The sequence below is a fragment of the Apteryx mantelli genome, chromosome 14 (assembly GCF_036417845.1).
Source record: "Apteryx mantelli isolate bAptMan1 chromosome 14, bAptMan1.hap1, whole genome shotgun sequence".
NCBI classification, from domain to species: Eukaryota; Metazoa; Chordata; class Aves; order Apterygiformes; family Apterygidae; genus Apteryx; species Apteryx mantelli.
This window is the reverse complement of record NC_089991.1, coordinates 22,440,394-22,566,051: the sequence shown is the minus strand read 5'-3', so window position 1 is coordinate 22,566,051 and position 125,658 is coordinate 22,440,394. Positions and strand designations below refer to the sequence as shown.

The following is a 125,658-nucleotide window of genomic DNA, read 5'->3' as shown; positions in this document are numbered from 1 at the left end:
GGTGGGCGTTGGGGGAAAGCCCCTGTTCTGTCTGCGGAAGGAGCAACCGCGTGAATTTCGTCTTCGGAAGTGAAGCTTGTCATCGAAAAAGCCTCGATTCGAGGATGTTGTTAACACACCTAGTACCTTAAAGGGTACAGGCAGAAGAGCAAATCTCAAGGTAGGTGTAAGACACGGGAAAGTATGCTGGTCATTCTCCAGGGTGTATTTGTCGAGCACCCGCATTCAGTGACCAGGAACGCTGGTGGAAGCTCGTCACTCGCGGTTCCTGACTGTGCCCCTTCCAAGTTTCCCGTGGTGGTAGGCCTTGCTTGTTTTCTGAGAGTAGAGATAAATATGCTGTGATAATGTCTTGGTGCCTGATGGTGAGCATGTGGGTACCAGCTGGGATACCATTTCCGCCACCAGAACCAGCCCCTTTGCCTGTCGCCAGCCTGACTTAGGAGCTATCTCAGCAATTGTGTGCAAGATGCAGACTGCTTCATTTTGATGTCTGTGAGATTTCCGAACTGGGGCCGCTTGCCGTCAGTGTGGGCAATTCTTTCCTCCAATATTGAGCTGCATTGGACCTCGAGCGAATGTCATCAGTTTTCAGCTTTCCCTCTGCATCGTTTTTCACAGAAGTGGCTACAGGAACATTGTGAGTAATGCAATGATTTCAGAGCTTTGGCAAGACGTGCGTAGTTTTTGCAAACCCCACTTGCAGGGAAGTTGTCCTTGTTATCGATCACTGGAGATTTGCCTTAGAACGCCTTCTGAAGGAAGGATCTAATTTATTTTTCTGAAGAAGCAGCCACTGCCAGAACTTCCAGGTGCCTCAAACGACAACAGAGGATGATGTGCCTGACAGGCAGATGTCTCTGTGTTCCCGTTCAGTCGTGACACATTTATTTGGATGGATGTGATGTTGCCTGGGTCATGCCTGCAGGCTTGGCACAGCCGGCAGCACTTCTGAGTCATCTCGTGCCTTCCACGTTGCTTCCTGGGACAGTGTGAGGGGCTGAGAGCAAGGACGTGTGATTGAATGTGGAAGATCCCTCGTGTGTTTATCTCAGTGGGTGTGGTGGGAGCGTGTGGGGATGTTCTCAGTGAAAATGCAGTGGGGTAACCTTCACGGCTTCTGCTTGGTTATGTGACAGGTGGGTGTGAGGCAATGTGTGGGGACTGACTCCCGTGGGTACTGAAGTCCTGGCTCTGTTGTTCTGTGAGTGCTTGCCTGCCTGGAAAGACGAGCAGGAGCTGGACATTCGTTGTGGAGCTGCAAGTGGAAAACGAGGCACAGAAACACGTCTTCCCTGGGGGAGAGGAAGACCACCAAAGAGCTGTGATTATCTTATATTTTTTTACTCTTCTCTGAGCTTTTCCTTGTCGATGTACGTCCAGGTTGTCTTCCTGAAGTGAGGAGTCCCTGGCATTGTTAGGACTCTTTGGAGTACGTCCACACTCACCATGCGTCACGCTGATCATGTATTTCAAAGGGTGGACCATTCTGTTACGGCCTAGTGGAGATGGTCCTTGCAATATGATTTCCTTGCTCTGTGCTGTGCTTTCTGACGACGAAGGGCAGTGCATGAAACCTCTGAGCCACATCTGTGTCTCAAACCCAGGCTTGCAAGAGGGAAGAATCTGTGCCTGCTGTTAACAGTGATCATTCAGAAATCATTGCTATGGGACTATAGCTGTTGTGCAAGGCTCGGTGTTTGCCATGGACGGAGGATGAAGAGAGCACTCGTCTTCCAGAAAGTGAGCTGAAGTGTAGGGGAAGAGTGCATGCTTTGCCCAGCCTGCAAGTAGCCAGGAGAGCTGTTAGGCCTGCTGAGCAAAGAGAAGTGAGGAGAAGTCAAGGAGGATAGAAGCGGGGGTAGGGTCCTGTTGCTGAAGGCCTTCCCAGGTGTGCTCTGTGCCGCAGTGGCTCTGAGTCCACTGACACATGGAGAGAGAGAGAGCAACAGAGCGAGAGAGACTTGTCTGGAAAAGCAGTTCCCAAAAGTCCTTCGGCATCCTCAGTACTCAGGGAGCTCGTGCAAGACATGATGGGAAAGAGGCAGGAAGAGGCAGGGGAGGTTTTGCCTGAAGTGGTGCCCGTGCTTCATGTCAAGAGTGGCGTAGACATTTAGAAAACGCTTTGGAAAAGGGAAGGAAGAAAGGAGAAGAGAAGCGGAGGGAAGAAGAGAACGCGAAGGGGTGATAAGGGAATGGAAGAGGATAGAAGGGAAGGAGTAGTAAGGGGAGGGAAAGGCAGGAGAGGGAAGGGCGAAAAAAACAATTCACCAAAATGAAGGAACATGATGTCTCGCTGCTGAATACCGTTAGTCCCTAACGAGCTTACCCTTGATGCGGTGTGAATGTGGCAAGCCAGGGAGATGATGCCCCATAGTTAGCGGTGATGGCTCCGTCTCTGATGGTGTCAGACGCCGGGGTGGAGGCAATCCGAGAGCTCCCCGCGGAAGGAAAGCGAGTCCGAAGGGGGCGATTTTTCCCGTGCTCCGTTTTCCTCCTGCATCCCTGCTGCTTTTCGGCTCATGGCCCCGTCGTCGCCAAAGGAAGCGGGGGGAGCTCACCCGTTCCCTGCAGAGTCTATCGCATCGTTTAGGAGCAGGACGTTGTTCCGGTTGCAGGGGGCCTCGTTCCGCTTCCCTCTGCCTCCTTTGTTGTTCCGTTGCAGATTCTGCCCCTTGCCGATGTTTTGCTGCACCCCGTCTGTGCAGCTACCGCAGGACTCCGTTTGCTGCTTTGGGGCTGCGTTTTGAACCTCCACAAATCCTTAGGTGTGGTCCAAATTGTAGATAGATTGTCGCTGCCTATGACATGAGCGGTTTTACCGGGCTACAGAGTGCTCATGCACTGACGTCGCTTACTCCACTTTCGAGGGTTTCTCGCTGGGCTCCAGGCAAACAACCTTACCAATATGCTGCTCGCTCTGCTTCGACTGTATGGGTGCAGCGAGCCACTGCTCTGCCTACGGAAGGAGCAAGAGCATGAACTGCGCCACGGGAGGCGAAGCTTGCGGTGAGAAAAGCCTTGCTCCGCGGGAGGGTGGCTCAGCCCGGGCAGAGGTCGCCGAGGGGTGGTGGCGTTTGAGTGCCTGGGAAGGCGTGTGAAGCGCGGAGCAGAGGAAGCCGCCGCGTCTGAGCTGAGAGGGAGCCGGAGCTGCGGGGCGCGGCCGTGGCCGGGCAGCTGCGGGGCGGCGGCGGCAGAGGCCGCGGGTGTCGCGGCCTGGCGCGGCGGCCCGGGCCTGACGGCCGCAGGAAGGCGGCTTTGCCGGCGCGGCGCCGCAGCGGGGCACACGGTGTCGCTGCAGGCTCAGAAACGGCGGCGGCGCGGCACGGCGCGGCGGCTCCGCCCCGGTGCGGCGGAAAGCCCGGCTGTGAGCGCGGGGGGAGCGGCAGGGCGCGGGCGGCGGCGCCGGGGAGCGGCGGCGAGCGGCGGCGGTGCCGGGAGCCGGGAGCCGGGAGCCGTGAGGCGTGCGGGCCCGTGCGGGTGCCGGCGCTGGCCATGGGCGTGTGCGCGCGGGCGCTGCTGCGGGTGCTGGTGCTGCAGGCGGCGTGGGCGCTGGGCGGCGGTCAGGTGCGCTACTCGGTGCCGGAGGAGGCCAAGGCCGGCACGGTGGTGGGTCGCCTGGCGCAGGACCTGGGTCTGGAGGCGGGCGAGCTGGAGGCGCGTCGGCTGCGGCTGGTGGCGAAGGGGCGGCGGGCGAGCGTGGAGGTGAGCGGGGCGAGCGGGGCGCTGGTGGTGAGCTCGCGGCTGGACCGGGAGGAGCTGTGCGGGAAGAGCGCGCCGTGCGCCCTGCGCCTGGAGGTGCTGGTGGAGCGGCCGCTGCGCGTCTTCCACGTGGAGCTGGAGGTCACCGACATCAACGACAATGCCCCGCTCTTCCCCGCCGCCCGCAAAAACCTTAGTGTCGCGGAGTCCTTAACGCTGCCGGGCTCCCGCTTCCCGCTGGAGGGCGCGTCGGACGCCGACATCGGAGCCAACGCGCAGCTCTCCTACAAACTCAGCCCGAGCGAGCATTTCGCTTTAGAAGTGAAATCCGCGGATGAAAACAGGAAATCGTTATTTCTGGTGCTGTCGAAGGCACTGGACCGGGAGGCGATGCCTGTGCACCGGTTGCTGCTGACGGCGAGTGACGGGGGCAGACCGTCGCTGTCGGGCACGATGGAGCTGGTGATCTCGGTGCTGGATGTGAACGACAACGCTCCCGAGTTCAACCAGTCGATCTATAAAGTGCAGCTGGCGGAGAGCGCTGCAGAGGGGACGCTGGTGGTGCGTGTGAGAGCCACGGATCCGGACGAGGGAATGAACAGCCAAGTGGCGTACACAGTGAACAACGTAATCCCTGCCAGTGGAAAGGACCTGTTCGTGCTGGACTCGAGCACAGGGGAGATGAAGCTGGCGGGTCCCCTGGATTTTGAGGACGTTTGTCTATACGAGATACAAGTGGAAGCGAAAGACAGGGGGGCGCCTCCGTTATCGGGGCACTGCAGCGTGGAGCTGGAGGTGGTGGACGTGAACGACAACGCGCCGGAGGTGTGGGTGACGTCGCTGTCGGTGCCGGTGCCCGAGGACGCGGCGGTGGGGACGGTGGTGGCGCTGCTGAGCGTGTCGGACCGGGACTCGGGGGCGAACGGGCGGGTGCGGTGCGCGGTGTGGCCGCCGGCGCCGTTCGGGCTGGTGGCGACGTTCGAGGGCTCGTACTCGCTGGTGCTGCGGGAGGCGCTGGACCGGGAGCGGGTGGCGGAGTACGAGGTGGAGGTGCGGGCGGAGGACGGCGGGGCGCCGCCGCTGCGCGCGAGCCGCGGGCTGCGGGTGCCGGTGTCGGACGTGAACGACAACGCGCCGGCGTTCGCGCAGGCCGTGTACACGGTGCTGGCGCGGGAGAACAACGCGGCGGGCGCGGAGCTGGCGCGGCTGTGGGCGCGGGACCCGGACGAGGCGGGCAACGGGCGCGTGAGCTACTCGGTGGCGGAGGGCGGCGCGGGCGCGGGCGCGGGGTCGCGGTCGGTGTCGAGCTACGTGTCGGTGGACGCGGAGAGCGGGCGGCTGTGGGCGCTGCAGCCCTTCGACTACGAGGAGCTGCAGGTGCTGCAGTTCGAGGTGCGCGCGGTGGACGCGGGGGAGCCGGCGCTGTGCGGCAACGCCACGGTGCAGCTCTTCGTCGTGGACGAGAACGACAACGCGCCGGCGCTGCTGCCGCCTGCGGGCGGCGGCGCGGGGCCCTGGGCTGGCGGCGCGGCGGGGTCGTCGTCGTCGTCGTCGTCGTCGTCGTCGGCGTGGTCGCTGTGGGCGTGGGCGGCGTGGGGGTCGCCGGCGGGGCAGGTGGTGGCGAAGATCCGTGCGGTGGACGCGGACTCGGGCTACAACGCGTGGCTGCGCTACGAGCTGCGGGAGCCGCGGGGGAAGGGCGCGTTCCGCGTGGGGCTGTACAGCGGCGAGGTGAGCACGGCGCGGGCGCTGGAGGAGGCGGACGGCCCGCGGCAGACCCTGCTCATCGTGGTGCGCGACCACGGCGAGCCGGCGCGCTCGGCCACGGCCACGCTGAGCGTGTCGCTGGGCGAGGGCGCCGAGGCGGCGCTGGCGGCGGCGGGCGCGGGCGCGGGCTCGGGCTCGTCGGTGTCGGGGCTGCGGCCGGCGGCGGGCGCCGAGGGCGGCGCGGCGGCGGCGGCGGCGACGAACGTGTGGCTGGTGGTGGCCATCTGCGCGGTGTCGAGCGTGTTCCTGCTGGCGGTGGTGCTGTACGGGGCGTCGCGGTGGGCGCCGCGGGCGGCCGTGCTGTCGGGGCCCGGGCCGGCGACGCTGGTGTGCGCCAGCGAAGTGGGGAGCTGGTCGTACTCGCAGCGCCAGAGCCGGAGCCTGTGCGTGGCGGACGGCGCGGGCAAGAGCGACCTCATGGTTTTCAGCCCCAACTTCCCGCCGCCCGCCGCCGGCCCCGCGGCGAAGGAGACGCCGCAGGATCCGCCCGCTCTCCTGGACACGGTCAGTGGCACTTTCTTTTCTACCCCTTCTCACCTGCGGGGTCTCCCGGAAACTCTTTCACAGTTCTTCCCCGTGCCTCTGGAGCCTCCTCTCGGAGGCGGGCTCGGCCCTGGGCGCCTGCGGGGGGCCGGTGCTTGTCAGGCCTTTGATCTCCGACTCTTGGCAGCGATGTCCGTTGTGTCTGCCTTCGCTTGCAAATGCGCTCAGCTTTCGGAGCTGATGTGTGCTTTGAGAAGGAGTCTAACTTCTGGAGCCTGGGGTTTGGTAGGCTGAGTGGAGTCGACATGTAGAAAGCACTTTGGAAAAGGAAGAACCGCAGAAGAGGAGACGGGAAGGGAGTGTTGGGGAAGGGAAGGGAATGGTGTGGAACGGGACGTTTTGAACAAAGAGAGGAAAGGAAGGAAAGGGAAGGGTGTAAAAGAAAAGAAGGAAATTGCCATCATTGACAGACATTACCTTCATGTACTGAATGCGCTTAGTCCCTAACGAGCTTAGCCTTCCTTAAGTGTGAATGGGCAATGGCAGGGAGCTGATGCCCCGTAATTAGCGCTGATGGCTCCGTCTTTGAAGGTCTCAGGTGCCGTGGTGGAGGCGATCCGAGAGCTCCCCGCGGAGGGAAGGCGAGAAGGAGGCGGGCGACTTGTCTCTCCCTCATTTTCTTTCTTCTTGGCCTTTGCTCGCTCTTCCTTCTGGGTTCACGTTCCCCACTTCTTAGTCCCCACCCTCGAGAAGCGGGAGAGAACCTCAGTTGTTCCCTACAGAGTCTACTGTTCCAGCAGACATTGTTCACGTTCTGTCTGCATCCTTGGTTGTTATCTTGAAGATTTCATTCCTTGTGTGTGTTTTCCAGTGTGCCGTTTGTGCGACTGTACGACAAGTTTCCCCCGCTGGGGTTCCATATTGTTATCTACTCATGCTTGGCTATGTTACAAAATGTAGATATATAGGAGCTGGCAGTCGTATCCAACTATGTTTCAGTGTTACACAGTGCTTACCCAGTGTCTCGGGATGTAGTGTTTTCAGCCGCCTCTGTCTGTTTTCAAGGCAAAGCAGAAGTAATTATGCGCTGCTACATGCTGCATTGCTTCGCTCTGTGGGGCGTTGGGGGGAAAGCCCCTGTTCTGTCTGCGGAAGGAGCAACCGCGTGAATTTTATCTTCGGAAGTGAAGCTTGTCATCGAAAAAGCCTCGATTCGAGGATGTTGTTAACACACCTAGTACCTTAAAGGGTACAGGCAGAAGAGCAAATCTCAAGTTAGGTGTAAGACATGGGAAAGTATGCTGCTCTATTAGCTGGGGTGTACTGATCGAGGACCTGCATTCAGTGACCAGGAATGCTGTTGGAATCTCGTCACTTGCAGTCCCTGACTGTGCCCCTTCCATGTCCACGGGTGGTGGTTGGCGTTGCTTGTTTTCTGAGAGTAGAGATAAATATGCTGTGATAATGTCTTGGTGCCTGATGGTGAGCATGTGGGTACCAGCTGGGACACCATTTCCGCCACCAGAACCAGCCCCTTTGCCTGTCGCCAGCCTGACCTAGGAGCTATCTCAGCAATTGTGTGCAAGATGCAGACTGCTTCATTTTGATGTCTTTGAGATTTCCCGAACTGGGGCCGCTTGCCGTCAGTGTGGGCACTTCTTTTCTCCATTATTGAGGTGCGTTTGACCTCGAGAGAATGTCATCAGTTTTCAGCTTTCCCTCTGCATCGTTTTTCACAGAAGTGGCTGCAGGAACATTGTGAGTAATGCAATGATTTCAGAGCTGTGGCAAGACGTGCGTAGTTTTTGCAAACCCCACTTGCAGGGAAGTTGTCCTTGTCATCGATCACTGGAGATTTGCCTTAGAACGCCTTCTGAAGGAAGGATCTAATTTATTTTTCTGAAGAAGCAGCCACTGCCAGAACTTCCAGGTGCCTCAAACGACAACAGAGGATGATGTGCCTGACAGGCAGATGTCTCTGTGTTCCCGTTCAGTCGTGACACATTTATTTGGATGGATGTGATGTTGCCTGGGTCATGCCTGCAGGCTTGGCACAGCCGGCAGCACTTCTGAGTCATCTCGTGCCTTCCACGTTGCTTCCTGGGACAGTGTGAGGGGCTGAGAGCAAGGACGTGTGATTGAGTGTGGAAGGTCCCTCGTGTGTTTATCTCAGTGGGTGTGGTGGGAGCATGTGGGGATGTTCTCAGTGAAAATGCAGTGGGGCAACCTTCACGGCTTCTGCTCGGTTATGTGACAGGTGGGTGATGTTAATGAGTGTGAGGCAATGTGTGGGGACTGACTCCCGTGGGTACTGAAGTCCTGGCTCTGTTGTTCTGTGAGTGCTTGCCTGCCTGGAAAGATGAGCAGGAGCTGGACATTCGTTGTGGAGCTGCAAGTGGAAAACGAGGCACAGAAACACGTCTTCCCTGGGGGAGAGGAAGACCACCAAAGAGCTGTGCTTCCCCAATTTCTTTCACCCTTGTGTGAGCATTTGCATGTTGACATACATCCAGGTTGTCTTCCTGAAGTCAGGAGTCCCTGGCTTAGGCTGGTCTTGTATTTCAAAGGGTGGACCATTCTGTTTCAGCCTAGTAGAGATGGTCCTTGCAATATGATTTCCTTGCTCTGTGCTATGCTTTCTGATGATGAAGGGGAGTGCATGAAACCGCTGAGCCACATCTGTGTCCCAAAGCCAGGCTTGCAAGAGGGAAGAATCTGTGCCTGCTGTTAGCAGTGATCATTCCGCAATCATTGTCACGGGACTACAGCTGTTGTGCAAGGCTCGGTGTTTGCCATGGATGGAAGTGTTCTTCCAAAAAGTGAGCAGAGGTGCATGGGGAGAGTGCATGCTTTGCCCAGCCTGCAAGTAGCCAGGAGAGAGCTGTTAGGCCTGCTGAGCAAAGAGAAGTGAGGAGAAGTCAAGAAGTCAAGGAGGACAGAGGCGGGGGCAGGGTCCTGTTGCTGAAGGCCTTCCCAGGTGTGCTGCGTGCCACAGATTTCAGATTTCAGAGCTGATGTCTGCTTTGGGAAGGAGTCTAATCCTCTGGAGCCTGGCGTTTGGTAGGCTCCCTTCTGTAAAGGCTTTCCCTGGTGTTATCCCCGGAACACTTTCTCACGTGCGTTTCCCCTTCTCTTTCTGGGACCAGTGCTGCGGGAGGCTGTTCTCATCATGTGCGGTGCTGGGAGCTTGCATCAGCTTCTGCAGCTTTTGGGGTTGTGATTGTGGGGCCTTCTCCTTCTCAGACATGATTTGTGGTGAGGCCTGAGGAGAAGGGTGCCCTTCCGCTGTTGCTTTGCAAACCAGCAGAGCAAATCTCCTCTCCTGCCTAGGAGGTGTCGATCACTCTTCCAGAGTTGGGTTGGCATCTCATAGAATGAAATCAGTGCCGCTTGTCACAGAATCACAGAATGGTTGAGGTTGGAAGGGACCTCTGCAGATCGTCTAGTCCAATGCCCCCTGCTCAAGCGGGGTCACCTAGAGCCCGTTGCAAAGGACTGTGTGCGGACGGCTTTTGAATATCCCAAAGAACAGAGACTCCACAACCTCTCTGGGCAACCTGTTCCAGTGCTCACAGGTACTTATACACATTGATATAATCCCCCCTCAGTCTTCTCTTCTCCAGACTGAACAGGCCCAGCTCTCTCAGCCTCTCCTCATAGGAGAGATGCTCCAGTCCCTTAATCATCTTAGCAGCCCTTCACGGGACTCGCTGCAGTAGCTCCATGTCTCTCTTGCGCTGGGGAGCCCAGAACGGGACCCAGGACTCCAGACGGGGCCTCACGAGGGCTGACTAGAGGGGAAGCATCACCTCCCTCGACCTGCTGGCAGTGCTCTTCCTGATGCAGCCCAGGATACCATTGGCCTTCTTGGCCACAAGGGCACATTGCTGGCTCACGGTCATCTTGTGGTCCACCAGCACTCCCAGGTCCTTCTCTGCAGAGCTGCTTTCCAGCAGGTCAGACCCCAGCCTGTACGCTGGTGCATGGGGTCACTTCTCCCTAGGTGCAGGACTTTGCACTTCCCTTTATTGAACTTCATGAGGTTCCCCGCTGCCCACCTCTCCAGCCTGTTGAGGTCCCTCTGAATGGCAGCACAGCCCTCTGGTGTATCAGCCACTCCTCCCAGTTCTGTGTCATCAGCAAACTTGCAGAGGGGGCATTGTGTCCCTTCATCTAAGTCATAGATGAATAAGTTGAACAAGATTGGACCTGGTGTTGATCCCTGGGGGACCCTGCTAGCTACAGGCCTCCAAGTAGACTTTGCGCCACTGATCACTGTGGTCAGAGCTAACGGGGCATCTCCTTTAGCCATATTGTTGGACTGTAGCAATTCCAGCTGCGTTTGCCAGTTCGTTGCAAATTGTGACGGGTCTGGCTGAGAGAATCTGACAGACACTGTGCCTTCGATACAATCCATATGGTTTTCTTATGATATTGTCACTGTCAGGGTAAGGATCTGTGGAAGGCCAAGTCAGCGTGAGAGTGGGAAGCAAAACTGCAGGTTTGGTGTGCAGCAGTTTCCTGGCACTGTGGCAGTGGTGCTGAGTGAGGCCTGGCCATGTCCTGATTGGAAGGGTGACCCTGAGCAGTGCAGAGCCTTGCCTGAGGGCCGTGGAGATGCAGGGGAGGACGTGGAATGTGTCATAACTGAAGAAGGGGAGAATGCCTGCTTGTTGTGAGAACCCATTTCTTGGGGTGGGGTGTTGAGGATGCCTAGAGAAGAGCCTAAGTCAGCAGAGTTGCTTAGTGATGCTTTCTCAGGATCGTTTTGCAGGCTGTAAGGGCCTGGAGTTGGAGGCCTTTCTGATCTTGAGAGGGTGCTTGGTATTGAAATGCCTCAGTGTCCTTTTCTCGTATGAATATGCCCACCGAGGTGGTCCTGGAGTGCCCCTTCCCCTCCTGCGTGTATTTGATGCCCTGTAAGGATGTCTGGAATCCACAGCGTGTAGAGCAGGGAGACCAAAGGTGAGTTGCACTTTGCATGAATGTTAGGCCCTTGTGTTTGTGTGGAGCTCACGCCTGCAGCTTTCTGTGGGATCACTTTCCTTCTTGTAGGGGAAGTCCTGGTGGACTCAGAGGTGCTCACACTAAGTGAGGTTGGAAGGGGCGTGTGGAGGTCCCTAGTGCAACCCTGTGCTGAGAGCAGGGTCTGCTTTGAAGTCAGGTGGGGCTGAACTCAGGGCCTTGTGCAGTCCATTCCAAATATCTCCACGGATGGCAATTCGACATCCTCTCTGGGCCCCTGTTCAGGTGCCTAAGCACTCTGACCTCAGAGTTTTCTTTCTGTTTATCCTCCGTCCCTTATCCTTGGTCTCAGTGTTGCACACTGTAGGCCAGGTTTTGTAGAGATCTGCCATACAGCCCTGCAGTCCTCTCTTGTTGAGCATGAAGAGCTGCTGCTCTAACAGAAGCTGGCCCAGACTCTGATCATGCTGCCAGCCTTAAATGAACCTCTCTCAATTCTTCTCCCTGCAATTTTTTACCTAGGGAAGAGAAGTGTCCTCCGCATTCAGGCTGTTGGTGAATCTTGCAGTCAAATAACTGGGAATACGTGGAATCAAGTCTTTTTTTTTTTTCTTCATTATTCTTAGAATTTGCAGTGTTTTGGTGGCCTCTGAGCCCTGAGGTGATGGATGCATGGAGCTGTCTGACACAGCCGAGATCTCATTTCAGAATGAAAACTGTGTCACTGAGAGCCCATAGTTTCCTATGTAAACTTCATGCTGCTTTTCCTCATGGGCTTCTCTTCACATTTTCCTGCACTGAATGTTGTCTGCCCTTTTTCCACCCTGTCCGTTGCTAGTATGTTAAAGTGCTTGTGCAGCTCTTCGCAGCAGGCCTGTGTCTTGACTGCCTTCAGTGGGAGGATAGCCTCCTGTGTAGACTTTGTCACACCACTTGCGACCCCTTTTTCAGATCCTCTGTCCTCTGTGGGGATGTTACATGGCACGGGCCCTGGCAAAAATTCTCTGCCAGGCTCCTGTGAGGACCTTGCTGTCTTGCTGAGGTGGACAGCGTTTGTCTTCCTGCCACCTGTGTAGCTCAGATAAGGCCTCCGAGTGCCCCTTTTAGCTTCCTTGCGTTTTGTGTGTAGTGTACACATTTTGCGGTGTTACAGTTAGGCCAACAGGAATGGATGGACTGCTGCTGCTGCCCCCAGGCCATGCTGGTGTGAAACTTTATTTCTTGTTGAAAGAGCTTTCCGCCTCCTCTTTGATTCTTCTCTGAAAGAGATGTGATGCAAGGTGACTACTGGCACTTGCCTGTTTTCTCTCCTCCTCTCAGAGACATCACACATGGCTCCTGACTGTGCCGGTTCCCTGAATTCCATCGTGGCAGACCTTGCTTGTTTTCTGAGAGTCCAGAAAAATATGCTGTGATAATTTACTGGTGCCTGATGGTGAGCATGTGGGTACCAGGTGGGACACCACTTTCCCTCACCAGAACCAGCCCTTCCCCTGACAGCAGCTGGACTTAGGAGATGTGTCAGTAATTGTGCTCAAGATGCAAACTGCTTCATTTTGATGTCTGTGGGATTTCTGTAGCGGGGCCATTCTGAAACGGGGTTGCAAAAGAGCCCGGAGCTGGAGGCGTTGCTGACCTTGAGAGTTGTTGACAGGTGTTGAAATGCTACCATGTCCTTTCATCGTACGAGTATGCCCTTGTCCTCCTGCGTGTGTTTGATGCCCTGTAAGGAGAGCATATAGAGCAGGGAGACTAAAGGCAAGTTCCACTTTGCGTGAATGTTAGGCCTTCGTGTTTGTGTGGAGCTCATGCCTGCAGCTTTTTCTGGGATCCCCTTCCTTCTTGCAGGGGAAGTCCTAGTGGACTCAAAGGTCCTCACACTTACTGAGGCTGGAAGGGGCGTGTGGAGGTCCATAGTGGAGCCTGGAGACAGCCCTTTCTCAGGCACGAGCCTGCCTGAGAAGCATGTTTGCCCTTCCTGCTGCAGATGCAAGTGAAAAAGGAGGTAGAAAAAAAAGTGTTCATTGGGGGAGAGGAAGAGCACTGGAGACCTCTGCCTGCCCTATTTCATTTTGTCCTTCTCTGAGCATTCGCTTGCTGGGCTATGTTCAGTGGCACTTGCAAATTCAAGAGCCCCTGGAGTAGTCCGGTCTCTTTGGAGCCTCTCCACACTGACCGTATCTTAGGCTGCTCTTGTATCTCGGCAGGTGGACCACTGTGTCACGGTGTTAGCGAGGTGTTGTTTGTAACATGATTTCCTTGCTCTATTGCATGCTCTTTGATAACCAAGGAGAGTGCCTGAAGCCACTGAGCGAAAGGGCAGTGTCTGTGCCTGTTGTTTGCGGTGAAGCATGAGCCATGAATCCTTCTCATGCAAACATCCTCATTGTGGAAGCCTCAGCCTTTGCCAAGGCTCGATGGAAATCAAGACGGAACAGGTCTGATAGCTGTTGCCTAAAGTTTTACTCCTACTTTTTGGTTCCCACCCGTGAGAAGTGGGAGAGAACCTCAGTTGTTCCCTACAGAGTCTATTTTTCCAGCAGCCAACTTTGCGGTGGCTCTGCATCTTTGGTTGTTATCTTCAAGATGTAATTCCTTGCGTGTGTTTTCCTGTGCGCCGTTTGTGTGACTGTACTACAAGTTTCCCCCGCTGGGGTTCCACATTGTTATATACTCATGCTTAGCTGTGTTACAACATGGAGTCACACTGGAGCTGGCGTCCTATTCAGCTGTGTTTCAGTGTTACAGAATGCTTACACAGTGTCTCGGGATGTAGTGTTTTCAGTCGCCGCTATCCGGGTTCAAGGCAAAGTAGAAGTAATTATACGCTGCTACATGCTGCATTACTTTGACTCTGCGGGGTGTGTGTATAAGCCCCTGTTCTGTCTGCGGAAGGAGCAACAGCTTGACGTATGTGTCGGGAGGTGAAACTTGTCGTTGAAAAAGCCTCGATTCAAGGACGTTGTTAACACACCTAGTACTTTAAAGGGTGCAGGCAGAAGAGCAAATCTCAAGGTAGGTGTAAGACACGGGAAAGTATGCTGGTCATTCTCCAGGGTGTATTTGTCGAGCACCCGCATTCAGTGACCAGGAACGCTGGTGGAAGCTCGTCACTCGCGGTTCCTGACTGTGCCCCTTCCATGTCCACGGGTGGTGGTAGGCCTTGCTTGTTTTCTGAGAGAAGAGAGAAATATGCTGTGATAATGTCTTGGTGCCTGATGGTGAGCATGTGGGTACCAGCTGGGACACCATTTCCGCCACCAGAACCAGCCCCTTTGCCTGTCGCCAGCCTGACTTAGGAGACATCTCAGTAATAGTGCACAAGATGCAGACTGCTTCATTTTGATGTCTGTGAGATTTCCGAACTGGGGCCACTTGCCGTCAGTGTGGGCACTTCTTTTCTCCATTATTGAGGTGCGTTTGACCTCGAGAGAATGTCATCAGTTTTCAGCTTTCCCTCTGCATCGTTTTTCACAGAAGTGGCTACAGGAACATTGTGAGTAATGCAATGATTTCAGAGCTTTGGCAAGACGTGCGTAGTTTTTGCAAACCCCACTTGCAGGGAAGTTGTCCTTGTTATCGATCACTGGAGATTTGCCTTAGAACGCCTTCTGAAGGAAGGATCTAATTTATTTTTCTGAAGAAGCAGCCACTGCCAGAACTTCCAGGTGCCTCAAACGACAACAGAGGATGATGTGCCTGACAGGCAGATGTCTCTGTGTTCCCGTTCAGTCGTGACACATTTATTTGGATGGATGTGATGTTGCCTGGGTCATGCCTGCAGGCTTGGCACAGCCGGCAGCACTTCTGAGTCATCTCGTGCCTTCCACGTTGCTTCCTGGGACAGTGTGAGGGGCTGAGAGCAAGGACGTGTGATTGAATGTGGAAGATCCCTCGTGTGTTTATCTCAGTGGGTGTGGTGGGAGCCTGTGGGGATGTTCTCAGTGAAAATGCAGTGGGGTAACCTTCACGGCTTCTGCTCGGTTATGTGACAGGTGGGTGATGTTAATGGGTGTGAGGCAACGTGTGGGGACTAACTCCCGTGGGTACTGAAGTCCTGGCTCTGTTGTTCTGTGAGTGGACGCCTGCCTGGAAAGATGAGCAGGAGCTGGACATTCGTTGTGGAGCTGCAAGTGGAAAACGAGGCACAGAAACACGTCTTCCCTGGGGGAGAGGAAGACCACCAAAGAGCTGTGATTATCTTATATTTTTTTACTCTTCTCTGAGCTTTTCCTTGTCGATGTACGTCCAGGTTGTCTTCCTGAAGTGAGGAGTCCCTGGCATTGTTAGGACTCTTTGGAGTACGTCCACACTCACCATGCGTCACGCTGATCATGTATTTCAAAGGGTGGACCATTCTCTTTCAGCCTAGTAGAGATGTTCTTTGCAATGTGATTTCCTTGTTCTTTGCTATGCTTTCTGATGACGAAGGGCAGTGCATGAAACCGCTGAGCCACATCTGTGTCTCAAACCCAGGCTTGCAAGAGGGAAGAATCTGTGCCTGCTGTTAACAGTGATCATTCCGCAATCATTGCTATGGGACTATAGCTGTTGTGCAAAGCTCGGTGTTTGCCATGGACGGAGGATGAAGAGAGCACTCGTCTTCCAGAAAGTGAGCTGAAGTGTAGGGGAAGAGTGCATGCTTTGCACAGTCTGCAAGTAGCCAGGAGAGCAGTTAGGCCTGCTGAGCAAAGAGAATTGAGAAGTCAAGGAAGATAGAAGCGGGGGTAGGGTCCTGTCCCTGAAGGCCTTCCCAGGTGTGCTCTGTGCTGCAGTGGCTCTGAGTCCACTGACACATGGAGGAAGAGAGAGCGAGCGAGAAAGAGAGACTTGCCCGGAGAAGCAGTTCCTGAAAGTCCTTCAGCATCCTCAGTACTCGGGGACCTCGTGCAAGGCATGATGGGAAAGAGGCAGGAAGAGGCAGGGGATGCTTTGCCTGAAGTGGTGCCCGTGCTTCATGTCAAGAGTGGCATAGACATTTAGAAAAGGCTTTGGAAAAGGGAAGGAAGAAAGGAGAAGAGAAGCGGAGGGAAGAAGAGAACGCGAAGGGGTGATAAGGGAATGGAAGAGGATAGGAGGGAAGGAGTAGTAAGGGGAGGGAAAGGCAGGGGAGGGAAGGGCGAAAAAAAGAATTCACCAACATGAAGGAACATGATGTCTCGCTCCTGAATACCGTTAGTCCCTAACTGATGCCCCATAGTTAGCGGTGATGGCTCCGTCTCTGATGGTGTCGGCCGCCGAGGTGGAGGCAATCCGAGAGCTCCCCGCGGAGGGAAAGCGAGTCCGAAGGGGGCGATATTTCCCGTGCTCCGTTTTCCTCCTGCATCCCTGCTGCTTTTCGGCTCATGGCCCCCTCGTCGCCAAAGGAAGCGGGGGGAGCTCACCCGTTCCCTGCAGAGTCTATCGCATCGTTTAGGAGCAGGACGTTGTTCCGGTTGCAGGGGGCCTCGTTCCGCTTCCCTCTGCCTCCTTTGTTGTTCCGTTGCAGATTCTGCCCCTTGCCGATGTTTTGCTGCACCCCGTCTGTGCAGCTACCGCAGGACTCCGTTTGCTGCTTTGGGGCTGCGTTTTGAACCTCCACAAATCCTTAGGTGTGGTCCAAATTGTAGATAGATTGTCGCTGCCCATGACATGAGCGGTTTTACCGGGCTACAGAGTGCTCATGCACTGACGTCGCTTACTCCACTTTCGAGTGCTTCTCGCTGGGCTCCAGGCAAACAAACTTACCAATATGCTGCTCGCTCTGCTTCGACTGTATGGGTGCAGCGAGCCACTGCTCTGCCTACGGAAGGAGCAAGAGCATGAACTGCGCCACCGGAGGCGAAGCTTGCGGTTAGAAAAGCCACGTCCAAGCTGAGGATGTGCGGGCGGCATTCCGTCTAGGAGCGGGAGGCTGGTGTCCAAAAGCGGCAGGGATTGCATCCCACCCGCGCCGGCGGGTTCCTCGGAGAAGGCCGTTCTGGGAGAAGGAGGAGTGTACGCCCGTGACCGCGGTGTTGCTGTCGGCCCAGGGAAGCTGAGTCGCCCAACAGGCTTGTGCGTTTGTCAGAGGAAGACTGGCTGTGCGGCGAGGTGTCGGGCGGTCTGGGAAGGGGAGGTGCGGTGCGGCGCGGCGGAAGGAGTGTGGAGGCGAGAGAGAATAGCCGCGTGGAGCGAGGGGACGATGCGACGAGGTGCTGAGGAGATGAAGCGACGATGCGTGCTGCGCCCTGGCTGCGGCGGAAGGCTGCGAGTCGGGGGGCCCCGCGCCGCGTGCGGCGAGCAGGGGCGGGAGGCTGCCGTGCGCCGCGGGCGCGGGCGGGCGCGGAGTCTGCGCGCCGCCTCGGCCGGAGCGCAGGGTGCTGCTGCGGCTGGCGGAAAGGCGGCGGGCGCAGGGCACGGCTGCGAGGAGGCGGCGAGAGGGGCGCGGAGCGGGCGTGCGGTGCCCGGAGGAGGCGGCCGGCAGCCCGGGGGGCGCGGCGCCAGGGAGGCGGCGGGGCCGCGCCGGAGCCCGCGGGCATCGTGGCGGCGGGGCCGGAGAGCGGGTCGAAGCCGTGGCCGGGCAGCTGCAGGGCGGCGGCGGCAGAGGCCGCGGGTGTCGCGGCCTGGCGCGGCGGCCCGGGCCTGACGGCCGCAGGAAGGCGGCTTTGCCGGCGCGGCGCCGCAGCGGGGCACACGGTGTCGCTGCAGGCTCAGAAACGGCGGCGTCGCGTCGCGGCGGCTCCGCCCCGGTGCGGCGGAAAGCCCGGCTGTGAGCGCGGGGGGAGCGGCAGGGCGCGGGCGGCGGCGCCGGGGAGCGGCGGCGAGCGGCGGCGGTGCCGGGAGCCGTGAGCCGTGAGGCGTGCGGGCCCGTGCGGGTGCCGGCGCTGGCCATGGGCGTGTGCGCGCGGGCGCTGCTGCGGGTGCTGGTGCTGCAGGCGGCGTGGGCGCTGGGCGGTGGTCAGGTGCGCTACTCGGTGCCGGAGGAGGCCAAGGCCGGCACGGTGGTGGGTCGCCTGGCGCAGGACCTGGGTCTGGAGGCGGGCGAGCTGGAGGCGCGTCGGCTGCGGCTGGTGGCGAAGGGGCGGCGGGCGAGCGTGGAGGTGAGCGGGGCGAGCGGGGCGCTGGTGGTGAGCTCGCGGCTGGACCGGGAGGAGCTGTGCGGGAAGAGCGCGCCGTGCGCCGTGCGCCTGGAGGTGCTGGTGGAGCGGCCGCTGCGCGTCTTCCACGTGGAGCTGGAGGTCACCGACATCAACGACAATGCCCCGCTCTTCCCCGCCGCCCGCAAAAACCTCAGCATATCGGAGAGTTCCCCTCCCGGCTCCCGCTTCCCGCTGGAGGGCGCGTCGGACGCCGACATCGGAGCCAACGCGCAGCTCTCCTACAAACTCAGCCCGAGCGAGCATTTCACTCTAGAAGTGAAATCCAAAGACGAAAAGAAAACATCCGTAGTGCTCGTTCTAATGAAGGCGCTGGACCGGGAGGCGATGCCTGTGCACCGGTTGCTGCTGACGGCAAGTGACGGGGGCAGACCGTCGCTGTCGGGCACGATGGAGCTGGTGATCTCGGTGCTGGATGTGAACGACAACGCTCCCGAGTTCAACCAGTCGGTCTATAAAGTGCAGTTACCCGAAAATTCGCCCCCGGCAACGGTGATTCTCCAGCTAACAGCGACAGACAAAGACGAGGGAACTAATCAGGAAATATCTTACGCCTTCAGTGACACCACAGCTTCCAAAGTGAAGGATTTGTTCAGGATTGACCCCAACTCAGGGGAACTAAGTACTGTAGGGAAACTGGACTTTGAGGATGTAGAGTCGTATGACCTGGAGATCGAAGCGAAAGACAGGGGTACACCTCCGTTATCGGGGCACTGCAGCGTGGAGCTGGAGGTGGTGGACGTGAACGACAACGCGCCGGAGGTGTGGGTGACGTCGCTGTCGGTGCCGGTGCCCGAGGACGCGGCGGTGGGGACGGTGGTGGCGCTGCTGAGCGTGTCGGACCGGGACTCGGGGGCGAACGGGCGGGTGCGGTGCGCGGTGTGGCCGCCGGCGCCGTTCGGGCTGGTGGCGACGTTCGAGGGCTCGTACTCGCTGGTGCTGCGGGAGGCGCTGGACCGGGAGCGGGTGGCGGAGTACGAGGTGGAGGTGCGGGCGGAGGACGGCGGGGCGCCGCCGCTGCGCGCGAGCCGCGGGCTGCGGGTGCCGGTGTCGGACGTGAACGACAACGCGCCGGCGTTCGCGCAGGCCGTGTACACGGTGCTGGCGCGGGAGAACAACGCGGCGGGCGCGGAGCTGGCGCGGCTGTGGGCGCGGGACCCGGACGAGGCGGGCAACGGGCGCGTGAGCTACTCGGTGGCGGAGGGCGGCGCGGGCGCGGGCGCGGGGTCGCGGTCGGTGTCGAGCTACGTGTCGGTGGACGCGGAGAGCGGGCGGCTGTGGGCGCTGCAGCCCTTCGACTACGAGGAGCTGCAGGTGCTGCAGTTCGAGGTGCGCGCGGTGGACGCGGGGGAGCCGGCGCTGTGCGGCAACGCCACGGTGCAGCTCTTCGTCGTGGACGAGAACGACAACGCGCCGGCGCTGCTGCCGCCTGCGGGCGGCGGCGCGGGGCCCTGGGCTGGCGGCGCGGCGGGGTCGTCGTCGTCGTCGTCGTCGTCGGGGTGGTCGCTGTGGGCGTGGGCGGCGTGGGGGTCGCCGGCGGGGCAGGTGGTGGCGAAGATCCGTGCGGTGGACGCGGACTCGGGCTACAACGCGTGGCTGCGCTACGAGCTGCGGGAGCCGCGGGGGAAGGGCGCGTTCCGCGTGGGGCTGTACAGCGGCGAGGTGAGCACGGCGCGGGCGCTGGAGGAGGCGGACGGCCCGCGGCAGACCCTGCTCATCGTGGTGCGCGACCACGGCGAGCCGGCGCGCTCGGCCACGGCCACGCTGAGCGTGTCGCTGGGCGAGGGCGCCGAGGCGGCGCTGGCGGCGGCGGGCGCGGGCGCGGGCGCGGGCTCGGGCTCGTCGGTGTCGGGGCTGCGGCCGGCGGCGGGCGCCGAGGGCGGCGCGGCGGCGGCGGCGGCGACGAACGTGTGGCTGGTGGTGGCCATCTGCGCGGTGTCGAGCGTGTTCCTGCTGGCGGTGGTGCTGTACGGGGCGTCGCGGTGGGCGCCGCGGGCGGCCGTGCTGTCGGGGCCCGGGCCGGCGACGCTGGTGTGCGCCAGCGAAGTGGGGAGCTGGTCGTACTCGCAGCGCCAGAGCCGGAGCCTGTGCGTGGCGGACGGCGCGGGCAAGAGCGACCTCATGGTTTTCAGCCCCAACTTCCCGCCGCCCGCCGCCGGCCCCGCGGCGAAGGAGACGCCGCAGGATCCGCCCGCTCTCCTGGACACGGTCAGTGGCACTTTCTTTTCTACCCCTTCTCACCTGCGGGGTCTCCCGGAAACTCTTTCACAGTTCTTCCCCGTGCCTCTGGAGCCTCCTCTCGGAGGCGGGCTCGGCCCTGGGCGCCTGCGGGGGGCCGGTGCTTGTCAGGCCTTGATCTCCGACTCTTGGCAGCGATGTCCGTTGTGTCTGCCTTCGCTTGCAAATGCGCTCAGCTTTCGGAGCTGATGTGTGCTTTGAGAAGGAGTCTAACTTCTGGAGCCTGGGGTTTGGCAGGATCTCTTCTGTAAAAAAAATTCCATCGTGTTTCCCTGTGATGTAGTTCGCATGGACGGTTCCCTATCTATTTCTGTCTAAGGTGTTATTGGAGAGTAGGCTCCTACTTTCTGTCGGATCAGCTACTTTTTTTTTTTTTATGGAGGACCTAGAAATGAACAGAGAGATCCAGAGCATGATTTGGGATGGAAAGGACGTGTGGATGTCTCCAATGCTGTTCCCGTGCTTAAAGCAGGTCTGACTTAGAAGTTGGAAGAGGTTGCTGAGGGTGTTGTCCATTCCAGATCTGCATGTCATTTCTCACTGTCATTCTCCATCTGCCGTGTGCCCCTTTCAGTCATTTCTTTTTGAACATGAGGAATTGTTCCTCAAAGAGAAGTTCCTCCAAAGTTTTGATCAGCTTGATGGCCGTATCTGCAACTCTCACTGTTCTTCTCTCTTCCCTTTATTGTATTCGGGAGGTGATGAACTGTACGCAGAATTCAAACTCTCGTTGAACCTTGAATTTATAAACTGTGTAATGAAATCTGTTGTTTTCTTCTCTGTTCTTGGAAGTCTTAACCTTTTGATGGTCACTGAGGACTGAGGTGACATACCCATGTTGCTGTTTTTGCTATCCAAAAGATGTAATTTCAGAATGTTAAGTGCTTAGCTCAGTGGTCATGATAAATTCTGTAGACGCCATATTCTTTTCCTCATTTGCTCCATTTTACAGTGTCTTTCATTGAAAATCTTCTGCCATTTTCCCACACAGTCCTTCAGTGTTGTAAATCTTTTCTGCAGTTTTTTGCAGAAGGCCTCCTTTTAACTCTGCTCAGTGGGGTAACATCTACTGAAATCTTTCTCACATCACTCTCCATGCCTTTTCCAGATCCTTTCTGGAGACGTTTTATGGCACAGGCCCAAGAAAAAAAATCTCAGCCAAACTCCAGTGATGACCTTCTGATTTTGCTCAAGTGACCAGCTTTGGTCTTCCTGCCATCTGTGTAGTTAAATTGTACTTCTTATTGCCTCTTTTAGCCTCCCTTCATTTTGTATGGAGTGCCCTCATTTGTATACATTTTCCTGTCTTGCGTGTAGGCCAATTCTAATGAATATTTTATTTTTTGGCTACTGATGCTCCCACAGAATGCTGCTTTCCAATCTTCTTTCTTACTGAGAATGCTGTCCTCCTCCTCCTCCTCCTCCTCCACTTTGATTCTCTCTTTCATTCACGCAAGGCGAACTCTATTGGTACTTCATGGTTTCTCCCTCCCTTTGCATGGCATATATTTGTTCTTGAAGTACTACACAGTTCGTTTGTGGGTGGAACAGATAATGGGACTATTTCCTATTTCCAAGTATGAAGTTCATGTACTTTGTTATACAAAGTGGTTCTAGCAGAAGAGAGCAAACCAAGAGAGGTGTAAGAGACATGTAGCTATATTGCCACATTAAGCAAGATGTATTGCTAGAGGACTGGTTCTTGGTGAAGGAATGCCTTTAGGGAGGCACCTCACTCATGTTTCCTGACTGTACCCTTTCCATGTAATCTGCTATTGGTAGGCATTGTATTTTCTTTTTCTGAGAGTTATTTTTAAAACTAAACCTGCATTTTCTTTTTCATCTGTGCTTTATGTTGATCATGTGAACACCAACTTGGACAACACTTGAAACTCCCCATTCTCCTGCAAAGAGCACATCTTAGCTTTCCTTTCCCGGGAGATATGTCAGTAATTGTGAGGTGAGAGCCATGTTTCCAAACATTGTTGACTGTCTGATTTCAGAATTTGTGCCTCCTGCCATCCTCGTGGGTAACTGTCTTCTAGGCTCTTGAGCTGAGGTTTGCCTGGTGAGAATGTCTTGAGTTTTCAGGTTTCATTTTGATTCCTGTTGTTATCATGGAAGTGGATATAGGAACACTGTCAATAAAGCAAAGAACAGAGACTGTTGACAAAGCCTGCTTTTTTCCAGCCACACTTCCTTGAAAATCATTGACAGCTATCACTGAAAATTGCCCTTAGAACTTCTTATATGGTGGAGACCTGGCAATAAACCAAGACCACTGTTAGAACAGCTGTATGGATAAAGATGTAATTAGAGATGATCTGTTTGACAGACAGACATATTTGTGTTAGCATTTGGTATCTTTGTTTTGGTTCAACCTCATGTTGCATGGCTAATGTTTCTTTGCTAGAACGAGCAAATCATTTCTGTATGAAATCATCCCGCTCTTGTTTCTGCCTGGCATATGTGGCAGGGTGGCAGCAAGCTTGCATGGTTTTGTGGAGAAGGGGCTGTGATAACTTTATCTCAGTGGATGTGTTGGGCGTCTGGGGAGATGTTTTCAGAGAAGCAGTACCTTGCCAGAGCAGTAGTGTAACCTTTGGGGGGTTTTGTTTGGTTATGTGGTGTGTGGATCACTTTAATGAATGAGAGGCATTCTACGAGGGCTGATTTCCACTGGTAATAGAAATAATCTTGCTTTGTTGTACTATGCATGCATGCTTACCTAAAAAGGTAAGTAAGAACTTGACTTTCATTGTGCAGCTACAAGTGGGAAACAAAACTCGTAGGAAGTACTTCACTGAGGCACATAAAGATTACTAGAGAGCTGTGATTCCGCTGTGTTATTTCACCCTTCGAGGATTTGTGCAATTTGGGCTATGTTCAGATTAACTTACAAAGTTAGGGAGTCACTGCCGGAGCTGAGACTCTGAAACATTGTATGCACGGATGGTGTTTTAGCATCCTAAATCGCCCATCCGTGCATACAATATTTCAAAGGTTGAAACTACTGTTATAGTCTGACAGAGATATCCTTCATAATAAGATGTGTCGCTCTATTATTTGCTGTTTGAAAACCAGGGAGAGTGCATGCAATCGCTCAACGTCATCACTGTCACAAAGTAATGCAAAAGGAAGCAATTTATTCCTGATTTAGCGACGACCCACTAGGTACAAATCATCTTCTGCAGACCTCGTTTCTTTCCATGGATGGAGACCCCAAAGTGTGGTCTTGTACAGTACAGGAAGCAGAGGTGCAGGGGGAACCTGTGTGCTTTGCAAAGAATGAAAGAAACCAGGAGGCTTTGTTACGCCGCCTGAGGAATCTGTAGCGAAGACAAAGTCAAAGGGAGCAGAAGTGGTGGAGACTGTTTTCAGTGAAGGCCGTCTCAGGTGTAATCCCTGGCACAACATCTCTGAGTGCACAGGCATCTGGACGGAGAGAATTTGCGGGAAAAGGAGTTCCTAAGAGTGCATCAGACTTCAACAATGGCTTTATGCAAGGCTTAGTGGAAAACAGGAACCAACGGGCACGAGGACTCCTGTCTAAAACCGCGGACCTGCTTCATGTCAAGAGAGGTGTAGGCAGTTGGTAAGACGTTTGGTAAGTACTGGTCAATGATAGATCTTTTAAGAAAAGAAAAAGAAAGAAGAGGGGGAAAAAAAGACATGAGGTCTGCAGACTCGTGTTCGGCAGAGAAATGTTCTGAGGGGAACTGGGGGAGCTCCCTCGCCCGAGCGGGCACGGCCACGTCCCATCCTTCCCCTGCCTGGGCTCCGCTTCGGAGGTGCGGGAGGCCGGCGGGAGGAGTCCGCTTGCAGGAGCCGGAGCAGCTGTCAGACACACGGTGCCGCTGTCGGCCGCGAAGGCGCCGTGAGCCGGGAGGAAGGAGGCAGCTCCTCCCCGGGCAGCAGACACCGCTGCCCGTCAGCGGCAGAAGGCGGTGGACACCGGATGCGGCGGGCAGGGCTGGCCTAGGCGGCTGCGCGGGGAGCCGCCCTGCGGCGGGGGGGCCGCGGCGAGCGGCGGCGGTGCCGTGAGCCGGGAGCCGTGAGGCGTGCGGGCCCGTGCGGGTGCCGGCGCTGGCCATGGGCGTGTGCACGCGGGCGCTGCTGCGGGTGCTGGTGCTGCAGGCGGCGTGGGCGCTGGGCGGCGGTCAGGTGCGCTACTCGGTGCCGGAGGAGGCCAAGGCCGGCACGGTGGTGGGTCGCCTGGCGCAGGACCTGGGTCTGGAGGCGGGCGAGCTGGAGGCGCGTCGGCTGCGGCTGGTGGCGAAGGGGCGGCGGGCGAGCGTGGAGGTGAGCGGGGCGAGCGGGGCGCTGGTGGTGAGCTCGCGGCTGGACCGGGAGGAGCTGTGCGGGAAGAGCGCGCCGTGCGCCGTGCGCCTGGAGGTGCTGGTGGAGCGGCCGCTGCGCGTCTTCCACGTGGAGCTGGAGGTCACCGACATCAACGACAATGCCCCGCTCTTCCCCGCCGCCCGCAAAAACCTTAGTGTCGCGGAGTCCTTAACGCTGCCGGGCTCCCGCTTCCCGCTGGAGGGCGCGTCGGACGCCGACATCGGAGCCAACGCGCAGCTCTCCTACAAACTCAGCCCGAGCGAGCATTTCGCTCTGGAGTTGCAAAAGAACGAGAAATACAGTGAGTCGTTATTTCTGGTGCTGTCGAAGGCTCTGGACCGGGAGGCGATGCCTGTGCACCGGTTGCTGCTGACGGCGAGTGACGGGGGCAGACCGTCGCTGTCGGGCACGATGGAGCTGGTGATCTCGGTGCTGGATGTGAACGACAACGCTCCCGAGTTCAACCAGTCGGTCTATAAAGTGCAGCTGGCAGAGAGCGCTGCAGAGGGGACACTGGTGGTGCGTGTGAGAGCCACGGATTCAGACGAGGGAATGAACAGCCAAGTGGCGTACACAGTGAACAACGTAATCCCTGCCAGTGGAAAGGACCTGTTCGTGCTGGACTCGAGCACAGGGGAGATGAAGCTGGCGGGTCCCCTGGATTTTGAGGACGTTTGTCTATACGAGATACAAGTGGAAGCAAAAGATAAGGGACACGCCCCGCTGATCGGGCACTGCAAAGTGGTGGTGGAGGTGGTGGACGTGAACGACAACGCGCCGGAGGTGTGGGTGACGTCGCTGTCGGTGCCGGTGCCCGAGGACGCGGCGGTGGGGACGGTGGTGGCGCTGCTGAGCGTGTCGGACCGGGACTCGGGGGCGAACGGGCGGGTGCGGTGCGCGGTGTGGCCGCCGGCGCCGTTCGGGCTGGTGGCGACGTTCGAGGGCTCGTACTCGCTGGTGCTGCGGGAGGCGCTGGACCGGGAGCGGGTGGCGGAGTACGAGGTGGAGGTGCGGGCGGAGGACGGCGGGGCGCCGCCGCTGCGCGCGAGCCGCGGGCTGCGGGTGCCGGTGTCGGACGTGAACGACAACGCGCCGGCGTTCGCGCAGGCCGTGTACACGGTGCTGGCGCGGGAGAACAACGCGGCGGGCGCGGAGCTGGCGCGGCTGTGGGCGCGGGACCCGGACGAGGCGGGCAACGGGCGCGTGAGCTACTCGGTGGCGGAGGGCGGCGCGGGCGCGGGCGCGGGGTCGCGGTCGGTGTCGAGCTACGTGTCGGTGGACGCGGAGAGCGGGCGGCTGTGGGCGCTGCAGCCCTTCGACTACGAGGAGCTGCAGGTGCTGCAGTTCGAGGTGCGCGCGGTGGACGCGGGGGAGCCGGCGCTGTGCGGCAACGCCACGGTGCAGCTCTTCGTCGTGGACGAGAACGACAACGCGCCGGCGCTGCTGCCGCCTGCGGGCGGCGGCGCGGGGCCCTGGGCTGGCGGCGCGGCGGGGTCGTCGTCGTCGTCGTCGTCGTCGGGGTGGTCGCTGTGGGCGTGGGCGGCGTGGGGGTCGCCGGCGGGGCAGGTGGTGGCGAAGATCCGTGCGGTGGACGCGGACTCGGGCTACAACGCGTGGCTGCGCTACGAGCTGCGGGAGCCGCGGGGGAAGGGCGCGTTCCGCGTGGGGCTGTACAGCGGCGAGGTGAGCACGGCGCGGGCGCTGGAGGAGGCGGACGGCCCGCGGCAGACCCTGCTCATCGTGGTGCGCGACCACGGCGAGCCGGCGCGCTCGGCCACGGCCACGCTGAGCGTGTCGCTGGGCGAGGGCGCCGAGGCGGCGCTGGCGGCGGCGGGCGCGGGCGCGGGCTCGGGCTCGTCGGTGTCGGGGCTGCGGCCGGCGGCGGGCGCCGAGGGCGGCGCGGCGGCGGCGGCGGCGACGAACGTGTGGCTGGTGGTGGCCATCTGCGCGGTGTCGAGCGTGTTCCTGCTGGCGGTGGTGCTGTACGGGGCGTCGCGGTGGGCGCCGCGGGCGGCCGTGCTGTCGGGGCCCGGGCCGGCGACGCTGGTGTGCGCCAGCGAAGTGGGGAGCTGGTCGTACTCGCAGCGCCAGAGCCGGAGCCTGTGCGTGGCGGACGGCGCGGGCAAGAGCGACCTCATGGTTTTCAGCCCCAACTTCCCGCCTCCGGCAGAGAATGATTTTGCTGGGAAGGAGCAGTCACTAGTCCCACGTTCTTCAGACGTGGTAAGTGGGTTCGTATCTTTTTCTGGTCTGGGGCGTTTTCTGTCCCACCATCTTTCAGTTTTTCTTTATGAGTCATTTCCGGATAGAAACATCTCAGATGTTTTAATTTTTGTACGAAGGTTGTCTGACTCTGATTTTGCTGTTGCATGTAGCCAGATTGGTCCAAATTTAGACGGCTGTGTGTGGTCTTAGACTTGTGCATGTTTCCCGGTTTCTCGTGTTATAAAACATGTTTGCCTTGACATTGAATGATTCACAAAATGGTATTGTCTCTTCTTTTTTTTTTGTGCAGTACGTTTCGGGAATCATCACTGTTTCTAGGTCTTTTTTGCGATGGTATATTTGGTGAAATGTTTGCTTAGCATTTTAAGGTTTTTATCTTGTACACGGTATTGAGTGCCGATAGCGTGAGGTTAGTCAATCTTTTATTTTGCCTTATTAGTGTCTTTTCTTGTCTAACCTGTTGGACGGTGTTCGCAAGCTGGTGACCTCCTCAGGCTGATTGCAGATAGGGTATTAATTATCTTCGAATCCAGCTTTGAATGCGATAGGTTTTAATGAGGAATGTGTCAATATGCGTCGTTGTTTATTCTTATCTTACTGGTTGAGGAACTCGCTGAGTGGTTTGCCTCGCTAATCCCATGAAGCTGGAACACATTAAAAGACTATTACGGTTTGGAATGAGGGGAAGTGTTGGTGGAGGTCCTTAATGGTGTGTTGCTACTGGAAAGATCTCATATAGCTGATGTAATTCTCGTTGCAACGTTAAAAACGGAGATCGTATGACTTCCGGGGAAGTTAGAACAGTCAGTAATTTTATACGACCATTTTTCGTGTCACGCTTTCAAGTCGCAAAAGACATGCGTTTAGATAACTACCATAGTTTTAGGGAAACACGATCCTGTCAACACATTATATTTCTCTTGAGAACATTTATTTTTTTCGTTCTTTTAGCAGTAAACCTGATTTAGGCAAAGAACATAGCTTAAAAATCGAAGTCACATATCGATACTTCCAAATTGACAGGAATGTTCCTTTTAGGTAAACCAAAATACGGGTAAAGAAGGTGGATATATTCACGTCAGTTTTGTATAAATTCTTAGGGGCTTGACGTCTCCCGCGGATTCATAGAAAATGTGAGCTTGTCCCATTAATTTATTTTTCCTTTTTGCATTTATTTTACATCATTTAGAAAAGACTTGAAGTTCGAGTTCTTTGTATATTTGTTGGGGATTTTATTTGAAGACTCCTCTGACCACATCAGGTAGCTATTGTGCATACGGGAAGAAAGGCCGATCACCTCTCGAGCAGGTGTGAATTGCCTTCACTTGTCTGTGTGCAGCAAGGGTTATCACAGTGCTGTAGAAGTGTTACGGTGGTTTTCCTTAATTTCCAAGGATCTGACAGAGGACAGGAAAAACAAACTGAGATTTCCTAAAGGAAAACTTGGTAGAGAAATTTTTTTTTCTGGTTTAGAAGGTTTTAGTAACTCTAGAAAAGGATGCAAAAACAATTCCCGTCCGAGAGAGCCTCGCAGCGAGTGCGGACATGAAGATAACGCGATCCGCCACCGCGGAGGTGGTGGGGAGTCAGCTTGTTTCCGTGGGCTAAGATTAAAAGCGATGATACGGAGTCTCTTAATGACGATCATTTGGGGGTAAGAAAATATTTGTGTCGTCTGAAGAGATTTGCGTAATTCCAGATATTTCCTTGGTTTCACTATGACCGCTATAATAAATTGAGGATCTGAAGGGACCCTACGCTGGTAAGAAACATTGCTGCACGTTTCTAAAAGAAATACCGAAGCATTAACTTCAGAAATAAACCTCGAGAATGCTTTTACTTCGTAGCATATTCTGGGAAGAAGTAGTTAACAGAAGATACTGGAATATACAGTCAGTGTCTTGGATAAAAGATAGAGATTGGCGCAAGGTTGTCAGTCTCTGCCAGACCAGGCTCTCTTCATCCCAAAGGCTACCACCGTTGCCGCATATGGCTTTGGAAGACGATTCTCATTAACGACGGTGTTACGAGGCACGGTGCAGTCGTGGTGGTTGGGAGCCGTGGGTGTATGGGAGGGGTAGCTGATGCTGGGGCTTAGAGCTCGAGCTGCGGGTGGAGCTGTGCGCGCTGTAGCCGTTCGTCAGTAGGCGGCTCCGGGAGCCGGAAGGTGGGAGCGGAAGGGGCGGCAGCGAGCGGCGGAGCGGCCGCTGCAGCGCTCCGCACTGACTTGCCGGCGGGAGGCTGTTTCACAGCCGCAGAACAGGGAATTTTGCAGGGAAATGCCGAGTGCCGCTGCGGGAAGACACCGCCACAAGGTGCTCGGCTTGGAGCCGCGCTTTTGCACACGCAGTACCTGTCATTCGTACCCGCCGTCGTCGGTGTCCCCCGGCATCTTCCGCAAAGCTCGGTGGTCTCTGACGGGAGTAAATAGAGCAGTCTCGGACCTCGGGTGGAATAGACGCGTGTTCTTGCCTGCGATATAGCGGATGGCACGGTGCGAGTGTTTCCATTGCTTGATGTAGGTCATGAGGATTTTCGGGGGGATCACTGAAATCTAGAAATCCCCTGCGTACGAGATTTATTCTCCCGGGCTCCTTTTAGTAATCTCAGTTCCCACCGTCCCCACGTCGCAACTGCGAGCTCCCATGATTTGCTGAAGGGCATCCTGACATCGGTACCCGCTCCGCCAGCAGTCACAGCCTGCCTGCGCGGAAGGGGGAGGCGGGCTCGGAGCTGCGGTGACAGCAGCGGATCAGCCCCGGCCCTGCAGCCAACACCGAGGGAAGCGCGGGGCGGCGGGGCTGAGCGTTGCACGGGGGCGGAGACGCAGCCGGGCGTGGGAGATGGCTCGGTCCCACCGGACACAGCCCGGGGACAGCGGCGGGTGCTATGGCCGCGCCGAGTCCCGAGCGAAGGAGCCCGGTGTTCCGGGGCGCTCGGGCTGTCACCATCTTTGCGTTCATCTCTGCCCGGGGGAGCCCACATGGGAAAGGCGATAGCGGAGTCCCTGTACCTCCGCTGGCAGCTATTATAACCCTGTTCCGCGCCGGCGTTTAGGGCTCGGTCCTAGGAGGAGCCCCCGCACTGGCTCCGGTCTTCCTCAGACCGCAGGCAGATCCAGTTTACTGACGGACCCCCGTGACACCGTCAGTGTCCGAACTTTTCTCATGCACCTTTCCGGGTCGAGATCAAAGCTGCGGCTGCCTGCCTGTCCGGGGACAGCTGCCCGTGCCGCCACGGAGTGCTCATCCATTCACTTCAGCGGAGAAACTGCAGGGTTGTCGCTCCATTTGCTTTCCCGGACGGATCCAACCCTTTCTGATGTCTCGCCTCTCCCGGCAGACGCTCCGCTGCCGCGGAAGCGCCCTCTTTCTGGTCTAGCATCAGCGGGGGCCTCGGTTGCGTTGGGGACCCCTCGGAGAAACGGGGCGAGTTCTGCTGCTCGCATTTTCCCTAACCCCAGTACCGATCTAGAGGTGTCTGTGATCTGCAAACCTCCTCCAGAGACGCCGATCCGCGTCTGCACGGCCTTTGATGCATTGCCTGAGGATAACGGGGCGTTAAAATTATCATCAACGTAAAGGATGGTGTTCAAACACGCGTGGTCCTTCGTGTGGTGCAGCCATGTCCTCCAGAACCCCGAGATAATCCGGTTTGACTGTTCCTCTTTGTTTTTTTGCCTCTGATCGCTTACCAGCTTCCTCTGGCCGCTGCCGTTGTTTCGAGCACAGTATGCACGGCTGGAGAGATGACGTCTTACTGCTGAAAACAGGGATGATTGGCTGAGAATATAAGACGGGGCGGGAGAAAGAGAACGTAAGGGATGCTCAGGGCTCTGAGGCACTGTAAATGCAACGATGCAACAGCTTATTGGGTGGGAGGACACGGAAGAAGCGCTCTGTGAGCACGTCGGGGAGCAGAAGATTATAGAGGGATTGCGTAGCGGTGGTTGAGACCGCGGAGGTCCCGGGACGTGCCCTCAGGGTCGCAAAAAGTTTGATTCCTCGGCGATTCGGACCAAAATAGCTTGCTGGGTGGGTAAACTGGAGGGAAGGGAGTAGGAAACGGTTCAGAGAGGGCAAATTGAAGGCAAAGCCGACATCAAAGGTGAGAGGTTTTAAAAAGTGCTTACATTATCCTCCGTGATGAGTTACCAAGGGAGGCGTCTATTTTTAAAGGTATTTAATATGGCTCGTGCAACTAACGTAATTAGGGAAAGAGACTAGGCGTGGCGAGGAGACCTGTAAGGTTACAGACCCTGAAATGCCGGGACCTGTAAGTGGTGACACGGAAGAGTGGCCGAACAAGAGTGAGAGCGAAGAGACTGAATGCTACGACATCCTTGAGACACTGGGCATCTGGGTGTGAGAGGCGAGACACCAGACAGCTGGATGTGGGAGGCTGAGTGCAAACGGTGTGTGTATCTGTGTGTGTGTGTGTGTGTGTTTGTGCACAGGGGGGATTGCTCCGTGGTGCACGAAATGGCTTGGGAGTCTCCCGGACAGAGCGGTCACTTCACGCACGGAGCAAGACTGGGGTCTCCACTCGTCTGCCTCCATGGCACAGCAGTGTTACTCTCTTCAGAGCAGGAGCGGCTGCGTTGTAATTGGCCAGAGATGTTAATATTACTAAGCGTTTTATTTTTGGCTATGGCCCAGAGCTCGTCTGGTCTGGTCCGGAAAGGAAGTGTGGCAGGAATGGGAGGAGTGGTTGTGTATTAATACATTGCCGGCAATACTTATGTTCCAGTGATCAATACTGTGTGACTTCCGGGGACATCACCCTCTTTCCACAGTAGAGAGTGGAAGGAGACAACAGGACAAAAGACGCCAAAATATTAAAGCAGGACTGTAACGTTATGTAAAAGAGAATTGTAGGCAGGACCCCTTACAGCTTTATAGACAAGCATTAGGCAACACTGCAGAAGAAAAGGAAGAGATGTAGCAGAAAGCTGAAGAAATTATCTCAGATGGCAAAAGAGTAGTAAATGAGTGAATTAACAAAGAAAAAATCGGTGAAGGTTGCCAAATACTTCTAAAAGATTAGTAAATTTTGGAAAGAGGCAAATGTACAATCACTTTAACTATTTGTGGCCATTGTTCACGTATCAGTTTCTTCCAGCCAATGTTTCAGACACCAGTGTGCATAATCACAGCTTTTGAATTCAAATATTAGGATTAAAAAAAACCCAAACAACTACCTTTGGAATGGGTCTGTCCGTTCAACAAGAGGAACTTGGGTCCAAGATTCCTGGGTGAGTAGAGCGTGTGTGTTGTAGCTGTATACGCATCTGGGTGTAACAACACTGCTCCAACTTTCCCAGAAGGATGTATTTATCTTTGCCATTGGCCAAGGCCAAGGAAAAACCTTTGCTGTCTTCCCTTTGACTTCAGTAGGTGGTATTACTTTGATCCAGCATGTTTATAGTAGCTGCACATTATTACAGAGGAGTAAGAACAGTGTCTTTTTCCGTATTATAGAGGACATCATATCCTGGTAGATGGGAAGTCTGGGGGAATTTGGGGCAGGGGGTCTAGATGGTAATTTTACGGTGACTAAGTGGGAACTAGGGATTTCCACAGTTTAGGGGGGGGGGGGAGAAGCCCAGGTAAATAGCATGCTGTAAATATTATATTTATGTTATATACTGCATACAATGGCCCACTGGCCAAATTTACAAGGTTTGTGAGTTAAGACAGATACAAACCACCCCCGCAGCTCTTACAGGTGCTGTAGCATCAATGCAATAAATGGAAAATGCAACATTCAAACATTGCCAGGAGAGCTGAGAATCTTAATAATCGCAAACACTTGTGCTGTGGTGGACCGAGGCTTGCTTTAGTGTCGGTAGGATAGGAACCTCTCTTGGAGGTTTTGCTGAGTTAAGGATACAGACAGATGTATCGAATTTTTATTTAGTGAAACATTTCTGGCCGTGCTCCCAGTTTTCTCCTATTTTTAGAGGCACTGATAGTTTGTGTAATTGAAATGCTCTTTTTCACTGGCCTGGAAATTTTCAGCTGCATGAAATAAATAGAAGCAGAGCTGGTGCAAGAATGGTTAAAGTCTGCCTTTGCAGCGTATTCATAGCCTCTTCCTTTTGATTGATCAGGATCTCATGATAATAAGCTCTCATACAAGAGAGCTGGAAACGAAGGGGATCGGGGAGTTTTCATGGGCTGAAAGCAAACTGTAAAAATTGCTGCGGAAAGGGAGTGACCCGGACTTTTAGGGAAGGTATACTGAAATGCATTTCGCCTTCTCCCACACCCTTAGCGAGCAGTAGCTATCTATACCCTCGGTGCAGGAAGTCGGGGGAGCGGAGAGCTTTGATCTCCACGCGTGGTCTGTTATTTCTCTGTGGTATCAGCTTGTCTCTCGCCAGTATTCCTCAGCATGCCCTAAATACCACACCTCCCTGGCATCGGTACCTACTTCTGTGCAAGTAACTCGACTGCTGCAGCTTCCCAGTTTCCCTCTGCTCACCCCAGCTGTCCCGATCCTGCTCTGGCGGGTTGGATGGGAGCTCTTCTGTGGTTGCAGGTGATCACACTGGGGCAGTCAGACGAGAGACTCTTTTCTCCAGTAATCGGAGTTATTTTATCTTGTCCAGAAAGAGAGTCAGGCAAGAGTTGTATTATATCTTTATTTTTATTATTTTTACATTTTTTATTATTTTTGCTTAAAAGGGCAGAGACGGCTGCCTGCTTTAATCACGCTCTTAAACCCCCTCTGGGAGATGTGCTCAGCCGGAGTGTGCCGGGACTGTGCTGACCCGTGTTTAGCCGATGGCTGTCACTTATACGCGTTTCCCTTCCTCCCCGGTGCTCTGACAGCGTGAGACGGGCGCATCCTCTCGCTGGCTCTTCTGCGAATACGCGAGGACCAGCGAGGGGGAGGGAGCAGGTCTTCTCTGCATCTCTCGCTCACGGAAACACGATCATGCTGCAGACTTGGGGGCCCGGAGGCCCCTCGCAACTCCTTAGGGGCGTTAAAGAGAAAGGAGGAGAGGGGGAAAAAAAAAAAAAAGGAAGGAAAAGGAGAAGCAGCCGGCCGGCGGTTTTTTCGGGCGCCGGGGGTCCGCAGCCCCTTCCCCGCGGCGGCGGTGCAGCTCGCAGCGCGGCCCCTGGGTGGCGCCGCCGCCGCCGGCCGCCGCGGCGTGTAGCCGGCGCGCTCGGCCGCCGGGCCGGCACAGCGAGCGGCGGCGGCGGGCGCAGCGGAGCTGCCGGCTCTCCGCGCTCGGCTGCCGGCGGCGGGGGGGAGCCGCAGCGGGGCAGGGGCGCTCCCTTCGCCTGCAGCAAACTTTTCGCCTTTCCGTCGGTGCGCCCTCGCGCCGGTTCCTTTTGCACTGGGAACTTCAGGTCTTTGCTGAAATACTGGATTATGTCACTGCTGAGACGGTCTGCAGGGAGCTGAGCCAGGGGAGGAAGAATGCGGGTCTATTTAATAGTCTTCTGCCTTATTTCCTGCACCGTGAACGGGCAAATAGTGTATTCCATCACCGAGGAAACGGAGCGTGGAGTGTCTGTTGGAAACATAGCAAAAGACTTAGGAATAAATGCGGCTACACTTTCATCCCGGAAATTTCGCGTGATCACCGGTTCAAGTAAGCAATATTTTAATATAGATGTAAGCACGGGGGCTTTATCTATTAAGGAGCCCATAGACAGAGAGCAGGTTTGCGAATTAAAATCTACCTGTTTTCTGAATTATGAACTTGTGCTAGAAAACCCTCTAGAGCTTTATAGGATGGAATTTAAAGTCCTGGACATAAATGACAACTCTCCTAGCTTTGCTTTAAGTGAATATCGCATAAATGTGGCTGAGTTCCTGTCACCTGGGGCACGGTTTGCACTCCCCACTGCCCGAGATTCTGATGAAGGTTCCAACAGTGTCCAGAATTATACTCTGAGCCCTGATGACCATTTCTGTTTGGAAATGCAGACACACGGGGATGGGAGTAAGTATCCTGAATTGGTGCTGGAAAAAGCCTTAGACAGGGAGCAGCAAGCCACCCACAGACTTATCCTTACAGCCAAAGATGGTGGGAATCCCCCAAAGTCTGGTGACATCCAGGTCATTGTGACTGTGCTGGATACCAATGACAATGCACCGGAATTTGAGCACTCAGTCTACAGGGCGAGTATCTTGGAAAACTCCCCCAATGGCACTTTGGTAGTTCAAGTGCATGCCACAGACTTGGACGAAGGTCCAAATGGAGAAGTCAGGTATTCATTTAGCAATAGCACTGCTGCTGATATACAGCAAATGTTCTTAATTAACCCTCACACTGGGGAGGTGGCAGTCAATGGCGTTTTAGCTGTTCAGAGACCTCTTCTTGAGATGCTTATTGAGGCAAGGGATAAAGGGGCATTTGGCATGTCCAGCACAGCTAAGCTGCTGGTGGAAATCACTGATGTGAACAATCATGCCCCAGAGATAACAATTGCATCCCTTTCTAGTCCCATCCCCGAAGATGCTGTGCCTGGCACTGTGATAGCTCTTCTCAGTATTATGGATAAAGACCCTGGGGAGAATGGGAAGATAACCTGCCAGATCCCTGATAACCTTCCCTTCCAGCTAAAACCTTCCCTTGAAAACTACTACAGCCTGGTCACTAGTGGACTTCTGGACCGAGAGCTGATTAGTGAGTACAACATCACCATTACTGCCACAGACCTGGGCTCCCCTCCCACTACCACTCAGAAGACCCTTTGGGTGCAGATTTCTGACGTGAACGACAACCCCCCTGTCTTCATTGCTGACGCATGTGATGTTTCTGTGGAGGAGAATAATCCACTTGGTGCTTTTCTCTACCAAGTTTCAGCATCTGACCCTGATGTGGGGGAAAATGGACGGGTCTCTTATGCACTCAGGAACTCCACGGTTGCAGGCAGTGCCCTGGCCAGTATTTTATCTGTGAGCTTGGCCAATGGGAGCATCTACGCAAAACGTGCCTTTGACTTTGAGCAGCTTAGGAGCTTCCATTTCCAAGTGGAAGCCAAGGACAATGGGTCACCAGCCTTGAGTACTGCCATAACTGTGAATGTTTACATCTCAGACCAGAATGACAATGCCCCAGCCATCCTGTATCCCACCAGCCAGAATGGTTCGGTGGCTGTGGAAATTGTGCCCCGCCTGGCCGATGAGGGTTACCTGGTGACCAAAGTGGTGGCAGATGATGATGACAATGCACAGAATGCCTGGCTCTCCTATCATCTTGCCCACTCCTCTGATTCCACACTGTTCCACTTGGTACCACACTCTGGCGAGCTGCGCACCACACGCTCCATGCGCTCCACTGACTTTCTCAAGCACAAGGTGGTCGTGGTGGTACGGGACCATGGGGACCCACCACTCTCTTCTACCGTGACTGTGGGCATCCTGCTGGCTGACTCCCTGCCCCAGGCACTGCCCGACTTTGATGACAGTGGGGATCCACCACCACTGCTCAACACCACGAATCTCTACCTGATTGTTTCCCTTGCCTGTGTCTCCTGTGTCTTTGCAGCATTTCTCCTCTTCCTCACCCTTGCGCGGCTGTGCCGCTGCCAGACTTCCCACCACCATGGATGCTGCACCTGCTGCCACTGCTGCCCAGTGGATGAGTATGAGAAGTATTGCTACAATGTGCGCATGCTTCCCAGCTCCCACCTCACACCAGATATGCTGGAAGTTGCTGGTGTGGGCAAACTGACTCATACCTACTTGTACAGGGCGTCCATAGGCCTTGGGCCTGGTAATCGCAGCATCCGAAATGGTGATGCTGGGAACCTTCCCAGTGGCTCAGGGTTACAAATGCCAAGACCTTTCATCCAAGTGCAGCGGGTCCAAAGTGATCGCTTGAATGCTGTTCTTGTGGTAAGTACTTATTGCCTTTTTGCTCCCTGGCACATGACCCCATGTCTACACTGGGCTGATGTCAGCGTGGAAGAAGATGCTGACACTATTTGTCTGCAGGAGAGCAGGAGTCATTTCATGGCACCTGAAGGAAACTTCAGGACCCTTTAATATATTTTCAAAAGCCAAAAAATGACTCAGAAACTCTGGGCGGAGTGTGATCATGGGTTGGCAAAAGAAGATTTCTCTCATCAGCATTTAGGATATGCAGGCAGCTGGAGGTAAAGAAGGTATAAGTGAAAGTTAAAGACCTTGTAAGTTCATCCATCCTATTCAGAGAGCTAAGAAGGGGTGGCATAAGAGTCGCTTCCAGTTTCTGATCCATGGGAAGCTTATACACTGTAGAGAGACCATGATTTTCTACTTCCTGAGATTTTTCCAATGAGGGGTGAGTAGTTTGCTAAGCTAGGTCTTATGGTGGAATAGCAGGAATTCAATATCCAGCACCATTTTGGAAAATGTATCAGGCTTTATGAAACTAAAAGAAAAGTCTATTCTGCTCCTCTGACCAAGCTGGTTTATTCCCAATAGCGTGATGGATGACTTTGCAGGAAGAAATGTCTCATTGTGATCATAGTGTAGGGCTACAAGATAGGATATGTGGGTAGCTCTGATCTGCTGGGTATCACTGGGCCATTTGTCCGAAATTTGGTTTTCCTATATGCTAAATAACATTGGTGATACTTATTAAAAAGTGCTGTGAGTCCTGTTTATATTTTTGTGAAGTTTTTAGATGCTTTGCCTGCGGACTATCCAAGTTCCCAAGTATGCATAAAGGTAATTGTTTTGTCAGCAGTTACACGCCCGAAAAACATCATTGTGAATGTGAGCCAGATATATTGCTCAGGTAGTGCCATTCCTTTGATTTGGCTTATATTGTAAGTTTTTGTGCCATTTCTAAAGAGCATGATTTTCTCAGTTACGTCAGCTTTGGATGACACAGTTCAAGCCATTTTGAAGGATCCTGATCATCAGGGAACAACCTCTGCAACCAGATGTTTCAGCGTGTATTGAGTTCCAACTCCCCAGGTTAGGGATAATCGGATGCTGATACTTTTGGGACTACAGAATTGTGACCAACGCAGGCTTTGTCAAGGCCGGTACTCTGTAGTTATAGCTAAACCAGATGCTTTCAAGGCAAATGTAAGAACTCATAGTAGACAGAAGTAGTATAATCTGTTCCCCATTGTTGTCCTTATCCTGATTTATAAGCATTAAAGGTTGTTCTAAGCCTGTAATCCTGAGGTTTATTTTTATTTTTGAGATCATTATCATTAATTTTTATAGATGAGGGCTCTTCATACATGGAAATGCCCAGTTCCTTTTTGAACTTTGATGTATGGGTAGCTTCAGTGACTTCTTTCGATAATCAAATACATATTCAACTATACAGTATCTGAAAAAGCATTTCCTTTTAACTTATGAATTTCCAGGTAGTAATTTCACTATTTTTTGCCCTTCTTATTGAAAAGATTCTTGATTCAATCTCAACTATACAATTATTTTATCATGATTTCTCTTATTTATCTGATGGCCAGGCAAAATTGGCTTTTTGATCTCTCTTTTTACTCTTTTCTGCACCCCTTCCAATTCTGCAGATAAATTGTAGTGACAGGGAATGATCCTCTCTCAAATATTTGCAATTTGATTTACTTGTGGTCTATCTAGTATTTAATCAAAATCATAGTCAGTCTTAAGTTCTGTAGTGGCAAAGGGTTGCACACGTCACGGTGTCTCACTATGCAAAGGGGGTATGCAATAAATCAGTCTCGAAAAAGCAGAATCTTCAATGCCTCTTGGTCAGAAATTGTAGACTCCAAGAAAATAGCATTTGGCAGTATCAGAAGAAGAATTTGGATCTAATGCGTTGGTGCACTTTGGCAATATCATTGTTTATTTTGAGGACCTGAAAAAATGTCCAACTATGAACATTCATAATGGGGTGTTAAAAGCCTTTTTAGCCCTCTTAACTTGGAGGGTGTCTGCGAGAACAACATTGGTAATGTCTTAGAGCTGTTTCCTTGGCTGGAGAACAGTAAGTAGCTGGAAAACTTGTATGATAACAGAGGTGATATAAAAAACTGGCATAACTAATTTTTACATTCCTATGATCAAGATCTTGAAACTCAGGTTGTTAGGACATTATCGGATTAAACAATAACAAAAATGGAAGTGTATCCCTGATCTCTATAACTGGAACAACCAAAATGTGTCCCATTGAATCTCGTTGTGTTTCAGTCATTCAGATATATTTTTTTAAACTGCAAACGTGAAATGTGGTACACATTTTCAGGAGCTTTTGATAGTGGGGAAAACAAATCCCAGATATCACCTTTGGCAATTCTTTCTGCTCAAACCCTATAAACAGAGGTGGATAAGCATAGGTGCCATCCTGGTAGAAAGTCCAAAGGCCATGTATTAGCTAAGCAGAAGAGTGCAAGGGAACATAGGCAGAGACTGTGAAGCTGTATCTACCCTTAGAAACAAAGTGATGTCAGTTATCAGTAGTTTGGTGCTGATGATCACAAGAGTTAGTTTACTGAAAAATCAACTATATATGTGTTAGGACTTACATATTTCTAAAATTTGCAAGTCATTAAAAAGGTGCTTATATTAAAATAATCAGAAGAGGACAGAAGCAGTAGTTTGTGTGCTTTCATTTCTATACGTGCTTTAGATTTGCTAATATTTAAAATAAAGTAAGGTAGAATCATGTTAAAGATGTACTGGGGAATTGTTTGCTGTGATCTGAGGTTGGAAAGAAAGCTATCACTCATTCTTGAAAAATATTCCTTAGTCCAAATTCCTGTGGACTCAAATGTGATTTCTATGCAGAAAGATCAATAATTTCATTAATGAGGAGATTTTTACTCATTTTATATTAAAATGGGAGGATTATCATTTTCCAGTATTTACCAATATACATTTCAGTAAAAAAAAAATACGTAAGTTTGGTTATAAACTAAATTTAGACTTTAAGTGCTTTCACACTGACTCATTTGGTGTTACAAATATAAACATATATCACCCTCTGTATTGCTCCCTAAAAATATATGTGTAACAAAAATAAAGCATCAAATATTTAAAAGACACTGGGAGCAACTCCATAATTACAATTTGAGCAGAACTTCAGTATATTTAGGATTACAGTTGTCAGTACCCAGAAAATATAAAAAATATTTACATATAATAGGAGTTAATTGAAGTTCCAGAAATGAAAATTAAATGTATTTTTAAGATTCAGGTTGATTTCTTTATTGCTGGTTCTCTTTTGCTACTGAATTAAATGATAGGCTTGAATGGTTTTTACTCATACAAAAGTGAGACCCTTCTGTGCTTTTGCATTTTCTATTTAGGTTAGAGCTAAAAATAGAACTATGTATGGCTGTATTAGCAGTATAGTAAACTGTAACTGTGTATCTTTCAGTGTCTTGCTGCATTTTTGTATGATGTAGCATATGTGACAGCTAAGTGAAAAGCATATTACATTGCTATGCTTCTAGGCTGTGTTACAGACAAAGGCATTAGTGAGATTGCACACTAAAGTATGGATAAGGTCACTGAGTAAATGTTTCCAGGATCATGGGGTGACCATGGCTTTTTACAGCCTTTTTTTATTTGCTTTTTTTTGTCCATTGTGCTACACAAAAGACTTTTAAGACATTTGAACATTCAATGTGTAGTGACCTCTCTGTGCTTTTACATACAATATTTAGGTTACGTCCAAAAATAGACACATATCTAGCAACAGAGAATATTTCTTGCTAAACTGAAATAGGAGTGGAATAATTTTATTCAATGTGGCATGCATGTCAAGACAAAAATGGATGCACTTTCATTTTGACAGTGGCATGCAATCTAGGCTGAACTGCTGTAGGTTTAGCATCAATGGCTTACTCACACAAGTAAAGACCAGGCATGCGAGTACAGTCTCCCTGTATCTGGTTCTGATGAGAATGTGCTTCATAACATAGCCAAATGTAATGGTAAAGCACCTTCCCACCTTTTTCTGTCTGCACTGATAAGAACCTTTCCCAAGACTGTGGTCTCATGCCCACATTGTAAGAATTCAGTTGGGTAAGCAGATTTCCTGGCTACTAAAGTTACTCTCGGACTCCTGCCAAGAAAATCCTAGAAAGAGCAATGGTCAAAAAAAATTCAACAAGGAAAGATGCTGTAGATTTTCTTCTTTTTGACCACTCCAATTACCTTTTGCAAAGAAGGATCCTGCTTCAGTGTTCATTGAGCAAACAGTGTGTCCAGGAGGCTTCAAATGCCTAGACTGAAACCTTGAATGTCTGATGTCTGCCTCAGAGTACTATTTTTAGAGGTAGTGAAAGGGAAAGTGACAGAAGGAATAGCTTGAGACAAAAGGCTTGAGAGAATGTGGAGAGTAACGTGACTGTATTTGGAGATGCATAAGGGCAAAGGGAAATCATGGGCAGGAAAGGCTAAAGTTTAGATGAAGAGCTGGGATGAGGGGAGGGAAGAGAGGGACTGACTGGGCAATCAGACTGGGGTTTTGTTAAAAGCTGTGTAGGAGAAGCCCACAATAACTGGATGTGCGAGTAGTAATTCTTTTTACAATAGACCACAGGACAAGAAAATGCTATTTGGATCATCAAGTCCAGGCTTTTCCTTTATCAGACACCATTTGATCTTAAATCTTTAAATGTAAATCCTTAAATTTTTAATCTTAAACTCCTTTTAACTGTAAAATTCGCTAAGTTTTGTGCCCACTGTTCCTTTTGGAAAGTTGTTCCTCTAAGGCTTTGAAGAGTTCTTCTAATATCCTTTCCTCTTCTAGCATCCTTATTTGCTGTTTGTATTTGTATTTTATGACCCTCTTTAGTGCTTGCCTTCTTCATATAGTTTAGAAAGCAACCACATCCTTTTTTCAGGCTTTGTTTGACTAAGCTAAACAAATCAATTTCTTTTAGTCTTTTTCCTAAGGTCATCTCTGCACTTGTCTAATCATGCTAATATCCCTTTTCTGCATCTGTTCTTCCTTTGCAAATATGTATTTCTTGCAAATATGTGACTAGAATTATGCATAAAATTTTAGACAAAGTGTTTTGTACAAAGTGATAGGAGTGCTTCCCTATCTCTGCTAGAAATACGTCACCTGATACTTCCTGGGATGGCAGTTACCTTCTCCATAGCTGTAATGCATTGACTGATTGCATGCAAAGAGTATTGCAAGACTTTTTTAGGGGGAGCAGGGAGGGCAGGGAGGTGGTTCCTAAGATAGTGGTTCTTCTGCCTACCTTCAGTCATCTAAATATTTGTTGGATGAACCTTAGATCTTAGAAAATCATTGCCACCTGCTGAGAGCAACTCATCTGTCTATTTTAGACATAAAATAAATGGGGTCTTTTCATTGAGTTTCGAGATGGTCCACAGATGGCGCTCAGATTAGATGCCTAACTTGTAAAAAGTTAGGTTATACAAGTAGCACCCTATGGGGCTTTGAACTTTGGGTTGTTAGATGTCATCCATTTCCGTGACAGGCTTCAAGTTGTTCCTACAGTGAATGATGACATCCAACTAGTGTCTTCAGCAAATGTTATTAGAACAGCCCAACTTCTTGTGCTATCATTAAGGTTTTCAATGTAGCACTGTATTGTTTTACTGACTACAGAATAGATTAGATTAATTTATTTTTTTGTTTTCATTGAAGAGAGTCTAAGACCAGTCTAGTAAATAGTTGTCTTTGATAAATCTATAAGAATTTAGTTCCTTTTCAGTGTACTTTCATCTCTTATTTATTCCTTCTTTCAAAACTCATTCCAAATCTATGTGAATTTTAGTTACTTTTCAGTCTACTTACGTCTCATATTTGTTCTTTCCTCCAAAATTTGTTCCAAACAGGCAGGCTAATGAGCTTGTAGTCACATAGGTTGAGTTTTACCTTTCTTAATTATAGGCACTGTAGTTGTTTCTTTCCAATCCGATTATTCCACTCCAGACTCAACAGTTTTATTGAAAAAAAACCCCACCAACAACCCTCAATCCCATGGTTTCATTTGCCAGTTCTTTTTGAAATCTCAGATGGAGATCGGGTAGTGGGGATTTCAGGATGCTGAAGTCTCAGCATTTTACTTCTACCTGGGTAACAGCAGTTTCCATTCCCTGAGAGTCATCATTTATAGCTACTTTGCTATGTAGTCACAATCATACCCAACATATTGAAAATGGAGGAAAATACAGATTTATTGTCATAAGTTAGGATGGTGTCTCAAGAGAAAGATTGGTCTACAAATGCCACTTTTTTTGTACTATTTGCCTATGCATCCTCTGTCTCCTCTTGGAGAAAGTCTGCTGTGCTTTTAGTGTGGCCCAATATAACAGTTCTTATACTATGTTTCTTGGGGATTGCACTTAGTTTGTTCTCTAACACCTTCTTTTCTGCAGTTGTCTCATCTCTTTTCTTTTTCTCTCTCTCTCTTTTTTTTTTTTTAATGTAGTGGAGAAAGCTTTGCTACATATCTTCAATTTCTTTGTAAATTTTGACTTGGGTTAATTTTTCAGTTCTTGTTTTTTTTTTTGTTTTTTCTCCGCCCCCCCCCCCATGCTTCCTGGACTTTCAAGTATAGTTTTCTTTGCTGGTGAAAACTTTCTTTTTTTTCCAGTCCTTCTGGTTTCTTTGCTTATTTGTGCTATAACTATTGCAGAAGCAGTGTATCCTGTTTTCTCTAATATTCTTTGCAAAGATTTTTGCTTTACAATGAAAGCTCTAGAACTTTTGTGTCATTGACTTAGAGATAGCAAACATTCTCTGTGTTCATGTCCTTAAACCTTTCACTTCTCTATTTCACTAATAAGTGGCCATCCTTTTATTTATTATTTTGCTTAATTTAAATGGAATTAACCCCTTCTGCTTTTGACCCAAGATTTGTTTTCTGTGACCATATTTGTTCCTTCTCTCCCCATTTCATGTACATTGTATGGTCTTTGCACACTTTTTCCTTTTTTCTTCTTCCCTGATGTGGTATCACTACCCTATTCAGTACTAAGATACCTTGTGATCCAGTGAGAAAGTGGGGTTACATGGTGAAGGAACCTTTTGTTCAAAGGATATCTTGTTCCATTATTGCAAAAGTTGAATGTGCACAGTAGATGAACTAGAGGACTGCAGGAGGGAAGGGGAGGACTTTCTTGGGGTGAAAACAGCTGAGGTCTGCTCTAGAAAACTAGATTACAAATCTCATGCTGACATTCGGTTCCAGTACACTGATGGGTGAGTTAAGGTAGCTCCAAATTGTGATTCATATTCTAGTCTGAGACCTTGAAATCTGCCCTGCAAACATATTGAACACTGACAATGACATCTAACGTCAACCAGCATTACATTTTGAATGCATAAAATACATTATAAAATTAATTCCTCTGAAAGAGGTAGACATTACAAATGTAGACAGTTTTGTACAGATTATTGACCTTAATAGCTCTGTGCCTCAGTTTCCCATTTGTAAAATGAAAGTAATAATATTGCAGAAAAGCACTGTGAAAATAAGTTCACTGACATGGTTGAGTAAGTCTTATAGCAGATCCTTTCATTTCTGCAATGAAGGTTTCCAGGTAATATTTAACACAATTCCAGTCTATCAAGTTGAACAAAACTAAAATCTCTGAAAACTGGAAACTTCGGAGGTAAGAGACTCCTGTACAACTTTCACTTGGAGCTTGCTATAGCTAATAGTCTGCATTTGATCCAGCTTCATCTGCTGTGTCAGTATAACTGTAGTGAAATGTGGAGTGATTAATTGCAACAGACGGACAGAGTTTTGATTTAGATGCAGCCTGGGAGGGACATGCCCTTGGAGAAGGAAGGATATTTCTGACTGCGTCTGAGAGGTGGAAATTCATGGGACTCTCTATTGCATGGAGTGGAGGGTGTCATCTTGCCAATGGGACTGCCATTGGTTAGGTTATCTGTGTTTAACAATGGGCAAATGGTGCTACAATATTGGTTAACATCCTGCGGGAATTTTAAAAGGAAAATAAAGTCAACAGATGAGATTTTTCCCTCCATGGAGCAGACTCAGTGTTTGACAATATTCAGTTCCTACCAGTGTGGTGCGAGTCGGAAAGTACCTATGTTAGAGGTATTGTTAGCTCACTCAGAGACAGTAAGAGTTAACGGTAGTGTGAACATGTATCTTATTTTCCAAGGTTTTGTATCTCTGGATTTTTTTAAGACAATGTTGTGGAAGCACAGACATTAATGCAAAATATGAATACATAACACTTCATATTATACAACATTTAATTTAAAATGAATGTTTCTAGAAGGAATTGATACATTCGTGTGAGTTCCTTAATACTGTACTGTAAAATCTGCTAATATTTTCAGCAAATCTTAAGCTACATTTATTTGAATAGAATTCTTACCCTTTTTCATTTGCTCTTTGAAAGGGCTGTGTGAATAGTTTAATAGGGCAAGATGATTTGGCAGAACACTGAAAGTTCCTGGAAGAATTTCTTAACACGTCTCCAAAAATTCATGTCAAAATTATTTTAGAGGACATTTTGGAATAGTAATTATGAAATATTTATTGCTGCACTTGAGAGGGAGCAGCTATATGAAGATCATTTGACTTTCATTGCCAGTTACACAGCTTTAAAGTGGTATTTCAAGGAGACAGTTACAGAAGAGATTTTCTGAGCCCCCAAAGCTGAAATTTGCTCACACAAATTTGAAACCCATATTTCCAAGTAGCTAGCAAATTAATACATAAGCATGTTGACAGAGAATTCACAAAAGAAAAAATGTTAAGTTTACTGTGTATATGCTACAGATATTTCACTGGGAATGAAAATGAAAAAGAAATCTTGTGTGGAAGGATCAAGTCAATTCATATCCCAGAGCTCCAAAAATCCCTGTTCTTTTTCCTCATGGGACTGATTGAGTTGATGATCTGAGTAGCATTCACTGCCCAGCAAGAATGTTTCATGCTGTGTTGGAAATAGATGCTTTGTAGCTAATAGTAGTAATAGTGCATTGCATGCAGATAGCCTTAGCAAGACCTTTGGAGCCCCTGTCCTCTTCACAGGCTACTTCTGGGCCTGCAAGTCTCTAGAGCTCCATTTTCTCCTGTCAGAGCAACAACAGGCTGCTGGGCTCAGACCCTTCTATGATCTGATGTCCCTCTTCATGTCTCTAGTTCTGCCCTTGGTACAGTTTTGCTGAATCTGGTAAAACTTTAATCTAGATCACATGTGAAGTTAAACTTGCCTTGTTACTACAAAGGGCCTGGCTACTTTTTGTAGACAGTAAACAAGCTCCCCAGTCTTTCACAGCTTAAGTTCAGCTTTGCTGCAAGATTTCTGTCCCAAAAGCAGGATAAGAATTCAGTTGTCTCATCTTTCTACCAAACGATAATAACTTATTAACCTCTGTGACAGTTAATTATGCTTTGAGTTAAAAAAAAAATAAAAAAAAGAAATTAAATCACTTAAAGTCGTTGTCTTTCGGTTTTGTATGAATGCCTCTGGTTTGTACAGTCAGCTCTCTGGTGTTAAGGAAATGGGGCTTCCCAAATACCTAGGTAATGCAAGTATTATAGGACATCTTAGGTAGTGCAGTATAAAGGAATAAAGGCACTTGTATCCACGGCCAGCATAGCAGATTGGCAGGGCTGTTCTAGAGCTTGAGCTAAGACAGGTCTGAAATCTCTGCTCTGAGCTTGCTACTGCTCCAGTGTTCAGAAGCCATCTGAGTCCAGGGCTACCGGCATGTAGTTGTGTCTGAGCCAATGAATCCTGCTGGACCAAACTTTCTCTGTGCAAACTGAAGCCTGGTTTCCACACCAGTGACAAAGTTCACTTCCAGATCAATAAATCATGTGTCCATAAAGAAGACTGCATTGTGAAGTCTATATCAAAGAACTTGCTCTGCCTCCTTGATGCTCCTCATTACTGTGCATGCTTCTAAGACATCTTCTGTTATCACGGAGAAAATCCTTTGCAGAAGGTAGTTAATTGTGTCAACTGATTTCAATGAATGATATCAATTTATACAAACTAAGATACTTGCCCCCTATTGTGTGAATAGAATGCTCTGTACATCTTAATACCTTCTCATAATTGAAGTGCCTCCCTGTTTATAACTGTTTTCATCTGCTAATTTTTGGAAATTGTTACACTTCTGCTAGAGCCGTCTTTGAAGTAGGTAATCTAAAACAAATAGGGTATTACAGATGTGGATAGTATATTCCATGTATACACTGGAAGTGTGCTAGTACGTGACAATGTCTACTGGTAAAGACTGGGTATTTAGTTCTGGCACAATGAGTTATCCTTTAAAAGGATTATTACAAAGATACTAGACTTGTAATTCCTTGAGATCTAAGAAAGTCTGAGGAGGGGAAAAAAAAAAAAAACGCTGTGATTCAGGTAGTTGAGGGAATTCTAGAAGATACCCCTATTCGATGCATTATCTTTATAGCAGATTCATTCTTTTCTCTTTGAGGAAATTATTACTGATTCATAAACCAATACAGGCCCAATGTAATGAAAGAAATACTACTAAGAGTGCGACTTGTTGAGGACTGTTTGAAATCTGAGGTTAATCAAAAGAGTAGAAATGAAATCCAACACTAGAACTGAAAGGGGTGGGAAGAAGGCCCATAGGAATTGAGATTCAGTGGAGGCTTGTAAGGCAAAAAAAAAGGGCAGTGGAACAGCAGAAAAACTTGGTGTTAGCAGAGGCGTTTGGAGAATAAAAGTAGATCTGAAAAATGTAGCCAATGGAAAAGAAATATCTGAGAAAGAAGGTGCTTTAAGAAATAAGAAGTTTTTGCTTTCCAGTCTTCAAGCAGTCTCTGTAAGACACACTGATTCATTCTTGTTCCTTCAATTCTTCTCCAAAGGAATGATTTTCTATTTTGACCGGTTACCTCTTCCATCCTTCCCTGGGCTTTGCTCAGCCTGATGGTTATTTCCTCCCTGGCATCTTGTTTAGAGGCTTTTCATTTTCTTTCTTACTCTACCAAATCTACCTTTTAGAAATCAAACACCTTTGCATTATTGTTCTGCAAAATCAAGGTTTATGATGGTCATTTAAGAACCTTGAGCTGTTGTTTCCAAGAGGTCTTTTGTTGTTGCTCATCCTTTGCCAATTCCTTGGTAGGGGACAGAAGTGAGCAAGGTAGTTTCATGCTGAATGGGCTCTTCACCTTTTGAACTGTACATCTATTTCCTATATGCCTTAGGAATGTATTTGAAATAGTTGTTAGACTTTGCTTTCTACCAAACAGCTGTATGACAATTGGTGCAATAGTCTTAAGGTTATAGCTGTTTTCACTGCACACTGTTAAATTCACAGGAACATGATCAGACCTCTATAATTAAGGCATGAGGACATTTCAATATAAGCCTGATTTCAGATTTTTTATCTTATGAGACCTCACATATCCATTCCCTTAATAGAGGAATGTGCTGGATGTGCCCTACTCTGCAGAGCTATGTGATGAAGAGGGAGAAATTGTTCCTTCTAGGATTCCTGGTGGGTGGAATACTTTTGGGGACTCCCTCAGTACTTATGGTCTGCCTCTGCTCCCTGATCCCAGTGGCTGAGTCCAACTGCCTGACTGCGTTGTACAAGTGGGAGAAAGTGCAGTGCTGGGCTGCAAAAGTGAGAGAGGTGGTGCTGAAATGTGGGCAGAAGCTTGAGGATTGCAGAGAGGGAGTTAAAATTTTATAAACTTTTATTTTGTTGCGACTTGACAAGTTTAAGCCTGTCATTTATCCTAATCAAGAGAATAATAACTGTAAAACAGAGAAACATTTTAAAGTTATGGGTTTTAGCAAAACCAATAGCTTTCATATTTGTGCCTAAAGCATGGGCCAAGTGTGCTGGCCTATACAAAACAATGTTCCTGGTAATTGTTGCTCAAACAAAATTAGTGCACTAGAGACTTAAAAACAAATGAGGTTGGAAAAATGGGTTAACATGAGAAAAGTTTTTAGCCACTGGATACTCTGAGAGTGTGATCTATCTGTAGGGTCTGTGGGGTCAAGAAATTTCTGTTTGAAATTCTGCACGCCATAGATTTCTACCAGAGTCAATTGATGTTTGTATGTACTCTGGGGAGTCTTTTTGGAGGAGAAAAGAAAAAAAAATTATAAGGCTTGATTAACTGTTTGCTCAGACAAACTTTTCTGTATATTCTATTGTTACATGACTTAAGATTGGTAATAAGAACTCATAATACCTGGCATGTGGTTAGACCTAGAACTACAGAATTTAATGAACTTGTTCAGTAGAAAATGGGAAACCTATGAACACTAATAAGCACCAGTAAAGGTGCTGCTCAAGGTAACTGATGAGTTAACTGTTTGGTGACCAAATCTTGTGAAAGGTCATGGATCTTGCAAAGAGCACCAGGATGTTAAGTGATGAAACTGGGCTTCTTACCATTTTATACTGTAAGCCTGGATAATTCCTTGAACAATGCAGGCTGAGTTTTTTGTTGGAAGTTTTCAGATTTAGCAGCCAGAATACCACTGATTTTCATTACCCATGTCTCCATCCAAAAATGGGAGAAAAAAAGGCTAGCTAAATTTATCCAAAGAATCTTAATTCTGCTCTATATCTCAGCCTGCTGTCTATCTCCAAATAGGTTTACATCATGAGAAAACTGGTAGGGTTTCAGGAATCATTTATTAAAAGGCAGTGTTGTAAACATATCTCCTTCTGTTGACTCAGTTTTCTTTCTTTGTAAAATTGCAGTCTCATGGAGCATGATCTATACCAATTCTATCATCTATACATTTCTTCAAGGAAATCTTTTAAAGGGCTTTTTGAGGGTGGGGTGGGGTGGGGCGGGGGGGGGCATTGGGTAACTGTGCATATCCTAAAGATAATACAACTTTAAAGATATTGTTTTCAAAGTAATATTGTTGGGAAGGAAACCTGGTGTAAAAAGAAAGTGTTTTCCTCCCTCAGATCAGAGAAGCTATGACTGCCTTCCTGTCTTGCCTTTTTTGGGCTGGTGAGGTAAAACTATCCTAGTAAAAGATTTGTCTAATCTGAGTTGCCAGTTGGAACTCCTTCAAAGGATTTGGGGTTATTGCTTTAGGATTGCTATTTGCACTTTCATCTTTGTTTGTTTTAATTTTATTATGTATTTGTCTAGGGATTAGAATTAGTGAATTCCTGTCTCCTCTTTAATGACACCACGCTTCTCTATAGGGCATTCAATCTCTTTAATGCATCTCACCTTATCTGTAAAACTACAAGAAAAATTAACTTGAGCTAATGCAGAACATGGAGAGATGCCAGCTTGATCAGGGTCAGAAAGGAGCAGTAGAGTACAGATAAGCACTGAAGAATATTATCATTTTGGAGTTCTTAGTGATGCCCTTTTATATTGCAACCATAAATTTCAGGGAAAAGCTTTTCTTCACTTGAGTTGCTGAAAGAGGAACCAGATATATTTGGATAAAATCTGAATTGAAGCATGAGGCACTGGAGCTGTAAACCCCCACTGTATGAATGAATAGTTTATCACTAGGTGATTCTCTTCTGTGCTTTATATATTATCATCTAGGAAATTGGCCAATATTCTTTAACCTGGGTAATTTAGATTCTTGGAAAAACTCAGAAGACATCCAATAGCAGAGTTAAACTTGATAAAAAAAACACATGGGGAGATCTAACAACGATCTCCCACTACCTAAAAGGCATTGCAGAGAAGACAGAGCCAGAGTCTTTTTAGAGGTGCACTGTAAAAGAATGAGAGGAAATGGTCACAAGGTGCAACAAGGGAAATTCTCACTGGCCATGAGGAAGAAATTCTTCCCTTTGAGAGTGGTGCAGCCCAGAGAGAGGACCCAGGGAGGTGGTGGCGTCTCCATCCTTGAAGGTACTCAAAACTTGACTGGACACCTAGAAGAACTAGAGACCTCTTGAGGTCCTTTCGAACCTGAATTTTTTTGTGATTCTGTGAATTGTGACAAAATATAGATGTTGTTATAACTTTTCTGAAAATGATGCATTATTCCATTCTCAAAAATTGTGTTGAGATGTTTACAGTGGCTCCCATGCTATGGTATATTTCCTATAGTATGGGTATATTTCTACAGTATATATATCTATAGATACTCAAATCTCACTGCAAAAGATACGAAAATCATGCTGAACGTATGAACTCCTCACCTGTCAGATGCACAGCCAGTGGCTTCTGCTGTCATGGATCCTAATGCTGGGTTGCACCCAGCTGTCTCCAACTGTGACTACAGTGATGATCTTACTCAAATAATTCAAGTTTAAGAAGCCCTGCTTTGCCACAGAAGCAATACCATACAAACCATACATATCCAGCTTCACCTGAAGCTTTGGTATCTCAACCAGCTTTGTACTTTTGACTGTAATCTTGAGTACTTTACTGAAAAAATCTTCTGCAATAGCATAGACATTTTCCTTTGCTAAAAGGCTTTTTTTCTGGTAACTCAGCCCCCACAAGAAGCCTATATATTTTTTTAACCTTTATCTTTAGTTACATATAATTGAGATATATAGAGATCTTAATTTCCTTCCATTTCTCTTTATAATATGAGGGTTCCTTGGATGAAACAGCACTATATAAATGTTGAGCCTAGTTGCATAGTTGAAAAAGCCGTGGGCTGTGTCCACTTGGGTCTCTAGGATACTTGAAAAGAAGAAAAGAGGAGAGGTGCTCCATGGCCTAATGTCCTAATTCAGTGGGAAGTTGTGGAAACGGCTTTACTCCGGCTATTGATTTGTGGCTCGCTATATAAGAATCTTTAGCTCATATACTCCTTTTACAAGGAAATCCTAGTCCACCCTTCAAATATGTTTTCTGCCTGGAAACTCATAGGTTCTGTTACTCTATCTTGAACTAGTTGTTAGCTCTGACACCCAAGCAAAGTCAATACAAAGGGATTAGAAGCAACCATTGTAACGTGGTAGATTTTTACATGCACTGTTTGAAAAAGCAATGATGAATCTCATCAGGAAGTTGATTAAAGAAAATGTCTGTTTTCATACATAATATATACTGAATAATTTCATCTTCTAAATATGGCCTGACTTTATAGGCTACGCTGTGTTAATGGTTTTTGCTTCTACTGAATGACATTGTATGAAATTGCTGAAAGCAGTGCTCAAAAGGGAGACAAATTAATGGGATAGAGATTCCTGTCAGATTATAAACACCAGTAAGATAAAAGAACAAAGGAGAGTGTGTGTGTGTTTCTTTTTTCTTTGTGCATTTAGATTAAGAGTCATTCTAATTTAATGTAAAATTCAGTTTACTGGGAAGAACTACTAATACTCCAAAATGAACCTGTATTTACTTAGAGCTAAGCCTGCATTGTATGATTGATACCAGCTGGGAGGCAGCTTTATCTGTGGTGGTGTCAACTACATCTGTCCTTCCAAACTGAAGTTATTAAGGAGTGTTTTAACTCCTTTTTGCTTCTGCCAGATAGCAAGGATGTTTTTGGAATGATTCATAAATATCTCCTTCAAAATACATAAACTATACATTTTCTTTTTAATGCCCTTCTGACTGCTTACTTATCTATTGCAATCAGCATTCTAATTAATTTTATTAGAATTTGTTCATACATTGTACTTTAAATAATCTTTTAGTCACTAGTAAAAGGTGGGGAAAGCAAGAAACGTTTGAACACCTACAAACATATTTCATCTCACTTCACAGCTTGGAGTTCTCATCTGAGATTACATTGTCCTAAGACAATGAGAAGTTTGGAGAAGTTTAACTTTTCAACAGACCTAGTATTCAAGATAAAACAACTTGCAGCTTTTCAGGACTATCATCAGTGCTCTTCCCCCATTAGAGAAGGGAGATGGTCTTTTGTTTAATGGCATGGCACTTGCTTCTGAACTTGAACATGAAGCGTTTGGCTTTCCATCTCATGACAGTCTAAAGCATTTAAAAAGGCAAAACTACTGTATTTCAGCAACCTTTAAATGCCCCTATTCCTTCCTAACTGGTCCTGTAGCACTAAAGGCAAGTTAGAACAGAAGTAGCAGAAGACTAGATTTACACTAGCTATTATTCTGTTCTGAAAATATTGCCACATTTTTTCCTCATTTGTATAAAATATATTGGATCTAAATAAATCATAGTCTGGGCATAAGGGAATTTGGTGTGCATTCTGGAAAATCTCCATAACTTTTGTCCATTTAAAATGCATTTAAAAAAAAATCCTGAACAAGTGTATGTTACACTACCTCATAATATATTTCCTCTCTGCGTATCAAGGTTTCCAGTCACCTTCACAGACCTAGGAGAATTATCCTTTTTATCAGCCAGATTACTATACAAATAGACTGTTCTAAGTGTATGTTTGGCTGCTGCTAATGCACATGGCCTGGTTTGCCTCCAATAAAGCTGGGAGAATTTTTTGTCTGCCTGAAAGAGGGTACTTACTAACTATTATAAATAGTGTCTGATCACTTAATATGGCACATTGTAATGTAATTTTAATTCTTTAGAAAGGGATGTTTTTCAAAACACTTTCACAGAGAGAAACTGGATGGTAGTAATCACTGTGTGTAATAGCATCTTGTGTTTGACATGAATTTTCTTCTAATAGCAAACCTATATTGTTTATATGGATGTTATTTTGCTCTAAGCAGAGGCTAAACCAATGTGCCATCCTGCAGCTCTGTCCCCTTATATGGAATAGAGTAACAGATGGAAGGAGTTTCGGAAATGTGAGCAACTTTCCAATTGCTCTTTTCTGTTTAATGAAAACAATTACATGTTGTTAACCAGAAGCTGTGAACTCTTCTATGTTTCCAGCTCTATCCATGACTGACTGAATGAAAACCCTTTCAGTGTTTCTATTATGTTCATACTACTACTTGCTGTTAAAGTTGCCTGATGCTATTCAGTATAAAACCCTCTAGCCAACTGGGGTGATGCTGTATGTGATGGGTGTGAGTCAGGGACTGCCTGTTAGACAAGTTCAGCTGAACAGTTTGGTGATTCTTCAGACTGAGGGTAGTAAAAATTTGTCTTGCTACAATAAAAATTAGGCTGATCTCTTACTTTAAAAAGCCTTGCCAAGCCATGTTTTGGAAAAGGGAAGTGATATTTGTTATGAAGTGGTCTCTGTCATGTTTGATCACCATTAAGATCTGCCCAAGTTGGCTGAGTTATAAGCTTTTGAGAATTCTTGTTCATTGCACTTGGTAGATATTTGCAAGACCTGGAAAACTCAGTTCACTCTGAGCCCTGCCAGCACAGAGGCATGTTTCGGCCAAGAGCTGGCAGGACCTTCCTGCAATTTCAGTTGTATATGATTGTGATCCAGACCAGAACTGGCAGTGGAGTTGAGGGTGGAGGCTGAGGGCAGACAGAATGGAAACAAAGAAGAATCAATGCCCAGCCCAGGATCAGGCTGCAGGGAAGGGGAGGGTGCCTAATTTCAATGCAGAAGGTATAAACATTGGACAGAAGGAGCCCAAGTGACTTCACATGCAGGGCACTGAACTGAGTCCTGGAAGACAGGATCTGTTCTTGGTTCTTCTACATGGTCTTGACATGTTCCTCTGCAAGTCATTTTCACATTGTAAACTGATGTCAGTGATGCTGACCACTCCTTTGTGAAGTGCTTTGAGATGTCCCAATGTTAAGCACCAAATATGAGCTAAGTGTTGGTGAATATTGGGCACCTTGGGGAAGAAAGTTGGATGAGGACTGGCAGGAAGAAGAGAGGAAGCTGGTAGGTGACTGAGGGGCTGGACTTTGAGAGACTAACAAAGAAACTGGTGAAAGAGGGAGAAAAAAATGTGAAGTAAGAAACAGGTGGTAAAAAATTAAAATAAAAATTGGCACATGAAAATCCAAATCCAACAGCAAGTTATGCTAAGAGCTCCATCAAATCAAGAGTAGTGTGTGCATTTGGAAAGCTGTTACATATATCTCTTTATGAAGTGGAAGAAGAGAGATTTTGTGAAGACTTGATTGTCTAACCACAGTGGTGTGCAGGACTTCAGAAGAAAGACCATTCATTTAGGCATTAGCAAAGAACTTGATAAAGTACCCTATGGGAAACTATTAAAGAAGCTAAAGATGATGGTGATTAATAGAGAAATTGAAGCAAATAAAGAATTGACTTTAAATTGCTGTGGTTGGTGCAAGAGGGGAAACTTTCTCTCCAGAGAGATGTTTTGAAAGCAGATACTTATAAAAGACCGTGTTTAGTACAGACTTTAAAAGTGCAGTTGTGACAGGTGAAAGGCTGGCATGTTCTGCAGGAAGAAATACACAGCTTTGAGGATTCAGGTGAAAAGGAATACAATGATGGGGCAGAATTTTTTTAAAAAAAACCTTCTATATGTGGGAGCTCATGAGTGGACATGAGTTCATGACCTGGGGAGGAAAACACATGAAAGTATCTTTTGGTTGCAACATTGATCATGAGCTGTCAGGAAGATGCCTTCATCAGTAAGAAGATGCATCAGTCAAGATAATTTTAATGGACCTTGAGGATTATTGACAACATTGTGCAAGGAATGGCAAGATCTGATCTTTTCACCTGTGTTCAGAAAGGATGGACTGAATTATTAGAGATGCTGAGAAGGGTCATGTGAGTGAGTGAGGAAAGAAAAATGTGTCATATGAGTATGTATTAGAAGGGCTTGAGCTGTTTAGCAAGTACTGTTTTATTCTCTGGGAGCAACTCCTTTAGCTACTTAAGCTTAAGGCTAGTGCTTTTCAGAAATGGGCATAAAATGGCCATGATACATATAGAATGGAAAGAGAAAAAAGATCCTAATAACTCAAGCCTTCCACGGGGGTTCAGAAACTACCAGCTCTTAAGACTGGGTTCAGCAGGAAAGGGGTCATACAAAGTGATTCCTAGTATCTCAAGAGATAGGGCTGAAAGGCCAAAGAGCTCCCTCCAGTCTCTTGTTCCTATCACAAATAGAAAAGAAGTGAGCTCACATTGAACAAATCCCCTCATTCTGTTGTGCATTGTTGGAGAACTTGGCATTGTTACCTTGAAAGATTCTTTTGCTGTATCCTTTTCTGATGGGACATTTTTGCCAGGTACAAAAGTGTATTAGAAATACATGTCTGGGTTATATAGCCTTAGATTTGAGTTTTAGGATAATTGCTAAACAAACATCCAATAATTAGAAACATACAAAGGCAATATTTGCACCTGGAGTGGATAAACTATTTTAGAGACATTCTAGCAAGACTGAAACGTGTAAAGACTTTTGTATTGCAGCAGTATAAAACACAAAAAACAAAAATAACTCAGCAGCATTAACATTTGGCAGCATGCCCAATGTGGGTGGTTTTATGTGCCAGAATTCTTGAACAACGGACTGAAAAGGAACTGCTAGTCTTTGGTGAAGATAAAATGTCAAGATTGCTCCTAGTGTATGTACAGCATGAAGGTAACATGGTGGTATTGTTGAAGGATTAAGTACCTAAAGGGTAGAAATGCAGATTGGGTTGTCTCTAGTTGTCCTTCCCTGTCTTTCCAAGCTTCTATTTGGCTCTTTCTCCTTTCATCTTGTCCTTCCCAGCCCTTGTACCTCTCATTTTACCATTTGTTCAGATCTAGTTCCTACTACCAGAAGTGTTTGCATATTTTAACCTTTAACTATTTGTTTTAGAATGTACAAAACCCTAGGAGAGGGATCAGACTCAGGATCTTCTGTTCCTACATAAGTACACTTACCAGGGCACAAAGTCAGGCTGCCTTTCTGATCTCATGAATAGAATTTGTTGGCTGGAGACTGACTCTGTTGATCTCTCTGATAATGGTTGGGGAATGTGGCCTTCTTCTCAGTGGAATGGACTTGATGGCCTCTAAGCTCTGTGCCTTCCACCACTGTTCGGTGTGTTACAGAAAACCAGAAGAGGGGCACTGGCACTCCTGCTGGACATTGTTTCAAGTAAAACCTAAAGTTACAACATTTTTCCTAACCATGTGGCCAGTATTAGTTTGTATTCCAAATGCTCATTCTTGAAATCTGTCTCCAAATTAGGACAGTTCAAAAAACATTAAATGAGAAGAAGAATCATACTGAGACATTTCAAGTGTGCCTGGTTGTTGAGAACAGTGTTTTGACTAGTACCAGGATGAGAAATTGAATTTACTGGTTACATTTGGTATCATTATCTCTTCTTAATACTCTGAGTCTCACAAGACCTACTTTGGTGTCTCTGTTCAAGGATGGAAGAAATACACTGAACTTAGTTCAGTTGTTTAGAGCTAGATGTCTGGTGTCATTTGAGGTGTACAAGGGCTACTGAGGTATCCCTGTAAGGTTGGCAAATATGACACAGGACCTGCGGGAGATCTGTGCCCTTCTGGAACAGCAGATGAGGACCAGGCAGGATATCCAGCATCAGAGAATCATTGTCTGCTGTTGGAGGAACACATGCATATGATATGGGGTTTCCCTCAGCACGAAAGTATTAGTTTGCAAATGCATAAGGCAAATCTACATTAATACTGTAGTGCTATCTGGTGCTAAACACCAGATATAGTATAGCTTTCACAAGGATACTTTATTATGTCAACCACTTTGATCTATTCAGTCCTAACTTCTATATTGAGGAAAGAAATGCTGAAATCTTGCTAAAGTCAAAACATGAATATTTGGTGTTGCCTAAGTTTTAAGAAACATGGAGAGAAGTTTGAGAACAGATTTACTTAGTGTATGCTTAAAAAAAATGTTTTCTCCCTTTAGCACCCATTACAAGTAATAAATTATACATTGCATTGTATGTACTTTCTTCCTTGAGAATGTCCAAGTATACTTTGCAGTAGTGCTTCAAACCTCACCATAGCCCTTTGAGCCAGATATTGCTGAAATCTTAGGAACAAATCAAGAGACTTGCCAAAAATTATGAAGCCCTTGATGTAACAGTGAACAGGACCCAGTTCTCCTAACTTCTGGTTTTTATGACATTATCAGTTCTTCTGTCACCATCCCCCTTTTGTCTTGCCTCATGTTTTGAAAAGCCTCAACTCAGCTCCAGGGAAATTTTTTCTCCTTTTGTTGCTGCATGAGACCCACTGTTTCTCATTCCTTCTTCTGGATTATAATCTCCCCCTGACAAACACACACACCCACACACCCCACACATCCCTTCTCTCTCCCCTTCTCTCTGCTTCCACTTTTAGGTATTCTGTCTCAGATGCTCTCATTTACTGTAAATCAGAGGTGAACTTGTTGCATTGGTGAGTCTGAACAGAGCTATCTTACCATTACTGAACCTTGGCATACAGGGCCTGAACAAGGCAGCTGCAGTCAATGGCTTTCTGTTGTTCTTCTTACTAACTTGATAACTGTTGCACCTACAGGTGGGCCTGTCAGCCTGTACAGCAGAGGATTTTTCGTGTCACACTGACAAATTCTTTATTAATACTATATGTGATGTTGTGGTTCTCATATTTCCATTGGCTGCTGCCTCTTTCTCTACTGCTGTTCCCGTTCAGGTAGTGAGCTGAGAGGCACTGCCAGCTTCTCCCATCCCATCTCCCTCCTACTCTGTTGCTTGCAAAGCATCCAGCTATCTGCATCCAGTCCTGTACTCCAGCAGCAACAGCAGCAGTGAGTACTAGAGACTGTGAGGAACTGTGGAGAAGGGAGCAGGAGCTGGTGCTGATGTCTGTATGTGGGTAGAGAAGCAGATCTGGGGCAGAGAGCTGGTACAGGCTGTGCCCTTCAACCCTTTCTCAAAGCCTGTCTGGGCTGCAAAAGTTACTGCTGCCTGTTCTTCTTTAGGCCTCTCCACAGCCTTTCTTTCATGGTTCCTCACAGCATCTTCTGCCCATTGCTATGTCTCATCCTTTCAGACTTAACCCTTACCCTCTCAGGATCTGGCCTACTTGTGTACAAACACTGTCTCATAGAGAAAAATCTCAAATTTATATGCAGGAAATGAGTATAACAAGACTGATTGCAAGATCTTATGGAAAGGAAAAGTGATATTATTCTGCAAGTTTCCCACTCTCACTCATTCTCTCATAGATTTTGCTCACTTGCACTTACATACTCCCAGGCATCAACTTATGTGCCCAGGGGCCTGACCAGGATCACCTCTATGTGACAGAGAAGACAGGGGACAATTGTGTTGTGTCCCTTGGGTTCTTATTCACTGCTGACAATGGACTGATTTGGGACTTGCCTTTGATACGCTTTAGGAATGGGATGTTTGGGATTCCCCCCCCCCCCCTTTTTTTTGGTCTCACTGCCTCATAAGTATTAGGAAAAGTTTTTGAATTTCACAGTTTTCCTGTTATCCTCATCTGGGTACTTTAATGCTCCAATCCTTTTCTCCATCTTCTTGATACTTTATCTTAAGTCATTTTGTTCCACTTCTTCATCTGAATGAAAATCAATTAATGCATACCTTCCTCTTATTCCTTTTTTTTGCTGTTCTTGTGTGCTTTCACGCACACACACACACACACACACACACTTGCATTCATATTTCATTCATACCATTTTAATATTTTTTCTGACAAATCTTTACATGTAAAGAGAAAGATAATACATGGGCACAGATAAAATAACATGAACTACAGAAAGGAAAGGCTTGGATTAGTTATGGGCAATGCACTCAAGCTTTTGGTACAGTATTTGCAAGAAGTGAGAAAGGAGAATTGTTCCTGGGTTTATGCATAGACATTATTGGCAGACAGTATTTTGGCAGTTTATCAGATATGACTTGTAAGTGCATAGTTAGAGTTCTGTTCTCTATGCCATTCCAGTAACCTTATTAAAGAGAAAACATGACTGAGATTTAAAGGTGCAGTGAAGGGATAAAATGGCTGGAACATAAATTACAAGTAAAAGGAAAAAAAGAACTAGCTTTGGCATGTCTGTTCAAAAAAAGAGAGGTGGGGGGCAAGGAGGAAGGTATGGGATGCCATAGAGCTTCAGGACCCCCAAAAGAAATACAAAGGTACAACAAAGTCATTGGCAGAGGATGTTATTCAGAGTCAAATGCTGCTCCTGGTTCTGCTGAGTAGGGAGATCAATGGGACTCATCCTGAGGTCAGATAATATCAACAAAGGCTAGGATAGTAGGATTTTGCCCATTGTGTATGTGGTTATACACTAAAAATAGTCCAAACACAACAGTTTGGGCAGATGGATTTTTTTTATTAGGATTTGAGGCAAAATCTTCTAAGCTCAGAAATGCCTGCTGAGAATTAGCAGACAAAATAAAATATTTGCCTGCCCTACTTTTCCTGCTCAACCGTTCCTGTATAGATACATGAAATACAGAAAGCAGCGGAGCATCAGCCGTTACATTACTGTTCTCATACAAATACTCACAGAATCAGTATGTTTTATAAGGCCTGTGCTCTAACCTGCTCCTGTCTCTTTTATGGCTCTCCTCAGCTGCTCTTTAAAATAAAGGTTTTCATTTTCTGTCCATGCACTCAAGACCATGGTACATGTATAAGAACTGAAGGCAAAGACCTGCAGCTGAAAGTGTAGTCACAGGGCTGACAAGAGAATGGAGGACAGTTGACAATGTTGCAGGGCAAAATTGTTCCCATCTGTGCTAAAAGCTGGGCAGATTTGGTGACAGAGATTTTCCTCAATCATTTGATCATGGGGTGGAACTAATGCGCAGAGGTTCCCTTCACACCGCATCTGGCTCTTCTATTGTGGAAGATATGCTAAATGCAAACTGTACACAACCTGTGCTTTTTGTAGCAAACTCTGGAAGCCCAGAGCAACACCTTTTTAACTCTTTTGGTTGTCCATCCTTTCTGTGTAATATATAAACAGTTCTGCCTACTCTGGGCTGGAGAAGGTATCACAATGGTGGCTAAACCTCTAGCTGCAGAAGGCATGGGAGTTGTGTTTATGAGCACAACAGCCAGAGGTGATGATTTGGCTCAGTTTTATGTCTCAAAAAGCATAGCTCAAATGATTTATTTTCATGGCAAATTTGAAGCTGACTTTTTCCAACATCAAGAAAACAGCAATTAAGTAGCTAATTCTAAAATGCAACCCTGAAAAGGAAAATCATTCCTACACTGGTAAACTCTGCTTAGTTATGATTTATTCTATTAATTTGAGAAATTTCTGACATTTAGGGCAGCTCTATAGAAATCAGTACTGTAATATTTTGGGTCTGATTTTGTATTCAGAAAATCTGTCCTTCATCACTTCAGTGCTGCTTTACACATTTAGCTTCAAGAGCAAGTTGTGACTTGCTGCTGTGTTAGAATATCATGGTTGTTTGGAACAGACATTTTTAGCTCCGTGCTAACCTTCCATACAGCCTTGGAGTGAAGATGTGCCATGGAGGAAGAAAGGACAGAACTGTGATTCTCAGCTACTGAAGAAATTTAGAGCAATCTGAAGGCTGCTTAATTATAAGCACTGGTGGATCCATCTTTACATTGTGCAAGTTGGATTTCTACTTATATAGATCTGTCTAGAGTGTCTTCAGGCTGTATATTGAATGTATGTTGAAATGCAGCCCTGTAAAGAGAATAAACTCAAAACACTTGAGCAACATTAAAGCTGTCAAAATGCGACTGAGGTTGCATGTAGGTCTTCTCTGCAGAGAAAATGCATCTAGTATTAGGAGCCCAGTTCAACAGGTTAATGCATGTTTCAGCTAGAGTTGTAAGAAGTACAGTTCTTTAAAACATCAGGAAGCAGAGTGGCAGCAGGTGTGAGGGGTGAGTCTGGTCTCTCTCCTTTTTTTTTTTTTTTTTTTTTTTGGAGAGGGTGGATTTATTCAGCAGAAGATTTGCTACATTTTAGGTAGCCTGAAGATGTGTTAAGAACTGGTAAGGCAGGTCAATAGCAAAGCATTGCAATGAAAGATTCTCTGAGTATCAAAAGCATGATTTAAACATCCATTGTGAGTGGTTATCCTGTTACTCAATGCATTAGCAGAGCAGTCTCAAGAAGAAAGATCTTCACAGTGTCTTTTTGTGCAGTTTGGTGGCTCCAAATTGAATATGATATTATCCAGATATAGGACTCAAGAGATTAAATACAAGCATATCTTAAGCTTAATTTCAGTATATCTTGAATTTATCACTTTTTAATATACTTCCATGAATTAGGAGAACTCATGGAAATAACTGCTCTTAGGAAATGCAACAAACATGGAGTAGTTGTTAGATAAGCAGTAGACCAAGAATGAAAAGTGCAAAGGAAGAAGGAGAAAGCACTGACATTCCAAAAAGCAAAATCTGATCTAGCACAAGATGTACAGTTTATAGTTAGGGCATGGAGAGATGATACTTTCAACATGCTCAAAGGCAAACTAAGGTCACCATTAAAACAATGTAACCACAAGGCCTAGAAAACCTACAATGTTGCCAGGTCTTTTTCAGATTCAGACTACAAAGTTTCAGATTTAGGTGGTTAACTTCTAAGATACTTTGGAGTAAGCAGGGAGTAGAAATAAAATTAATAGACATAGCACACACTATATTTTTAAGACTTCGGGGCAGTGAATATGCAGCACTTAGCTGTTTGGATAGATGGAGTCTTTTATAATACATCTCTGAACTCTTTTGATAATTAATGAGGCACTGATAGGCTTTAAAGAAAATGCACTCAGTCTTTCTCAGTAAAGAAGGTGACTGTTCCTCATATTACTCCTTGCCTGTACTTTTGTCTCTAGGTATCTATTTTTATACCTAGATCTCTGTTTCCATTGGTTCAGTGCCGCTGTTTGGTGCTTAGCTTCCTATTTTACTTGAGATGTGTAGACAAAATGAAGGGAAAAGGAGACATCAGCAGCCCTTATCAGCATCATTTTGGAACACTGTAAATTTCTTTTACATCCAGAAGGACACACATAAGAGTCTTAGGATACTGAGGGAAAAGAAATGTGAGAAAGCAGCATAATGAGAGGAATTGAGTGGATGTCCAAGTAAAAATGAGAGAGGTAGGAGAGCTGATTGAAAATGGAGTAGAGAAATGGACTAGCAGTAGAAGATGCAAGAGAAAGAGGAGGGAAAGAGAGAAAGCAATTGAGAAACAGAAGAACAAGGAGGACAGAGAACAAAAAGGGAAACATAAGGAATATTTACTAGAAAGGGAGGAGATGGAGAAAAGGAGGGAAACCAAAATGAAGTAAAGGAGGATTGTACAAATAAAAGCTGGAAAGTTGAAGTTAAGCCGTGATTAGAAATAGAAAAAGAAACACATATGGAACAAATATTTAGGAAAAAGAATAGAGAGACAGGAAGAGAAAGACAGATTTAACAGCCAGACTGTGAACAAGTAGAAAACACTGGTAATTTTAAAGCTGTCAGGCCAATAGGTTGTCCAATTGGGAGAGCTCAGGAGACATTGCTGGAGACTTATAGATTGATAGGACCATCCAAGCCTAGCAGAAGTTCTTGTTTAATAGCATAAATAAAGCAACATACTGTTCACTAAGCTGAAATTTAGTAGTGATGGCTTGAGTTAAAGAATCACAGCCTGCAGAGAAGAGTGACAAAGATTGCGGCTCTGGAGAGAGATGTAATGGTGATGAGGGAAAACATGCTAACCAGAACCTTCAAGAGAACATTTGGCAATAAAAGTAGCACTTCAGGCTTTGTGATGACTTACAAAAGTGAAAGTTATTTTGGCAATGTCCAAGGCTTAAATGTCCTCTCATTTAGAATGTCACAGAGTGTGACATTAGGGTCACATAATGCTTACTGGAAGGACTTTGCAGCCATCAGAAAAATATAGCAGAAGATAAAATTAACCAAAAGCATCCAAGCCTAAATTTTGGACAAAAAGTGAGAAATAATTGAATGTACACTGGGGACTAGAAACAAAAAAATGTAATTTGCATGCATCTCTGTTATATGTATTCCATCTGTGGTTTGTCCGAATTCAGGTTAACAACACAGATACCTCTCCATGCCCCAACCCACCACCTTTTTTCCTCTGCATAGCATTTTCTAAAACAACAGTAAGTACACTACTGGGCATAAGGAAAGAAACTGTGACCTAAATACAAGCATGATTTTGTCTGGCTGTTTAGCAGCCTAGGTTCCCATAACAGCAATGTTTAAAATAGTCTGGCTTGAGATGTCTGTGACACAAAGGAAATTCTTACCAGATAGATTCATACCAACGAGAAGGATGGATTCATGGAAAGATATGAAAGAACAGAGTCAATCAAACTGAGCAAACTGGCATGGTACCTGTCTGTTTTAAACAAAGGAGGTGCAAGTTACATATAAAAATATGACTTGGGAAACATGGGAACAAAGAAGCTGGATCTGGCAATAAGAAAGTGCCATTACCTTTGGGAGGGATTTTTGCAGTAATTTTAGGAAGAAGGGGAATCCTGTGTCCTCAGAAAAATGCCATATAGAGAAAACCCGAAACCATATGCTAAAAGAGACTTTTCAGCTCCTGTTTAAGGGGTTTCTCAGTGGCTCTGTTCTGACTCTGCTGAACCTCCTCACTCATATTTCAGGATCTCTGAGCTCAGGTGGCTAGACAGAGCCCGATGGAAAATTATCAGGCAGAAAGCCATTGTAGGGTATGAATCCCTTTCACACCTGTCTTTACGTTGCCTTACCTTCTTTAAGTAGTATTCTCCTGGTAAGATAGTACTTGAGACATGCAAATTCACCAGAAACAATTTAAGGCTCTGTACATATTCTCCTTGGGGAAGGGGGGGGGGGGTGTGACTTGGAGTAAGTAGGGTGCAAAAGAATGCAGGAATCCCAAGGGAGCCTGTGAGAGTTGGGGCTGGACTGAGGAATGAATGTGAGTGTCCCTTCAAATTATTAAGGTGTTTTTTCCACAGATCTTAAGAATACCTGTGGGCTAGATGACTGGGCTGCAGTGCAGCACCAACTAGGCAAATGGTATATAGGAAAGTTAACAAGTTTGAGTCATTTCCTTACAGTTTTGAGTATTGTTTTCCACTGTGGTTGATGTAATCTGGCCTGTGACTGATGGTTTCACCTTTCCTCTTGACTTGATTTAATTTTAAGTAAGGCAGACAAATTGTAGGCCCACATGTGTGCATGCATGCACATGCATAAATACATACATACGCAGAGAGAAAATCCAGGTTCTTCTAGAGAATGACACAGCTTGCTTGCTTGTTAATGACTAAGCTATATGAATTCTCTAGACTTGTCTCCATAATTTTTGCACACTGTTGTATTTGTAAGCAGAATTTGTGTGAGCCTCTTTCTCCTTTTGCTGTGAGCCTCTCATAAATAACCAGAGGATGGACTCTGCACAGTGGTCTGCAATGAAGTAGATTGAACACAGTTTTATTTCAGTTCAAGCAAATTTAGGTGATTCTAGTAACAATGTTAAATAAAAACATTCCTGATACAAGTGGGATTTGAAAAGGATGAATTTTCAAACCCCTACATATCTTCAGAGCTGTATCTGTGTATAATTATATGTCTCCTGAGAGAAATATATACAGAGAAATATTGTTTAGGCTTTCATTGCATTACCCTGCTGCTAATTCAGACATATCTGTATGTATAACTGTTTCAGTTAGGGATGTGAGGCTTTTTTATACTGAAATAGTTATATTGCTACAGCCTCTAGCATAGATACATACCAGTGTTTTAGTTTCTTATCCTGATACAACTTATTTTTCATCTGTAGTAACTGATACAATCAATGTATTCTTTGGGGATACACCCATATGCTTGTATTCAGTTTAAAGATCTTGTACGATTTACCTTAACCAGGCTAATGAAAGTCATGCAATTTTTGTAAGTCAGTAAACCCCAATGGGCCTGCATATGTAGCTATTGCACTCATGCAATCACTTCACTGGTTAGCAGGTTTATCAGCAAATGGATGTTTGGTCCCAGTATGCTTTTTCAGCTTTTTTTTTTTTTTTTTTTTTTTTGCTGCAGGGACAGATTCTGATCCTCTTGCTTGTGTGGATTGATCTGAAGCCACAGGATACATTTTAATTTAGCAAGTTTTGAAGACATTTCAAAATTTGGTGCTCAGGTCAACTTTCAAGAAATTACTGGAAAAAGAAATTCCAGGAAGAGGGGAAAAAAAAAACCCAAACAAATAACAAAACCAAAACCCAATTCAGCTGAAACTGAAATTATGTTTTCCTATGATTCAATCTTTGCCTTACACTACAAAAATCAATATTACTACAGACCAGATCCTGAAATCTTTTCTCAATGGAAGTTTTTCCTGAATTAAAAACTAAGGTCTGCAGGACTGACTTCAGCATTACTACTGAAACTAGTGAAGATAACTAAAGTTATTATGTCCATCCTTGAATTTTATATAGATTTAAACTAACTCAGGGAACATTTAATCAGAACAGAACAAGTTTCAGTATCTCACTTGTAAACTGTGTGTAGTCAGCATAAATTATATAAAGCTAATATTTTCAGAAAAACTGTTACAGTGCTACTGTAACCAGCCAAGCTATGAGATTAATTTGTAAAATGGAAATCAAAGTACCTATTTTATAGGTGTTATAAAACTTCCAGAAGAGACCAGAAGCCAAATGATACAATTCTGAAAGCGGGAGACAAAAAATCAAAGGACATAGGATTGAGACACATGTTGTTTGATGGGAATGTATATATTATGACATATGTACTAGAATGGCTCAGTTAAGTATGTGTTATTTCCATTTGATTTTACATTCTGTGATGTTCTGCCAAACTTCAGATGTGCACAGTCCTATTTATCCAGAGAGAGAGAGAGAGATGGGATGTGAGGTGAGTTGAACCAAGGTGGCATGTAAACTGTGAGTAGGGGCAAGTTTTCAGCATTCATCAGCCTTCCCTTGCTGGGGAAGCTGGCTGGTACATACTAGCATGGAGCCTGAGTGTGTATCAGAGGAGTAAATCATTGGGGTCTAGGAGCGAAGTAAAAGGGAAGATTCCTTGATGGTATTAAAATCCCCTAGATGTCTGACTGGTGTGTTTTGTTCACACACTGTGAGTAAAATCAACTAGCGGTGAGAAAGGAGTTGCCTACAGAGATGGGTTTTGGTTTTTCACCACCTCTTAGCATGGGCATTGTCCATTTCCAGAAGAACCTCTACTAAACATGTTTCTTAAGGCAGGGCCTGTGATATTGCCAATACTCTTTAGACATCCCTACTGCCTGTTTTGGCACAATGTTTTTGTGACTTTTGGTCTTTTACTCATGAGCAGTACATTTGTTACTGGACTTTGTGACCACACACTTTTTGGAGGTGTGGGGCAGAAATGCTCTGTGGGCTGTCTGAACAAAGTCATTATTTGGTTGTCTGGAGAACTGAGGGGATATCCCTTCAGATTTGTGTTTTGTATGATGACTGCAGGTTGGTTTTGACATGCAGCCATCCAGTCCATGTGTATTAGTATTGCTATAGCTATCCATTTCAAAACTTTAAAATGGTAACAAATATGAATTTGGACTTTTAGCAGGCTTTTGCATGAGGATCTTGGGGCATTTTGCTCTGAATCTGTGAATATTGTGATCTTGAAGGTGGGTGCTTAGCCAAAGATGCAAGGCCTTTTTTTTTTTTTTTTTTTTTTTTTTCTTTTAAGTGTTTGGCTCCCATTTAGGCAACTGGATGAAACAGGCAGATTTCCAGATGTGCTAGGCACTTGGCAGCTCTATCTGCCCTTCTGCCCTTCTTGCTCTCAGAGGCATACATTTGTCCTACTTAAAAATATAAGCAGGGTTGGATGGTTCCACAGCAATATTTGCAGACCCTTGGATACTGGACACATGTGAATAAATATAAGGGCAATTACTTGGGCTGCCAAAAATGGTCTGAGAAGTAAATCAGCTCATCAGCCAAAAAATAAATAGAGTAATCCTGCTTTTAATGTTGTTCTGATAATAGTAGCCATTGATAAAAGCTGACAGACTGGTAGTCATTCTTAGCAGTGTTGAGCCAGGCAATCGGGGCAATTTTCCTTGGGGTTTGTGCACCAGGTACATTATAATAAAAGCCTTTGGGGTTTATAGCCTCAGGCAGTGCTCTCAGAAGTCACCCCCACATGGTGGTGGGTGTCCAGCCCCACTAAGGACAATGAGAGACACTTTAGCTGAACATTGGGGTCCCCAGCCCCCTTGACAGACCAGCCCAATCCAGAAAGGATTCACCGGCCATTCCAAAAGACTTGATGGGGCGTGCAAGGACAGAACAACAGGAAAATAAAAATCCTAATGGAGAATCAATTTCTGCACTGGGTAATAGGTACAACATAGTTGCACCCCTGGAGGGCCATGTCCTTTGATTTGTCTCATTAAACATGTCAGGTTGGTGATTCAGATGCTGTATGAATGAATGTTTAAGTTTATTGTCAGGATTTGTAGCATCATGGTAAAACTTAAAGCAGCCTCGGTGTACAGCCCGCCCCCTTCCCCCCCCCCCCCCCGCCCCCGGCCACTGCTGAGTTTGTTCAGTTGTTCAGTTTCATAACCCTGTTTTTTGCTGTTTGTCCACTATGAGGGTAGAGCAGGAAGAAGCAGTAACTGGAAAACAGATAATACTGCACTGCTCCATCTTCTCTCCAACTGCCTTTGATCATCTTGAGCCTGTCTGTTGCACTGGATGAGAAACTGAAGCCCACCTTAAATACTCATAACTCATGGGTGTGACTTGCAGAATTTACCCAGTCAAACTGCTGTCGGAGCATGGCTGCTGCAGCAAGGATGAGAGAGGAGCTGTCGGGGAGGAAGGTGGAAGTGTGGCGAGGGGGGCCACAGGGGCTGGGCAGGAGGACGGTGCTGCAGCAGGCATGAATCTCCGAGGGAGCAGAGGGGCAGATCTCCAAGAAGGTCATCAGACGTACTGCAGCAACACGGAGACGGCAGCAGCAAAGGCACCAGACCTGGCTGGAGGCCCATTTTTTTCGGAGCCCTGCGCTGATTTAACCCTCCCAGGCGGATGCGTTTTTGCACTGCAGCAGCAGGTCCAGAAGTGCAGGCGGTTGGCGGCCCTCCCTCCGCGCCGCCGTCGCTTCAGCAGCGAGGCCGCGGCGGAGGCGAGCGGGGCCGGGGCGCCGCGCCGCCCGCACCGCCGTGCCGGGGCAGCCGCCCGCGGCGTGGGCGGCCAGGAGCCGACCGCGCCCCTCCCGTCTCGGGGGCGGCCCCGCGCCACCGGGCGGCTACCGGGAGAGAGGGGGCCCGGCGCAACACGTGGGTGAGGACGGTGTTGCCGGGGCAGTGGGCGGAGCGGGGGCCGGCCTCGCTCTCTCCGGAGAACCGGGAAAGGGGCTCTCGGTGCGGCGCGGGGGAGTTGTGCCCAGCCCCGGGGAGGAAGAGGAGGAAGAGGAGGGCTCGCCCCCGAAGGCCCCCCGCCCCAGCCGGCCTCGGTGTCGCTGTTCCCTGCCCAGGTGCTGAACCGGAGCCAGCCGTGGCTTAGCGTCCTCCCCCGCCTCCTCCGCGCAGCAGCTGGAGCAGGAGAAAGCGGATCCAGCGACTCCCGGTCCCTCCTCCTTCCTCCTCCTCCTCCTCCTCCTCCCCTGAGCCGCCGGAGGGAGAGAGGCCGGAGCCACCGTCTCGGGCAGCGGGCGAGCATGGGCCGGGCGGCGGCGCGGCCGGCGGCGGAGCCTGCGGCGGCGGCGGCGGGGTCGGAGGCGGCCGGTGCCTGCAGCTCGCCGCTTGCATGAGGCGGCCGGGAGCCGGCGGCGGGGCGTGAGGCCGGGCCAGGGCCGGGCGAGGCGGCTCCGGCGGCTTCCCACCCCCGGCCATGGCGGCGGCTGCTCGGCGGAGCCGCGGCGGGGCGGCGGCGCCGGGCCTGCTGCTCCTGCTGCTCCTGCTGCTGGGTCTCTGCGCCGGGCGGGCGGGCGGCAGGCAGCTCCGCTACTCAGTGCGGGAGGAGCTGCCGCACGGCGCCTTCGTGGGCAACGTGGCGAGCGACCTGGGCGTGGATCCGCGGCGGCTGGCGGCGCGGGGAGCGCGGCTCACCTCGGGCAGCGACCGGCAGTACCTGGAGCTGGAGCTGGACCGCGGGGCACTGCTGGTGCGGGAGCGCATGGACCGGGAGGCGCTCTGCGAGCTGAGCCCCTCCTGCTTCCTCAGCCTGGAGCTGGTCATCGAGCAGCCCATCGAGGTGCACAACGTGGAGGTGGAGGTGCTGGACATCAACGACAATGCGCCACGCTTCCCCCGCCAGGATTATCGGCTGGACATCAGTGAGTCTGCTGTGCCCGGGGCCCGCTTCCACATCGAGAGTGCCCAGGACCCTGATGTGGGCACCAACTCCGTGCAGAGCTACCAGCTCAGCCCCAGCCACCACTTTGCCCTGGACCTCAAAGGCTTCCAGCGGGGGAGCAAACTCCTGGAGCTGGTGCTGCAGCAGCCACTGGACCGGGAACAGAGTGCCCTGCAGCAGCTGGTGCTCACCGCTGTGGATGGTGGGGACCCCCCCAAGTCCGGCACAGCCCAGATCTCTGTACGGGTTGTGGACACCAATGACAATCCACCTGCCTTCGACCGCTCCACCTACACTGTGAGCCTCCTGGAGAATGCCCCACTTGGCACGCTAGTGGTCAAACTCAATGCCTCAGACCCTGATGAGGGCTCCAATGGGGATGTGATCTACTCCTTTGGCAGCTACACCCCACAGAAGGTGAGACAGCTTTTCAGTGTGGACCCACACTCGGGGGAGGTGCGGGTTAATGGTACGTTGGACTATGAAGAGGCATCCTCCTATGAGATCTATGTGCAAGCCACTGACCAGGGCCCTGTCTCCATGGCTGGGCACTGCAAAGTGTTGGTCAACATTGTGGATGCCAATGATAATGTTCCTGAGGTGGTCCTGACTTCCCTGTACAGCCCAGTGCCAGAGGATGCAAAGGCAGGAAATGTGGTGGCCCTGATGAGTGTCACTGACCAGGACTCAGGACGGAACAAGCAGGTGAGTCTGCGTATCCCCCCCGGCCTCCCCTTTGCACTCAACTCCTTCAAGAACTCCTACACCCTGATCACTCAGGGCAACCTGGACCGCGAGAAGGCAGCGTCCTACAACATCACAGTTACGGCTACTGACTCTGGGAGCCCCCCTCTCTCCTCCCAGAAGGTGATCCATGTGGAGATCTCCGACATCAATGACAATCCCCCACACTTCGAGGAACCTGCATACTCAGTTTACATACCTGAGAACAACCCCCTCGGGGTCTTGCTATGCACTGTCAAAGCCACCGACCCGGATGTTGCCAAAAATGCCTATGTATCCTATTCTCTACTGGATGGGGATATTGAAGGGCTACCTGTCACCTCCTATGTCTCTATTAAATCTGATAATGGCAACATATATGCTGTCAACTCCTTTGACTATGAGACACTAAGGGAGTTCCAAGTGGTTGTCCAAGCTCAGGATGCTGGGATCCCACCACTGAGCAGCACTGTCACTGTCCACGTTTATGTCACAGACGAGAATGACCATGCTCCACAGATTCTGTATCCTACCTCAACCAACAATTCAGCAGCCCTGGAGATGATCCCACGCTCAGCAAATGCAGGATATTTGGTAACCAAAGTTATAGCCATTGATGGGGACTCAGGACAAAATGCCTGGTTGTTCTACCACCTGGTACAAACCTCGGATTCAGATCTATTCAGGGTGGAGCTCCATAGTGGGGAGATTAGGACTACTCGCAAATTGGGGGAAGAGAGCACACCTACTTTCAACTTGACAGTGGAGGTGAGAGACAACGGAGAGCCAGCAATGTCCTCATCAGTGGCCATCACAGTTGCCGTGGTGGACAGAGTTTCCAAAATCATCCCTGACACAAGAAGGCACATTAAAAGTACAAGGAATTACTCAGAAATCACTCTTTATCTCATTATCGCTTTGAGCGCCATCTCCTTCGTTTTCCTTTTCACAGTTATTGGGCTTACTATTATCAAGTGCTACAGATATAGTCTGTATGGGGACTCCTGCTGCGCAGGCTTCTGTGGGGTCAGAGAACGGTGCCCTGCTGAGATGTACAAGCAGGCCAACAACAACATTGATACTAGGTTGCCCCATGGTTTAAAAGTGCAGCCTCATTTCATTGAAGTGAGGGGCAACGGGTCTCTCACTAAAACCTACTGCTATAAGGCATGCCTAACTGCGGGATCAGGAAGTGACACTTTTATGTTTTACAATACTTGTGGCCCAACAGGAACTGGTCCCTCTGCAGTGGTGACTGAGAGGCATCTGACAGGACAGAGTGGGCAGAGTGCACAAAACCTGATCATACTTAAAAATGACTCCGTTACTCCTAACGAGGTGAGGTTACGCTGATAATGACCAATGCTCTGGGCAAATTTGTACTTAAGAGGAGATTCAAACTGGAAAGCTCAGATTCCTTGTATTCCCTTTTGGGCTTACTGACACACGACTACAAAATTCATCTCCAAGGAATTTTAATCTGTGCAATGCATTTTGTTTCTAGGTAAATACTGGGGCTTTCAGGGTCTATTTGGTAAGTTCAGTATATGTGTCTGTTGTCAGCTATTCATTTCTTTTTTGCAGCATATGCTGAATAGAGTGTTGCCTTTTTCTCTTAGGGATCTAAAACTGCCTGCTGTCACAGAGCACTGGTATATGACACACGTGATCTTACATTTTTAATGCTAAAGCTAGTATTGTGGGAAAAAATAAAAAAAGATTAGCCTGGAAATCAATAGGCTACTTTATGGCAATTATAGATATTTGCAACTTTATTGATTTCATACCCAGGCAAAGTTTTTGGAGCTAGACCATTACAATAATATGCTTTGCTTACTAATGTGGGTGTATTTTAGTTGCCTGAAAACTGCAGTCTCTCTTTCGATAATATTTCTTCTACACAATGCTGAATTTTGCACTTTCTGGACTGTGACAATCCAGTGACATCTGTCTAGAGCATTATTGCAAGTTGCCATCATTATGTTGCAGTGCAACAACTTCTAAGCTGCTGGGTTGCTATTGAAAAGTGTTTAATCCCTATGATTTGGCCAGCAGTATATTAACCTTTTCAACATTTTCACATGGTGAGAAATTAATGGTTGCTTTCTGTAAAGCATACAGCCAGTCTGCAGTTGGTGTATAGGTTTTATACTCTGTACAGTTTCATCTTTGCAGATATTGGAGCCAAACACAGAAACACTCACCTGGAGAGAATAATTATGGTTGACAAAAGGCAAATTTTGCAATTACTGTGAATTGTGTGTACTCTAGGATTGTGGCAGGCATACAGTCAGTTTGTGCATTAATGTGTAGTGTGTATCCAGACATGGGGAAGTGAAGGGAATAATTGTGGTGGGATGGAGAGGAGCCTGACTTGTGTGTACTTGCACAGAAATATGACTTATTTCTTTCTTTATTTATAGTTATTCTCATATGAAGATGTTAGCATCTTTTACAACTGGTATTTAAAGATATACAAATCCTAAGGATTAGCAGGGCTTCCATAAAAATGCTCTTATGGAAGAGTGATCTTCCACTTAAAATCATTGCAGTGTTTTTCTATAAATCACAATGGTGTGGTATGGGGGGATCTTTTTCCATAGTTTTTGTACCTTAAACTCACTTTGAGTATAATGTGCTGAACAAATGAATCAATGCTGATGTAGTTATTAACATCTACTATAGATACAGTTGTCAAAAATGCATAGAATCTGTTTGACCATAGGAGGGTATGTGAGACATACTCTGTAAGCATGTATGGAAGAGGATCAGAGAGTAGAATATATATACCTTAAATCTGAATTTCTAAAAAAATAGAGGAGTAATCATTGAAAATGGTTTCACTTTGGATTTAAGAGCAGTAGGAAATTAGTTTAGCAGTTTTCTATCACATTTTAAGGAATCAGTCTATTGAATGCAATGAATTAGCAAATTTTGAAAACCCCAATGCAAGTCAGGCAATGGCAGCTCTGCCAGCCCAAACTTGGAGTTCCAAAGTAGAGAGATGTATAGAATAAACATATGAATGCCTGCCTGTGTGGAGTTATGATCTGGAAGAAAAATCAATTATTCAAGTAGTTCTGTATGATTTAAATAGAGGTGAAATTCCGATGAATGCTACTTATCACAAGGGCTTTTCTAAGGTCTTTGGTTATTAAACTGGCTTACGGTAGTACATGCCATGAAGGTATATCAGTGTCAGGTGTATATGAGAAAATAGGTGCACGTAATGGCATTTACTAATTACTAATTCCTAGCTAATTATGCACTACAAAATCATGTGTTTCCCTTGTTTCAAGCTCAACATACACACTGTAAGTGCCATCCATTGCTTAGCAACATCAAAGCATACTTTTTAAAGATAATGATCTTTTTGTTACTAGATCTTCAGACAACTGTGGTTTTCTTACTTATTTATAGTGAATTCATATCAGTCTTTAAAGGCCCATGCCTTCACCTGTAAAGCACAGCAACAAGCATTATTGTACCTTGCAATGATTTTCACAGTTAATCTCTGAAGTGTATGTTACTTCTGGAAAATGTAAACATGTCTTTCTTTCCGGCAATTTTTGGAAATGATTCTTCTGTTAACTATTCAGTGAAGAGGATGGGACCAGCTGAAAGGGCTTCATATGCATGCATACTGTGCGTGAAAATAGCTCTTGGGTTTCACAGAGACTACTGTTTTGCAAATGCTGTTTCACAGTGGGATAAAAAATATCTCAAAGTCATTTGGGAATAATCTCAGTAACATTTTATGCAATAAGGTCTTGGTCCTTTTCATATTTAAAAGTAAGGTCAAAGCTGTTAGTAATTACCCTGTGCTAATTTGGGACCAACTTCATTTTTGTCATTACATGAATGCATGGGAAGGGAAAATTCAGTGTATTAAGGTTAGGTAGGGAATTCTTTGTATCTATGTGCTGTTTTCTGTGTAGTTATTCTGATTTGTACCATGTTGTGTCATAATGGTATAACGGGAGCTTACTTCTGCAAGACAGCCTGTGCTTCTGCATTTCCCTTGCTTACCTCTATGGTCCTTCATAGGTTTATAAGAATATCTCAATCCAAATGTGTTTTGTAAAAGAAGAGTACTAGTATGTGCACTGAAAAGCTTAGAAACAGTTATTGCTGACATGAGTCTAGTGGTAAGGGTCAGAATGCAGGGTTAATGAGTATCATGCTCTAATTAACTAGATCACTACAACATGATGACCAGGCAGGCAATGTAGGAACAACTCATACCAAAAAAAAAATAAGAATGAGAAAGTATTGTGGCTTTGCTGGTGGCACCATGTGTGTTTATGTCCAGCCTGGATTCTTGCCTTTTGGGAGGGGCAGTGCAATCTCACTTCTCACTGCTCGCCACTGCTGCAGTGATGATCTGTCAGGAATGGTTTCAGTACTTTAATTTGGAGTCCCTTTCCGTCACATGCCTGTGGAGCCTCTAGGTAGTTTGAGTAGTATCTGTTCCTTGGTCTGTCTTTTCATCTCTCCCATTTTGTTCTCACCCTCTCTGTAGTTAAGCTTGTTCATTATGTCTTGGATCTCATCACAACCTTCTCCCTTCGATACAGATTGACATATGGTTTAACTAAAGTTTCCTGCCCCAGGAGGCAGCCTGGCACATTCATAATAATGAGCGGGCATTCCAGATCCTTGACAGAAGCAAATATGAGCTCTTCTGATTATAGATTTCCTTTTTCCACCATTCTGTGTGGTTATTGTGTGACTGACAAAATACAGTTGCATGTGATGCTCATAAATAACTTTGCATGGTGATCTGTGCACACTTTTCAGGAAGAACTAAAGCTATAAGACCCAGGAATTCATTGGCGTTTTATGTTTTTTTAAGCACACTGCTCTACTTCTGGCTTCTCTGCTGTATTTTGCATTTCAAAGTCAGCTTGCTAAACCTGTGAAGAGAACCAAACAGCACTTGAGTTGAACACATCTTGATACTGCTTTTAAATGCAAGCATGTTTTGAAGCGTCTAAATCTAGTAAGCCCACAGCATTGTCTGGAGCAATCTCTCCGAAAGATTTCCCGCATGGGCTTTAAAGGTATTAATGGTGGAATATCTTACAATCTCAGTTCAAGAACTTAAGCCTTTAAGAAATTCTCCAGCCCCACTGACATTGTAAAGGTTAACTATAAATGTTTGTTCTTTTGTTTAGCGGCCACATCTGAACCTTTTCTGCTATGCTGGGTCAGTGCTTTGTGCTTCAGGGAAGTCAGTGTTAATCTGGGGGTTACTGCTGTGTCAGCAGAAATTTACATCCAATATTAAGCAGACAAAGCCGATTTCCTTCTCCTGGAACTTACTAAATAACTTTACAGAAGCATTTACCTGTTCACCTTAGTTTTTTCAGAGTTAGGAATGCAAATGATCGCTCCCAGGAAGCAAACCTGTGGGCTACTGAATTATGGCCTTTTTCCATTTCTATTCTGATTTCTTGTATGATAAACGTATGTTCAGACTGTAAATATTTTGTTCTCCATGTTGAATTAATCATAAGCATTTACAGTAGGGAATCAGCAATAGAAGTGTCTGTTATCCCACAGTTGTCAACATAGTCTCACTAGAAAATAAGCAGATCTGTATGCAGTTGGGGATTTTAAAAGGCCTTTTGTTATTGCTTCGAAGTTGATATATTTGATAAGTATACCTCGTCATTCTGTTGTGTGTTTGTGTGGAAATAGGAAGAGAGTGGGATGCTTTTAGCAGTCTCATCATCTGGTAACTGTTTACAAATGTTTGATTCACACTTTTCTACCTCAGGCAGGCCCTGTGTTAACACCCACTATAGCCAATGGGAGGCTTTGCATTGATTTTCAAGAACATGGGATCAGGCCAACATCAAAAGTTTTAAATTTTTCCTTCTATTCCAATGACAAATCCTTAAAGTGTTAAAATATTAACTAAGAAGAGAACTGAGCAGAATGTTTGTAGCAATGTATTTTCAATTAAATTTTATCTCAGTGAACCAATGAAATTCTTCTTAAATTAACCCATTCTGTGTAATTTAAAAATAATTCAGTGAAATTTTGCATGAGCTTTTCTGCTACTAAGGTGTCTTGATTCTGTGTTATATATTCACTTTGCTTATCAGACTTTTAAATAGGGTTGGTTGTTTATGACTAATCACATTAGTGCTTGTGGTTCTGTGGTTGACAGAAAGTAACCCTGGTGCCTGAGAGAATCAGGAGGAGCAAGTTATTGTCATGAAGTTTTCAAAGAGTGCAATGGCAACCACTACTACAGGCACCTGGATAGATTTTTGACTCGTCTCACAAGTGTGATGTTGTGTGCTATTTCTAAGTCAGAAAAAGTGTGTGATGGGAGGAACAGGAAGTGGTTGATTGTTTCTGTGCTGGATTGTGAGATTTCCATCACCTCCAATGATGAGTGGAAAGGACAGGACCACTAGACTTGGTACATGGCCTCCAAAAATCTCTGGGGGAGATGGCAGTCTAAGATTAAATTAAAGTTAGTGGATGGGTTGGCAGGTGGCAAGCAGTGCCTTGTAATGAGTTAGGAGCAGCAGAGGTAAACAGAACAGTATTAGCTTCATGAGCATTGTGTGACATAGCAAGCGCATGAAGATATACAACTGGGAAGAGGATGGCCCACTTCAGAGTCTGTGTTCCTCTTGGTCCTTCCTTCCTGTACTCACATTTTCTGGCCACCCTCTCAGCTGTACTTCGTCCTGGTGTTGACTTACTACACAGCTACACTTCTCGTAGCAAAGCCTGTGACAGGGGCTTTGCAGAGGAGCCAATTGACAGCTGCTGTCAGCTTTTAGCAATACAGACTCTTATCCTGTGGGACTGTGCTGAAGGCACTACTCTCATTTGACACGGGCCATATTGTGTCACAACACAGTGACTGCTAACAGTACATTCTGATGGTGCAGGTTTCAGTTTGTGGTCTGCAGCTATAAAGCACTGTGGGACGATACCAAACCTAGTCATGTTCCAACCCATAAATATTAAGGTATGAAAGTGGTGCTGGTCTGTTATGGGTAAAGGTGGACTGTTCATGGACAGAGATGTAGGTTGACTCAAGCGTACAGCCTATGAATTGCTTGTTGGGTCTGTAAGAAGCAACACTGCTGCATCTGCATTGTGGAATGATGTTACTGAACAGGTTTGCTTGTCTTCTACTATGCTCTCACTTCTATTATTGATCATACTTTTGCTTTCCTCACTCCTAATTGCCCCATCTCGTTTAAAAGTATATTGAAACTATTTTTCTCTTAGGACCAGAGCATCTTAAAGAATTAAAACCTGTAACAGAACAAAAGAAATAGCCAGTTATGCAGGCAAAACTGGAACTTCACCAATTTTGCAAGTTGCAGGATGTTGGCCTGTGATAACGCAAGTGTAGGACAGACCTGTGCCTTGCTGAGGTCCCAAAGTTCCCAGTCATGCAATGCTCACACTCAGTAAAACTGGGTGAGAGTAGGTCTAGGCAAAAGCAGACTGCTGTTCAACTGCCTACTACTCCTCTTCTTCCTGTGAAAACTTTAAAAAGTAAGGAAGTCCCTAGACAGATTGAATTTTGCACAGTTAAAAACTGAAAGCAGCCCCCCGAAAGTGTCTGAAAGTCAATTATGACATATAGATCCCTCTCCAGACTATATACACCTGAGATAATTCCTTCTTCTGTCCCTCTGGGAGCTGCGCTGCAGCCCTGCTCTCCATATTTTGTCACATTATTCTTCAGACCAGTCTGTGAAAACCAGGATGTGGACAAGGCTTTCCCCCTTCTTCAGTCTTCCTCTTTTATGGCTTTCAACATTTTATGTTTTAGAGTCCCTGTAGCAGGCTCAGAGTAGTTCAATATTGACCAGAAGATTCTCTATGCGTGATCCTCCAATTCACTCTGGCACTAGAGATATCCACCCACTTTCCCATTTACACATAAAAAATAATAACAAATAGAGAACTGGCTGGGAGTGGCCACAGGATGCCACAGCACCTGGACAGTAACCCGTGAAAATACCATATTCTCTTAATTGCTGCTGTTTACCTTGTACTGACGTGGTGATTCTCAGTCCATGCCATGTAGAACAAATGATGAATTTCTCCTGCTGTCATATCCCATCCATGATCTGGTGTATGAAAGTTCCCAGTGCAACAGAACATGGATTACTGTTTTTCAGCAGAGAGCTTTCTAGCTCTTGGCTTCCTCTTCTTCCTCTTTTTTCACTCCTACCCTACTTGTACCAGACTTTACCAGCTGTTTGTCATAACCTCACTTCATCCATGTTTTGCCTGGGACTGTGGTAAGATTTCTCCTCCTCAGGCTGCCTGTCAGCTGCAAAATAGTGACCTTGGTGCAAATTAGTGACCTACACCTCTTTCATTGCAAAATGAGGAAATGGGTTTTCCCCACCTCACTGCCTCAACTGGCGGTTCCCCTGCTGTAAGGGAATCCCCAGCAGAGGAAAAGCCAAATCTTCTGGTGTCAGCACCCTTCATACAGTAAGAAAGACAAATCGGGGAGAGAGTCTGATTAGCGTGTAGTGTTTTCTATCCACTTTCATTGGCTATTACTATGTGGTCGACTTTAGTGTTGTCCTAATATCCCTGGGACTGTGGCCAAAATGGAATGAACCAGAAAGTACTGGAACCATAACGGACTCCTTATCAAGCCACTTTCTGCTAAACTCAGCAGAAGCTGAGCATAACAGAGGACTGGGGACTAAATGGGAAGGAAATTTCTAGCACAGATGTTTAATGTATGGTTGCAAGTAGCAGTCTCTTCCCTTTTGTGTAACTCATATCATAAAGAATGCCAAGATGCACATCATCCAAGAGCACCTCACACTCAATGCTGGACCCAGGAAATATGGTGATAGAGCAACGGTGTAAGTTATAATTGCTCCATTTTTATTTGAATAAAACCTATTGATCCAGGGAAGAGCATTTGCCAAACCTCAAGAGGAAAGGCAGAGCTGGCTTTAAATAATTCAGAGCATTCAACGCTTTTTTTCCCCCTCTTTCAAGTAATGGGACCAAATTCATTTCTGGGCTGCCTCCAATGGCTTGAAGAGAATTACACCATTACTATCATACATTATTTGTACGTTTGGCACTGTACAAGATGCACCAGAAATGAATGTAGTCCATTATATCTCTAGACTTACAGTTTTGAACTTAAGCGCCTGAAGTTAGGCACTGATTGCAATATTGCATAAAAAGAATGTCTTGAAAATCCCAAGAAATAACCATGTTATGTGTTTAGAGTTGTATTTTAGTGCTTTATTTTGCAGCATCTCAGTTTGCACTCATTGGCTGTAGCTGAAAATTATTGTGATGGTCCCATGACAATATAAATGAGATTTTCTGGAGCAATTTTTGATCAACAAGGAATTTCTTAGTTATCGCTTTATTTAGCAAGCCATTCTGCAGCAGTTCAACATATGCTGAGGTTTATTGGTCAAAGGTAGTGCTGGCTATTTTCCCCCTTCTCCTATGCCCTTTCATGAATATGGAAAATGTTTTAGTTCTTGGTTTTATGAAAGAACACGTCTGCCTTTGATAAAAAACTTGCTGCAGTCTGCAAATCTGATACAATCTAGTGCAGTCCTCTGCAGTCCACTAAACTCTAGCAGAAGCCTCACAGCAAACAGACTGGCCCACGTGCTCCCTTCACAGAGGACTGCATTTTATATGTACTCATGCAGATGCTATCCAGTGCAGGAGCTCAAGTTTCCTTGCTTTATCAGGTAAACAAGCAGAATGTGTATTCTGGGTTTATGATCTTTTTTTCCTTCTTTGCCCAGAATATTTCTGAATATGCAAAATAATTGTCCAACAGTTTCCAACATTAAACGTCTTTCCACACAGATCATCTATAGTCAAACGTCTTGGCATCTAAACAATTTTTCTGTTGTACAGATGATCTCTGTGTGTCCATTTAAAAGATTCTTTAGATTTGTAGAAGGATTTGACAGCTCTGAATATTCACAAAAATTGAGTAGCTCCATTTAGACCCTTTTGTCACAATTAGACAATAGTGTCAAAACTAGCCAGATACACAGTTTTTTCAGCATGTTTAGCACACATTAACAATGTTTTCCTGGGCTTTTGTTTCTACAGCCAAAACACCCTAATCCTGATTGGCGTTACTCTGCGTCCCTAAGGGCAGGAATGCAAAGGTATGTGTTGTGCTTCCTGATATGAAGGGGAATTCTGTCTGTGTCCTCTGTAAAAAGGGCTACCTTCTTTCTGTCAGGCTCCTCTGATGCCCTAGACTGATGATACCTGTATGCTGAGACAGAAAGCACCTGAGTTCTGCTGCTGTCTCTTTCAGTCTGCAAATGTTACAGATTCATTTTGACTACATCTTATGCTATAATGGTGCTTCTGTAGATCTGCACGTGTTGTTTACCTCCTGCTTTTTTATACATTGACTGTCAAGACATAATTGCTACAATTATTGCATTATTTAACTGCAATTATACACTTTACGTTTACTTTAAAGATTCCTGTTATGTGCTGATATGTTTCAGTAGGCTCTCTGCAGCACTGATGCATTTTCCATCCTGCTGTCTCTCATTACCACAAAAGCACACTGCTCCTGCAGGCATTTTATTAACAACATGGTGCAATCAAGGTGATTAACACAGTTAAAAGGCTATTTAAGGATATAAGACTCAGATTTTCAAAGAAGACAAAGGAAGATCATTTCCAAATCTCTCTGTCTTTAAAAATCCCTGCCTATCATCCCAGTCTCTGCTATAATTTGCTACTCAGTACATCTGAAAAAAAGAAGTATAATAAAGCCATTTTTTGTAGAACCTAGATAAAATAATGTCTTTGTTTCCTCTTCCTGAGCAAATTAGCAAACTGGTTTTATTTTCAGGTGTAATCTGACATGATTGCTAAGACTGCATTACAAGTTTAGAAGCAACTAAAAGGCTGCAAAAATTCCTAATAGCACTACAAGTTCAGGACTTCGTGTTTTTCCCCAAATTTTTGGTGTGATGGGGCTGTGGCTGTCACCTTTTATCCATTATTATTATCCATTACAGAGCTGAAGAGACTCCATGAGATAGAAAGCCAAGACTCAGGTTCAGACTCTCCCCCACCCCTGAGGCTGTTCAGGGGTCTATGTGCTTCCTGTGGGCGAGGGCACACTGTATCTCGCCAGCTGACTTTGGGCTGCTGTGTAAAAAGCAACATAAACCTCAGAGACCAGAAGGAAAGGAAGAAGGAAAGAGCTTGATTCTGTGGCCTGCTGGGCACAGAAAAACCTGGGGTTATTGGTTTGTTCCTTTATATTCCTGCTATTATTTTTTTAACCCCTGGCTGCTTACTGCAAAACAAACAAACAGTCTGGGAGAGGATCCAGAAGCAGGAATTCTCCTGCCTACGTGAGCATCTTCTCTACCACTCCACTGAGTCAGGCGTCTTCTTCTGTATTCTCAACCTGGCCTGTGGATTCACATTCCTTTCTAAAAGGAGTTCAAGACTTTGCCTGAAGTTACTTGTATAATAAATGAAAAGTCAAAGCTCATTTAAACCAATTGGTCCCACAAGCAGGGAAGCTAATGAAGCCTTTCTGAGAAACTGTGTGTGTGTCCCTCTGTTCTCTCACATCAGCAGCTCCTGTCCCTCCCTGAAGTCTCAGGATTTGAGACTTTGTGACCTGCCCAGCTGCTGATTTTCATATAAATTGTAGGAATTTGGTGTAATTAAGACCACTGACATATGTCAAATTGGCTGAAACTGCCCAGTGAGTTCAACAGGGAGAATGGAAGGGAACTGAGAGGCAGATGACCAGAGGCAGGGACAGACAGCACAGTACCAGAATCCTGTTTCTCTAAGGAATCACACACAAATAAGCACCTAGCTTTGCATTAAAAAATAGCATATATTTTCTTTTCCTTTCATATAAGGTGCTGATTAATGTGCAGCAATTGCAATGGTGCTTTCAAAGCTCACCATGCGACCCTGTAAAATTTAATGTGTAGTTACTGCATTTGAGAAGATGAACTTCTTTTTCTGAATTGCTCACCAAAAACATACAGTAACCCAGGAAAGCAGGGTAGGTTACAGCAGCACACTCACAGAAGCTCAGAACTAACTGAACCAATTTTTTGTTATTTGTTTTACCCTTAATTCATCATAAAAGCAAAGACTTCCTTGCTAGCAACTTTCAATCAATGAAAGCAAAGCATCCTGGAAATAGGTTTGTTTTATAAATTATGCCACAACTGTGTTTTAGTAAATAATCAAAAATTATTTTTGCAAGTCAAGATAGCTAGTTTTCAAATGATCCAGCAGAATTTGTTAGCATGATGCAATATTGTAGTGGTACTTACACAGTGACAAACAATTATAACATTTTGAAGAATAGCTAGGAAGGGGAGTGCTGTAAAACCCAGGGCAGATGGGGACTGTATAATCTAACCATGATATATGCTTATTCAGTGCTGTGCATATGGAGGAGGCAGGAATCTTACGTGGAGGACCAGGAGGGCTGGATCAGCAGTGGCCAACAGTCTCCAGTGCTACTCCAGGTAAGGGTGTGAGAATACGGCATATAAATGAGGAGCTGATGTTCACTGAAATACACTTCCTAATGCATCAGTCCTAGTTTTTCTTCTGCTTTGCCTTTCTCAGTGAAGTCCTTGTAAATTTATCTGTGGGCTCTAAATAGCATGGAGTAATTAAGCAAAAATACCTCTTTCTGTAGTCAGTCGTAGATAAGCACTGGAGTTGAGAGTCCTTAATTTTAGTTCTGACCCTGCCTTTGGAGGATATTGGTTTGTGTAACCAAAGGGTATCACAGAATCACAGAATCACAGAATCACTGAGGTTGGAAGGGACCTCTGGAGATCATCTAGTCCAACCCCCCTGCTCCACCAGGGTCACCTAGAGCACATTGCACAGGATTGCATCCAGGCGCATTTTGAATATCTCCAGAGAAGGAGACTCCACCACCTCTCGGGGCAACCTGTTCCAGTGCTCTGTCACCCTCACAGTGAAAAAGTTTTTCCTCATGTTAAGATGGAAGTGTCTGTGTTTCAGTTTGTGCCCATTGCCTCGCGTCCTGTCGCTCGGCACCACTGAAAAGAGTCTGGCCCCATCCTCTCGACACCCTCCCTTCAGATACTTATACACATTGATAAGATCTCCTCTCAGCCTTCTCTTCTGCAAGCTAAACAGGCCAAGCTCTCTCAGCCTTTCCTCATAAGAGAGATGCTCCAGTCCCCTAATCATCTTTGTGGCCCTTCGCTGGACTTGCTCCAGTAGTGCCACATCCCTCTTGTACTGGGGAGCCCAGAACTGGACGCAGTACTCCAGATGTGGCCTCACCAGGGCTGAGTAGAGGGGGAGAATCACTTCCCTCGACCTGCTGGCAACACTCTTTCTGATGCAGCCCAGGATACCATTGGCCTTCTTGGCCACAAGGGCACATTGCTGCCTCATACTTAACTTGGTGTCCACCAGCACTCCCAGGTCCTTCTCAGCAGAGCTGCTTTCCAGCAGGTCAACCCCCAACCTGTACTGCTGCATGGGGTTATTCCTCCCCAGGTGCAGGACCCTGCACTTCCCTTTGTTGAATTTCATGAGGTTCCTCTCTGCCCACCTCTCCAGCCTGTCCAAGTCTCTCTGAATGGCAGCACAGCCCTCTGGCGTATCGGCCACTCCTCCCAGTTTTGTATCATCAGCAAACTTGCTGAGTGTGCACTCTGTGCCTTCATCCAGGTCATTGATGAAGAAGTTGAACAAGACTGGACCCAGTACTGACCCCTGGGGGACACCGCTAGCTACAGGCCTCCAACTAGACTCTGCGCCACTGATCACAACTCTCTGAGCTCTGCCATTCAGCCAGTTCTCAATCCACCTCACTGTCCACTCATCTAACCCACACTTCCTGAGCTTGTCTATGAGGATGCTATGGGAGACAGTGTCAAAAGCCTTGCTGAAGTCTAGGTAGACAACATCCACTGCTCTCCCCTCATCTACCCAGCCAGTCATCCCATCATAGAAGGCTATCAGATTGGTTAAGCATGATTTCCCCTTGGTGAAGCCATGCTGACTATTCCTGATCACCTTCTTTTCCTCCACATGCGTGGAGATGGCTTCCAGGATGAGCTGCTCCATCACCTTTCCAGGGATGGAGGTGAGGCTGACTGGCCTGTAGTTCCCTGGGTCCTCCTTCTTGCCCTTTTTGAAGACTGGGGTGACATTGGCTTTCTTCCAGTCCTCGGGCACCTCTCCTCTTCTCCATGACCTTTCAAAGATGATGGAGAGTGGCTTAGCAATAACATCCGCCAGCTCCCTCAGCACTCGTGGGTGCATCCCATCAGGGCCCATGGATTTGTGGGTGTCAAGTTTGCTTAAATGATCTCTAACCCACTCCTCCTCCACCAAGGGAAAGTCTTCCTCTCTCCAGACTTTCTCTCTTGCCTCCAGGGTCTGGGGCTCCTGAGGGCTGGCCTGAGCAGTAAAGACTGAAGCAAAGAAGGCATTCAGTAACTCTGCCTTCTCTGCATCCTTCGTCACCAGGGCACCCACCCCATTCAGCAAAGGGCCCACGTTTTCCCTAGTCTTCCTCTTGCTGCTGATGTATTTGAAGAAGCCCTTCTTGTTGTCCTTGACATCTCTAGCCAGATTTAATTCCAAACGGGCCTTAGCCTTCCTCGTCGCATCCCTGCATACTCTGACAACATTCCTGTATTCATCCCAAGTGGCCTGTCCCCCTTTCCCCCTTTTCCACATCAGTTCTGATGTTTTCATTCAGATTCAAAATTCCCATGATTGGGTCTAGAGTTGATTTGCCCTCCATTTAAAAAGTAAGAACAGTCTAACTGGGGTAGGAACTTCATCAGTTCTTTTGCTGTATTTAAAAATCCAGTAAGCCTGTTTGAATGCCTATTTCCTACTTGCTGTGGTGAAATGAGACCTATTTTTGCTAATTATTTTCATTTACTAGTACACCATGATGAAAACAAAACAATTATTTGCTCATCAGAATAAATGACCAAAAATACATTGTATGATGTAGTATCTTCATTTTTTCCCTTGTTCAGTCACTGGCTGACTAGTTCAAAACAGCCAATAAGAACTGACAAAAGGTCTTCATTTAGTTAAAGAAAATTCACCCATAGTTTTTGCAGTGGAGGCAATAAAATATTCTCACTTTTTATATTGGAGCAGAAATGATATAGAAACATAGACATAGAAAACATATACATTGTTGTTACATAGCAATTACACTAAGATGCATTGCCATCTTGCAAATATTTCATTTCATGTTTCATGTAAAAATTGTATTTGACAACCAAAATATGTGTGGTTCACCCAGATGAGAATCAACAAAATTGACAATACCTGTGGAAGAAAACTTTTACCTGTCTGCTTGATTAAATATGGGGAAGTCTTTAGGCTTCAAGAGGGACTTTTAGGAAACAAAAATGAAATGAAATCCTACAGTTTGTTCAAACTGAGGAACAGAGAGAACTGCATTAATCCTGGAGTAGGCCAGATGGTGGGAGTAGATTGCTTCCCCTCTTTTTGTGGAGTGAGACACTGCTTGAAATCGATAGAACTGCTCACTGGAGTAGCTGGTCACTGGTGCGATCAGTGCTTTCAGAGTCATGTCCGAAACAGAACAATGAAATAACTCGGATAAGGTCTCCCCTCAGTGGATGCCCCGTTTAGGGTTGTGACCCCTCTGTGACAGCTATGTGAGCACTGAGAGTCCTCCAGAAATTCAAATGAGTGATGCTGGTATTACAGAATTGGGTCAAAGGCCCAGAAGTGGGGTCTCCAGAAGAAAAAATGTAAAAGCTGTTTTATTAAATCATTTTAGGTGCAAAAATTTCCCTTGGCTTAAATGGGAGTTTTACCTGGATGAAAGACTGAGGAGTAACTTCAGGATTTGCATTCACACTTGCAACTTATGCATGAATTAATAAACCTGTATTGGTACTGCAGAAGGATTATCTGCATAAACAGATTTGGAAACTAGACATAATCGGCCCCTAGGCTATAGCTACCTAGTTATCCTGTGCTCTTCTTTCTGTTGCAGGCTTTGCAGGAAGACACAGCTTGTGCGCATTATGTAACTGTCATGTGTGTAACTACTGCGTGTGCATTTGAAAATGTCACCACAAATACACTCTTAGCAAGAGGTTTCCCTCCCTTAACAAGAGGTTTCAGCTCCGCTCGTCACCTTGGACTGAGCACTTAGTGCATTACCTCATACCAAACTCAGTATGGGTGCAAAAATTCACCCATATGCTTGCTGGCTGGTAATGCCAATTTCTAAGTACCCAGAAGTTTTAGTAAAGGTAGGATGTATATTATTCAGGAGCTTCACTGCCATTTGGGTCTTAGAGCCCTGTTCCTCTAATGGGATTCATCTGTGCTACTCTTTTGGGGTCTGATCATTTTAGTCTCACTTTGGGAATCTGAACATCTCCAGGTCTGAATAGCAGCATTAGCCTTTGACTTCTGTTGCTCTTTTTTACTGCTGGCCATGCTGGTAAAAGAAGCACTTATGCAGTGAATACCTATCTGCCACACACACTGCTCTATATGTGTCGGTAGCTATGAAGAATTGAAGAAAACATATTAGTGTTAAATCCTAACTTGAGTCCATCATCATGCATCACATTTTCAACAATTTATTACACTGATTTAGACGATTCTATCTGTAGCTTGCCACAAATATCTGTTTCAATGTTTCTCTATTTTTACTGCATAGGTTCATGACTTCTGATGTTTTTCATCAGGTTAACATACACAACAGATGCTTTTCAGTAGAAATTCAACTCATTAAAGGTCAATTACGGTTGATAGAGTCATCAAAGCTTTTGCTCCTGACATGTCATTTGCATCTGAATAGAGTTACACCCGTGTCCAGATAAACTCCTAAATAAGTTATTCATTACCTCTGTTAGCATATGCAGCAGCTGCAGGTCTCCACTTCTGATTACTATAAACCACTTCCAATTCTGTTCTGTGCACACATGCTCCATGCAGTTGTTTTTGTCAATTGATTACTCCCAATCACTTTGTCATTAAACCATTCATTTAATTTAACAAGCCGCAAGAGTCACGGATAAGATGCCTCACAGAGACAGATTCAGAGAGTTAATCAATGAGAGCATGCAAAGATGATGTCATAGGAATGCTTTAAGAAGGATGAACAACTCAAGTGTTAAATCAGTAAATCCTTAATTCCTAAGGCATAGCTTTACTTGATGATCACATGATGTATCAACAAATATACTCTGTCCAAGCAAAACCCAGTCCTCATTTGCACTGACAACACTCCCACTGACTTTATGGGGCATTTCACCCATGCAGTGGAGCAAATCTTGATCTGGTATTTTAAAATTGTCTTTACATTTTCTTATGCACCAATGTAATTGTTTGTAGGTTTGTGGTCAGGACCCTTCCAAATGAAGTGGGACAAGAAGACTCAGACTTCCTTTGGGTAGAAGATAGCACTGGGTCCAGCTCTGCAGGCCATCTCATTTGCCCCACATGCTGCATAGTGAGTCTAGGATCCGCAGACAGGGTTCTGGTTTCTGGCCTATGGCATCCAACAGATTTGGCAATTGTTTCAGACTTTCTATAGGTGATCACTAATTTGTGTGAACTTTATGTTCTGAATGCCTAACACAGAATAACTGTAGCCTGATTTTCAGAAATGCTAGAAGCTCGTAATTGAAACTAAAATCAATGGGACTTAAAATCAATGCTCTAAACTTACAGCACTGAAGATTTTGGAAGAAATCAGACCTATGTAAAATTCAGAGATCAGAATTAGTGGGCGTTAAATAAATCTGCCTGTATTTCTCTGTGCTCCAGGTTCCAATCTACAACACAGTTAATGCAAGATGTTTCAAAAAACATTCTGAAGATGTGTTCTTGACACACGTAACACTCAGGAGAATTATAAGGTTTTGTGATTAAAAAGCAACCATGAGGAATTTTTAAATCCTCTATTTGATATAGGCTTTATGTGTGTGCAGTAAATAAGGCACTAGGCCACACATTGCACATATAAGAAAAATTAGCTTTCCATTCAGAGAATGCCATGAATGAATGAGAAAAGGACGTTGTGAAAAAAACTTGCATTTGAAATATGTGAGTGTCTAGGCGAAGATCGTGATTGAAATACTGGTATATCTGAAGTCCGTGGCAAAGATCCCACTGACTTCAAAAAAGCCAGAATTTCAGTGCCTTTTCATATGAATACACACAATGAGCTGAATTAAGGTTGCGTAGGCAAATGCAGTCCTAAAATATGCTAATTTTATGCTTCTGCTTTTGCAGTAGCAATATTCTTCTAGGTATTTCTGTCATTTTTGTTGCCTTTTATAAAATTACTTTAAATGTAATAAGCCGTGGGAAGAGGATGGTAGATTTGTTTTTTAAAAGACCCTTATGAAAAATGAAATTACATTGTGCGGCAATCTACGGACCTCAACATGGGTAGTCCTGCATACTTGAAATTCGTGGTACACATGTTTATCACTTTGGCTAAGTAAACAGCAGTAGTGGTAGGTTGCTATTCCTTAAAAGAGAGAGAGAGACAGTTTAACAGTGGGTTTCATAGCTACTTGTAAAGGCAGGGGAATACTGTAACTAAGGAACCCAGAGTTCAGGTCTGGTTCTGAAGTGGACTGTACTTCAATGCTTATATAGTCATATGCATATATATGCATATAACCTTCATATATAAAGATATATATGTCCTCATACCCCATTGACCCAAGTCTGACTCTTTCAACACTTGTCCTCTGAAGTTTGTCTCTACCCCAGCTTTCTTCTCTTTATTCACTGTTTTTCCTGCAGTTCCTTACGTCTTAACTCTCTGATCCTTTCGCTTTTTGCCATGCTGCTTAAGGATCTTCCTTGTCTGCATGCTCTCAGACTGTCCTGAGAGACCGTTTGTGCTCTTAGGTTTTGTGCTTGGTACCACAGTTAGTCTGGAATAGATTTCTGTAACTCTCTGAAGATAGTTCGTGCTCTAAGCAGCTGGCATGCAGAGGAGGTCAGTGGATGGAGCATGCGCTGTAGAATAAGTGATAAATGCTGAAAATTAGAATTAAAACTAGCTGTAAATACAGCAAATAAACAAAATGATCTGAAAAGTAAACTGTGAAGAAAGAAAGGGAAAAGGGATGCTTGGGTGGGTTCCAAGGAAAGTGTCTAAGAACAATGGGGACAGAGAGAATGCCTTGGAGGGAGAAGGAAATACTACAATTACCTAGTGCAACTTTCTGCATAGCATAGTTCTGTGTTTCACATAGTAATTTGTATGTCAAGCACATTAATTCTGATTGAACAAGACCATTCCTTCAGAAAGATACACTTTCTTGCAATGGAACAAAATGAGAAAGGCCCAGATGACAGATGGAGACATTAGTCTAAGCACAATAGAGGCCAGAAAAATGGGACTGAGAGATCTGAGTAGGGAAATCTAAGGGCATGGAGAAGAGAAGAGGAAAAAGCTGAAAATAGGAAGGTGAGCAGAAAGGATCTGGGAGAGAGAAAAAACATTAGAAAATGATGATAGAAGTTCTACAGGTGGCAGATGGCATTGGGAATGGGACAGAGTAGTAGACCTTTAAGTGAGTGCTGAGAATAGGTCCCTGGGAAAGAAAGGTGGCACACCGAGATTGGTTAATAGATTCTGACAAAGGGGAAAGAAAGCTGCATTGAGGTTGGCTCTTCTCTCCACTGGATGTAATGTTTTGATCTCTCCACATCTTTGAATCCATTTAGCATCACTGCAGAAGGGAATGAATGATTTTTTCAGTTTGACCCTTTCCCTGCTACAGTGTTCTTGAAATTCAGCAGGCATAACACTTCAGTAACAGCTCACTGGGAGGCCACGGTATCGTCACAAGGATCCTGGTTTCTGAAATGTCTTTCTAAAAATTCTATTTAAAGAGAAAGAGCCTATGAAATTAACGACTCAGAGTGATAGGAGACCTCACATGTAACTTATTTCATATCATATAGCTTTGTGTTGTGTTGTAAATGAACAATTTCTTTCTAAATGTCAGGGAGTTTCCATTCATCTTCTTCAAATGACTTTCCTTATCTACAGAAAAAGGGCTAATTAAGACTCCTTAACCAGCCCAGCAGTCACTACAGAGAATGCGCAGGGGCTGCAACTGCTGCTTCTTTGAGACTACTAAAGGTTAATTTACAAATAACAGCACAGAAGGCTGATCTGGCTTAGCTTTATCAGTTTATTGATTAAGGCTATAAATCATAATAACCAATGAGCTACCCAGAATACATTACTGGGATCTTGGTTTGTTGCATAATGTTGCAGTTGTTTAAAATGGAAAGAGCTAGAAAGTGCAGCTGTGCACATTTGTGTCCTATACATTGATTTTCATTAATAACCAATTTTCCATGGAATTTCACAATTCCTACTTTCAAAACCAGATATACCTATGTATCAAAATACCTCTACTAAGAACTATATCTTTGTGGTCTTAGAAGCATTGTCTGTATGATAATGTATGTAATATTTCAAAGGAGAATATAGGGAAAAGTACAGAACAGCCAAGTCATTCATGTTGCTTGTAAAAATCAGTTTTCGAATCAAGGTTTTAATAAATGCTCAAAATGTAGGCCATAAGAAGTTTAACCCAATCTTAAGCCTACATAGTAAAGTACCATAAAGATTCGGTTCACAGCCTATAGTAATAATGTAAAAAAATCATCCCCATAAAGCACGCTAAAATCATTATTTAAAGCTGCAGTATCTCTGCCAGCTCAGCAGAGTCTAGAAAAGGAAATCATGCCAACTTTCTTATATAGGATCTGGAGCAGTGAGATTCTACTGAAATAGGAATAATCTGCTGGGACTATATAAGGCTTAAATCCTTTCCTTTTATTTTATGTTTTGACTTTGGTCATTGAAATCTCAAGTCAACTCCATCTAGTTACTTAAGCCTTCAAGGTGATGCTCAGTCATCAGAATTTTTCCCCCATTCCCAGTACACTTTATTCCCAGGACACTCCTGGTACACCTCCCATTCCTCTGCTTTCCACTTCCTTTTCCTCCATTTTTGCCTCTTTCATGTTACCTATCTGGTTTGCCAAGTGTGCATCTCTCTCTTCCCTATTCTTCTTTGGAACTTGTTTATTCCTTTCACCTAATCATTTTGGTCTCTTCCTACTCGTCTGTCCTGAGCGTCTCCCCTCTGTATTGTTATTCCATGAGTGCTCAAAAGCAGGTCACTGGCTTGGCTGCACATGACCTTTGCTATATTTCACATTGAACTAAGGATCTCTTGTGTTAAATGCTTCTAATTTCTGACAGCCCGATGGAAGTTGGAGAAGGCTGAGAATTTCAGATGCTGTTTGGTCTGAAGAAAAGCATTTGAAATCAGATTTTTCAAAAAACATGTCAGAAAGATTTAAATATTTATACAGTAGGTGCAACTTGACATTCCGATTATTATTTTAAAGAAGCGGTGATCTTTCTGACCAGGAGCACACATCTGCTTCATCAGATGAAAAACATGGTTGAAACAGCAGTTTGGGCTCTCAGTGTTTGCAGCCAGGACTAGATAAATGGATAGGCTAATTTAAATTTCTGTTCAGCTGAGTGAGTAAGCAATAAAAAGAGGGGAAGACAGATTGTATTTTACAGAAACTGCAGTCATGATCTAGCTAATGTTAAATTTACTTTCTCTTATTTTGTTATTCTCCTCTTAGCTCAACCCCCCCCCCCCATGATTTCCTTGAAATTACATATGTGATTGTTATGGCGGGGCCCATTATTTTTCAGTGGAGAATACAAACTAAATCAGATGACATGGATGAGAGATTTAAAAATGTGTGATATCTTTGTCCTTGAAGGATTATTGTAAAATAAGAGGACTCATCAAAATCTGAAAAAGGCTAATCCTGGGCACTTCAAATTTGTGTGATCTGTTTGTTTTGAAAAGATGTGGTATATTTGACTAAGTTTTTTATTTCATTTTGTCCATGAAAGAGACTGGCCTTGGAAGAGTCTATGCCTTCATAGGCTGTGGAGAATTCTTAATTCCACCTGCTGCAAAGACATACAGGAAAGAAATTAACCTTTCTCCTTAGCCCTGGCCAATGCTGAATGTATCTGTGCATCATGTAATTTAATCAAAGAGAAAGCCCTGTGCATGAAAACCTTTCCATTCAGATCTGGGCTGTATTTGTCCCTGACTGGAAGCAGCTGTTACGATGACCAACTTACGGTCTTCATACAGGATGATTGTTCCAGTGCAGATTTCTTAAAGGTTCATGTAAGACTAGTAGCTACATCTGAGATACTAATAATATGGGACACCTGCAAACTTTCTAAATCCCATGAAAGCTAGAGTAAAAGGAGACAAGAAGCTAGTTGCTTTCTAGGACTGAATAATATGAAGTAGATGTTCCCAAACTGTGGGCAAAAGCTGCTGCTGCTCAAGACTGCTATTTTAAGGAGTGAGGAGGTAAGATACTGCATGCAGGCAATTACCAGCTGCTCTAGGAAGCAGTAGTTTCAAATTTGGTACAAGTCACAGTGCTTGTAAGTAGCCGCCAGCCTGGAGACTTCATTTCTGGCTCCGGATACTACAATAATGGAAAGCAGGGAACACAGGGCAGGTGCTGAGAGGTGGGCTGCAGACACGTGGGAGAAGGGCAAGTGGGGTTGGCCTTGCAGGGGTGAGGGAGTGGCAGAGGAGAGACAGCCTGCGGTTGGAGAGTGGTGATGCAGAACTGGGCTTTACGTTAGCTACTATGTTCCTGTCAGGGTTTTCCTGGACAGAAACACTAGTGCAGGAGCTATGGGGTGCATGCATGGTGAAAGCAGAACATCTGGGAACTGTCAGGCTTACTGCAAGCGAACAACCAAACCAGTGTCTTCAGGACATGGGCTTACTGTTCAGCGTGAAACTGAGCAGTGTGTGCAGAGTGATCATGGGGTTCAAACCTGTGTGATGAACCCTTAGGGATCAAACATGCAAATGACCAATTTCAGAATTGGCATTCAGTGCAGACCCTTTATGTTAACTTAGAGGGCTTATATCCGCTATGCCATTGCCAAGCAGGGTCTAGCTGGCTAGGAGAAAGTGTAAGTGACCATAACTCCTCACCTACTCAATTTATCCTTTCCTATAACATCCCTTTGCTCCTTCAAAATGCAAGTCACAGTTGCACCTGAAAAACATTTCTCTTTTGCTGTTACTAACTCCACTCCTCATTTGAAGAACAAGGAACAAACATCTCTTGCAATGTACTTGATTTTGATTATTGTTAATTTTGTTATCTCTATGATTGCCAATAGTTGCTTAACTATTCAGATAAAACACCAAAAATTCCAGATGGTTCAGCAGGTTTTGCATCCTGATTAACCTAGTATCTAGAAGTTATTCATATCCCAGATGATGGCGGGAGCAAGCAAAACTGGGCACAACACTTCTTATTAAAAATTAGATTTGTCAGATGATTTAATTGATTCCTAAACATCTGGAAGGAAATTCTTTTGAAATTAAAAATCATGCCCAATTTTCAAATTTAAGCAACTTTTGCACTTGTCTGACTGTCCGTTGCTCTAGGCTTGTCCTTCTTTGTGTTCCTGACAACAGTACCAGTCTTGCATGCCTACGGGTAAAATTCTGCAGCTATGCAGAAGACAAGAATTTTGTTTCCTGTGCCTATTATTTTCCCAGAGGTTTCAATAATAAATAATCACTCTCTTGCAGCTGTACTACCTTGGGTTATGATCTTGTCAGAACTTATAAGCTAAACAAATATTTATCTGGTCAGTACTTGGGGGAGTTGATGGTAATCAAATTGTTTCCACATGAGCTTACAGCTGCTTTGTCCCTGTTGTGTCTCCCTTTTCTGGTTGTTTTTCTCTCCACTGATGTATTTACTGCTGTGGTCATATTTTCTTTCTTTTTAGATTTTTTTAAAAGGAAAAAAAACTAAAATAAATGTTAAATCAACATATGATATTTATGATCCCAGAAGAATTTCAACCCTGCTATCTCTTTCATGTGTATACAATTCACTATCTGATAGAAAATCGGCAAATAAAAAAAGCAAGCTCCTTGTTCTGAGAAATTTTGATCTGGAATATATTTATCTCACAACTGATGGAAGAAGCAGAGGGTGAGGGAGGACAGACCACTTTGTGATATTACATCTTCCTCTAATGGATATCTGCCTATGTGCAGCACTTTGCTGCACATAAGGGTCGTGAATGTATTTTTCATGTGTTTATTGTTGTAATCTGCACATCCTGACAGATAGAACTGGGCATTGCTTCAGTAGTAGTTATTAATGTTGTACTGTGGCAGTACCTCTCAGTCAGATGGCCCCACACAAAGCCCATACAAACAGCAAAAAAACAAGCTTTGCCTTAGGGAATTTTCCATTTACATGACCAGGACAGACAAAGTCTGAGAAAATAAGGGAAAAGAAATGATCATTATCCTGTTTAAAAATAAATTTAAAAAAAGAACAAGGTGCAGAAAAATGAAAATGATTCTCATCTCAGAATTCTCTGTGGCAAGGCCGAGGACATCTGCCCTCCCCAAAATGTTCCCACTGCAGCGAGGGTGTGCAAAGAATAACAGGGCTTTAAGCAAGTTTCTGATGCCGTCCTTCCTCCTGCCTCTCCAGCCATAGAGAGCCCTTTAGGTCAGGACTTCCTGAGCACTATGTGATCATTGTCTCAGCCTTCATGTTTCACTGCTGTGCTTGCAGGCCCTTCACATGCAGCGTCAGACCTTCAGCAGCTCTGAAGTCCTGCTTTTAAAGAAGCAGACAGAGGCTGCTTCCAATTCTCCTCGGCCGTTACATTTCTGTGGTTTGCACCTCCCTGATCTCTTTGCCCTATCTCTGCTGAAGTGGGACTGGCAGAGCAGAGCTGCACAGAGCAGAGCAAGGGATGGAGCTCCACGAATGTTCCTATTTTTCCTGTGCTCTGACTATTTACATAACATCGGCCTAGAAATGCCGAATTTCCTGTGAGATCTAAACTCTTAAGTCATTCAGTCATTACTTGTGTGCACTCAGAGGGTGTAATGAGGGATGTGGAACAGTAATAGCAGCATGCAGAGGCATCCCCCTCATTATGGGGATTTAATTCTCAGAAAAATCAAGGCTCTAGCTGTGGATGAAATGAATCTGAGTGCAGCTTCTCTGCTCCTGTCCTGTGTGATTACAGTCACCCATCCCTAAAAGCATCCCCTCTTAGCATGCACACACAGCTCAGAAGATAAATGGGTTGACTAGGAAGAAAAAAAGAAAAACTTTGCGGTCTTGTGGAAATTGTCTCTCTATGTGCTGAGGAAAAATGTGTGCAGCTTCTGCTTGCACAGGTAGATAGGGCAGGTTCAGAGAAGCAGGGGAGACTTTGTGTAGCCTGTGGTATCGTGTGTGGAGCCTGCTTGCCCTAGCTCAGCATGCAAGCTGTGCCACGATCAGGCACCAAGAGAGGACCAAATGCAAAACTGTGGAGAGCAGCAGTTCAGCCCACAGCTAATGCTGCCGAGGAGGCAGCAGCTAGAACAGGATTCACTGGCTGTGTTTAGAACATGGTGAAACTAAACTGCTAATATTTTGATCGAATTTATTACTAGGAAAAGATGAAAGGGCTTCATCAGTCGCCGTTAGTGGCCCAGTTCTGCCTTGTGCCTGTCTCCCATGGCTTGTGTTTCAGCTGTTGGAAAAGCAAGTAAAGGGTGTGGATTGGGAAGCAAATCCTGCACCGATGGGCTCACAGGCTCTCTCGGGGTGTTTACCATTCCGTTGCACAGAGAGGGGTGGGATTTGAGGGGCTGCGAAGGGAGTTCAGGTGCAAGGTACGGGCAAGTCTCACGCAGGTGATGCTGGAGCACACACAGCGCAGGCTGCTGGCTGGGCTGGGAGTGGCGCGTTTAAGTACCAATTATGCAGCTAATCTTCTTAGGCTCCCTTAGACAATTAATGGCAGGAGAGGTCCTTCCCCCTTCCCTCTGTGCATTCCTCCCGGGAGCTATTAGAGCTGGCTGATGCATTTTCCCTCTAGCTATACCTTCTTATCCTGTAATCTCACCTCCTTGGCCTAATGCCTGGTCATATGAATTGTTTATTCTAACTAGTTTGTTCAAACTTCTTTTTTTTTTTTTCAATAATACACAGTTATTTCCAAGGGGCAAGTTCTCCAAGTAGTTTCAGGTTTTTAACCTCTAGATTTTTAACATATTAGGGAGTCACTTGGAAATTAAGAAACCACAGGCTGAGCTCAAAAACAATCAAGAAATTCCTGAACCTTCTTTAATTCTCTTGATTTAATTTTCTGGTCTTTTTATTGTACACAAATCACTTCAGTATGGTAGCTGAGGTTAAGAGAAGAACAGAATGTTATAAGACTGGGAATAAAATTGGAAGCTTTGAACAAAGGTAGTAGTGAGAAATGGCAAGAGCTGTATTAAAATATTAATATTTAAAATTAAAAAGATTAATACTTAAAAATGCACAACGAAAAATGTCCTATCCCACCTTTCCTTCAAACACCGCACACAAACTTTAAAACATTTCATTTAAGACACAAAATCCAGACTGGATTTTTGATTGCAAAGGAACATTTTACCTTAAACACCTCTCAGGATCTGCAGTTGCAAATTACATTCTCCTCCCTTCTGCTGTCACTTCATCACTATCCCATGCTGTATTACTTTTCAGTGATCCTGTATGCTCCCAGGAGCAATTGTCTGTCATTTTATTGGTAAATCAACATGCGTTCCTATAGGGGTGTTTAAGTAGTAATAATTACTAACCACAGTAACTGAATACTTTGTTCTCAGTGTTCACAGTACCATTTCTAAATGCTCCTGTTGTCATCTCAGACAACAGATCAAGCAGACAGACAGTGTAACTGTAATCAGTGTCCTTCCAAACACCTAGAGTCAAATGTATCCAGTCACGTATAGAGGGTAAGCTGGCCCAACAAAATAACCTGCAGCTGCAGCACAAATAGGCCATCAGCAGGCAGGTAGTAAGGAGTGTGCTAGCACCACAACACTCTTTGGGTTTCCAAGGGGGTTGTTCTCTCTAGTTATTGTGCATTATGTCATCTCTTCATGGCAAAAATTGCCTGTGCTTGGTAGGTTATTATCTTGCTATGCAAATTTATGCTAAGTAGGTAGCAGAGGTATGGCTGGAAACAGAGGAATGAAAATAAAAGAACAGCATTATTCTCAGACGCTTTATCTGCCTCAGTTATTCCCAGACTTCACTGCAGCTGGGATAAGTAAAGCACCATGGGCAACATCACCTTTTACTTTCCTTCCTACTGTTAGTTTAGCTTATTTCCTGCAGGGCAAGAAAGGTCAGAGATTTTTCACAAGGATCACACACTGCTGTTCTACCCTGGCTCCCTGTCTTTACCTCTCTGAAGAATGCAGGTGCAGTCGCATAGTAAAACTATTTTCAGCAGTTAAGCTTGGAGGCATAACAAAGTACGTTTCTGTTCTTCCAAACTGTAAATCGATATATCCATCTCGGTGTGCAGACTTTCAAACTGCAGCTAAAACTAAGAGAACTGGAAAGGGAACTACCCACCTCTAGCCTCACAGACAAAATAATTTGATGGTCCTAATCCAGTTCTCCACTGGCAATTTACCACATCAAAGAAAACACCATCACACTTGACACTAATTGGCAGACCTAGCAGAGAGGCTAGTGGGACATGCAGCCTAAATCCAGAGAGGTCATCTTCTGATCTCTTCTGAGGCACGTTGGCTAGGCGGCATGATAGGAAGCTTGGATCATTTCTGCCAGCCTTGTATCTGTTATCAGTGTAACGTGTCTTCCCATCCACGAATGCTGATTTTATGTTTGTTTGTTTCTCAATGTCTTTTTGTGAATCTTGAAATTACATACCAAACCTAATTTAAAAAGCTTAATCCTTATCAAGGTTTACTTGTATCTGTTATCAGTGTAATGTGTCTTCCCATCCATGAATGCCGATTTTATGTTTGTTTGTTTCTCGATGTCTTTTTGTGAATCTTCAAATTATATACCAAATCTAATTTTAAAAGCTCAATCCTCACCAAGGTTTGCAGTTAGCCTCCTTATTCCTGGCTAGTATTTCTCTTTATGCAGGTCCCAGATGACAAGCAGTTGTAACAGAGAGTATAGAAACTGCATGTAGGTCCTTCATAGCTATGAAGTGAGGTCAACCCTGGCTGGAGATCTTCTTTGATGATAATTTCACTTTAATCTATGAATTTTTCTTTCCATTTGTGCATTTCCCCTGATTAATTTGAATTACTTTTTATTTTAAAAATTCTGCACAGTTCTTTCATGTGGAGTGACAATCACCAGAGCCTGGGATGCAGGTAGAAGTGAAATGGAGGTGTTTCTGCCTCCAGTGTGGTTTGCTACATACGAAGCTTCCAGGCAGGCCTTAAAGCACATTACACTTACATATTAAAGAAGAGCTAGAAAGAGGCAGTTAAAGAGTCCAAAATATCTCTTTGAAAAGAGCTGCAACAAACCTATGTTAAATAAGTCCTTAGCACAAAATCACTGCTAAGTGTGCCTGCAGAGTTGCTAGGAAACCATAACAAAAATCCCTTCTCTGTAAAGTACATAGGAATATCTCAAGCATGACAAAATTTTGCTGCTATTCCTTTTTTTCTTGTGATTAATGTGACAACATACATGGAGGATGAAGAGAGGAGAGAGGCTGTATATAGGAGAGTTTGGAGGGAGCACACGGAGGCTGATCTCTGTTTCTATGTCTGTAGTCCTAACAGTATTGCAGGCTTAGTGCAAAAAATTTTTGGTAATACAGAGTCAGTTTTCAGCTTGAGGAAAATAGGATACTTCCATGCTCTTACCCAGCTTGTACCGCAAGAAACATGGTGGCAGCTGGCAAGGAAGATAGTGAGGCTTGTTGTAGGTAAGAGGTTGTGATTAATTGCTGGGCAAGACAGCATTTCAGGCAAACTATGTAGACCATATGAATGGGCTTGGTGTAGTTCCATATCAGCTTATACCAGTCAAAGTCTGGGCTTTTTGGTTTTGCCTTATCTTTTAGTGCTTGCCATATGATTCAGTCCTCTCAAAGCAACATTGTTTTTCCTCTGATTATACAGTTAGTCAGTTAAGGAAGCTGATCTGGCTGAAGAGTCTTTTCTTGTAGAGTTAGTTTGCAACTCAATTACCTGATGATGAGAACTAGTACTGGCACAAAGAGGAGCAGGGATGCTGCAGACTAGACTTTATTCAGTTGTGTGGAGCTGCATCTTCGGAACAAAGGACTGTTGTGCTTGTAGAGAAACAACCTTGTGAAAACATTGCAGGCAAAGGAAACAAGAACTGATCTTGTTGTAGAGTTGATCATAAAAGATAATGAAGAGGAAAGGAAGATAAGGGTTTTCATTATCTCAGTGAGAAGAGCACAAACAATGAATAAGATACTATTTCCAAGATTAATGAAGCATTTGATAAGAGGTTTGAGAAGTACAGTAACCCCCTGACAGAATGAATTCTCATAAAATATGTTATTATTTTACTTGAGATGAAGAAGTAGAATATTGAATAGATATCTATATGAGAAAGCTAGAACTCCAGCACTGGAGACAATGAATTCCAAAATTAGAGATGAGGTAGACAGGCTACCTCTCCACTATACTCAGGCTATGCTCAGCATGCACAGCTCCTCCATATTACAATGAGCTTGGAAAAATACTGAACATTTCTCCCATTTATGCTACCTGGTTTGCCTAAGGTCAACCTCAGGTGAATAAGCCAGTGAATCCAGTTCAGCTTTGGGGCTACTACAAAAAAAAAAAAAAAAAAAAAAAAGATTCAGTTTTAGAGAAATGCATACAGATAGTGAAGTCTGCTCTGTTGCGTAGGAGAAGGATCAAAATTTTCACAGCTATGAACACAGAACAAGTGTACCAGTTCAACACGTAAGAAACTAAGAATCAGGACAGAAACAGAGGGTGGGTTAGCTTTTACCCAACTTAAGTCATCTACAGTGAAAATGACAACATCCAAGTTGGTCACCCAAATTCCTGAGCTGGACAACCAAATTCCAGTGGAGAGAAATGACATGTTTACTTTTGGTTTGTCACTTCCTAGAACAGATGACTAAAACAGATCAGGTGAATTATGTCCACCAAGTTTCTATTTCACTATTATTCAAGAAGCATACCATGACTAGCTGAAATGTTGAGATATATGTTGTAGAGAAAGGCCAAAATACACAGAAGCATGACATCCGCATTCTTAGTTAAGGCAAAGTTTGCCCTGTGTTAGGGAAGACAAGCTGGGTAAAACACAATATAAGGAAACAGATCTACTCTAAGTCTGGATTCTGTAGCTATCCAGGGAGAACTAAGGGCAAGCATATGCAGTGCCTGGTGATGTGGAAACTTCCAGTGAAGAGGAGACCTGTGGTATGATTTTAGCAGATCCAGACGTTATCAGTGGATACACTTGTCAGAAGAGAGCTGCCAGGCATTCAGCTGCCATACTTGCAGCTAGTCTATTTGATCAATGACCAATTCAATTTCAGATGGATTGTGCTGCCAGCTGCAATATAATCAGCAACACAGATAAGCAGCAGTATCGAATAGGAGAACATGACCAAATGCTGGTGTTGTATAACAGAACTATTTAATGGCTAGTGGGCAATTGCAGTCTGTCTGGAAGAAACCCACTAACCATGAGACACTATTGCTTGGAAGTTATCATAGCTGGCAGGGTAAACCTCAGATGTGATTGCAGTATTGCATCAGCATATTCACAAGAAGAAAGAAAGGAGAAGTCGTTGTGGGTTCTGCCTGCCCTTCTCACACACTCTTAGGATATGGTTATAAGAGCAAGCTGAAGTTAAAAGAGGATCCACTGTGAAGTCCACGGGACTACTGAAATGCAGATGTCCATCAAATGTAATAAAAGCGCTGCAGAAAGAACTGAAAAGTCTGTGAAGAAGAGACATCATTATAGCCATAAAATTATAAAAATGGATCAGCAGCCAAACACTGATTAAAAAAACTACAGGTAGATAGAGAATCACCATTGATGAAAAAAATCACTTGACAACTCATTGAAAAAGTCTTCAGCCGTTTCCACCCCTTGAGGACAGACTGTCTGATCCACGCAAGGCAGTCCTTCCTGACTGTGGTGCAGGGACCGTGTTCTGCCAAAGAAAATGAGATGCTTCACCAGGCTACCTGATGCCTCAGCTTTTGGTAGGCATTTCTAATGCTTGAGGGGATTAGGCAGGTTTGGAAGATTTTCTAGTACAGACTGATGCAGACAACAGAGGAACTCCAAAACATCTGAATAGCAGCCTTTATCGTTTTAGCGTAAAAGGAAGATAGCTCAGAGAAAAAAATCCAAATCATACCTTAGAAGGGCCTCTTTCTCTCTACTGAGTATAGAAGGGATCTGGCAAGCTGTCTCCCTTTACTGAAGATTCAGTATTACAGTGTATCTGAGATGAATCCTGACCCCAGACAGGAAAATATTACCAGTTCCATGTGTAGAATGCAGTAGTCAAGCATCCAAAGATCATCTGGCTAAAAATTTACTATTAAACTTTTTGTTCATTTCTTCTGCATTAAAAGAGCTATGATTGTCTTTTCCTTGCCCTTGCCCTTGCCCTTCCCCTCCCCACCCTAACCTCCCCTAACCTTCCCTAACCTCCTCTCCCCTCCTCCTTCCCTTCCTTTCTTTTTCCCCAGGCTTTTCCCTGAAGCCACCGGGGTTATAGATTTGATTTTGTTAAACAAATTCTAAAACTGTCTGGTACTGGGGCAGCATTTGAGCCTTCAAAAAATCTGGCAGCCACCATAGATCATGCATTAAATGAGAGGACTGGCCATAGCCTGCTTGGAAGTAACAACTGGTAAAGAATGGAGCTGTCTCCAATGGTATTGATTATTATGAATGTATAAATACAGTTTTCCACAACAGCTTTGGCACTCCAGTCAAGTCAATGTCCAATACGTAGTGCTGATGCTGAAATATTAATTTTTTATATCTTTGATCTTCAGTTTTGGATGCAAAGCTATTCACTTTGTATATATTGGGTTAGTAGTTAAGATCAGCTCAGATGCTGATGAAGCTGATGAATAGATACTGTAATAGAGCAGAGCTTGCTTTCTGCTCTGCCAGATATTGAGTTTGTGTCCTTTCAGTCTCTGTACAAAGCCCCTCTACATTCACAGGGAAGCTGAGGAGACGAGAGGATTGTTTGTGCTTTGAGTGGTCTCTATTAACTTTGAAGAGAGGCAAACGTTGCAGGTTTTTCAGATACTGAACATGTGGTCTGAGACTGCAATTTTGTGCCATTTTGTAAATATGAAAAATATATAACCTAGGTTAAAGTAAGCGGAATATTTGATTGCTGAAAGAAATTCAGTATTTGTGAAAGGTGGCAAATTGCTCCACCTGGCAGTGAGGTCTGCTGTTTACTGCAGAGGAGAGGAGGTGGGTAGAAATTTGGCTCTCCTTTACAGACCTGCTTGGGGCTTATCTTTGACCTGAAAGAACCATGTTTAGCAGCTACTGGCTCTTTCCTATCTCAATCTTTGATTTCTCTGCTGAGGTTGTTAATAAGGGGAAAAAAATACTGTTAGCTGTTGTGTGGAGGTTTGTTCCACCCAGTACTTGACAGAGACCCACCAGGCTGTGTGAGGTACATCAGGGGCTGTAAGTGAAAGGCTCCAAATCGTATTAATCACCAAAACCTCTAAAGGCTTTGAGAGAGTAAATCCTAGTAAATATTCAGTTGGGATTTCAGAATAACTGGAGTACACCTTTATGCTGAGATAATAGTCTGAATGTACAAACAGAGTTTCCAGATGAGAATGTCACTGCCTAATCTGGAGAAACATATTCAGGTCATGTGCTGGATACAGTTATGCAGGATAGCAGTGTAGGTCCACACAGCCTTTAGGGAAGCAGCATAATACTGGAATCCTGAAAAAGAATCCAGAGACCAGTGCATAGATCTGAAGGAAGCCATCGGAAGATATTTTTCTGTCTTGTAAACCACGATTATTGATGACTCAGTCCTGTGATTCTGAGATGCTAGCTCTTCATTGACTGGATTTACATTTATGAAGGCAGTTGCTCTGTCCATAGCAGTAGTGCATGACTTGTTCTGTTTGTCACAGATGCCTGGGTAAGAGAGAGCACCTGTTATTAAATTCATGATGGTGTAGAGAACAGGATGGATAAACAGACCATGAAATTGCATTGGGTCTGTCCTGTGCTGCCAAACACTCAAAAATTAAGCCTCAAATAGAGATTGTTTTTAAAACTCTGATTTTTTTGAAAACAGAGAATGAGTTCTTTTTATTTGCTTTCTGATGCATGAACTGTCAAAAATAATTTTTTTCCCCATGAAATCTGAGATTCTCACACGACCACCTAACTACTGATGTTTAAGTAAAGTGACAAGTTTTCTGATAATTGGCAGGGTGAATGGGCATGATATAGTCCCATGGTGCAAAGACTAGAGACACAAAAATCCCATGTGAGCAGAAAAAGCTAGATGTGAAAGCTCAGGCTGCAATTTATGTTCTTTCATTATTTAGTTGTGATTAAAATACAATAGTCATGAGGGGACAAGTTTGACTCCATTCTGTGTGTATAGACTTCAGTGCACTATGGCAGTGCCACCTGCTCAGAGTTTTTTCTTTATTAACACAGCTTTCATACTGAGTCCAAAGCAGAATTACTGGGAGAACAGCAGGAAACTTGCTTATATGTTTATGATAGCTGAGGATTAGGAGGAAGGAAATGGGTGATTCAGGTTTGCTTCTGAAGCCAAACACTAAAGCAAAGCTGGTTCTCAGGAGGGAGGAACGTGAAGAATACTTGGGAGGAGTATGCAAGTGATTCCTGTGTTATTTATAGTGGGGAAAAATAGTGTTTACTGCCTCAAGAAGACTCTGCAGATTCGCCTGCAGATGTAGATGTAATTGTCTAAACAGGTGAATTTGGGCCCCAATGTGGCCTTGGACCAATGAGTTTGTCTCAATTTCTTCAGGAAAGGGAAAAATCATCCCAAATGGCACCATTTGGTATTGCTACATGAACGTTTGGGACCCTGAAGAGGAGAGCAGCTGAGCAATTCGCAGACTCTATTGTCACTATTTATAAACAGTTCTTTGGCTGGCATTTTTCTTGCCTCCCCTCTCTCACCTTTTATTCTCTTTATTGTGTATATAGATCTCTAAAAAATATTTATGGGCCGAAGTAAAAGCTCTGTCCAAAAAAATGAGTAATGCCATCATAGTTCTTCTCTACCATTTGTTCCTCTCAGGTACTGTAGGTCATACAGATCTTGTCAGTATTTGCTACTGAGCCTAAATATTTGTCCTCTCTCCCACACATTGTCCCCTCCTGAAGGCTGTTACATCAGCTCTAAGCAACTGGTGGATTTGCTCATCCACATGGAGATACAAATCTCTTTGCCTGTTCACTGAGTTGTCTCACTAGAGATACAAATTGGGTAGTTGATGATGCAAAAAATATTGATAGTTGCTTGCCTCAGATCTACACACATAATTATCCTGTTTCTACATGTAGAGATATTAAAAGTTAGTGCTAGTTTCAGTAAATGTGCACACATGTTTTTGAATACAAAATCCTGAATTGTGGGCCTCTTTGCTGAGTAGAATGAACTAGATCAAACACAGCATTTTAAAGCATCCTTTAGCTGTCTTTTCCCCTCACTACAGAGTTTATGTTCTTTGACTGCACTTCCTCTAGTCTATAAGCCACTGCAGAAATTTCAGCCACTGAGCAGCTGCGTGTATGCTTGAATGAAGTGCTCACTGTTACATGTGTCAGCAGGAAAAGATATAAATAGAGCTTTTTTCTCCTTGTCGTGGTACTGTGTTTCTGCTGCATACCCCAAGCCACACATTGCCATTTCTTCTTCAAGTCTGGTATAAAGGGAATACATTTAAGCTAGGTTCAGTGCTACAGTTATGGATCATAAGGCGAATATGAAAAAATGTATGGATTGCAGCCATTTACACCTAGTGCTTAGTGGAACAAGATATGTCAAGATGAATGAATGGCTGATCTTGCTGGTGTCCAGGCTGTAGTGTTGATTCTCTGGCAACTGGCCTTTTGCTGCAGAAGTTGCCTTTTTCCTCTCCAGTGAGGAAATACATTGAAAGAGCTGACAAAAATCCCCTTTTATAGAACTGTCAGGTTTCACAGTCTGAGCATGAAGTTCTTCTGGCTTTATGCTGCCCTGCTGACACATGCAGGTCTCACACATCTGCAATGAAGAGCTGCTGCCACTGCCACATCACACACCAAATGCAGCCATCTGACAGACCTGGAGATCTGGTGGGTCAGTTGGTTTGCCTGACACTTGGCATTCCTGACTGGGAGAGGAACAGCTTTCCTTGGTATAGCAGGAATATGCATCTGTCATCATGTGATCTGTCACATGTGATCAGCATCACACATTAGGATCCCATGAATCTGAGTGGTCTTCATTTATTAAAATGTACTGGGACAAAATACCCATTAAGCTACTATTCCAGATGCAGAGTTCATAATGTAACAAGCCCACTTTCCTCCACAACCTGCCCTGGTAGTGGTGTGACTGAGGAAAGATGCGGGGAAAATAGAATCTGAAATGAGATGTTCTTTGAGGTGGGAGAAGGTTTGGCCTGTTCCAGGAAGTGTAAGGACTGCTACAGGAGGTCCTTGTTGCATATGGTTTGGAGTTAATAATATGGTCTCACTTCACTTTTGCAACACAAGTCAATCCTTAAATTGTCCCCTAGAGATAAGCATCTCATTTTTTCTACAGTTGCTGAAAGAAACTTTGTCTTTGCATTATCTATGTTCATATCTGTTAAAGGGCTACTGTGGGTAGTAGCAAATCACAGTTTATGCCAAAAATAAGATGAGAATGAGATAAGATAAGAATCTCTGCGTATCCTCCCTGTCACTGGCTTCCTTTCTGGTAAAGGACTGCCCTGCACAGTGCCCCATCTGCTGCTATTCAGAGAGGTGCCAATATTACAGTTTGGCATACAGAAGGCTGCTACTTTATGTTAGTCTCTGTTGCTATCAGGAGTTGGTGTCTGCATTGTTCCAAGTGCACTTACATGTAGAGTGTACATGGAATAACTAAGATGCTAGTCACTCATCTCCTTAACAATCAAATGACAATTCAAAACAAATGAACCAATTTTATATGCATGTGTATACATGTACATAAAATTACAATGGGAAACAAAAGATTCAGTGTTTAAATATTTAAATATATATTCTACATGTAGATCCTACCAGATGTTAGTATAAAATTCCTTTTCATGGGAAGGATTCAAGAAGAAACAATATTACCTTTAGCTTCCATAGTTTTTAAGATCTTTTGAATGTCTGTATTCTCTGATGGCTTGTCCTGGTCATATGACAAGTTTCCTGGAAGGAAAATAACTATGATATCAATCCAGATATAGTCTGCATGTGATTTTCTCCCTGCTGTTTGATTTAAAGGAATCACAACTACAAGAAAAGTGAATTTTTAAAAACTTAGTCAAGAAAAGAATTTTTTCTAATTCAGCCTCCATTAAGCAGTAATGTAGAAATAAAGTGCATTTTCCTTACTCTGCTATCAGTCATCCGTTGTGATGTGACAACCCCTGTACTTTATGTGTAATAAATCATTTCCCAAATTTGATCTTCATGTCCATTTGAAGTCAGTTCTTCCACTTTTAAAATTTCCTTTGGACAAGTGAAATGGCAGGCATATTATAAAAATATCTTTCTGATACATTGCTAAGAGTGTTTGAGTAACGCCTTTTCTGAAAGAGACTTCATTAGCATGCAAATGAGTGGTTCATTAGTATAACGTAAAGCATCATCTTCTGTGGAAGGAAAAGCCTGATCCATTTCTGTAGTGAGGGAACAACTCTTAGCCTAAAGTCTGACTGGGACTATAAAATTAAAATCTAAATAATTAAAATATAAGGTAGGTCATTTATTAACTCTTAAACTGGGATGATAAGGGTGAGTCTTTGCATAACAGGCTCTATTCTGAAAAGGTTACTGCACTCACAAAGTAACAAAGATGGCTTTACCCAGTTTTCTTAAATGTGTTAAGCATTGAAATCTTTACATTTACCATCTGATGAGTGTTTAAGAAAGAGAGTGTAGTGCTGGAGACAGAGTAACAGAAGGGATCTGCACCTTTCTTAAAATGGCTGTTGCAGTGTGGTGCCGTCCATTTTAAGCAGCCGACACTTTTGAACTCATCTTTACTTAACGATACTTTAAAAATCTTAAAAATCTGTAACTGTGTATTATTTCCCCTCAGGTAATCTCTTTGTTAAATATATTTTGTTTCAGCATTACATGGTCTTTACAGTGCATCATTTAGCAGTTTGTAGTTCATGTGACCAAATTCATATACTGTGGAGCAAGCATTGAACAAATTAGGAGGTGCATAAATATGTTTAAATCATCTTTCAATAGAGCCAGAGTATAACTGCACAAAGGTCTATTAACTTTAGCAGAGCTACACAGATACACATCTGCTGAGAACATAATTCAAGATTTTCATGATAAGGTTCAAGCAGGTACTGTCCTCTTAAGAGAGGACCCTTTTAGCTGCAGGGAAAGGCAAACGGGTAGAAGGTTTGGAGCCATGCCATAGTAGTTCCAGACTTCCAGCTCCCAGTGTGGTCAATCTGGGTCATCTCATCAGTACAAAAATAATCTCCTCTAAAAGATTAAAGCACAGATGACTGTAAATTAACATAATATTTGGATTTTCCTACAGTCCAAGAAGTCCTCCAAGTGTGGACTTGAGACCACTTGAAAGAGCCAAGCTATTCCTGCAGTAAGAGGATGAATGTGGAGTGTCTTCTCAAGGTCCTCTCCATTTTTTCCTCAGAGACGTTTTAATGGATTCTGAAAAATGGAGAAATTTTGTAGCATACTTATCCAGGGGGCTTATCATATTGTATTAGCAGTTACGCATCACATTTAATTAAGTTTCCTTTTTGGCTGATGTGAAATGTTATATTAGCTCCATTCATCCCATATCAGTAAAAAGGAAAAATAATGGGATATGATCCTAACGGGAGATGATAGGAGGCTGTTAATGTGAAGGGCATATTGTACAAGGAACAGGGGACTGCAACTGCCAGATTCTGTTCTGAGGTCTGCAATATCTTCATCTTCACAGACAGGGTGCAGCTTTCTGTGGTAGGTATTGAAGTAACACATCTGTTCTAGGCCAGGTTGCTGGCTAGCAGCCATGTCAGTGAGAATGAAAATAGACATCAGTTAGAATTTGGTTAATTGGCTTTCAGAGGAGGATAACGTTTACAGAGGTACTGCAATAAACTAGCCAGAGTAGGTCAGCTAAGGGATTTGTTAGGTCTAAGCTGATTTTAAACACCTGTATGGTATAGTTTACGTTAAAAAAAAAAAAAGAAATCCTATGAGGAAAAGGAAACCAAACTGAACTAAATAGCAATAATACCCTTCCTTCCTCTTTATGGTCCACATAGAGAAAAGGCCAGCTTCAGCCTTAATCCTTGAAAAAACAGTAAAATGACCCTTTTATTTGTGATCACAGCCACAGGGAGCCAGGGAAACAAATTCCAAATCTGAGGTTCCGAGCACAGAGCTGCATCTAACCTCTGAGACAAGACACTGCATTTTCCGCTCTCTGAAGCTTTGTGCATTTTTTTAAAAGATGACCGAAACAGAAAGCTTCACATTGCAGTCATCTAGCCTGGAGATTATGATGGTTTGGGCTGCTGGGATGAGAACCATATACGAGAGGAAGGATTGAAGCCTGTAAGCTAAACATAGAATGAAAAAAAAAAGTGTTATCTCTGGAGACCTTTTCTTTGGAGTCTGTGATCTATTACTATGTTCTTGCTAAACACACACGTTTAAAGCAGAGGCCTCTAACAGCACTGAAATAAATGTGTCCCTTTTCTTCTCACTACCACTGCAGTTGTCCAGTTGGTTAGTTTAAAATGAAGTTCTGTTTTGAAAGACTAAAATTGATGCTGCAGGGTTCCTTAGTTACTGCCTTTCTATTAATTTGTTCAGTTAAATAATTAAATAATTCAGTTTAAAACATTGGATTTCTTTTACCTACCAGCACTGGGTTTTAACAGCCATGCTGGGCTCTTTCCTCTATGCACCAATCATAATATGGACTCTGCTAAAGGAAGGTGCCTATCTGCAGCAGGTTTTCACAGCTGTAAAGATTGATGGACATGAATAAAACCATGCTAGTCATGACCAGGAGGTCTGATGTGGATTATATGCTAAGAGAATATCTAATCCTGTCTTCCGTCTTCCCTTCAGGCTAACCTGAATTCCCCTGACCTGCAGTTTTCCTGCTTTGGGGAATCAGTCATGGATAGCCATAGAAATAGGGGCTGTATTGGCCACAGACAGGAGTTGAAGTTATTGATCCTATGATCGCCCCATAGAAGCAGAGTGGCCTCCAGTGGCAGGAGAAGGCCATATAGATAGTGCGTCTGTGCTGTTGCATTCGGTTCAATAGCTCATCTAGCAGAGAATGTAAAGGGGCTGTATGCAGAATGCAGTTACATGCTGCAGCACCAGCCAGCAAACTCTGCTTCATCTGTGCTGCCTCCTTTTCCCCTTCATAGCAAGATTTATGATGTTCTGTGAGCCTGTTGTCCTTTGCATAAAGGTGCTCGTATGCAATAATTAAATTATTTTTGTTTAAATTTGACAGAACACAGTAACCAGAACCAGCTTTCTATAATAGAGAGCATGCAGTGCACTGATCTGTTCCTAGCGTTTGGAGCTCTGGCTTCTGAAATGGCTTTTGCTTTCCTTGCAATATCTCACATTTTATATCATAGAGGCAGCACCCTTACACAGTACCAGTCAAATGAAAGCAGCTAGAACATGACCTCCACAGACAGAGGGGCTCGTATGATATCCCAAACTTTTGTAGACAATCCGCAGCTCTACCTATATGCCTCCCAATCTCATTCTCTTCCTTTTTGTTCACCTAAGATTGACTCCTGGAGTGGTGGCCCAGTCTGCCATTACCGAACTCTACCTGGTCTTTCCTCAAAAGGGTCTGCAAATTTGCTTAGGCTGAATTGATTTATAATGTAGAGTAGGTGAGAAAGTATCTTAAATCTGCCTAAATATGAACACAAAATAAAGCTGAGCTTTTCCCACTGCCTTCCCTGCCTCCACCTATATGAATTATTATCCTTCTGTCTGCTGAGTGTCTCCTGGAGCAGAGAGAGATCTGCTGGACTCCTCAGTAATACACTGTGCAGGCCTATCACATCAATTCAATAACCACATGATAACAGCAGGAAACAAAAAATACTTCAAAAGAAGACAAGGCTGGAACTAGCAAATATGTTTAAACAAGAGTCCATATTCAAACTTAAACCTTTTTTGAGTATTGCATTTCCTTTTCAATATGTTTCTGTTGTTTTGCTTTGAATGCATGACTTTTTTTTATGTTTGCAGGTAATGAAAGATGTATTTGCCCATAATAGCTGCTAAGAAGCTGGTTTAATATATCAAAATATAGGAACTTATATAGGTGTTACTCTTAAAGCTAAATTGCATTCCTGCCAACTGAAAATTAGAAAAAATGAAATTAATGCTGGCTTTTCATCGCAGTAAATATAACAAAATAACAGATTACCTTGAAGTTAAGATAGCAGCAACTTCTGATATTTTGAACTTTAAATTGCAGAGCAAATGCTGCTGAGGGCTGCGTAGCAGAACCCGGGAACAGCAGAAAGGATCGTTTTTCGTAGACAGAGATACATGGAGCAAAGCTCTCAAGCATGTTTTTAGGTCCCTACCTAAATCGGCCTGGTTTTGAGGTGTGTCAAGGAAATTCAGGATTTGGGGCAGGAGAACTGGGGATGTTTCAGAGAAGCATCAACCGCTGTCTCCACCGTGGGACTTGGGGCCGCTGTGGCTCGGCGGCAGGCGGGCTGGCCCCGGCCGGCCCCGGGGGAGGCTCGGCGGGCGGCGGCGGCGGCGGCGGCGCGGCGAAGGCGCAGCGGGGAAGGGGCTTGGGCGGGGAGGCCGCTCCGCCGCCGGGCCCGAGGGGAAGGGCCATCCCCGGCCGGCTCGGCGATCCCTAGCCGGCGGGCGCGTAGCTGCAGCCGGGGGCTAGAGGGAGAGCAGCCTCCCCCCCCCCGCCCGGGTCCGATGTCCCTGCTTTACCCACTGCCGTTTGCCTTACTGTTCGCATCAAAACGAGGGCACAATGGTTGGTGCTCTAGCTGCCCATACTGTATTTACAAGGCATTTATAAGATGAAAATGATCGAGTTTTAAGTATGAACTCTTAAAAATTGTTACCGTGGGCCTGCAGACTTTGCCAAAAGCACAAACAAAAATCTATCTACCACAGGCTGCAGGAGCTGTGTCCCCCTGACAGCTCCTGCGCGTAATGCAAATATTCGTATGCTGCATCCGCTAGAGTCCAGCATCTGATTGCTGCTGGAAGGACAATGCAGAGCAGCCTGGATGTGCGTGCGTGCAGTTTCAGTGATGCAGCAGATGAAGGTGCAGTTCTCAGTTTGGTGAGGAAAAGGTTAAAGCTTTTGCTGAGCAGGGAGTAACAGACAAATTCTGCCAGTGGGAGCAGGGGTGGGTATAGGTACAGCGTTAGAAAGATGTTATCTGAGAAGGTTGATGGTTTTGTTGGCGGAAAAGCCTCTTTTTGTGAAGAGAGAGTGATAGGAGCTTGGGGCTACAGAAGCCTTACTCTGCTTGCTTGCTCAGCAGCTGTGAGAAGCCATTTACCCTGTGTTGTGCTCTGGCTGCAGCAGGTCTGTGCTAGCAAGAAAATCCATTTTTTGCTGTTATATATCTCAGAATATGCTGGCAGAGCTACTTGATATCTAAGATAAACTACTTTAATACACAGACATATAAGATTGTTTTCTTATAATGAGATAGATCATCACTATTTAAATTAAATTTAAAAGTCAGCATGAACAGTAACCTGAGCCTGAGCTGGAAGTGACCCCCATGCCTGCCCCCTGCTTTGTAGCTGGATGCTGGAGCAGTGGGGGGTTAGGGATCTCACACAACATATGTGCTATAATTACCCTGTTTAATGTTACTGACTTTAAATCCAGGCAAGGGATTAAAGCCACAGACTCTTTGATGGGGAAAAGATTTCATTTTGTTCATTCATCCTGTCTCTTAATCATTAGTCAGAACAAGTCAAACAGATGAAAGGGCAGAGAGCAAGAATTATTTATGTGTTTTCTCTTTAAGACTCCAAATTAACATGGTCCTTAGAGATGGCTGAGACTGTTTGTCAAACTGAGAGTTAAAATGGTTCAGCTTTGTTCTGGCTGAATCATTTCCCCATCTTTCAGTTCAATATGTGTCATTTTTTAATGCTGATGATGGGTTTTTACTTGCTTTTTTTGGTTTGTTGTTGTTGTTGTTGTTTTAAAAAAAAAGATTAAATGGACATTTTAATCCAGAAAAGGCTTAGGGAAGATCAGTGAAGCCAAAATGTCTGCAGAGATCCTCAGAATGAAACGGAGAGGGTTTTTCAGTGCATGCTGCCTGCATTTGATGTGCTGCTTCAGAATCAGTTCAGGATGTCAGACTCTTTATAACAGTGAATATTCATTATGCCTGCCAGAGGCAGAAGCTACAGTCAGCATCGGCAGAGGAGTCAGGGAAGAGAGAAATCAGGTTAACGGACTAGCTTTCTCTGCAATTTGTTTCCTGCTTATAGCCTGATCTCCATTTTAAATAAATTCATTTAATTAGTAAGTGTGTTGCTACTCTGACCTGGGGACAGAAGGGTCTGTGATTAATGACAGGGGCTATTCCTAGGCTCATGGTTCTGGTGGCTAGAAAATTTGTTCAAAAAGATTTCACTTAAACTCAATAATACTAGATGGTTTGATTGAAAGCTTTTGTCTGAATGACCTCTTGGGTCTATGAGCCACCAAATTTTTAGAGACAGAGACAAAGCGGTGAATGGGGAAGGGTGGAACAGAATGAAAGCAAGCTGCTATCTTGGCTGAGTATGTCACATCGTCAAAAATGTCTCTACAGGGAGACAGAGCTGCATAGAAATGCCTCCCTCCTCTCCCCCTTCAGCAGGGGCACATCTCTTCTCACACTGACTTAGCCGTCTTCTGACAAAGGTTCTTTAGGAAAGCAGCAGAGGCATAGGAGGTAGAGACAATATACGTGACACTCGTAATATATGGTCAGCTCGCATTATCGGAAGTGAGCACCACCTGTTCCTAGTAAACACCAGATTGTAGCTTTGGGGCTATACAGGGACAGGAAAAGCACAGATAGCTCCTCAAAAGAGAGTATTGTCACTGCGATTAAAAACTCAGCACTCTTTACCTAGTCTTGATATGATATCGATTTGTGGGCTGAATGATGCCATGTTCTGTGAGTAGGCATTTTTCCCCAACCATAGAAGACATCTCAGTTTCAGACTGTTTATACCCATCACTCAGCATTTCGACTTTGTTCCTCTTACATATCAGCTCACATGGTTTACAAGCTGATGAAAGGCAACCCTGCAACTGAGTGAATTCACAAATATTGCCTTTGAAAAGACAGCACTGTAAATCTCAGTGACAGACCTGTATTTCAGAGTCTTTCAGCAGAATATTATTCAAGACCCAAACTGTGCAGGTATCATTGCTGTTGTAACTGAAATGTGGCCTTCTGAGGAGTGGAAATGAAGCATCCTTTACGGTATTGCTGATCTCACTCGGGTATTTCTGAACAGATGGTGCCAATGCCTGCCTAAATGCATGGAGAGATTAGGGCTGAGAAAGTGGCCTTATCTTGCAAATCTTTGAACAGGATTTTTATGACTGTCACTGTTAAAGAGATTAGTTTCCTACTTCATTTTTTGGAATACTCTGGCATGGTCTTCAGTAAAACATCCCCCAAACCGTGATGTTGCTTGCTTTGCTTCTGAGTGTGCACTTTGAGAGTGCTTCTGAGGACACTTTGCATTAGCCACCCAAAAGTTAGTTGTCTAGTTTAAACTGGCTGTCTGGGCATTATTTGTGGTTAATGAAGCAAGGTAAGACAGCTCCAGGAGAGAGAGGACAGGGACAGAGATAATTCTTTCCATCTAAAAAATAGACATTTAAACTAGGTCAGTTGAACTGCTGCCTGAGGGTGGTTATCTATAGACTGTATTGAGAACTAGATTATATAGTTTAGATTAGATACCTGCTTTTTAGATGTCTGAAGTTAGGATGGGGAAACCTCATCCTCTGTATCACATCTAAGAAAAAAAAAAAATAGGTGCCCACAGTTTAGGTACTAAAGTTAACTTTTAGGGATCCCATTCCTTGTAGGGATCCCAGGCAAACCTTGTGCCTGGGCTCCCTGTACCCAGCATGGGGAAAGTTGAAAGTTGGTTGTCTTTGAAAAATCTGCACGCTGAGATCAGGACTGCTTGGAACACAGCAAAGAGAAGCAGTGTGCTCAGCAGGGCGACTCATCTCATCTGCAACCTGCTACCTTTCTGAGATCTTTGAGCTTATGATACCTGCATAGCACTGGGTTTTTTTAAGGACTTGTTGAACATATGCTTACTGACTGTAATTTGTGTGCTTTTCAAGTCATGTGAGAGGTAGAAGGCTGCAGCATATGACCCATAAATGCCTCTGGAAGAGAAAAAGTAGCTAGACACCATACCCTACTGATTCAAGCTTTCAGCTAGTTGAGTTTAGGATGTGTTTTTTGCATCTAGGTCTGCTTGTGCATTTCAGATAACAGTCACTGGACAGAAAAATAAGTATTTTGGAAGAGAATTTAAATGTCCTTTCTTCCCAACTAAACATATGAACTACTTGACATCAGCCTATCTTTTTGTAGCTCCCTCTCAGAAGTATGCTGAGACACTTGTATTTGGTCAGAGCACAAAAAAATGGAAGAGGTGAAAAGTTCATCCTTCATTTTAGTGTGCACACATACAGGCGAAGAAGCATGAGGAGCTGCAGGTGCAGCCTAGATTCTGGGCTCTGCTGCATGCATGCACTTTAAAAATAAATTATTTGGCCATTGAATATGAAGGCTGCCATATTCCTTGAGAATAAGACAAGGAGGAGGGGAGCAGCCTCCAAAGTAACCCTTTGCGAAACATCAAAAAATGTCCAGACTGTGCTTTTTTGTCGACTTTGATGAAAACATACTTAGCTGCAGGAAGAAGAGAAGTATAACATTTTAAATTAAGTGGTATAAATATAGATGCAGGATTTACTTTATTTAGCTATTTCTCTAAGTTTGATAAACAGCTTTAAAGCATTTAATAAGAGCCAGAAAAAAGGCAGGAGAAGCATAACTAATCATGTCAAATGTAAAATAGCATCTAAGTGGAAAGTTTTTGTTCTTAAATTCCCACTGATTAGAAACAGAACAGTTGTTTAAGGGGGCTTTGGAAACTAGAAGGTAAGTGATGTTTATGCTTGATCTGAAATGCCTAAACATACAGCACTGTTGATACAGCTGAACTGTGACCTTCCAGCCTGCCAATCCAGATAAACATACACGTTATCAGGTAAATCAAGCAGAAATTAAATTTCCTGAGAAGTCTGCTGAAGCTCCACTCCTAGGAAACGATGATTATTAACTCATTAAGTTCTGTCTGTCTCTGTCTTTTTGTACGTGACTTCTCCACACAGCTGTAAGCATAATTAGTTTCCTTTGGCTTAGTGAGTATTAAGGAGTATTAATATGCTTAGTTTATAAGGACAACAAACATATTCAAGGACCAGGAAAAAACACAAAAATGCAGGCAAACCCTTTAGTTTTTGGGTTGACAGACTCCTGATTCCAGGGTAGATATGATGGGTTTGTTGTGTTTGGTTGCATTATGTCAGATGGATTTGTGATAAATGCTACTAACTTCATCTGGTGAGTGGATTTGTCTAGGCAGAACCAGATTAAAGGGTCAGTATCCTGTTTTGAATTAGATTTCAATAATGCAGACGTGTATACGCACCCTGTTAGGCTTGCAACAGTTTTCACGCAAAGAAAAGACACCGTACCTCAAGGATGCCTGTATCCTTAAATGGGTCTTGCAGGTTACCATTTTTATGTGGTAAGATGGTTAATACAAAGTCATTGTCATTGCCTCATGTCCTGCCCCCAACCTAATACGGTCAAGTGGTCCATAGAGCATTGTAACCCTATACACTTCAAAGCAGTTTCTAGACTATTCACCATCACAGGGCTCTCCCCAGCCCAGAACAACAATAGTTCACAACTGATTTGAGGGCACCTTCAGCTGTTCCTCTGCCAGCAACAGGAAAAGAGCAGTGGATCTGGGCCAGTGTTATTTGGAATAAGTGCTGCATGGTGGTGTTGGGAAGGAGAAAGATCTTATTTGTCAAATAGGGCTTAATTTATTGTGTACAATGTGAAAGCTCAGATTTTTGTATTGCTGAAGAAAGACAATAGATTCATAATTTGGAAATAAGCCAAGACACACAATGTTCAGCTTTGTAACTTATTATTTCAAAGAAACAAAAGATATGAAATGTACCTGACCAAAATACTTTATTAAACACAAATGAAGCCTGGAAGTTCTTATTAATGTGTTGGGTAGGAAAGGGCTTGTTAGGATGTAGCTGTTACCAACAACAAACATTCAAAAAGCCCTGAAATTGATAGGTAAGGCCATAAAAAAATTTACAGGAAAGCTGCAATTGAGGAAAAAATACAGCAAGTTCCATGTTAACAATAACTTAAAAAAGAAATTTGAGAATAGGAAGATTAGGTTAACATCACTAAAACAACTTCAGCAGTTCCTGGGAAGAATATAAACTCCAAGTCAAATCTTCATCATCAAAAACAGTCTTAGGGGAAAAAGAAGTGTACAGACTCTTCTATTACTTAATTAAACATTACATTGTAAAAATAGTCATATCCCCTTTTTACAAAGATTCCATGTGACAAATATATTATACAGATGTCCTCTTTAGTTTTAAAGTCAGGAAAGCCTTATGTCTGCATGCATGACATGTATGTTATTTCATAAAATAGAGAACTGTATGAACAACATAACAGAAAATAGAGAATCATAAAACAAGAATCAGAAGTACCAGAGATGCTGTTCATTTCATGGAATGACTGCTAAAGCAAATACAATATACTTCATTACCACTACAGTGGTGCAGAACAGTCAGTACATGAGGTTTATTGACTAGCATCTTCTGATTTGGCAAACACTGGAGATCTCCCCCTAGATTGTTTACTGTGGTTCCTCTTCCTGCCCTCCTTCACCAGTGGGAGACCAAGGATTCCTACTGTGTTTGTTTTCCTCCTTCCTGTGCCCTGTCTCCTCTTCCAAGTGATGCGAAACCCCTCCGTACTCTTTTCCCATGTCTTCTTCATAGTGATGCAGATCTCCCTCCTCTCGTTTGGAAGAGCTTTACCTATGGAACAAGACAGTACTGATGCAGAATGCAATGGCGTTGAGACTTAATCAGATCCATGGTATTGGCACTGTGTGTGCAGTATTGTAAACATTTGTGTGTAGGCAGGAGTGTTACTAGTGTGACAGGTCCTATAATTGTAGTATCACACTTTTAGAATGTAGACAAGAACATTCCCATCAGATTTGAGGGCTTTAAAATCAATGCATAAGCATCACAGTTTCCCCAGATCAGAATCCTTTAAGTACATAAAATGATACGGTAAAGTGAATATGTGGTTCCTGTTCAAAATTGGGAGTTACTGTAAGTTACAAAGAACTTTCAAAGTTTAAGAAAAAAGAAAACAGCTACTTTTTAAGACCTTCCTTATCGTAGAAGAACACAGTGTGCGTCACATCTCATTACGCTAGAAAATTGCTGTTGTTAGAGCAACATACATAAAAATTTCAATCTGACTGGCTCAATCTTGGAAAAATCAGGGAAGTAAGATTAAAATCTTGTTTCATAATGCAAGCTTAAAGTTGGTGACAGAGCTTCACTTTATATTTGCCTATATAATACTGTGGTCTGCCATTCTGCCATGCCTGTTCATAGTGCCAAGAGATAGTCAGCAAGCTCTAGTGTTTCTCAGCCTTGATGTTGTGGTACTACAATGGGAAAAAAGGAAAAGAAGCATAGTAGTACGGACTTTTCAGTTTGCAAACTCACTGCAGTATTGCTTTCCTTCTAAACCATTCTTGACAGCTCACCACATTTTTGGCACTAGCCCTCTCTGTTTCCCCATTTTGCATATGATTTCATAGTTTAGAAGAATTTTCCAAATCTTTTACAAGAGACACCACATTCCCTTGCAAAAGGGAACAGGTTGTTAGAACCTCACCTTGAAGAAGACTGTGAATATTTCTGAGACCAAGTTTTGCACCCCAGTTGAAGGAGTTCTGCAGTGTCTCTACGCAGGCAATTCAGCTCACTCCCATTTTTGCTCCATGACCCTGTCTGCAGATCAGCCACACTGCATACATACTAGTTTGCTCTCAGGCTCCTTTCTGGGGTGCACCATCTAGTTGCCTCCATGGGGAATCCTGGACACAGTTGACAAGATAGTTTGCTAAGGGGTCCAGCATGGATGTGCACACTGCCAAGTTTGATTGCCTCTGACCTGAACTGTGCTCTAACACAGTCCCAAAAGGCTTGGCACCATCAAACATACCTTTGGTCACTCAATACACATGCTTGGGTACTGTGATAGAAAACACCGCTCTGATGGGCTGCAACACAGCGATATCTCTATTGCAGGCACTTCAAATTCAAAAGAAACATAAAGAATAATTGTATTCAAGGCACCACATGAGATCCAGAGCGTGTTGGGCCAAACACTATGTGGGGTGGGTCAGTGCGTACTAGCATTGAGCGCCCAGGACCTGAACCAGTCAGTACCACACAGCTGAGCATCCAGGTTCTCGCACTGTTGCAACCACAGAATCAGCATAGACCCAGGCTAAAGCTGTAGCTTTTTAATAGGAATCTGATAGTCACTGAGTGCTTGCCTAATGATGCTTTAAGCTTTTCTTGCTGTTTTTACTTTTTCAGAACCTGAGGCAGGAGAGGTGTCCCCCCCAGTGGGAGCTGGTGTGAACAGCAACAGCTGGACCTTTAAATTTGGACCGGGCAATCCCAAACAAGGTGGTCCTGGTGAGTTGCCAGACAAATTCATTATCCCAGGATCTCCTGCAATCATCTCCATCCGGCAGGAGCCACCAAACAGCCAAACTGACAAAAGTGACTTCATTACCTTTGGCAAGAAGGAGGAGACCAAGAAAAAGAAGAAAAAGAAGAAGGGAAACAAGACTCAGGAGAAAAAAGAAAAGGGGAACAGCACCACTGAGAACAGTGACCAGTGAGGGGTTTATACTGAAAGAACCCCCTTAGCCAGTTTTTGTAATAATGGCAGATTTCTCCTATGTAGCAACTCCCAACTTCTTCCTACTGTTAACAAATTTCCTGTATGTACAGACTTCAGAAAATCAGCAGGAAATTCACAGTGTCTGTCTAAATTGCTTAACAGGTTTTTGTCTTAAAAGCTTTATTAAGTCTGGTGTTAACTCTTTTTCTCCACTCTGGCTTGTTTTCAGAATCTAAAAAGCAGACACAAGTTTCCTTTCTCCTACGCCGAAAAGGAGAATCTTCACAGTACAGCCAGTGAGAGGTTGGACTCTCTGCACTGTGGTTCCTGTGCTCCTGTCTTGATGACACTTATAGACAGGTTTAAAAGTTTTAATGTTGTGCACCCTCTATCTGATTGGAAATATTTGTGTGCAGATGTCAGCTAGGTGATGTGAGATCAGATTATAAGACGCAAGAAGAGCTGATAAATATGCAACAGAGGAAACACCTAATGAACAAAAATGTTCCAAGATGTTCGGGCTGGGAAGGAAATGTCTGAAAGGAGATGACCAGACTTTTCAAATCTAGAGAAGTAGCTGTGTGGGAATACTGAATCCTGTACATGACGTATTGTACACACTTCTGCAAATCAAACCTCACATTTACAGCTCTTTAAGATACCATAAATTATATCTCTTACCAAGCCATTGGGAATATTGTCCCTTAAAGCCCTGCATTACCCTGGCAAGGCTAGTCCTCAGAGTGTAAGAAGGGCAGGGCTGACATCCCAGGAATGTAACTGACTGTGATGCTCTGTGTCCCTATTTCCACTCTAACATTATTTTGCACATTATGTCTCTGAAAAGGTCAGAGGTTTTCCACAACACATATGCAAAAGAGAGAGAAAAGAAACATGTTAACTATGCTATTTGTTGTTTGAGATATTTATTTATAAAGAAATATAGCTGTAAATGTTTAAAAAATGATGCCCTTTAACCCAAACAGAAGTCAGACTAGAGCCATTATAAATTAAATTGCTGCTATTAAAGTGCTTTAGAAAAATTGCCTGAAACATCTGTATTATATCGGCCACTTGCCAATAACAGCTTTATTCTGTCGGGTCACTTGGGGGCTGCCTCTTGCATGTGTGAATAAGTACAATGATTTTTTTTTTTGCATTAATATGCACTTTGAATACATATTTGCAAACTGTCCTAATATGAAGAAACAGAAGCAAACTCCTCACACAAATGGATTTACTAACCTGCTAGCTCTGTGCAGTACCTTGGTGTTACCTCCCACACACCCTTTTCTGATTTTAGTTTTACTTTTATATGAGATTATGAATTGCTGACCCTACTAACACTCATTATGTAAAATTCAAGTACTGTATGTATGCTGTATGCTCTTATAAGAATCCTGAAATATTTATTCTGTGCTTGTGTATGTGAATGTCAATGCAACTATTATTAGGGTGGACTTTAAGCTTTACTGTTGAATGTAAATCCATTATTTCTTTTTTGTACACTTGTGAGAAGGTGGAGTAGTGTTAATTTTTTAAGCCACTGTTGATTATCAGTTTTTGTGTATGAAACACAAGTAAAATATCTTTCTTAAATCAAGACATGCATGCATTTTGGGATTTATTGGTAAGCATCAGTGAAGCTAAAGCCCTATGAATTTAAACCTAAGGGTATAAATGGATTATTGACTGTGATGGAGGATGTGGAAATAAAACCAATACATGTACTTTTAAACAGAATATAGCTGATGAGGGAACTCCAAGGAGTTTTCTACTTTATTTTACATTCACAGAATAAAGCTCAAGTGTCCTATTAATTGAAACTGTTTAAGAAACTACACAGCTCTAAAATTTCTAACAGTCCTTTTAATCTAGGATCAAAGAGAACAACTGGATTTCTTGAGACATGCCCTGCATGTTTTAAGTTCCCAGACTGCTGACAGTTCAGAATAGGTCAATTATCATTCATTTTAAAAACCTGCAGCAAGTCTTAAGACATCACAGAAGGTAAGGCTTTAATGAAAGAACTTCATATCTCAAAGCATGAGCTTTATGAATGACAAATGGCCTCATGTGGTTTATTCAGAATTTTCTTTTGCTATCAGTCTCATATTACTGGCAATAAAAGAGACTATGTTACTTGAGAAAAAAAATCATTGATTCGGTTTTGTAGGCTAACCAAGAGGAAAAAGCATAAGTTGTGTGTGTGTGTGGGGGGGGGCTATTAATTTTTCAGCCTTGCAAATGATATGCAAGTGTCCTATGTAAGTATGTTTAACTTCTTTTTCCATTTGGTGATCTAAAGCAAGAGTTCCCAAAATGTTCATAAACTGGAGTTACAGTGTTAACTTAAACACGTGAAAGGATGCTGTTGTGTTGTACTATAGATCAGAAAGTAGTTCTTATCAACGCCTCTGGCAAAAATGCACAACACAGATATAACTCTTACAGGAATCTTTAACATTTTATCTCTTTTTGCTTTTGCTTGAATAAATTATAAATTGACCAAAGGTAAAAGAGAGTAGGGGAAAAGTAATAAAAATTTGCACTTATTATGTATTATTTTTGTTGATATGTTTTACCACAGTTTTCAATAGTTTGCTAGCGGTCTCATCTTTTCACCTTTTGTCTTTTGGGTGCTTGTATTTTCCTCTAGTCTGATTCTTCCATTCTGATTCATCTTCCAGTCTGATTCATCTTCCAGTCTGATTCTTCCATTTTTCATCAGTGTTCCGGTTTGAAGGCTTTCTTCTCTCAGAACAGGTCAAGAGCTGCAGCATGTCTCTGATTTGCCCATTTTAACACAAAATTACATTTGCCAGTGCTGGCACTGATGCAGATGCTTACTGCAGGAGGTCTAAGCAGGACTGCTTGGATGGCCTGGTAAGGAAAAACATGAAGACAAGCATTCCTGTATGGAGGTCTGATAGAACAGAGAACAAACTCCTAGGGGAGAGGGCTGCAGATGCTCTTGCTGGAATTCTTTAAAATAAGGCTGGATTGCAGCAGTGAAATATATGTTATACAGATTCACTCTGTATTTTCAGGAGACTGAATCAGATGCCCCACCAGACTTTTTAAAGATTTTTTCCATCTTTGAACCCTCTACTACAACTGGAATACTGAGATGTCTGAAGTGAAATTTGGTTATTTCAAACCTAGTATACAAATGATACCATTGGCATCTTTGGTTTTGGATATCCAGGAAGAGGAGAGAAATGTGATTTATTGAATGAATTATTTTTGGAGGACTGTGGGTTGGGGGGCAGAGTTTGGGTAACACATTCTGCCAGACAGTTTGGGGTTTACGATTTAAATACTGCCCAGCAATGAGAATCAAGACTCAGAGGTGGCCAAGACCAACAGTAATCAAGAAACAAAAGTTTCTTTTATCCTCTTGCTGACAACAAAATGAGCAAGAGAAAAGTACATTGCAGATTTTGGTAAAAAGGAAAATAGCATTTTTTTTTAAACAGTTGAATCCACAGTGCTAAACTGTGAGTACATTGTTTTTGGAAGCGTGTTTTTCATGTATAAAAGGTCAGTGGCCACAGTCAATGGATTTTTATAACAGTTAAGACTGAGTTATGTTGCATATTAATTACATCGTGTTATTATGATGATACCTCATTTTATATTAGACTTGCAAAACATAGTCTTGTGTAGTTTCTTTCTGCTCTGTATTTAGGTCAGGACATCACAGGACAGCCAATTAAAGTTTTCCACTGATCTTATGTAAGGGGAAGAATGTAGCACTCAAAATACATTTCCCAAATTTCATGCATAAAAATCCATTATGGAACTAATTGCAGTCAGCTTTGATATCTTTTAGGATTGTCTTTAATTTCCCCTTCCTCCTCATTCCCTTTATGTGTTTGAAGAACCACTTCCATTTTTGGAAGAAGCCGTTAGGTTGTTAATTGGCTTTCTCCCCAGGAGATATGTGAGTAAGCTACTTTTATAGAACAGTGCTTATTAGTACATGATAAACTGACTACAATTTATATAACATACATAATTCATATTGGTCAGACCTAACCATTTTGAGGTTTAAAAGTCTTAAGGTTTCTGTAAATAGTGTTTCCTCCAGGAAAACTGCTCATTTTATTAGCTGTCTAATCTATATGTAACATATTTAGATACAAAATAAGTCCATGATTCTTCCTGCTTCATTTCACCTAAAACTTCAGTTAGAAAGAGCTTTCTGTACTTCTAAAATTGCCTGTTCTCTAAATGTAATTACATTCTCAAAATGTAAAGTCAGGTACTGCCATTCTTTTACACATTTGGCCTTGCTTATCTTAGTCCAGGTTATGGCCAAGCTTGTGTCAATAACTGGGTAAAATAAACTGTATACAATCTTCCTTCCTTTATCCCATTCTCCCCTAGCAGCAGTTTTGTGGATCCCCTGTAAGGCAGGCACTCAGGAAGGCCATTCTCCTTATTTGAGTCCTAAGGAATTAGTAGATTCCTTGGTTTTGCTGTTACTCAGTTACTATTGGCTGTTCCTTGACACAGAACTCTACTTTTTTAAGACAGTACTAAGAGTCCAATGTTTTCTTAAGGCCCCTGTAAATATTTAGAAGTATCACGTCGGTCAACAGGTTGTCTTTAATCATTAAGTGTACACTGAAGTCCTTCATTTTTTCCTTCAAACCTCTCTGAAGGAGAAATGAGTGAACAACTGAATAGCATTTTGATATCATCATATATAGTTTAATCTGCATGAAGCAATTATATGCCCTGAAACGCATAGGACAGGCGGAGGACTCCAAGCAATACATTAATAAATTGTGTACATAAAGGTCCTGTATGATGCTCACACACACACACCTGAGTGGCTACCTTTGCACAGTACTCATACAACAGATTGGACAAGCTAGGAGTGCATAGTGTAGCTGTAACAAAACAGATGCTGTGATCACGACCTTGTGCTGCTTAAACCAACATACTGGAAAATCAATATAGCTAGCATATAATTTAGCTTTCCATAAGCTGTTGGTATGAGAACACCGTACTCTCAGCTCTCCTGAGTTCTTTCTCCTCTCTATGGTGTCCATCTCTCATTAGAGGATCCATTGGCATTGATGAGCACTTGTAGATATGTGTATATATGTATGTATTTTGTGACATGGTTATGTTGTTATAGAGGATGCTGCAACACCTACTGCCAGGAGTCTTCTTCCTTGGAGATATTCAAAAGCCGTCTGGACACAATTCTGGGCAAAGTGCTCTAGGTGACCCTGCTCAGAGAACTAATAAAGAATCCTTCAGCATGAAGAACTATAGAATTGGTTCTGCCACATGGTGAAAAAAGCACACCTTACACTGCACTATAGGTTCCCTTTCACATCCTCAGACTGCCCTGATGCAATGTCTCTGACACTGAGGTTTTAACACCAAAAGATGACAGAGAGATAGTGAAGTAATCATCTCTCATAATTCACACTATTACAAATGCTTGCCTGACAGTAGTGTCTAGAGCCATGTAACCATTGTCTGAATAAAGGGGCATTATGTTATGTGAAGGCTGAAAGCCCTTTTCACCGGTGTGCCAAGCAGAGGCCCCATTCCAGCATGATGGCCCAATAAACAGGACAAACAGCTGAAATCTGTAAATGAGAGATTTCAGCATGCAAGAAAACAGCAACAATCCACCACCAACGTGTGAGAGGG

General features: G+C 45.1%; 5 protein-coding genes across 5 annotated transcripts; all 5 read left to right on the top strand.

The window, feature by feature from the left end:
- Positions 1 to 3,468: 3,468 nt before the first annotated feature.
- LOC136993383 (protocadherin alpha-3-like) lies at positions 3,469 to 6,246 on the top strand. Its single transcript, XM_067305095.1, has one exon. It carries the CDS (start codon positions 3,496 to 3,498, stop codon positions 6,244 to 6,246), a length of 2,751 nt encoding a protein of 916 aa, XP_067161196.1. The 5' UTR covers positions 3,469 to 3,495.
- An 11,522-nt stretch (positions 6,247 to 17,768) lies between these two features.
- Positions 17,769 to 121,582, top strand: LOC106487092 (protocadherin alpha-3-like). Its single transcript, XM_067305094.1, has 5 exons — positions 17,769 to 20,243; positions 80,720 to 80,778; positions 83,057 to 83,145; positions 119,667 to 119,768; positions 120,209 to 121,582. Exons 1-5 carry the CDS (start codon positions 17,769 to 17,771, stop codon positions 120,277 to 120,279), a joined length of 2,796 nt encoding a protein of 931 aa, XP_067161195.1. The 3' UTR covers positions 120,280 to 121,582.
- Positions 24,366 to 27,339, top strand: LOC136993377 (protocadherin alpha-6-like). Its single transcript, XM_067305048.1, has 2 exons — positions 24,366 to 26,837; positions 27,280 to 27,339. The coding sequence occupies exons 1-2, from the start codon at positions 24,366 to 24,368 to the stop codon at positions 27,337 to 27,339; spliced, it is 2,532 nt and encodes an 843-aa protein (XP_067161149.1).
- PCDHAC1 (protocadherin alpha subfamily C, 1) lies at positions 34,272 to 38,362 on the top strand. Its single transcript, XM_067305047.1, has 2 exons — positions 34,272 to 36,701; positions 38,339 to 38,362. Exons 1-2 carry the CDS (start codon positions 34,272 to 34,274, stop codon positions 38,360 to 38,362), a joined length of 2,454 nt encoding a protein of 817 aa, XP_067161148.1.
- On the top strand, positions 69,422 to 72,207 carry LOC136993375 (protocadherin alpha-C2-like). The gene is made up of 3 exons (XM_067305046.1): positions 69,422 to 71,439; positions 71,606 to 71,661; positions 72,194 to 72,207. Exons 1-3 carry the CDS (start codon positions 69,422 to 69,424, stop codon positions 72,205 to 72,207), a joined length of 2,088 nt encoding a protein of 695 aa, XP_067161147.1.
- Positions 121,583 to 125,658: the final 4,076 nt, after the last annotated feature.

Bases quoted from the DNA above. Each gene is read 5' to 3' on its own strand.
- LOC136993383 (XM_067305095.1), top strand. From the start codon at position 3,496: ATGGGCGTGTGCGCGCGGGCGCTGCTGCGGGTGCTGGTGCTGCAGGCG.
- PCDHAC1 (XM_067305047.1), top strand. From the start codon at position 34,272: ATGCGGGTCTATTTAATAGTCTTCTGCCTTATTTCCTGCACCGTGAAC. The intron at 36,702-38,338 runs GTAAGTACTTAT...CCAATTCTGCAG, and splicing joins GCTTGAATGCTGTTCTTGTG to ATAAATTGTAGTGACAGGGA.
- LOC106487092 (XM_067305094.1), top strand. From the start codon at position 17,769: ATGGGCGTGTGCGCGCGGGCGCTGCTGCGGGTGCTGGTGCTGCAGGCG. The intron at 80,779-83,056 runs GTATGTGTTGTG...ATGCTTATTCAG, and splicing joins CTAAGGGCAGGAATGCAAAG to TGCTGTGCATATGGAGGAGG. The intron at 83,146-119,666 runs GTAAGGGTGTGA...TTACTTTTTCAG, and splicing joins AGTCTCCAGTGCTACTCCAG to AACCTGAGGCAGGAGAGGTG.
- LOC136993375 (XM_067305046.1), top strand. From the start codon at position 69,422: ATGGCGGCGGCTGCTCGGCGGAGCCGCGGCGGGGCGGCGGCGCCGGGC. The intron at 71,440-71,605 runs CAGAGTTTCCAA...TATAGTCTGTAT, and splicing joins ATCACAGTTGCCGTGGTGGA to GGGGACTCCTGCTGCGCAGG.
- LOC136993377 (XM_067305048.1), top strand. From the start codon at position 24,366: ATGGGCGTGTGCACGCGGGCGCTGCTGCGGGTGCTGGTGCTGCAGGCG. The intron at 26,838-27,279 runs GTAAGTGGGTTC...TTGCCTTATTAG, and splicing joins TCCCACGTTCTTCAGACGTG to TGTCTTTTCTTGTCTAACCT.